This window comes from Polyodon spathula, chromosome 25 (genome assembly GCF_017654505.1).
Source record: "Polyodon spathula isolate WHYD16114869_AA chromosome 25, ASM1765450v1, whole genome shotgun sequence".
Classification (NCBI taxonomy): Eukaryota; Metazoa; Chordata; class Actinopteri; order Acipenseriformes; family Polyodontidae; genus Polyodon; species Polyodon spathula.
Genome location: NC_054558.1, coordinates 18,236,685 through 18,363,254, shown reverse-complemented (window position 1 = coordinate 18,363,254; position 126,570 = coordinate 18,236,685). Strand labels below are relative to the sequence as shown.

Here is a 126,570-nt window from a genome sequence, read left to right as displayed (position 1 = left end):
TAAAAATATTTTTTGATCAAATTAGTTTTAAAAATAATATTTGAAGTGTTAAAATCCAAAACATTAAGACCGCCTTGTTCTTGTGTTAGAGAGCATATCCTTCTTTAAATAACTCGACTAGAGCTACATAACATAAGCGCACAGCCCTTCACAACGTCGCCTCTCCCCGCCCACCACACGCTACAAGTTTGAATGGCAGGTTTCAAAACGAATGTGCTTGGTGCGAAGGTGTGTGGAAGTGAACCGTCTGTATTAAAATCGTATTCGTTATAAAAGTAATTGTTTTTTCTACAAACCTTGTCAGGAACTTACCGTGTTTGTTTAAATCACAAATATCCTATACTATTTAATCAGAAAAAAGCTTTCAAAATAATAATGGTAAATATCAAACATATCGGTCTGTAGGTTTTATTATTATTATTATTATTGTTTTATTTTGTTGTTGCAAGTTTTCTTGTAAGTCGAACGTAAAATTCGCATTTTTATTTTTTCATTGAGTAAAATGGTCAGAGATGAGTCCATAACATAACACAAAACACCGTCTTCTGAAATTAATATTAGTTTAGGTAAGGGACTTGGAGTCTAGAATTGGTAATCGAGTTGGTGATATATAAATAAATGTATGAAATCATTTTTATTTACCGCCAGTTTAAGTCAAGTAGCATATAATATGATGCATATAGAAATGAATTTGGGGTCCGTTCTGTTCTTGGTTGACGATTATTTTAAATCATTAATTACTGCATTTTTTAATGTGATGTGAAAACACTGTAGCGCCCCAGAAGTGTCCCTCCTTAATTAAATTGGGGCCCCCTTGGTGCCCCGCTGTGTGCTATACTCTAGAATTGCCACTCGGAGATGTAGGTCCTATATTATATTTTACACACCTAAATGTTTCCTTAGGCTGAGGGAGAGCAATCTTGTCTCCTATATTGGGCTTGCCAAAAATACATGTTTCTTCAGGCTGATAGGTAGAGCAGAGTATGATGCTGCCTGCAGTGCGCAGCTTCAGTTCAGTGATGTTGCCCACGGGCAGCAAAAATTAGGGACCACTGATATACAATAATTTCATATGATATCGCACTGCAGGGTGGGGGTCGTCACAACCTGAAATATTTCCAGAGGGGGGTCCCAGCAAAAAAGTTTGAGAACCCCTTGTGTAGTGAAATAAACCTGGCCTAAGTAACATGTCCATGGACATCATTGTCCTGAATGGGAAAATGCTGCAGTCGACAGCAGACAGAGATTTAGTGTTTCAAAGCAGGGCAACGACTGCCACATAGAGACAAATCACAGTACTGTGTTAATTACAAGTGGGTCTCTATCAATCATCCTCTGCTCCTGACAGTTAAATTCCTTCTTGGCCGAGCTGTAGCTTCCTTTGCCCTTCAAGGTTCAGAGCACACATTAGGCTTTCACGGTTCCGGCACTTAGCCCCGACATCAATCCCCACTGCTGATAGATACAATCAGAATACAAAAAAAAAAAACAGAAATCAAAAATCAATCACTTTGAGAGAGAGGGAGAGAAGGAAGAAGAGGGATTTTAATTTAATCTGGTGTTTTCATTAAATATAGAGCAGGAGATCGATAGCAGAACAACAGGAACCACAGCTCCATGTAGATATGTTGCTTACAAAATAAATAATTAAACTACTGGTGTAAAAACAGGAGGATTAAACAAAGCTTGTTGATAAATGCTTGACAAGACAGCATCAGTCATGTTTAACCAGTGTTCAGAATGAAGCAGTCAGGGCAAACTGACTGACAACAGCAGCTGAAATAGCTACCTGGGCTTGGGGGGAATTAGCATTGCTCTGTGGACAGCAAGCTCCGGGTTAGGAAAGGAAAGGTTTCGTTCAGGTTGCATTAGCACCTTGATTCACTGCAAACTGGAATGCATTGCTACTGTCAAGCAAAACCCTGCATGAACAATACCTGAAGAAATAAACAAATAACATTTAGTTTTCTTTGAATTTTGGCTTTGTCTCAAATTCAAACATGTTCTCTAAAAAACTAATTAAAAAAAAAAGCATTATGTAGTGCAGGGCTTCTCAAAGTGCAGTACTGACACACTTCGGATTCTGAATTCCGAGCTTTGGTTGTTCAGAGTGCCAGTCAAAAGAGAAGGAGGAGGGCTTTCCTTTGTGCCATCACCAAAAGTTGTGTTCTTTTTTCCTATCTGCTTTGGAGGCAACACTGCCTGCAAGGTGCACTTGGTTGTAAATATATCGCTAGTCAATCAGGAGTCAGGTCCTTTTTGTAGCTGGTTTATCCAACCAGGTCTTTGAAGGGAAGACGTAACAATTCCACTTCCTCGTCACAGGGTTAGGGTTTTTAAGAATATGTCAGAAATGTCTTTATTTTTGCACGCGGGGGCGGGGGGGGGTTAAGGTTTGAAAAGGATACTGAGCTGTCTTTAGATTTTAAAAAAATGGTAACTATTATATTTGAACCAGCAGTTCTACTAAATAGCCACACCATGGATTATTGAATAAGAACTACCCATTGTAAATAGTAGAGGGCTCCACATCCACTTGCCAGAGCCTCACCAAATTAATCAGTCATCAGGGCCGTGTCTGTGTGAAACAGGTATATTTAATTTAATATGTTATTTTGTGAAGGAAGGCCAAGGCCAAAGAAGGAAGCCAAGCCAGGATGCGTTTGCAAAGATTACGATGGACAGAGCTTGTTAAACCAGATGAATGTGCCCAGTTTGCTTGTTTATTATATTGCATGCAGTGGTTTATTTTTGAATTCTGCATTATTCATGACCAATTACCGGCCATACTCGCATCTTTTTTTTACTTGTGCTATCTTGGGTCAGTTTGCTGAGTGGATCCTAATAATTTGTTTAGCTTTATGCACTCTGATCAGTAACTGTTAATCTGAGTTGCTATGGTTGTGTATCTGCATTGAAAGATGTTATGTGCTGTTACTGTACAGCTATAACCAAGCGTTTAGCATCACTTTATACAATGAGCTGATTCAGCTTCCTAAAGTGGCACGAGACCTGAATAATGTTACCTTGATAACATATTGAATTGCACGCCACTTTGTAGTTTCCCATATGCTTAATGAAAAACTGACACAAATTGAAAAGTGTCAAAATCTAACAAAATATTGCACGGCTATGGCTTCCGGTACACTTTTTTAAATTTAATTTAAAATTTTTAATTTTGTCGTTTCTTTGATTGCATGATGTTAAATAAAATATCCAAATTGTGTTTAGTTTTTATTTTGCTTCTATTATGTCGCAATCCTACGATTCTAGCTGATGCAAGAGGTGTGTCTGAGGGTTTCCAATTGCAGGTGACTTGGATATTGTGTGCAAGACTGTTCTCAAACATTGCTCCAGTACAATTTGTCAATGTCACAGGGATGTTCTGGTTTGTGAAGTCCACTGTACTGTATGTTCAGTTTCAAACAGGCATTTTTGGGCATTCTAGGGAATGATTATTATTAATCAGGTGCTTTGCTTTGATACATTTATTAAAAGTAAAATAATTGTGTCATCCATTTTCATCATTCCAAATATGATATGTATTTATTAACACACACAAGGTAACAATCCATGCAATTGCACATAAACTACATTATGTTTGTTACGATTGTGTTTCAGTATTATTATTTTTATTCATGGCTTATATTGTTATAGATATAGATATCACACACACTGATGGTTCAGATAATGGTGCTTGTACAGAATTACTGGTGGTGGGGGTATTTGGTTCCCACATGCGGCACACGTGTTAATCCCTCATTTTAAAAAATATTAATTAATTTACCTTCTCGACCTTTAAGGTTTGGCTGTGAATCCAGTTCAAGTCACAAATTAAACTAAAGTGAGAATCAGTTTATTCACAGGTTCTAGGTCACAGCTGTTGGTACAGCATGAGATTCTGATTCCCAGGTTAGTGGGTTCAAACCCCATCTTACAGGCATGTGTTTTCCATTCATTTTTCAAAGAATTTGCCTTTTTGGAAAGATTTACAAAACAGGACATGTCTCAGTGGTCTTAAGCATAAAAATATTAATGTAGATTGATTGATATAGTATTGTATATGCAGTGCAAGACTCTCGCATGGAGTGAAGTGGTGCAGTGTGATAATTCACCAGCATTTTGTGCTGTTCCTCCCTGGTGAACCAAGTTCAAATCCAGCTGATTTCTTCCTTTATTTTCAAAGAATTGCTTAATTTCCTATATTCTATATGAAAAAGCACATTTTTTTCTATGAGAGTGAGATGACACAGTGGGCTAATTCACTAGCATGCTGTGCTGTTCCTGCTAGGACAACTGTTTTCAAATCCAGCTGATTTCAGCCTTTTATTTCAAAGAATTGGATAATTTCCTATAAAGATAAAGGCGGTTTTCCATAAAAGTGAGATGGAACAGTGGGCTAATTCACAAGCCTGTGGTGCTATTTCTGCTTGGGGAACTAGGCCAAAAGTTTAGCATCACCCAGAATTTTACGATTGAGACATAATAAAAAATAAAAATATATAGAGCAGCTGGCTGTTTGAGTTATATATATATATATATATATATATATATATATATATATGAACATAATTTATTTAATATAACTTAATCAAAGAAACTACAAAATGGCATCGCAAAAGTGTACAGGAAGCCATAATAGTAGTACAATAGTTCATATTAGATTTCAAACTGTCACAGTTTTACATTTTTGTCAGTTTTTTTCTTAAGTACATGGAAAACTGCAAAGCAGTATGTAATTTTATATGTTATACATTATTCAGCAGGTTTAATTAAAAATTATATAATTTTATAGGGTGATGCAAAACTATATTTAAGTGTTGACAACTACTCTAATAAGGCTTTTCTGGTCCAGATTTTCAAAACAGTACACCAAGGGCACACCACCACTGCATGCCTGATTCTTCCAAGAATCGCTGGAGGGCAACATATGGCATCTCACGTGCAGCTGGGCTTAACACTTTGACCTTCAGTCTACAGTGGAGATTGACTGGATCCTTGTGCGAATATCCCTGTAACGTACATGGAGACGTGTCTGAGATGTTTTTTAAATTTCATTTCAACCGTTATAATATCCCTAAACGATTATGTCAGAAACCCCAAAATGCCCAGTTACTATGGTTACTTTTAAAAGGGATTGTGATTTATTTTACTGATTCTGATCTTCAATATAACTGAACTAGTATAGGGCACCTGTGTTAAAAGTCTGTAGCTATAAAGTGTTCTTAGTTTTCAAAAGCTAAGCCGGGTTGGTCAGTGCCTGGTCAGTACTTTGATGGATGACTGACTGCCTGCTGCAGTCATCATACAGTATATTTGGGCTCAATAGGAGGCACTGTTGCCTCTGGGCCAAAGCTCAACCAATGCCCCAGCATGCCACTAGGGGGCAATGTGCTGGAGTGTCCTTCAGATACGATGAGAAGGTCCTATTACTCTGATATTACAGTCTCTATGCTACTTTTTCACAGCTGAGCTGTGAAAAAGTATCTATCTCCTGGAAATAACATGTAAGTTGGTGCAATTTGATACCTCATCAAGATAATGTTGAATTAGTGCGGGACTTATATATATAGATATAGATATATATATATAGGATATATATATATATATATATATATATATATATAGATGGTTACTCCAACAATCAAGACCCCCTATAAAAAAAAAAACACAAAAGACCTGTTAGCAATTTGGGTTTTTAAATAAAATCGACGAATAAAGATTGCTCTTTACAAAAGAGCATCTGAACATCTCACTATTCCCATCCTCAGCTAATGTCTCCTGTGAATGTGTTCCAGAGGTTAATTAGAAAATAAATACAATTTGGAGTTGTAAATGGTTACAGTGATTTTGTCTGAAGGACTGATAGGGAAATGACACATTAACATCTAGTAAAATCATTATTTAATGAATCTGCCATTTTACTGTGGGAATTTCCATTGCTACCCTGAAAAGGGCAATCGGAAGTAGCAGAAAATGTTCCAGAGTGTAACCCTCAGAACACAATTTTTTTTTTTTTTTTTTTTTTTTTTTGTGAATTCAACCACAGTGTCAGCGTATCGCACTTAATCTCCACCATGTAGTTCTGAACTCTTGATATAAAAGCACACCGTAGTTACTGACCAGGGGGACCCGGTCGTGTCTCCTTGGTGAAGGCTCTGATTTTCTGCTGATGTAAACACCACTGCCTAGCTGTTAGTGTCTGTTTAATCTCAAACTTCTTTTTTAATGACTGCTTGATTGATTCCATAGAAAACTGCATTTCGTTTGACTCTGCCAAAAAAAAAAATCATTGCAACATTAGATCATTTTATAAAGGGTACATCATCAGTTCTGTTTGTTTTCCTCCCTGCAGTGAATATGTTTTTAACATTTATTTATTTAGTCAATTTTTTTTTTTTTTTTAATGATAAATTGCTAAATTGGTATGCACTTAATAAAGAATGCAAGACTGGTATCTGGAGCACTTTTATATTGGGTACTGCCAACAGGCTTTAGTCATTAACTATATTCCCAAATCTATACAAGAAATAGATGCAAAACTAAAGCATGCACACCATGCAATTCTCTGTTTTTACTTTAAGAATATTTTTTTTGTTACTGCTTAGCATTCAGAATGATTAGGTACACTGATGACTGCACTGCATAATGGTGCTGTGTGGATTGTTGAGCAGCAACATTCCGAAATGACAGATCTCTGTGGGATTGTTGTAGATTGAAGACATGGCTCCTATATGCTGCAATCATGCACTGTAATTGTACAGTGCAAAGGTAGCTACTGCTTCCTTGTAGTTACTGAGCTACAGGGGTTTATTCCATTGCAGAGACACACGCAGCCTTTGTCTGCTGGGCATTCAGACTGCCTGCAGTTTCTGAATTCATTTCAGAAACATATCTACAGTTTGAAATAAGCCTGACCCTTTTAAAGCTTTGATACAGAAAAGTGGAATGAACGCATAGTAGAGCACAGATAAGTCTGTTGAAGCGGAACAGAAAAGCATGGGTAAATGCACATTTTAATTTCTACATTTGCTGTAATTAAATTCAACTGCATGTGTTAATTTGGCTGTTTATTCCATTCTATTGGAACATACACTGACTACCTCTGGTGTTATAAGGCTAGGAAAGACAGTTCATGGAATGAGTGTTAAACTGGTAGTAGCATTTCTATGGCAGAGATGACAAGAAAGATCTTCTGATTTATATTTTTCAGAAGAACAAAAAATGAAAACTGAAATTTATAATTCACTTTATTTATTTTTTTTCGCACTGGCCGCGATGTCAATTTCAGCTGGAATTGTCAACTGTTTTTATTTTCTAATAAAAAATGTAGTTTTTAAATTGTTGTAATAGATCGCTTTCTAACAGCTGATGCATTAACAATACCAACATTAGCATAAGACACGTAATTATCTTGTCTTTGAACCCTGATGTTAGTTGCTTGCATCCAGAATTCTGATACAGAAAAATGAAGTCTCCATTCAAGTCTTAATTCAATTCAATGGGTTGAGATGCCAAGCCATTATATTGCTCAGCCTAGTTCAGTAGCACTGTGAGCTATTGATTACACAAGCGAACACACTGGCCTTTTTTGGTAACAAAATCTATTTCGGGTCATTCCTCTCTCAACAATCCCATTTGTCATTGCATTTTTAATTGCCTATCAAACTTAACAAATGAAGTAAAATATATTTCAGTGCACTTGGAAACACCATCAAGGCAAATTCTAATTTAAGAGAAAAACACCTACGGAGCTGGACTACACTTGCAGTTTTTAATTAAAACTGTTGTTCCAATGGATTCATAAAACACTGTGCCCTTTTACTGAGACAAGTCATGCTGTAATTAGATCATATATTACCAATGAGTCATTTGAACTGATTGTGTAACAACTACATATGCATTATTTCTCAATGGGAAATAATCTTAACAGCTAGTAACAAAAGATGTGGTCTATAAAGAATGTGAAAGACATTTTTGACCTCAAATAAATGTCCTGTACTTCAAACCTGATATGGTACTTGGTTACATAATCTTGGCAACACAAAACTAGGTTCTTAAAGTATAGCAAAAACCTGGATGATAGATTTTTAAGTAACGGGGGTTAGTCATCTACAGTATGGTCCCGATTATTACAGCAGCCCTGGAAGTTCAAAGAAAAGCATGTACTTATCGTCGTTAAATGAAATACTGCTTTCAGTGCAGTCTGCTAAAACCGCAGGGCTTCAAATCAAGCATCATGATGTGATGGCAGGGCTATCAGTTTTAAAGAAGATAGAACTTGGGGCTTACGTAGAAAAGGTTTTCTTTGGGACTGCATTAGCATGACTATATGTAAGTTATGTCGCAGTATTAGTACAACATAATTTTGCTTGGGTATGGAAGGGCTGCTTGGATATATAATATATTGAGTAAATAACTTTAGCTGTGTGATGCTGAAGTCATACACCTTGTACAGTATATATAGTACTGTAAAGAAATCTCAAACAATGTATAGGCTTACTTACCTTGTGTTGTTAACTGAAGCTGGTAAATGAGTGCATTGTTTTTTTCCTCGATTGTATACAGTATAGTGTACAATATAATAAATAATAACAATAATAACCTTTATTTTTATATAGCGCCTTTCATAGTGGACCACTATCACAAAGCGCTTTATGAGATATGAGACTAGAGTGTGTGAACTATGCATCAGCTGCAGAGTCACTTACAAGAGCATCTCACCCGAAAGGTGGAGCACAAGGGTCACACAGTAAGTCATTGGCTGAGCTGGGATTTGAACCGGGGACCTCCTGATTAGGTATGTTTATTCAATATTTCAAGCTCTTGGAGCCAACTGGTTGTCAGCATGGCTCTTTAGATGAAAAAGGTTTGACAGCTCTGATTTAGGGTACTAGAATAATTAGGAATGTTGTATTTAATTTCTGTTGCAGTGCAGATTACATTTGAGATCCATAAATACACAAGAACCAGGAACTGACACAATATAGACCTGCACATTGGAGTTAAGTAGTGTATACATTCTGTCCGATAAAGTATTCTGCTATTTATTTAGACACTTGCTTCTCCAGTGCATTCCGCTGTTAACAGGAATGTAGACAAACAGTGCCGTTTCGATGATTTTATCAGCCTCTGTACATACACAGAAATTGCTTTAAACCTCCATTTGTAAGCCGGACATTCACAAAGGTAACAGTATCCTTAAACTCAAAAGTGGTATAAGAATCATGGTATATAATAATATATATTAAAGGTGTATTAAAAGTTACTTGTCACATCATTATTTGTGCATTTTTATTTACAATGTATGTATATTTATCAATATTACATTCTTAGAATCTACAATTCATTATCTGCATTCTTTTGTTTTTTTGTTAACATACTGTATCCAGGTAATTTATAATACGTGAACTTTTGTTTTGAAACTACAGCATGAAAAGTGATGCAGTAAAAAACACTGTATTAAGATCAAGTCCACCATCTCACTCCATAAACTGAGAAAATAATCCAAATAATAATAATAATCCACTTGAAAATGTTTCTCAGACTCCTAGTTGTATTTTATGTTCCACTTAGAATATCCCTCTCTTGTTTTATTGTCTTTATTTATCTCTTGTTTTATTGTTATTTACTGCATTTCCTTATTTCCATTATGACAAAATGCCACTTTGGCAGTTTCCATGACAACAGTTTGGAACTTTGTGACCCACCATATTATTATCTGAATCCCAGGCCCCTCCTCCCCATTCTGAAGGCATAAGGGTGAGTTGTTTCAAGTCTGTCATAAAAGAACTATGCAATGTCATGTAGCCTTTCCATGTAGTTTCTAAGCTCTTTGGAATCCCCAAGCTCCATGTCCTGGCAAACCCATTTAATGTCATCCTCACCGCCCAAGATAATCGGGTTAATGGAAGGGCAGCCGTCATCTGGGGGGATAGTGGTGAATGTCGTAAATTTCACGTGCTTCCTTTTTGTTGTGGGAGAGTTTAGGGACTCGTTTTTGCATTCTTTCCCGTTACTGCTGCACCCAGAATCAGCGGACCTGTGGATCTGCCCCTGAACATTCTTCTGGGTGGAGCCGCCGTTCAGGAGGTGGCTGCCTTCCTCAAACCCCATCCCCGTGTCGATCACGGTGGTGTGCTCGCCCTGCTGAGGGGAGAGGCCTGTGTGGTTCTCCAATAGCTCAGCCTCGTTCCCAAGCCATACCCAGTCGTGGGAGTGGTTCATGGTCTCCTGTCCTTCCATGTGAACCTGCTTGTGCCTGTACTTCAAAGCATACCAGATGCAGTTGATGAGGAACACCAAAATAGCAAGGCAGAACACTCCCAACAAAGCATACATCCCTATCTCCAGATCGGTCAGGCCTCGTGGGGTTTGCACCAGATCGTTATCCTCCATGCCTCTATTGTTCCGAGGCAGGTCCACCTGCGCAGGGAAATTTGAGAAGTCAATGGGAATATTTTGGAGCTGACTACCATCATCCGAAAGCTTGTCACCCTCTGATTTCCTTATTATTGCTGACTTGATAGTCGTGGGTATCTTTTTCATGATGCTATCCTCCAAGTCAGAGATTGAACTTCCATAATAATGCACGTCTATCCCAGCGCGGTCCTGCTCTGCCGGTTTCTGTCTCCGGTCGCTAGCACGGTTCTCTAGCTCATCATTGTCCACCCCGTGATCGCTGCCAGTCAGTTTGGGGCTTGCGTCGTTCTGGCCGAACTTTACCTTGACGCTTCCACTCCCGGAGCCGAGAGCGCTTCTCCGTTTGGACTTCTGGCAGGTCTCGCAGATCACCATTTCCACCTTCACCAAAACACCCTGTCCCTCCCCTTCTGTCACAATCACTGGCCACTTCATTGCTGGGTCCTGCCGGACTGAGACTACCTCTTCATCCAAGGAGGTGGCAGTGAGAGAAAAGTAGTCGGGATTGAAGATATCCAGTGGAGTCACAGAGCCGTCGCTGAATTGGATCCATGCGCTGATCACTGCCTCCTGTAGAGAAAAATTAAGCATGGAAGAGAATGGTTACTGGATGGAAGAAAATTTGTATGACAGAAAATGGAGACCATATATCCACACAGGAATTACGTATTTAATTAATATGCCTGATATTTTTCATCATGGAGATTCCAGGGAACTAAATCAGTTTATATCTCTGAAGTAATACCCCTTTGTGTTCCAAGTTTATACAAACTGACATCTATAATAGTGATCTTGAGATGTTGTTCCTGTGTAAAATGACAGGTAGGGCAGCAGCATTATATCCACTGTTGGAGCGATCAACTGAATGGACCCTTTGAACTACTGGTGTGAATGATATCATCAGAAACCCTTTGATTCTCAGACTATTTAAAACATACTTCCAAGAAATGATCCTGTGTAATGTGAGCTGCAATGTTTCGAGCAACACATCTGGCCATTTCCATTTAAATCATGCAGAAGCTTAGCTCTCTGTGCAAATAGCAATTTATATAATTAAAACAATGTATGCACTGTGGTCCTGGCAAACACCCAAAATAAAATTAATGTTTTTATTCTGATTACATGATTTTGATTTGGGAAAAAAAAAAAGCTCTAAAGCTGCAGAAATCATGCAACAAAGATATACTGTACAATAGCCAATTCCAATACGCAAAGAATTACAATCGAGTCTGTTTAATAAGGTTTAAGCACTAAAAGTAGCTTTATGAGACTAAATAGTCATCAGCGTAATGCTATAATCAGTGTGCTGCTGTTTGAAAGCATCTCCACCCTCCTCCCAGTGCTTCTGTTAATCACTGTCTGTTCACCACCATGCAGTTCTCTATCCCCACTACTGCTTTCCATCTTTCATTTATTTGTATTTTATTTATTTAACTACATGTGGCATACTGAATTAGAATTAGAGATATATACAGTAAGAACAATTTAAAAGGGGAAGATAATTAAGCAGTAAAGTAGCTAGTTGCAAACGAGGAGCTGGATCAGAATGGCTATTGCTGTGTTCTGTTGCTTTGAATGGCAGCTGGCAGTTTGATCACCATCACATCTGTTGTTTCAATAACAATTTCAGTTCTTAGTTTCATTGAAATAATAAATTCTACATATTTATGTGGCATTTTACATCAACATATTTGAATAAATTAGCATTAAAAAGATCTACGAAAACACAATGCCCAGGGATTTAGATTTTCAAAAGAATGCAAAATACTTGAAATTGATTCCCTGTACATTCATATTAGAAGTCATTGTTTGTAAGTGATTGAATATATTATGTCTTTCACCATGGGTGTCATGATGTCACATGCACCCCAATGAAATATTTATCTGAATTTATTCATATGAACCTTTGGTAGGGGGGCGGGGGGGCACATTTCCCTGCTACTCCCCTAGCTACCCTCCGTCTCCCACCCCCCATTGAGTTTGCTGCCAGTGCACCCTTTCCTGCACATGTAATATATATCAATTTATGTATCTTTATTTTATGCAGCATGCCAATGAAGATGCTAAATTTTACAAAATCTATATTCCATCAGAACACTATTTGACCTTTTTAATCTCCTGAATGTACAGTTCTTATCATCCACGGCTTCTTGGATTTTATGGCATGCTGGAGGATGACTGGTCCTTACTAGAAAGCTGCTCAAATTAAATGGCTGTGGATGTCTTCCCCACACCAGTTTCATATCTTTAGTAAAGAACTTTTGGTCAGTTTTTAGAAAATCAAGAAAATGTGATGGAACAAGATGTGTGGGGTTGAATCTTTAGCACTGGAGATAAGGAAGATTATCTGGAGAGTAACAAAACAGTCAAATTTGACGCGTTGATTAGTTGAATTTGAATGCAAAAAAAAAAAAAAAAAAAAAGGATTGAAAAATCAGAATCTAAAGCCTTGCAGACTCAGATTTTTGCAGTTTAGTCTAATATGTTGTCAGCACAAATCCCCAGGACTTTGTCAATGAATCCTCTCCATTCCTTGACTAGGCTTTCTAATTACTGAGAAAAGGTGAGGAATTAGTGCCTACTTATCGGCACAGCAGACACCCGGGGAGATTGCAGAGATAAACGGGCCTTTGGGCTCCAGAATTTATAAACACAAAAAACCACAACACGTGTTAGCAGAGCTGGAATTCTTTTCTTTTTTTTTTCTTCTTTATTCCTGAGTGTTTCTTAAACTTTTTTAAGTTGATTTAACATCATTTTTTTGTCAACTTGCAGTTTTTTTTTTTTCAACTTGGTTTGGAAAAAATCGTTGTTTTCTTTAATATAACTGAATATGTTGATGATCTCTATTTATGTGTCTACTACCATCTTATTTATTTATTTATTCTAAATTTAGTGGGTTCAATTATTATTTTTCCCCTCAATTTTTTTTCACATGGCTCAGGAGAACCAAAGGTTCAGTGGGTCTCCTCTGATCCCACGACCAAGCCAGCTTCCTTTTGCACCCAGGAACTCAAGAGCAGATGTCAGCGAGCTACCAACCTCTGGAGGATAAGGACCAACCCTGCAGGAGTCCACCTTTGAGCTCACTGGGCACCTAGCTAGTAGGATCCACTATAGCGAGATGAGGAGAAACAGTCCCTACCCTTTTTGCCTCCCTAACACATGAGAGCTACAGAGCCAATGCAACACTCCCTTCGGAGTCCCCAGGAAGAACAGCCTACCTTGCACAGGACATGCACCTTTACTGTATGACACCCTGCGCACCGCTGGGCTGCCCTCTACCACCTCCATACCATCCCATTTTAAATCCAGGCATGTGAATACTAACATGAGAGAGTTTTGCTTAAAGCCGTTGTAGTTACTGTGTTATTTTTTTTCATATACAATAAGAAGTCTCTAGTAATGTTATTTTTTATTGTGTAGCACTCTGGGGCTCTGCTGGCACATTCAGTGTTATAAATCATGCAGGAGGAGGAATTTGCTGAAAACAACAACAAGTAAATTGCTCATTAACAGCGCTTGTTTAGCGAAAATGCAGTTCAATTTAAGTGCATTCCCTTGGCATTTAAACACTGTGGCTTTACTTTCATAGGTGTTCCTTTGGAAATCTACAAATTTAGTACAGCAACACTGGAAAATTGACAGTTATGCCAACATATTATTCTTTAATGTTAATTCTCTAATAGAAAAGTCCCTAATTTCACACACGGTACATACGGTACACACCTGTTTCGGGCTGTGAAGCAGCTCCTGAGAGGTTGTCGTGGCGACGATGGCCCTGTTGCTTCCTGTGCTGAGCTGAAGTGACAGTGAGAGCCCAGTGACCAGCTGCACCCCGAGGTCAGTGATGGTCACCTTGTCATCCAGCACTGTCACCGTCTTCTCGGCCAGGATGGTGTCTGATAGAGGGGACAGCACCTGTAGACAGGCTCAGAGTTATTCAGGTCTATACGTACCTAAAACAGCACAAACAGATTGCCAATCTTGAGATAAAATTGCCTGCTCGGTAAGTTTTCACAATAAAGTCCAGCATCCAGACAGTCAAAGGTGCTTAAAAGGTTTTTGCATATAAATAAATGTCCAATACTTAAGTTAAAATTTCTTAGGCTTGTCCAGCATATTGCATGTCCATTATTTCAATGATAGTCTCAGACCCAATACACCTGAAACTGATTAAAGTTAACCCAGGGCATCACCCTGGTTGATAAACTGAACAAGTCAGTCGCTCATAAAGGGCTAAAGTGCTTGGTAATACACCAATCATTTCTGAAATCTGTCCAATACGTTACACTAAAACATGCCACCCAGTTATTTAACAATCAAACATGAAAACGGCTTATTAATCTAAAATATTTTTATTGGACTCAAGTCGTAATAAGCAAAATATGACACCTGTAAAAGCTGTGAAACAGTCCGACACCTATTCTGGCCAACTCTATATAGTTTAGAATTTATTTGAAAGGATTTTAATTTGTGCAATTTGAATTGGATTGGGGCTCTTTGTTCACCTTCAATTACTTGCAGCAGCTTCAATCAATATGCAGTGTTGTTATTAAATATATTTTAGATGCCTGTAACAGCGCTGTCAATAACACAGGGCGATGGAGAGACAGATACAGACTGAGATGTCTCAATAGCTCTCTATACCAGTAGTCCATTTTATTAGCATCAGGTTAAAAGCTTACAGTTATCTGCTGGGATTAAGCTTTTAAAAACATATGCAATGTAAATCTGAAACCTCAGTGATGGCAACATTTAGACAGACAACAACGTGTGCAGACTTTGGGGATTGTAGAGGTTTAAACCCAGTCTCTCACATATTGTTAAAGTAGTTGTAGATTCTGAAACAATTCAATCTTATCGCATGTATATTTATAGTAAATGCATGTTTTAAACTGTAACAGCTTTCTTTTTTACCACCAAATTATGTTTACTTTAGGTTAAACATTTTAAACATTCTTTTCAGTACATTGTTCTTGTTATGTAAACTGAAATACTTTGTGAACGCTCAGAGTGTGCTCTTAGTCAACCCAATCAACCTCTTTGGGGGCTTGTGGGTTATTCTGCCTTCCTCGTTCAGGCAATAAGTAGTATGCAGTACTCTATGAACATTCATGGTGTATCCTCTGTTTTACTGTGCACGCAACATGTTTGAACAGACACCTCTTACCTGTATGCTTGTCATGCCAGTATCCAGGCCCATTAGGACCCTCCCGTCATGCAGTTTTACAATCTGGGGCTCCTCCACCTTCAGGAAGTCTGTCACCAAGTCTGTGATGTCAACCTGCCAATCAGAGCCCAGCATGTAGGTCAGCTGACCTCCAGGCTCCAAGGACTCGGTTACAAAGTGTGTGAGGACTCGCACCATTGCATGCTGGTACTGCAGCGTGCATCCCCTCCCTCTCCTGTCATCTTCATCCTCATCATCGCTGTCCCGTGCCATCCTGGGACACAGAGACCAATATTACAGTACAAGCCGACAGTACACGTTCAATGAGCCATACTCCACTGGCCGCACGCATTTTTTAATGTTGACTGTTTCGGATAAGTGAGAGTGTATTGGATTTGCAACATGGGTTAAATGGAATTTGTTTGCATAAAAAGCAAGATACAGTTACAATCAATTTAAATAAAACCGAATCAGGTTTCAGAAAAGTGCTTTGGTATGTTTCATTCCTGAATCACAGGACTGAGACCTAACTGTTTAGACAGGTTGAATGAACTGACTTCAGCTGAAATGCCAGTCATTTCAATGAGCTCTTCCTGGAAAATAGTCCAGGTATAAGAGAAAATTCAATTGACAGCCCCCATTAGGTTTAATGAGAAATGCCTACTCATGTACAAAATTGGGGAAGGTTAATGTCACAGTTTTGATTTGTGTAAAGACCATGTTTCGCAAACGACTTGGGCTAACAATTTTGACATTTACAGCTCAAAAGTTCAAGGGGGCATTTTAGCTCAGAATTCAATGCTGGTGTCACTAGTTTTCAAAATGTTACGATGCATAAGCTCCTTGGAAAGACCAAGAAAGATTGATTTAGAACCATTTAAGAAAAATGTTTTTCAGATTATAAAAATCAGCCTCAACTCGAGAAAACAAAGTAATAGTCAGGAGCTGCAACTATCACAGGATATCCAAAAGCAGAACCTGTGTCATTTGTAGAGCACCACATGGAAGTCAACTAAATTAAATGAATATATCGGCTAACCGCTGAATTTATTTGGACTTTTTAATGTTCGCACGTAGTACATGGTTTAAAAAAAACATTTCAAATCCAAATGTCATTTTTATCTGAGCTATAACAAAGTTTGAATGTGTCATTAAAACCTGCTATTGCTGCACATTGACATGTCTATTTAGGGTCAAGGGGATAGAAATCTGAAAATTTTATTGGGAAATTCAAAACCGACTGGCTTTAACACATAAGGTTAAACTACTGAAGAGTAGTACAGAGACACAAGTAATTATGATGTAAGATAATTGTGAACTGTAAACCATCCCAACAATGTAGCCCCAGTGTTGGAGACAGAGATTCGCTCATACTAAGAAACAGTAAGAGCATGGTGATTGTAATATGGTGATTGTAAAGGCCCAGAGCAAGGCATTTCACTGTCAGGTTCTTGGATTGATTGTCAGAATGTGGTGCACATCATCGTCCTACCTATTGTCATCTGGAGTTTTAGGGCCATTCACAAATAAAAAAAAAAAAAATCACAAATCTAAGAAACCAGTTGGATGTACAGTAAAGCCACGTTTCATGAACACCTGTAGCACAGGTGGTCCGCAATCCCCAAATTGTTCAATAGCAGCTGGGGATTTACGCTTGTGCCTGTATGTCTGCTCCGTGATTAAGGGATTTGAGGCAGGCAAAAATAATTATTTTTACCAAACAAGTGGCATCAATTTGTGTTCATTTTATAATGCCTTACTCCCATTGGGTTGAAATGGAAAAAAAAAAAAAAAAAAAAGAAGCGCAGCATGGTAGGCGAGCCACAAGTACTTTAGATTCTGTGCATGCTTGAGCTAGTTAACGGATCTTAAGCAGTAATCCACACTGCTGAGCTTTTTAAGTTGGATTTAAAGTTAACTGGTACGACTCGGATGCTAACTGAGTCTGGACTGCATTAGTGCAAACCTATTTATATCTCTGGGACATACGGGGTCTATTTTACTGATCTAAACAGTGCTGGATCTAAATACCGCAGAATTTAATTCAGTCCAGCTTGTGTTTTCCTCCTGGGGGGATTTATTTACTCATGTAATTATTAACACTACTGCATACAGTAACATCTGTTGAAATGTGGTCAAGTGTATAGATATTTATCAATGTTTATAGATTAAGATCTGCCTCTATTCAGATCATTGCATCTGTGTAAGATTGCAGCCAAGACACCCTTGTAACTTGCACTGTCGCTGATATAATTTGTGCAGCTGTTGTTTGTATGTACTGTTTAGAAATGTAAAACTGTATGCGGTACATTCATTGTGCTTGTGCTTGTGCTTTTCTACTTTGTCTGGTTGCTATGTCAACTTGCAGATGGAAGGAGATACTGAACAGCCTCCTGCAAAGTATGTATTCCTCCCTGAAATATATTTGTTTAACACAATGACAATAGCTATGGTATATTTATTCATATGCTCCGGGTCTTTCATCAGTTGGGGAATGCAGTCCAGCACGTTCCAGGCACAGTATTCACAAGTATCTTGCATTAACTCGGAAAAAAATGTCAGCTGAATGTCATTCCCCAACTACAGTATATAAGTGCAAGCTACCCATTGCGCGCAGTCCTTTTTATGTTGAAAAACACCATATTGAAGGATTATTTACAGTACAAGAGAACAAAACAGCATCCAATGACTTTGGTATCACTTTAATACAGAATGTGTCTGCCTGTGGGCTCTGTTATGCCTGACTGATTCAGTGATGTAAGCCCAGAGTCACAATGTAACAGAACTGATAAAATACAGAATGTTGCAATCTTTTTTTTTTTCTTTATCTGCCATTTACAAGGAATCTTCGAGCAAACAGTTTACAAATAATATCGGTCTGCACGCTTATGGCTAACCTGGCTGTACTCATTCTTGAATGCTTATACGGAAAGGTGCTAACAACCCACCTTTTACTGGACGGGCTGGGGACCCTCCAGCCTTTGATCTGGCTGAGCTCAGTGTCAGACACCTCTATCTGCAGGGGGAGTCGAGGGATCCACACAGTCATTTCCAGCTGGGCGCTCAGGTACTCGTAGGTGAAATTCACTGCCATCTTCACCTTCCCCCTCATCTCCTTTCCGTTCACATAGACATAGTCACACCTTTCTGACACCTAGGGCAGGGAGGAGAGAACACACTCAGTAACATGCACAGAAAGAGTGTTTGCTTGAGGAACACGCACACTCAGGCTACAACATGTAACCAAACCATAGTTTAGTTTGTTCAAGTACCCCCCCCCCCTTTATTTATGGTCTTTTATTAACCATAGCTGCAATTGCAACATGAAACAGTAATATTAGGTAGTTATACTGTAACTGTAATCACATTAGAAACAATCTCATGCAACTAAAATGAAATCTCCAGAGTCGAAAGACAGTCTACTGTGCTGACCATGAATAGTCTTGTTACTCCACAGATCCTCTCCACACAAACAGACATCAGTAAGATTTCTGGAACAACTAAGCCACTTTCAACCAAGTGAGGACCAGATTCAGTACTGTTTAACAAAGCCTGCATGACATTGTATTGACCTTTTGGCGTTCTACAGGGTAATGTAACGATTTGCCAATTTTGACCAAGTTGTGAAGACAGTGTCACAAAAAACCAACACACAATCATCATGTTCTGTAATGCGGAAAGGAAGTTAAGGTGCCTTTTGCAGTATTAAGTTTAACGAAACAAGTACAACAAAAATCTTCTCTTTGTCAAACCTAACATGAAGCAGACCTGCCCGGGTCCTGTACTTACTAAAAGGCAAATTAAAATCTTCTTCCTTGTGATGCCTCCCTAGAACAATACTAAACAAAAAAATGAGCCAACAGGAGCAAGGCGAGAGGTTCTCTTTGAAGCAGGAATCACGTCGCAAGACCTCTAGATTGGAAGTGCATTGCCCCATGGCTAACAAGCTGCTCTACAGATGGAATTTGGTAGGAACAAGGTCTTCACTGATGAAGAAGATACACAAGTAAATCAGAAACCATCTGCTCTGAGAAATACAATTAAGAGGCACTCATCATTTGAGAAACAATACCATGATCCAAAATACATGCTTGAAAGACACTGCTGGATTAGGCTCTACCTAAAACTCTACACATGTTTGGGCTAAAAACAAATAGTTGACCAACATGGTAACGAGGCTTTTATTCATACAAATAACACAAAAACAGCATCTATGTTTGCAGAGATATGTGGGCTCAAGGAAGTACTGGGTCATTTTACTGGAGTCCCTTTATTCTGTCCTCTTTTCTTATTGATGGTTTCTGATGTCACCACTTTCCATATGCCATGAGTAGTCTTGGAATTCTGCAATGCCTGAAAATAAACATTTCAATATACAGCAAATAATAATTTGAAGTATAGCAGGAGTCTTGCCAACAAAAGAAACTAAAGCTGTACTAAAGCTTTTGAAGCTTTGGGCAGTTTATCTTTCTCCTGGGTACCTGAAATTACTTTTTCCTCTTGTCCCTGAAGCTGCACTGGGTTATGAAATTGACCTTGAACTTCATCAAGACTGAAACACAGACCTGAGTTCAGTTCATAACTCTGTCATCCTGAATCCTTGTTGCTGGCGGTGCATTGACTCCTACTAACTCGACTACCCTTCGTAAAGTTCACCAATAAGGGCACTTTGAGTTTAATGACCTCCCAACACTGAATTGCCAGGCGGGAAGGGACGACTTCTTTACTTTTTTTTTTTTTAAATAATTCTTATTTTATTGCTTTTTAATATAGAATCTAATACCAATACATTTTTCAGTTCATCTGCCTGCATGCAATCAGTGCGTATATCACAATGTTTCACAAATGTCACAGTCAATAGGTACATATTTAACTCTGATGTACTCCTAGTATTAAATAAGTTGGAACAAGGGAAAATTGGTTGCAGTAAATGATAAAATAACTTTGGAAAGCTCATATATAAATACATATAGGTACAGTATATTGATATAGTTATGTTACAACCCATGTCCATGAAATAAGAGGACACCCTTCCATATTTCAGTAAATAGTCCTTATCTAAAAAGTAGAGCCCACTCTTTCCAAGTTAATAATGTCCAGTACAGAGATCTTCCAGAGTGATAATACTGTGGGTTCAGTATCCTTCCAGAAAGTTAGTATAATTTTAGCTATGAGGAGTACAGTATGTAGTAATTTAGACTGATTTACTAACTTGGAAAGTAGATATGTCTCCTAAGATTGCAACTAATGGGTTGCAGGGGATACATATTTGTAAACTATTAGAAATATGCCTAAATATTGTGGTCCAGTAATCATGTAGTTTACTACAACTCCATATGTCCTAACTCCATCTCCCACTTTCACTTAAATATTACTGTATGACACATTCTCGTTAAACAAGTTGTATAATTTGGATACAAAGCCTTGGGAATTTAACGGATTTAATATAACCCTCTCCAGTTTAGTCAGATTAGGACAGCGAAGTTGAGGGATTAGGTTGGCTAAAGATTTTTTGACATGGTTGTAAATTCTAGTTTCTCCCATTGAAATACAGCATCCACCCTTTAGAGATCTCAAAGAAGGGAATACACTCTCTTCAAACAAATCATCCATTTTACTGATTAATCCAAGTGAAGTTAAATAAAGGTTTCTTATTATACAAAATGTTTGGGTTATTCCAGAGTCCTGAACTGAAATTATTGTTTTAAAAGTCCATTACAAGAAGGGCTGATCTTTTGAAAATGTTGAGTGCAAATGGAAAGATAAAGTTATTCTTCAGAGCGCGCGTAACAAAAAGTTTTTTAAACTATAGGGCAAGGCAATATTTTAAGCAAATTTTACCCAAATTGGGGGATTGCGTGATTTTACAAATCAATCTCTAAGAGGCCTAAATTGGTAAGATCAATGATATCAGTAGGGATTGGGAATATTCACACCTACTCTAAGGACGAGCGCTTTCTAATGGACGCCGTTCACAGTTCAGACATCATCATACAGAGGCAGCTGATTGATCCAGTTTCCATTCTCAATGTTCACTGCTCATCTGGGCTTTCATCTGGAGGTTATCTTGGTATGGTTACTACATCCTGTTGTGAACATCCAGTCTATCTTTCTATTTTCATGGAGTAACAGCAGACACCTGAGTGTCGATAACACCTTGATGATGTAATCATAAAGGCATAAAACAATCTGTATCATCAACTAGAAAGCCTTCACAAAGACTATTTTGGCTAGCACAGCTGAGCCTTTGAGAAGATGTGGTATTCAAAAGAATTATCGTTCCACTGTGATGGCCTTATCTATTTAGAATACATTCTAAGAGAACTTAATGCAGAAGAACAAACAATTACCAGAGATCTACATTATAACCAACTTTCAAAGCACCTTTGAAGCACAGTCTGTTTTTCTAGCAATACAGGATCATTATTAAGTATATTGCAATTCACAGGCACAGATCATTGACTCTCATTCACAAGGGGGTCTTCTGCTTTGATAAAAAGCACAAGACAGGATAGGAAAGGTAAGACTCCACTTTGAGTTATAAAGTCACATCCCTTAAGGTATCATCTCTCGCATTACGTTAATCAGGCACAATTAATAACTCACTGAAGACATTACAGCTGTATCCAGAGCAGCACTGGAAATGAATGACATGCCAGACAGATGCAATCAACAAATGATGTGAGAGACAAGATTATAAAGCATGAAGGTGGTCCTGTCTATGTGCTGAATGTAGAGTCAGGTTGACAGAAGCAATAAACCACAGAAAATATTATATGAACTAAACTCTTCTCTTAGACTGACACTTATTGTGCAGTTTGAAGATGGTCAAAACATTTTGAAATTCTCAACACAGCTGTTATTTTGCCAGTGAAAAACACACTGGCTGTCTACTGGATTAAGGCCTGTCTACCTGAATGGATTTGGCATCGCCCTGAATTCGAGATGCAAATTAGGTTGATCACGTGGTGTGGCATATGATCCCTGCAACACTATAAAGCTGTCATTGTTTAAAAAAGCATCGTTGTGGATCAAGTCCGCCTGACATTGCTGCTCTTGTAGCCTGATGGTGCTGCTTTCATGAAGATAATACGCCCAGTTCCCATGCCAGAATTGTGCATGAATGGGTTGAGGAGCATGATTGCCACTTATTCCATGGCCAACACAATCCCATTTAGATCACCCTTGTAGAGTTTACTAGGTTAATCTTGCATGACATTTATGCCTTTTAACATACAAGTGTGCTTTACCATGCTTTATTTTCCAGTCTTTTGTACATGGTATATTGCAGTAAGCAAGATGAAGAAGATTGCTCCTCCATCCCACCTGCTATTCAACAAAGTAATAATTATATTAATAATTAAGTGCCACTTCTATATTGTAATCATTACGTTTGCTTCTTTTGAATGGAGGGGGAGCAACAGAGGACACATGTATGTAGTCTGTACCACGTATGCAGTGGAGAAATGAAAAATAAATTAAGAAACCTTTCTAAGCAATGGGAGTCACTTATAACCTAAATGTAGCAAACCAGCGAAAAAGGACTAATTGAAGAAGCAGCAAATTAATATTATGAATATTCAAATTAGGATTTCCCCTTAATAGAAAAAAATGTGGGCCAAGATATCAGACTGGCCCTTTTTTTTAATTGTAAAAAAAAAATCTTTTATCCTTCTATAACCTGATGAAATTCTGTATGCTTAGTCTTGGCTGTTTTACAAATCCTTCTCCCTTAAATGTCTTGCTTAAGCCCTTAAATCACTTCTGGGGGGAAAAAATCCTATTTCCATCTTTCATGATAGTCTTTTAGTCTCCATTCAAGTTAATAAGAACCCATTACTGTCTCTATCTCACCATCACAAGCTGATAAAAAAAAAAGGCCCCGGCAGGGTTGAAAAGAAAGCAGAGAAGCGAGGCTTGAGCAATGAAAATTGTTCTGGGCTGTCGTCCAACTTTAGCAGCCTCTTCCCTTAATTGCTCTTTCATGTGAGCAGTGTTTGGGTCAATCAGAATGTACACAGCATGCAGAGATGGCTTCCTTGAAGATTGGAGGAATTACCATACACTGGACAGTAATAATAGATCCAATAGATGTTCAGTATTTAAAATGTTAGCGCTACTACAGCAGGCACGAACATTGAAGCAACAACCCCCTGTGTTCACCGGAGTGAATGCACTCATCATTCCTCCCCGAATAAGCAAACCCTGGTATAATGGATCCAACTGGAATGTCAAGAACCTCTGATGTGTGCAAGAGTTTTTCAGCCATCTCAGAGTTTATCTTGTTGCAAAAGAGACCGACCGAGGCACCTGACTCAACATCACCACATTCATTCATTCATCACAGCCATCCAGAGGGGCCTTTCAATAGTGCGATCTGGTGTGATTTCCCTTTCAAACACAGGAAAGTGAAGCCAGCTGTGCGGCTAGCCTCATGAGCATTGCAACTGACATGGCAACTATGTGGGCCCTTTACTGAAGCGAGTGCAAAGGCAAAGGAATAAAACAACCAATGAACAGGAATGATCAATTTACTGCCAAACTGTTGCACAATTACCAGGTTTCAATTAAGTCAGGGTTCAATAAATACATTACTCTGAAAGGTGAGCGCTGTCTTAGAACAACAAACCCTATTTATACCGTTCAAATTATTTGATTCCTCTTTGTGCAATTTAGGTATTCATGCAAAAAGTTACTGTACTGTACAGCAGATTTAACATCATGTAATCAAAGAAACTACAAAATTATATCATAAAAGTCTACCGGAAGCCATAATAGTAGGACTTAATTTCACGTTAGACTTTGAAATATCACATTTTAAAATTTTTGTCACATTTGAAAACTGCAACACGTAATGTAACAATATGTTAACGTAACATTATTCAGCAGATTTAATTTTCAAAATGTGTTAATTCTATGGGGTGATGCAAAACAGATGGCAATATCTATACTAGCAAGAAACACTTCCAAGAAATGCTCACACAATAAGGATTCTGTTCAACAGTCTAAAAATTACAGGACTTATTTATTTATTTGTTTGTTTTGCCTAAACTGATTTCCAAATAATGAATACATTATGAGCTGGAGCAATTAATTATTCAGGCTAAACATCATTTGCTGTTGGTTTAACAGCCCCTTTGCCACCCCAAAGAGATAATGTCGGTTTACATCTTACAACCAACAAGATTTCTGTGTGAGTATTTATTCATGTATTCATTTCCTTATTCACATTGTGAGTGATGCTCCTCCAAGTCTCTCCCTGATTTGACACACAACTCATGCTTCCCTACTGTGTGGGATTGCATCAGTAGTGATTTGACTGAGAGAGACTACAGGAAAGATTATCTCAAAGAAAAAGAACCTTTTAACAGTATAAGACATCCTGTTATTGTGCACAATAGCAGGAGGAGGAGAAACAGGTCATGGCATTCGGTCAAATAGAAAAGGGCTCGCTGACTTCCCAAACAAAAAATGGCAAATCAAATATTTTCCTGTAAATGAAAATAATCTTCTTGGACCTTTCGAGTTTGCCTTTGGCTGTTGCATTCATCTGTTCTGTACAGTAGTAGGTAATCCTTGCGTTTGATATTAAAAAATAAATAAAAACGTTGCCATCCAGTGTTGCAGTTATTAAAAACATGTTTTTTAACAATAAACACAACTCAGGTGTACTGCCAGAGATCATACATTTCTGCTCTTAAGAATATAGACCGTAGAAACTCCTGAACAAAGATGCATGGAGTGCACACAGCCATATAAATAGGTCTGGCCTCTAACAGCGGTGTATGTTACAACTGGTCAATCTGTGTCCGGCTAATACTGGGACCATCTTATCTGCCGTTGAAACAGTCAGACCCCCCAGGGTTAAGGACTAAGAGGCATCATACCTGCTCCCCCCCACCCCCCGACAAAGCAGCAAGGCCTGAATGGATAACTTCTCACCCTCCCTATTCACAGGCTTAATAAGACAAAAGATTGAAGATATGCAAAAGACTGCTTGGCTTGCTGATTTGCCAATTCATCTTCAAGCTCTCCTGCTGTATACAGAGTCCCCAGGATACAACAACTTGAGATGCTTATCTTTTTTGTAGGTCCCTCTGGTTATTTTTTTTATAGTACTAAAACTGTTCACATACCTTTCAGAAAACATTTAGGACTTGTGAAATCTACACACAATACAGTATGTACAGTACTTGTTCTTGTCAGTTTTGAAGCTACCACAAAAAGGATCTTTTCACCTATAAATCATTTGCAACACTCAATCAGAAAATCTTCACTAACACTAAAAGAAGAAATCACTGATTAGATTAACAAAAGCTTCAACGAGTTTTGGTACGATGGAATAATCTTATCCTTGCTACCTAGGTTTCTGTCCCCCAGGTTAAAACAATGATCAAGTTTTAACTCATTTTACTACCCCAAAGTGTGTAGCAAATATACCGACCTTTACCACGTCCTCATCCTCCGACTGGCACTTCACAAAGTCGGACACGTCTGTCACGGTGCTGTCCTCTCCAACAGTCACCACCTTCACAGGGACAGCCACTGTCTTCCCAGTCAGCACTGCTGTGTTTAGGATCTCTGTGTCCTGCAGGGCACAAACAGTCACAATGACATTAACATCTCTCTCAATTTCCCAGTAGCGTCTTAATCTATATCAAATAAACTCTCTCTGCCATTCAATTTTTATTGCAATTTCAAAATCATGATATCGACTTTTAGAAAAACAAACGTCACAAAGGGTCCCATTACCAGCGCAGCAACAGAAGCCTGAATCAGAGCTGAAAGACTGATTCTGTTAAAGTCAAACTCCAAGTGGATGCATATACATATAACTCAAAAAATCTCTTTAAAAAATGATACTTCACACTTGATGCGTCATGTAGTTATCACTTGGGTAGCTTCTCTCAACTAACAGGGTTAACGTTTGCATTTGTATCATTGGGTATTACCTGCTAAATATGTGGCCTTATCTTTTGACCTTGCCTTTGGCTGCTTGACTGTTGCATTGGTCTGTTCCGTACAGTAGTAGGTAATCCTTGAGTATGATATTTGAATTTGAGGAGGCATAAAAAGTCCAGCTGCCATGAAACCAAATATACTATAATCCCAAACAGCTGTACGTTTAATATGTGCAGTATCTCTCAGCACCAACACATATTGTGTGTTTTACCTGTTCTGCTTTATTTACATCATTAAAATGGTCCGATTCACTGTGTGTACTAAACAGAGTACTCATACATACCCAGAAACGAAGTTGAAATGCAGTCTCCTGCTTTTGGTCTGGCTATATTGCTTTCAGTTTGCGAGAAGTACATTGCCTGCCGTCCTGTCAGTGACAGCTTGACAACAGTCAGGTCACCGTTTGAAGCCAAATGGAGGAGCCACAGTAGAACAATAGAGTGGTGTACTGCCCTTGAAACACAGGTCCATTAACCTACTAATAACCCATGAGTTATCATTGGAGGGCACCGGGCATGGCAAATGAAGAAATCACTACAAACAGAACCTCTCTGTCCTGAATAAACAAGCAAACATGCACCCGTTCAATAGAACCAGTCTTCTCCTGTCCATTAAAACATGATAATAGTGTAATGCAATATCCTGGAAACAGATGAGCATGCAGTTCAGTCAATAATTCGGATCCCTCGTTAAGAGTTTAAGAGCAGGACATTAAGAGTAGGACAACAGCCACCGTCATCCTCGCCAACTAATAATACACACAGGACCGCTCAATAGATCCCTCCGCGCCTCAGAGCATATTATGAGAATGAAAGTACTTTGTCAGTTTCTGCTACCATTAAATCAAAGTAGAAGGGCAAGAATGCACATGGAAATGGCTTTAGAGTTTGCATTTGTTAATCTTGTTTTCAGGGGTGCCCTGTTGTCAGGCTTCAAACTTTCTGAGCATAAAACTTCATACATATTTTACAGTGACTGTAGCATCAGCTGGCTAGCTATCCAAACATCCCACTGCAGTACGGGGACACAGCTTCCAATTAGGACTACGCAAAACAGATAATTAAGACAATTAAGCCGGCATGATTAAGTCCCCATTGTCTTGGAAAGCAATGCAGGGTTGTTCAATTACCAGGCCCATTTTGTTCACTAGCATTTAATTTTAATTAAACAGTTAAGTAGGCAAAGCCTACATTATATTCTATACACATTGCCGAATACCCCATTCCACACTACTTAAATAATGTGCAACCAACACACGTCAAAACTAAGCGATTACCATTCTTTTCAGTTACTATTAATGTATTATCCCCTGCTGGGGGCAGGTAGAGTTTTGCATCTTAAGAATGGCTTGGCTTCCTTTGGTATGCTATAATCTGAGGGTATATGACACCTGTCTGTCTGTACAGATTTCTGACTTATATTATGAATTATATACATAGAAGTTGAGTCGATATTGGTTTTGTGTTGTTTTACCATATTGTACTGTACATCTTTTTGTACAGGGTACTGTATTGGTTCCGGGTATGCATTGTCTGAGTGACTTGTTATAAAGCCATGTATTACTGATCAACTAATGGAGCCATGCTTTTTTATGTTTTACACTGAAAGAGGGAGACCCATACTAAATCTGCATCTTGTATAAAGAAAAAAAAAAACTGTATATGTCATTGCTTTGCAGATTTAGATTTATACAGTAGCAAGATCCAAACACCATGGAATGAGAGAAAGGAAGCAATAGTAGATTTAAAACTTTTAAACAGCTTGGCAAGAGGGAGTTTTTCATTGCTGGTTGAAATTCACTTCTGTAACTACTCAGCTAGTATCCACACTGTTGCTTGGGTGTTAAGGTCAATCATATCTCAAGTTTTAAACACTAGAAAGAAATATATGCAATAAAAGTTACCAGAAGAAGAGTGACAATGTTAGGATTACTGTAGAAATGTGTTTCTGAAGTGGCTAATTCCATTTGCAGAGTTTAAGTTGAAGACATGAGGATCTTTAGAGGCTGTGCATAATTAATGTTGCCTCATGTCCTTTATCACACAACCCTGGCTCCTTCTGTCTTGTTTTCTTATTCTGGAAGTTAATATTCAAGGCACACTGGATAGTGCTATGGTATAAAGCTCCATCTCTTTCAGATTCTGACTTGGATCTAAAACAAAAAAAGACTCATTGTGTCAGCAGAAGTGATGTGCTCTGCATTAAATCCCACTAAAGACTCACGGCAGCACCACTGTCTGCCTGTCTAAATATGCACCTGTGATCTGGGCTCTCGGCCCCTGCATCCAAGGACAGTCCTGCTAGATCAGATGGAACACTGCAAGAGCCATGCATCGTTCTTTATTGGCTGAATGCTTTTTCTTTACTATTTTATATCTCTACAGTGCATTTTTAAAATACTTCTCGTTCAGTTAAAACGAGGAGGGAATCATAGAAATAGACTTAGAAATCATGGCATTACATTAAAGGTGCCATCTTTAAAAGTCCACTAAAGGTTCTTCCAATTATTGGGATCTGCACTTTATAATTCACTGTTTATCAAAGCACTATTTAAATAAAAAGTATTCTTGCTGTTGTACTCTATTGTCCGCCCTTCTTGGTGTTTAGCAGGTGCATGAAAACTTTTTGGTGGACATGTATACATTATTAAGGTCATCTCTTTCATAAATGTCTGGACATGTTAAACCACCACGCTAAGAACAATAGAGACAAAATCCATTAAAAGCTGCTCGGTGCATGCACACACCAGGGTATTGAGTTCACTGCAGGGCCAATGGCTCATCATAGGTGACCCACTGAAGGTAAAAAGCCTGTTCACTGAGCCCTCAAGCTACATCAACACTATGTCCTGGTGCGTGCATAATACGGTTTTGATTACGCTATCACGTTAATCATTTAGCGTGTTCTGTAGAAAATCCTTACTGATGTGATTAAAGACCTAGTTTTTTTTACAGAACAATAGAAACAAGGTTTATAACCAGTTATTGCCTGTTTAAAACAACTGTGTACTTTTTATATTATTATTTTCTTAATCAATGTCCATTACCACTTAACACTGCTAATTTATCATGTTGTACTTCCATTGTACATGCAATATGTACTATCCTTGCCTCTCACTAGATGGCAGCATCAGGTATTATGTCTCCCTTTAGTGGAAACACAAGCTGAGTCTGCCAAGGAGTATATATGTTTCTGTGAAAGCGAATATTCTTTTCACAACCAACGCCCTGCTTCTAAACTATATAAAAAAAAGTCAACCAAATAAAAAAGTAACGGGTATCGTTTTAGATATATTATTGCCTCCCAGTATGATCATATTGGCCTGCATTGAAGGGTTGATGGTTGTTTAGCTGTCTTTACTGCCAGTGCTGTGTGAATGGTTGCCCAGCTCCATAGATACTTTTTAATATATGCTGTTTCTATACAACACTTCCATGTGCACACAGACACATTGGGAATGTTCTAGAAGCCCAGAAAGAACAGCACTTTCACATTCACACATTCACCTCAAAGCATCTTTACAGCCTTAACCCAAGACCCAGAGGATGTGTTCTAGGTGTGAAGTCGAAGCCTTTACAGAGCTGTACGACATCCGAAACTTTAGACGCTTCGCCATTCAGTACTTAAGAGACTTACAATCACACAACTTTTTTCACAAGAAGGGTCTTTGTCTTTTGTTTTATAACACAAAGTACACGGGACCGGCTTTAAAGAAAGGATTTGTGAGCATCAAATTTTCAAACACTGTAATAGAACAGCAGATCTGCAGCTCAGATGTACGATTAATTGCCCTTGTCTTCACTCCTCTTTGCACTTCCCACCTGATTACAAATGCCCTGCAACTGCCCCTTGCACACTTACTGTGCAGCCACTAACTCTCCTTCCTAATCCTTTGAAATACTCATCAAGCAATGTGTTTTAACAAAGGCTAAAGCAGAGGTAAAAGTTGTAAGTGTCACAATAAACCCATTGCTTTGTCGGGTGATGGTCGAATGGTAAATATTTCTTTTTGAGCTGCAGTTTGGGAACTACCATTCTGATTTTCTTCTCATAACCAGTGTGATAAAGCTACTGGATACTTAGTCATCATCCATTTGTAATTATATATTTCCAATGGTGCTGTATTTCTGAATTTAGCCATTCCTGTAGAATGCACTAGCTTTATCTGTTAATAGGTTTTAAGTTAACAAAGAAAAGACTGCTTACTTCAAGGTGGATCACGATTAAAAATTGTACTTTTAGGCCAGCACTGCATTATTCAAGACTGTCTATCCAACTCCTGTCAGAGGCACCCAATTCAATTAACTTTTTTACTGGAGGGATGTGTTATTTAAATGCACATTAAAATTTGCTCCACATTAGCTATGAACCATCATTTCCCGGAATGATTCCCCTCGGTAAAACAGTTAATGGAATTTAGCCCTTAATCAGGTGTAATACCTGGCTGCACGTTGCGACAGTGCAGTGTCACTACGCCCATGCAGTTACATTAATTTCATGGTTATTAACTCACTACAGCACTATTACCTGGGGGTGGGGGGGGTGGGGGATGCTCAGCAGATTTGGGTCAGGGAGAGGGTCTATAGAATAAGCCTAGCAACAATCAACCCTTTAGCCCAGAAGCTTTTCGTCTGTTCTGTATTGCTTTGTACTAAACTAAAGCTACAATGCTGCTGAACTTTCACACTCCCAAGCAGAAACTTAAAGATAAAACTGTCATACAACTGTCATGCATCCATCAGTGCTAACAGAAGAGCAGGAGCTAATTTCTTTAGGAATCTGATTTGTGGGTCTGTACCAGAGTATAAGACTTCCAGGCTTCCATTCTTGCGATTACGAAGTGCAATAATCAGGCGACATCTGCTTGCTGTATAGACATTTTTGAGCTTGTTCCTGTCACAGCCTGTGCTGGAGTGTAATTCAGTGAGACATGTCCCCGGCAATATCAATAAACCTATAAAATCAGATAGCGCTGCGAACCCCAAGGCAAAGACTCCCAGTGTGTGGTCTGTCAGTATCCATGTTCTGTACCAGCTCTTTCATCCTCTGTCTACTGACACTGTTTCACTGTACGGGTCTCGCATAATGACTGTTTAATCAGTCAATAAGTCCCTGTCAATCCGTCTCCACAGGAAATTAACTGTTACAGACCAATACAGTTGTGGGTATTGGTTACTGTTTTTAAACAGCGTCTTGTGTTTACTGTTATATGATCCTCTTCGCCTTCTCTATACTCTTTTTACCAGGAAGTAGACATTGTTGACAGCCCAGTTTGTTTACAGTATCCAGTATAAAACAAGCTTCCGTCCTGAAACTTGCTTTGATGCCATACTTTGCCACTAAATGCTAACTGTCTGACAGCACTGTATATTGAATTGTGTACTTGGGCAGTGTGTGTTTCGAATGTTTGTTTGTTTTTTCAGATATCTTTAATGGATAATGATAAAGTCACAGGGATAATTAAACAGCTGCTTTATTTATGGGTTTGTGCCCTGTAACTACAAAACCATGCATACGGTAACTGAATGATTGGGTTAATCACAACCAGCACAAGCAGCATCGTTCCTTGGTGTGTGTGTGTGTGTATTAAAGTGTGCAGTGGTATGTGTTTGTATGTGAGACAGTGAAAGTCAACTTTCCAATATAACAGTATTACAGAACCATTTGAACCTGTAATAACAGGGCCTGTCGTACCCATCTGCTATTAAATTTAGAGCCAGTTAAAACATATTACATTTCTCTATAAGAAGTAAAATACTTTAATCTCTGTAATGCTATAACTGTCAGTTTGTTATTTGCTCAGTGGAGTAAGCGCTGGAGTGAAAGCCTAATGTAATCCCTGACGTTACGTTGTTGCCACATCCATCACAAAACCTACTGAATAAACTGAAGCCTAAACGGATTTCAAACCGCTGTGGTCTCATGTGATTATATCATACTGGGGGATGTATTCAGCTATGTATTCAGAATCTGATTTTCATAAACTTTAATATCAGACAAGAGGATCAGGAAAGGCTTGCGGTGAGAATATGCCGGGCTTCCCTAAATACAGTGAAGAGGATTTTTCCATTTAAAATTAACTCGGGGGCAAACGTAAGCTCTTGGCTAAATAGACCCACTTGTTTCTATAAACTTTTAAAGGTATTACAGCTAATCAAATAATCCCACACGTTTTTATGTTGGTCTCAAACATCACGTTTTCAAAAGAAGCCTGTTTTATATCGAACATGCATTTCCTTTTCAAAATGATCTTTGGTTCCATACTGTTCTAGGTTGAAGCTCTCGTGTCTTACTTTCAGCTATCCTGTTACTGTTTCACCTCCTGGGTCATTTCATCTCGCCAGAGTCAAACATGTTACTGGCTTTAAACTGTGTCAGTCAATAAAGAAAGCAGCTGATTGATTAATCACAGAGTAGGAACAATTTCAATCTCCAGGTATGGTTTCATTTTTTCAAGTCCAACCATGATTTATAAAACTAGGTCATTTCATTTGCTAGTTTGAATGAAGGTTTTGTCGTAGACCTGTGCATTTTTTTAAATAATTGTAACATCCATCACTGGTTACAAAATAACCTTTTGCAAAAATGGTAGGTGTTTTCTTTATTTTTTTAAGTATGAACGATACTACAAAAAACTTGAGTGTCCTGTTAACTTTCATAACGGATAACTCACACATTTACTGCAGACAAAACACAAAACATGCATGATACTGCCTAAAGTAAGCATGCAAAATACATGCCACTTGCTCACATCCAACTTCCCCAGGCCATCACTTACTCCACTACCCTGATCTCATGATGACATTCTTATTAGAAACTGGGACTACAGATAACACATAGACAAAGCTTCCCACTTGCAACTCCTTGATTAACTCAAGGTGGCAGATAAAGAAGAAATAAATCTGACCTCAATTCATATCGGATTGTTGGCTCTCCCCATCTTTATATTAAACAGTCATTTGTAAACCATGAGGGTAACACGGCCGCACTGACGCCAAGGAAGGAAGCAAAATAAACTCTCATAATTGACTGCAATTTACAGAGTGTTCTTCCCCTTGAATAAGCAATGAGATTTCGTATGGAGGCAGACAGAAAGCTGGTACTATACACTCACATCATAGGACGGAGAAGCCCTCTGATGCGATTGAAGAGCGGATCTAAAAACACAGATAAATCAATAGGTCATTGAATAAGCTGCTAACCCTAGAGAATATCAATGAGAGAAGCCTTTAAATATGAGCAATCTCCAGAGCCTAACAAGGTCAGCGATGGAGACTGTAATAGATCACTCAGGAGATCAAGGGCAAGTGGGTCCCTCTCCCAAAGGTAAAGTAAATGATCAACTGTACAACATTGTACTCAACCTATCGTGCTGGGGACTGACGTACTGTACAGGGAAGCAGGCAGAGTAGCACACTGATCCTCGGGTGTTGGATTTTTGAGTAGCTATGTCTTAAAGCATATGGCATATGGCTTAAAGTACTCCACTATGCTCCGCCACATTGGGGGCTTTGGATGTCTCTACAACCATGTGTTGTCGAGTGATCTACACGTTTAGCTTACAAGGGTATGTACAGTAACCAGTTCTGCCCTTTGTTGCAGATAGTTCATGCATTTATTATCCTGTGATATGTGTTCTAATTATCATGTATTACTGTTTCTGCAGTCATGGGTATTTGGCATGTTTAATAAAGTATTTGACCTCTTAGAGCAACCTCAGCAAGGTGGAACGTCTGGTCTAATGGCAATGTGACAAGGTGTTATGCTCAATACTTAAAGACCGTCTCCTTTATTTAAACTCCATCTTCAACTCAATTGGATTCAGAAATTGGTATTGTCTGGCTGGGCCACTCTATTTAATGAAAATCTACATGTATTTCATGCTACTCCAGGGAATACCATTGAAATGAACAGATGATATTACTGTATCTGACCAATTATTCTCTTGATTGTCGGATAGATGAATCAAGGAGAGTTTCACTTACGCCCTTTTTGACTGTTCACTTGGTCAACATGTCTGTCATGTCAAATGTCTGTTTATTGAAAAATCTTAACCCTTTCATTTACACTCAAAATGGATTTGAAATGGCCACCAAAAGGATTCTTTTGAGAATGCAGTTGTAACAGGCAGTGTTGTGGGATGCATTGCTGTTATGGATTCTGTGGTTAAGGTACTGGCATGCGGCATGCGTGGTCATCGGTTCTGCCCAGTCTCTGCCTGGTTACACGTGCCAGGAAAATATGCAACAAAAAAAAAAAAGAATGAATACTTATTGCAAGCATTAGTAAACTCAACAAATGCAAAAATGAACTGCTTAAACTAAAATTTATTTACTAAATGAATGAAAAAGTAATCGATTGTGAATCTCAAAATTAATTCAGAAACAGTATGCATTAATAGTGCATCTAGAAAGAAAAAAAAACATTATTTGTAAAGGAGATTCAATCTTTTTATCCACAGTCAATTCGTATGACAGCTAGTCTTGGATTTATGAAGGACCAAATCTATGAATGACTGCAGGCATCTTGTCCTGTGATTTAATGTGACAAAGACGAGTGCTGAAAAACAAAAGAAAATAAGTCCGTTGTGTGCAGGAGAGGGGTTACAGAAGAGAAAAGTGACATTGGTAAACCAGTACGTCAGATCAGGTAAAGCAGTATGATGTTGATGAGGGAGAGCACATAGCAGTGTTTCAGTGTTCCTGCTGTCTCACAGAACACATAGTTTACACGCCATTCTACAGAACGCCATGGGGTCCATGCTATTGTTAATGCAGCACGGATTGTAGGAATTTGACTAAATGCAGTACCAACTGGAGTGCTCTAAAAATCTGCAATGCAAAAGCAAAACGTAACACTGGTTTCTCTAAATGTCCAGACACACATGAAGAACAGGCTTTAAAGGGTCTTTAAAATCAGTGTTTGTATCACAGTATCAACTCTTTCAATCTATTATCACTAAATACACTAGCAACATTCTTTTTTTGGACTATAACAAGCATTCTTTTACAGATTTTACGAGCATTGCTGCGTTTGTGATTTACTGTTTTGTTGCTAGGGTATATACAATAGGGGCGTGTTCTAAAATGGTTTTGCATTGCACAATTTTAGACCTTTGCTATACCCACTGGGCCTCGCCTTACCCCATTCTTCTTGCAAGGGCAAAGCAAGAGAGGACGATGCAGGGATCCTTAACTCTCCGACACCTATGTAATCTGCCAGCTGTGTCTCTGCTCTGCTAGTCTGCATGGTGGTTTGGTGCTGTGCACAGCAATGCACTAGGGACTGTACTAAGGCAGTACAATTGACAATTGAAATGGTTATGATTCATATCCATTAAATGATTAAAGCAACATTTGTCTAACACACGAGCCATTTATTCATGTTTAAACTGAATTCCAAATATACAGTATACATATATTTTAACAAGACTGAAAAAAAACAAAGTCACTGAAAAACCCTTGTGAAGAATCTACAAATAGATTAAATAGTAAAGCAGTTCTTTTTACATCGGGATGGCATACAATTAGGTACATCTTATTTTTCACTGGCAGCTACACAATTGGCTTCGTAACATAGAAATTACTAAGAGTTTTTTTTTTATGCTGTGTTTTAGAAAATGTCAATAGTGCATCAGCTCTCCGTGTTAAAGGATTGTTTAGAGGCCTCTTAGCTGAAGAAACTACTCCATCAACATTGAATGTTCATGCATGATAGCAATGCTTGATACCCCCTTAGTGTGTATCACAGAATGGGATATTTTCTATACACATTAATATCCCACAGAACCATTATTTTCCTCCCTGGAACACCCTGCTTCTATGACAAATTGTATCAGTCCCAAATTACAAGCAATACAAAATACAATGTATTACAAAATACAAGCACCTCCAAATGGCTTGTATACTGTACATGTAAAATAAGCTACGGTCTGGTGGTGTGGGTGGTGATGCTTTCTAAGCTTTCTAACCTGTTCTAACATTCTACACACATGTTGCCGGTGAAATTTTCTAATCCTCCATATGATCTCGGCACCAATGCTCACTTTTTTTTAATACTAACCATCAATTTAAAACTTTTTCAATGAGTGTTACCAGGCAGGTATTTCTCTAGCAGCATGGGAATACTACAGTATAGAATAAACTGAGCGATGTGGAGCCACATAGAAAATGATATATAAAAGACTGATTTACACCTGCTCCATTTATTGCATACATTTATATTTTCCAAGAAACGCTCCTTTCCAAGCAAAAACGTTAAACAAATGAGAAAGTCAAAATAAATCGCCTCCAACTCTGAAAATAACCAAGCCAGAAGCCAGGGGGATGATTCCATGAGAGGGATACCACAGGGAGGTTAAATAGATCAAGGTAATTATAACAACTACACTGTAATTACAGAATCAGCTAGCTCTGTTCATTTCTACTTGATAATATACAATTATAATCTTGGTAGGATTCAGTTCCCTTAAGTCAGTATTAAAAGAACCCAAACCAAATACCACTATATTTGTTGTAAAAATACAGCATGGCTGTTGAGCTAAACAAGCTTTTGTATAATTTAACACTGTTGCTGGGCCAAAGGCCCTATCAATAATATGTTTTAACCAGACTTGCACCGACACAGTCCTCTTGAAGCCCCTGTCCCCCTTAATTTATGCAGACAGAACTCCTTCAGGCTGGCTGCTCTGTAGAATACATTAGAGAAAGGGGAATATAAATAATATATATTATATATATATATATAATATATATATATATAATTATCTATATAATATATATATATAAAATATACATTAAAGAGATGTGTACTTTTTTCTGTAATTTCTCTTGCATGACTAGGGATTCTCCATGTGTCTCTTCCTCTCCCCTACTTACAAACAAAAAGAATTAACACATAAATAAATGTCTGCAGGGAATTCACAGAGTATTGCAACTATATTGCGTATAGTGTATGTATATATATATACATACACACATATATATACACACATATATATATAATTTATTTTTAGACGCCTCATTAAAACAAGCAAATAAACCCGGATTTAATAGTGTGTGCTTAAGGAATTTGAGGTTTTCTAATGTCACTCCCTTATAAAAACTTACTACAGAAAAAACGTAAAAAGTCTAAGAAAGCCTAGAGATAGAAGGTTAAGCAAAGGTAAGCATTGAAAGAGAGGTATGGTAAAGCATAATAAAAACATCTACCATGGTAAACTATTGTTTACCCACGGTTTAACCATGAGAAAACTGGTAAAAATTGCAGCTTTGCCATACAGATTTACCAAGGTTAACTACTATAAGCCAGCAGCTAACGACCATCTCCATAAACCTGTACCGATATCTGAACCTTGTAGATGACATTTTCAGCATTGTAGTTTAGCGCAGAAAACTGGTTGGGGGTTAAGAGGGCTTCTGTATTTTCCCAGTCTTCACACCATAACAAGATTCAAAATTCACACCCCTTGCAAAGCCCAGAGGGTTCTCAAAGCGAAGAGGATGTAATAGAAGAGAGGTTAGCTTGTAAAAGCCAGCTGAGCTGGTCACAGCGGGTGATGACGCATGTTTGGACACAAGGCAATGAGGAACCAGGGACATGGAACATTTAAAAAAAAACACACAAATTACAGTTCATTTAAAAGGGCAACCTGCCAAGCAGCAGTGACTGTATAAAGTGCTGGATAAAGTATTAAGAGCTCTTTTCCAATGCAAATCCATGTTTTCACCCCCGTTCACAAATGTAAACCGATGAAAGACACTTCCCTGTCAAATTCTGCATAATGATGATATGCGCATGTCAAAGTTTTATTATGGAGAAGTGAAGTGTCAAATTCAGTTTTAAAGAGGAGTTGTGCCTTTAGAAACTTGTATCTCTGAATCAGGGAAATGTGACTTTGATGGATTTTCATACAGTATATGCTCTTCATTTATGATTCACAATGGAGGAGCTCTCCTGAATACACATCTTCAGCCAACATCATTATAATCCACGGCTTCTTCACAGATGCTAATAGGAAATAAGTGATAGCTCCTTTCTAACTTGCTGTCAGAGTCACATTACATTTTTTACTCTGGTGAAAAGAACCAGAATGCTGTTTTTCAAACCAGCTCTCAGTTAACGCCATTGTAGCCAGACCCTTTTATTTATACTTTCTGCCTACACATGGATGCGTTAATTACTCCATTCACGCAAAGCGGAGGGAGGCTGTTATGCACCTATAACTTACATGTCAGGTAGAAAACTGTCTGAACACATCAAAAACTCTCTTGGGCCTCCCAGATCGCTACATAAAAACACATGCATAGAAGGATCATAGTAACCACAACAGCAAAGCATTTAAAGTGCTGCATCATTCAATGCCAAAACACTGCAAAAACGATCTGTGCAAAGTGTAGACTAGAACAAATACTGCGGGTATTAATGCACACTGCAATAAAATGTTAAATGATGCATTGTATAAATACCGCTGATTATCAGCAGGTTTGACAGTATTCCTATGAAATGTTTTCTCACCATGGCTAAAGGAATGATGCTGCCCAGGTCTTTGTGTACAAGGTGGATCTCGGTCTCTGCCTCCTCGGTCCGGGCTCCGGTCCTGGGGTACTCTGCCTGCCACGTGATGGAACTACTCCCCAACAGGTCAGCGAAGGTGTCCACCTCAAAATCCATCTGCATGACCCCCACCGCCCCGTCCTCCGCCCTGAACAAAGAGCAACAGACAGCTTTAGGACGAAGCAAGTTACTTAAACGTTAGGATGTTACTTGAATGTTAAGACTTTCTCAAGCTGAGGAATCACAAAGGCAGTTCGTGACTAGGAGACAAGATTTCAGGCTACTGAGTGGCAACACCAGGGGAGATCTGGGGTTTGATACAGCAAAGTTGCCCCTTGGAACCAGGTTTCAAGCCAGGGTTCCTGAAAAAGTGGCTTTGTGTTCCCTGAGCTTTAGGTTCGGTAGCTTATTTTTCCACGCTACATCTAAAAGGTGAATATATATATATATATATAAGTTTTTTAAATGCTAATATATACACATTGAAGAATGTTCTGCAGCATTGTATTCAGCTTGATAACCGCAGGCCGGTGACAATAAAATTCTTTGTGTCGCTGCAGAAATCCCTCTGGACCTCTGAGCTCAAATATAGCCAGAAGGTAATAAAGGTTAGTCTTATTTGTAGAGGTACCTCATGGAATAAGATCTATCAGCTCTGTCTGAATCAGTAAGCCCACATCTACTGCAGCACAGCAGGCAGCTGGCACAACCCTGAGGAGAGGAGAGTCAGAGGCAAAACTTTCTTTTTTTAACAGAATGAAATTGTGGTTTGATGGCTCCCATGCATACACTGACATACTTTCATATATTTCTCATGACTTTCCTGTTCTAACACGTCCAATCTTATTACAGAATTATTATTATTTTTTTTTTAAATCTTTTACTTACACACTATTGCCTGGCAATATCACATAAGATGGCTCAGTATGTTTAAAATATATTTCTTTGTGTTTATTTTGGGTTAGATTATGGTAATGTGTTCATTTCAATTTAATCAAACACCTTCAAGGCAAAATAAGAACAAACTAATAACAAAAACACTGTACCACACTGGATATACAGTACAAGAGAAAGTCAAAAACCTGACCACAGTTTCAAACAGCACACTACAGCGCCAGGGCTTCACCCGACAAATCCCTCACACGCTAGAGTTTGTATTCTAAATTGAAGCTCTTTCAACTGATCCATTTGAAGTTTGAAAGGAAACCAAAAGGCAAACGGAGTTACAAGGTCACCACTGCCAGGTAACAACCTGAGATCCTAGACCGCACAGTGGCTACTGTACCTGGCTTATTCCAGCAGCAGGTGTTTCAAACAGGGAAGGCACACTTTGGCTGCCAGACTTCAAGAGGCCAGGGTCACGAAGTCTGCGATTACACTGCCAACTGTGCCAAAAAACATAGGCTCTTAATTCTTAAGTAAATATATTCATACTAAGGTACATCTTTTTTGCAGCTAAGCCCGGAAGGTCAAGTTCATATCACATAAGTTTCCCTACCAAGAAAGTGACAGGGTTTGAAACCAGGCGAGTGTCGGCCATCGCTGTACTGATGGACAATTACAGCCTTCGGTTCTGTGCACTGCTACAGACCTACAACATGTAACCTCCTCAGTATTTCTTTAAATTGATACTGGAATGCATGTTGTAGTACATGAGAGAGAGAGAGAGATACAGACAGAGCTAGATATAGATAGATAGATAGATCTATATAGTGACTGAGGAAACAAATGCAATGCTTTTACTGGTATGAAAATGCTTCCTGCCTGCATGTCTATGTGCTTTAAATCATATGGACTAGAAAGTTTTTTTAAGTGAAGAGAATAAGTGAAGAGAATGTACAGAAAAATACACTCCCTTCTAAAAGTTTCACAGAAAATGTCCAGGTTAATTTTGCAGTTTTCTAATGATTATACTGTGCATTTACCATAGTTTTCATGCTTTGACTTAACACTGCCTCTCTTGGCTGTACAATGCTTACTGTGATTTGTTACGCTTTTGTCATGGAAGTCTTTATAATGTGGTTAACATGCTTTGTTTTCTGTTGAACTCAACTCGCAGTCTTTCAAGAGCTCTGGAATACTGCAGAGGACAGTTTACTTGATGGGTGCAGTACGGGTATGCTGTACCACTGTATACCAGCCGTCTAACCCTGGGGAAGCGTTACACAGCAGAGTTTAAAACTCAAGTCAAGTCTAGTGAGGTCGTTTCAGCCCGCTAGCGACTGGAGATGCATGCTGACACTCTTTGGGTCTCCCAGGATCCCCTCCTTGAACTGGCTGACAACCTACCCTTCCACACACACACATTCCAATCCTGTCCCTGAAAACATGGACGGAATGGACTGGGCAACTAAACATGGAGAGACAGAGAAAGTGTCATCTTGTATTGTATTCTCCCTTCATTCCGTCTCCATTACTTAACATGAGAAATTCGGATGAAAACAGGAATGGTGGCACTGTATCCTACAGCATGAATACACTGGTACAGTTTGAGGGCTACTCAACAGCAAAGCTCTTGAGAGTTGTGACGGTTTCGACGTGGAGGTTGGAATATACAGTCATTACAAATAAGCAGGAAAAGTAATCTAAAAATATATTTATTAAATAAAACCAGGAATCAGGTTTGTGTCACCCTCTAGAGTCACTGTAATGTATCCATTAACAAGTTCATGTAATATTCTGTTTCGTGCAGAAAACAAATATTCTGGTAGACTGAAAAGAAAAAAAAAAAGATTTCTTACTATGTGTATTGAGAACATTAAAATTGATCACAAAATGACAGTGCTTTGGGGGTGATACTAAATCAGTTGAAGGAAGACATCTAAATACCGGGACACAGTTATTGGTCACAAATTGGCCCTCTCGATCATGTAATTACTGCAGGCATGACCTGGTGATTTGTTTACACCCAGAATTTATGCCCAGTTTCAGGAGCCTCTGTCTGTTGCTGTTATTTATGTATTCCTCACAAAAGGATTTAGCTGAAATTCAACTGAAAACAACTCAAAGGTCATTTGAACAACTCACGAACATTTTTGTCATATTAACACGGCTCCTCTATTAACATGTGACAGTAATGCCTCAGGACATGCATGCCACAAATTATTAGCAATTACAAAACTTCACATGTTACCAAGCACGGTTTTATTGTCAATATCCAGTTGAGGCCTATAATCTCTGAACTCTATCGATTGCTGGTCAGTTCTCTTTAGTATTGAAAACCCCCAAAGCCAGGCTACTCTCCCAAGGTAACCGTCCTTGTTGTTGCTTTGCCCCCAGGCTCTAAGATTCTCTTTCTAAATCCATTGGAGATTCAGATTCGATTGTGATTTTTCACTTAGAGCCTACCTTTCTTGCCATGCTGTTGATTAACACTCTCTCAAAGTGAAGGGCTTATTTAATCAGAGGTTGGTTCAATGATTCCACTTTCTCAGGGTTTGTGAACACTTGCTTTCAGATTTGGAGTCTTAACAAAAATTCATTTTATGGTCTGAGGTGTTAATCAGGACTTTATTGATTGAATTGTGTTGTTGTTATTGATGAACAGCAATGGGAAGAATTGAACACATACTTTCTTTGTATGTGACAGATGAGCCAAGCTGGCCTATTGTTTTAACACCAGTGTACAACTTGAACAACAATCTTACTACTGCAATGATCTCTTTACAGGATTTAGAATTGAATTCCAATGTCAGATATCAGCAGTAGATTTGCATGCGGTCTATACTTCTTTATTTCAGCCTTTTCTTGCTGCTTCAGACAGCCCTCCAGCCTTAGATTGTAATTGCTGCCACGCAGTTTTTCCATCAGCGTGAGCATTCATTCTGCTCAACTGGCGAGTGCTGAGACGGCTATTTCCATAGTTTCAGGTCACAGAAAGACTACAGGCTTTGACTATGTCTTTGAAAAGTATTGATCAGCAGACAGCAGAGGGCGCCTTTGCTGCACTTCCTTCCTTCCAGGTCCACTGCAGACACAGCAGCTGGGGCTAAGGGATTGTGATCCTAGGCACTCCCGCCTAGAAACAGACAGCTTTGAAAGCTGTTTAGGGGAATCCCTTGGGGCAAGTTTACTCCCCAGAACATGCACCTGGGACCTGGTATTCTGGTGTTGAAGGTGCTATTTTGGGGGTTGAGGTGAGGAGAGGTTGAGAGGGGTGCCCTTAGCAGTAGAAGCTTTCATTTTTTATTATATTCTTGAAGACAGAATGCCTCTTAATTCGCGTTAAGGTGGGATTTTAATATGTATTACACCAATCCCATTAATGAATATTTACTTAATGCAATTCCAATTAGTATTCCTTTGTAATTACATGCTTATTAACATGTCATTGTAATTACATGACTAACATGTTTTACTCTAGACTGTAGCAGACACACCAAACTAACAGAAGCACACACAGACAAGCCGCATCCAACAGTTATTTGCTCATTTAAACTGGCCATTAGGCAATCAAAATACCTAAAGTTGATCAATAGTTGTTTAATATCGGTAATATAACCAGCCTGTCCTAGTAATTTCCAGGCACTGTTGCATTGTATGGAATAGGGGACTCATTTTACATGCAAGGTATACACTCTCGGGATAAGAAGACAGTACCTTGGATTCCATCAGTCTAAGAGACCATAGGATAAAAAACGCAGAATTAAACAGTTTGACAATAATGCAACATGCCATTTTCCTAGAACATAAATTTCAACCCATGTTAAAATCAATATAATGCTACTTATATAAAAGAACCTGGAAAAAAAAGCATCCATTAATGGGAAGACTAAATATAATGAATGTCAAAGAACTAAAATGTGCAGACAGATTTTATACTGATTTAGTTTAATGGGCAAGCTTGTATTGATTTATAAGCACTGTGCAGTTAATGGATTATAGGGCCAGGGTTAAAGTCCATTGGACTTTAAAAGGACAAGTGGGACAGCAGCTAAAACTGTTTCTAGCAAATTAATTTCCGACAGATGAAAGAAGAATGGATCAACACTCAACAATAACTGTCAGCAGGCAACTAGTAGTGTAACGGGAGATCAAAGAGAGAAATACCAGTATAGTGGTGATCCCATTCCCTCCTCCCTCCCTACATATATTCCCAGTTATACAGGAGGCAGAGTTTCAAAACAATATGGAAATCCAGGACGATCCACCCGTTCAATGCCAGTGCCATCATCTTAAAAATCCTACAGAATGCAGGTGTAGTTTGGTTAGTGTCCAGCAGGTGGATAGGGCTAATAAGGAGTATGGTATACACAAATGAGGCCCTTTATTGTAAATTTGAGTACTTTGCTCCTATGAACTACTTGATTCAACTGTTGAGGGCAAAATATCTAAAACTGTAATTTAACTGTAACAGTTGGTTATGCGTTACCCAATTGTATACATTTATAGATCAGGTATGGGCAACTCCAAGTCATATCCTACCCCGAGACTATATCAATATTCCAGGCTATAGGAATGTTTTTGTTACTATATACCCAGCGAGTCTCCTCTTATTTGTCGTGCATGTACACCAATGAAACTGTTTGTTCTTCTATTTAATTATTATGCTGTAAATGTTAACGTTTGCCTGAAATATAGCTGCTGCCATTAACAACGTGCCTTCTCCTCCGAACCCGTCTACAGCTTTTGAGAACAGGCTTTTTTCCCCTTAAGGCCCCTCAAAGGGCTAGAATAAGAAAGACTTAAATGTCACTGAGAATAATCTGACAGAAAAAATAAACAATTTCAAGACCAAGGTAATTAATTTTTTTCCCGACTTCTCCTGGGAAAGCCACAATTGAAACTGGCTCCACTGTCCTATTATCAGCCCCAGTGTTTCACTGTGACACTTTCATTTAATCATACCGAGAGATCTGATCTGGATTCCTTTGCTTTCCATCTCTCACCACTGGGGATCCTTCAGCAGCTAAGAAGGGGATTTTTTTTTTATTTCTAGCCATGGCATTTGGACCACAGCTATCTCATCTCCCAGATTTAAGAGTCCTAGGAATACATTTCAAAGCACTTTTTTCTTGGCAGCTCAGCAGCTGCTGAAAGATGTAGCGAAGAACGACTAAAGACAAGATTTTATCCTCCAGAAAATAATGTTAAGGCTTTCATTTGTTTTCTTTTTCTTCCAATTTATTTGGGGCATAGAGTTGAAAAATATACCTGCATTGAAACTGTTGTGTTAACAGCATGCAGATATGGTACCAGACTCCTGCAATGAATTACCGGTGTGCATTGGGTCATAATGTAGTGGTTTTCATTCTAAAATTAAACATGTCAAAGCTATCCAGAAACAGGATTCTCTGGAAGCTATTATGGGGAGATACAATAATAGTAAACAAAGCCACCTCCATGCATGCATTTATAAGCCATTACAGTACACAATCACGCTTTGGAATAGAAAAACGGTACAATTTCAGATCTTTACAACCTTGTAAATAAATACTCTTTGAAACAGCATCGCTATTAACTTATTCTTCTCTTCTGGCTTTATAAAATGATAACAAACACTCTAGTCTTCTCATATACAACTGTAATTTCTTTAACACTGACAACAATAATACATCAGTGGAACAGAATCAATTGCTCCACATTGCATTCACTGAAATACAAACAAAGCACTGTGTGGAACAGAGAGTTTGCTGAGGGACTGCCTGTAGATGATGGTTTTCACTAAGCTGTTGAGATATTCCATTCCACAGGAAAAGGGCAGCCATTTACATTCAAGTTGCTTCAAGAATATGGTAAACAACCTTATAAAATATCATAACATGTACAGCAGTACTAAAAAGAAACTCAGATAGAAAGCCAGACCTGTGTTTCCATGGAGTTTTTGCCAGCGTCTTTCGAAAGACATGAACAGGTAAGAACTCGCAGTTACTAGAACGGTAGTATTTCTTTGTAAGGGATCTATCTAAAGCTTTTGCCTCTTAAGTAATGAAAGAAAGACAGCCTCAGCCACAAAGTCCTCTTCCGTCCATTTCATTTTACTCCAGGCCATAGGAGACACTGGATCCCCTCAGCACTTACAAGGGAATTGAGAAGAAACCCACCCTGATTGGACGCCTCTAACAAAAAAACAACAAAGGAAAAGATGTGCCCAGCAGTTGAGATTGAAATCTTTAAAATCACTTAATTAAAACAAATTCAGATTTATTTAAACTTTGCACCAAATAGGAATAATTTGCTTTAAATCTGGTTCAGAATGCAGAACCCCTCCCTCCCACTCCAAGCCCAGGGTTAGGGCCTCTGTGTCCACGTAAATATCACACTTGGTTTCACCTCATCTTGCTCTAAGCAGGCCTGCTTTTTCAATTCCAAAGCACTGAGCAGCAGATTATGTTTTCCTTTTCCTATTATATGTACAGAATTACTTTTTTTCTGTTATTTAAAGAATCAAGTCCACGGTTTCCCCTACCAGTAAAGTGAGAAGAACATACAATGGCTAAAACAGCTGCTTTTCCAGTGTCTTAAATGTCTGAGACAATTGATTCAATGATCTACGATGAAACTTTGCAGTAACGACAGTAGTTTGCTTCAGGTCATATAAACACATTGGCCTATTACTGCTGATCACCTGATCTGATTTCCTTTGAATTCATTCGTACCTGAATTTATTAACCATACATATCAAAGGATCTTCAACCACAATACTGTGTAGTTATAATGGCAGTGTTAGGGTGGGTAGGGCAATGGTAGCATGATGGCAGCTTTAATGGTACAAAGATTTAGTGTGTACCAATGTTTTTCTAATGAGATGAACCCATATACACTGGTAATTATCTGCAGAACCAAGGTATCATATCAGTGTGATATTTGTTTCCATTGTGCTGCAGGGAATTCTGTAGTCTGCCAATGGACTATAGCTGTACCCATTTGGCATGTTTGTTTAAGTTTAACTTGCACTATACGCATACAATAATACAAGCTCTTCTAGTCTCTGGATTGAGCTCATTTGAAGCACAGCCAATGCTTCATTAAAAACAAGGCTGGAAGATGAAGTAGTGGGATGTGAGCTGTGACATCCTTCTTTGAGAAGCTAAACTAATACTCATGATGGATGGTTTGTCTGCACCATTCATTTGGCCCACTTTTACACCACAGCAATGGGTAAAATATTGAACTGCAGCTTCCAAAGAGGCATGCTACAATAACGGTTGCCTAGGTGAAAACAAATGGCATGACGCAGCCTGCAGGTAAAAATAACTGGTGTTAGTAGCGTCGACTCCATCACTGTCACCCAGAAACTCACAGAGTGTGCTCTCGATTTGAGAGGGCAGGACAACAGGTCGGGGGTTTTTGTGCACTATTTGAATTTGTTTCCATTATCCTACAGATTTTGCCTTGTTTCTGCAGCCATTGTCATTCTATTCAAATCAGGTGTTAATGTGACTTTTCACCTCTGCCAGCCCCGCCGACTCTACTTCAGCATTAGTTAGTGAGCAGGTCAAAGCTCACATTGTCCCAGGATGTAAATGGAATGATTCTCCAGGTGAAAGCAGAACAATGGTAACACTGCAGCAACAGAAGCCAGGGCCACTCAGACGGATTGCAAACACAATAAAGCACTTAGCAAATGTCATTTGAAGGTATTTCCTTTTTAATAAAGCACAATTTTATTGTCAATTTCCAGCTACTCACATACTTTTGAATTATTTAACTGCATATAAAGCTACTGAAAACATATTCATTTTCTAAAACAACAATCAAGTAATTAAACCAATTCACACATCGAGGCATGCCTTTGGACTCTCCACACAATCCATTTGAAATTTCAGTAATTCCATTCTTTCGATAAAAAATAAAACCAGAATTAATCTAATACCCATTTATCTTAATCTCTTGTACAGCATTAAGCAGACCTGGCAATTAGATCCCACATACATAACTACAGCAGTTGAATTAAAAGTACTTTATTAATATTCATTAGATGCTTTAAATTAATGATTTATTTTTTTCATCCCCCTGTATTTTAGCTGCAGCAGCCTGGGAAGAATTAATACCAGTATAAGGAAGTCTTGGCCATAAATATGAAGGGATTTAGAGCATACATGGAACAGTGAATATAAAATACAATGTGAGGAGTTTCTATTACCAGTATCATTTTCATGAATCATTGTACTGGAGTTCCAGCACCCACACTGCAGGCCACATTTGTTACGAACAATTGTCCAGAAGTCCTGGACAACTTTGCTTCCAGTGCTCAAAAAAGTACAGCACAGAAACAGAGTGCTTTCCTGGGACAGAACTGCATACAGCGAGACGCTCTGAAAAACTGTTTAAATAAACTCAGAAACCTATTTACTTTTTTTTTTTTTTTCACTAAAAATGCCATTATGTACAGGACAGTCCACTTGAAAAATCATACCAAACAGAGAAGCCTGCTTCAAGACAAATGATGGCTATAGTTGGCAGTTTACATACACTAGTGCAGAAATTATTTATTTATTTCGATATGTTAATTTACGTGGATGTACACAGAGATCTTTGAAAAAGTTGCAGAAAAACATTGGTTTGGCTATTTTATTTTATTCTTAAAGTTTATCCAAGTATGAAACCTTTGCTGGAAGTCTACAGCTATTGACAAAAGTTTTGCATCACCCAACAGAAATAACAAATTTTGCTTCATATAGTCAAATGAAACCTGTTGAACAATGATACGTTAACATATTGAATTACACACCGCTTTGCAGTTTTCCGTATGCTTTATGAAAAACTTGAAAAATGTGACATTTCAAAATCTAAATCCCCTTTCTGGCTACTCGGGTCCCAATCCCACGCAGTGTGAAACCACGTACCTGGGCCGCAACTGGGTCGTGCCCGGGTTGCAGCGACCCACCTCAGGATGTGGGTCGAAACTCTTTGACCCGGGTTGAGCAAGATAAAATGCATGACAAAATAACAAACAGCCACACCTGCGTGAAGGTTGCACTTCTGCAAGGAACATTTCTGTTTATTCTGTTTAGCCATATTTTTATTGATTGAAACACAGCATGAGCCAGATTGCAGCAGAGATGAAGAAACATTTGCTCTAATCAACATTTGGGCCGACAGCTCAATGCAGAGAAGCTTGGTTGGAAGCATCAATAACAAGCTGCTTCCAGGACATATGCACATTGTGTACTTGTGTCTGTCACCCAGGTCACCTGCTTTATCAACAGTAGTGTGATATCAAGTACCTGACCCGCATGACACTGAGTCCTGACCGGGCAGAGCATGCCAGTATGAAAGGGGTGTAACATGAAATGCTGCAGTACTATTATGGCTTCTAGTAGACACTTGCAAAATCATTATGTAGTTTCTTTGATTACATGATTTTAAATACAAGATCTAAAGGATGTTTATACAGTTTTGTTTTTTAAATGATGTTTCAATCCTAAAATTCTCTGATTCAATGGAAGCTGAATCATACAGTATAGCTAAGCAAGAAATAAAACAGGAAACAGTGAAAATTCTCCACATAAAAAATAGCTTTATGTGAATTCTGTGGAAAATGCAGGGAATTAAGATAAAGGCCTTTTAAACTGTCATTTGAGTCCAGACACATTCATTAGGACCATGAACCACCACCCCCCACACAAACACACAACTTTGACAGTCAGTGCTGATGACAAATATTAAAAAAAAAAAATCTGATTGCAAAGTGTGAACATTAATAAATGGAGAGAGATGTTAAGCGTTGCTTGGTGTTCTTTGGTTGAGTTGAAAATGAACAAGGCAAAGCTAATTATTTAATTGCTGTGCTCAAGACTGAGAATAGATGCCTGCAGGCCTAATATCTCCAATGGGCATGATGTCAGTGCTTTGGCCTTTAACTTCAGGGAATCTAAATACAACAGCTATAAATCCCTGACTGCCCACCCAAAATGCTGTGTGTATCTGTATTCATCATTGATGTTGTGTAAATCAAAAATAAACTAATAGATAAAGTACTCAGAATTTTTTCTGTTATTGAATTCATAATCAACCAACATGCTTTTTCTCTCAACTTGAAAAAAAAAAATGAATTTGCTATTTTCAATTCAGCATACTTTTTTTTTCCCAAGAAATGTATTATTACTATTTTTTTTAAATGCATTTGCTATGTATCCATTTATACTGTCCAGTGAGCACGGTCATCTATTCTGGTAACTACCATATCTGTCTGCAGGATTTTAAAAATCATTCATGACTGCCGGAGTGGAAATTTAACACTGCTGTCTGTTGGTCGCATTGCAGGAGAATGATGGCTGTTCCTGGGACAACACTGATTTGCGTCTCAGAGGTCCGTAATATATATCACAGCTCCCAGTCCTACGCACAGCAATTCAAGCCTGTGGCTGCCAATACCTCCACCACCTGCCAATTGCTTTGCTTTCAGTCACAGCAGAGCCTGCAGCCAGCTATTGTATGGTCCAAAGAGCTCCTCAGTCATTCATCAGGGGTAGAAATAAAACATGCCACTCAATGCAAAGCAGTCTTGAGCCATTGCATGTTTTACCTTGAGGCTTATTACAGACACATAACCCCACAGTTTAAATTAACAGAGGAGTGATTATGGTGCCAGTAGGGTTTAAAGGGACTCATATCATGTTATCACTGTAAGGCTATTAACATTTTTGTAGTAACTAAATACGATATATTGGGCCATACTGCCACTGTGCTCTCATGTGCCTCTATAATCAAAATATGCCTGTAAATACATCTGTTCAATATTTTCCATTTAAATAACATGTACTTGTATATTTCAAGACCCTTATACTGGGAGATGTAACTTAAATGAAGGGGAATTTTAAATGCCACTTAACAAGTCACTATAAAAATCGATTACACACCTATGTTGGTTTCCTAGACATCAACTGGCATTAATCTTGGACTACTTCCCCTGTGTAGAAAGCTAAACAAGAAAGGGCACACAAGAAAATTTTAACGGGGGGGGGGGGGGGGGGGGGGGGGTGGTCATTGAGCCACAGTGTTCTTTGTTTTGTGTTCACAAGCATGCTTTACAGTCTATGAAACTTAATCACCAGCACTAGGCTCATGCAGTGTGCCTTACCAAAGTTAATGAGCTCTAATGTCAGAGTTAAATGTTTATTGGCACTAAAACTACAATGATTAGCAAGAGAGCAGACTGGCTTCATTAATTTGAAATCGCAGAAACTAAAATCAATGGCATTCTATTATTAACTACTTTAAAGACAATTATAATGCAAAACAAATAAACCAGCAGCCTGGCTGGGGTGGCTCTTAGACTGTTTGACCCAGAGCACCTCCATCACTGACTATGAACAGCAGCTGTATACAAGGAGAGAGAGGGAAATATACCCAGGCCTACCAAAAAACTGCTCTAGCATGAGGAGGGTTACCTATCACAAGGCCTAGTTCTAACCCCGCAAGTCAGCGATAATAGAGAAATCAAGTGCTAGTCTGGTATACTTCCCCACAGCTAGTTCACTTACAACTCAAGAGTTGAAACAGAAAATGTTCTCTTTATAGAATACATTTAAAAAAAAAAAAACAGAATTAAACCTCTCCTTCAATATTCCGCAGTTATCTAACAGTTGTGTATCTTCCACCTATGGGGGAAAGCTGAAGAGGTTTAAAAGCATTAGTTTAGACTCTAAATTTGGACCCCTCTTGTCAAGTCACAGCTAACCATATAACCAAATCAACTACCAAAGTTCAACCTAAACTATATACTTACAGTTTATTAACCCCCAAAATGTAGTAATAACTCCTAAAACAAACACTTTATAGTTTCTCAATAGTTTCACAAATAAATCAATCAGCACCCCTTTTGAAACAATACTGAGTAACGATTTAAACAATATGTTTCAATAACAATGTACACAATAGTCTCTTCTTTTAACCCTCTAAGTATTAAAAGTCAATTAAAAACCTATTTAGCTCAGTCCAATTCAGCAGAACAGTTCACTTAAAAAAAAGAATTGTAATAAAAATGTAATTTGTTTGAAGAAAAATCCTCTTCAACGGTTCTAGAAAACTGAACAGAGCAATAAACAGTCTGTAAATGCAAAGCAATATAATACACACAGTTCCTTCTTTGCTTACAGTAAACAAACAAATATAATTTAACAGTCCCGTCTAGCTGGTTTAGCTAATAAAGAAAAAACTTGCTCACACAATCCTTTTAACACAGCGAATCACATTCTTAAGCAAACAATTCAGTTCCCACAGAAAGTTTTCTTCTTTCAGATTCAGAAAGTATTTACAAAAAAAAAAAAAATGTAATTTGTTTCTTATGTCCCATTTCAGACTCAATTCTGTTCAAATGTATTAAATGCAGACAACAAAAAAATTACGTTGAATCAAAATATCCACACAGTAGGTATATTTACGAATGTCAAAGAGATTGAACTAACAAATAATTAAAACGATTTAATAAGCAAACCATCTTACCAGAAATCTATCCAAAGGTAGTGCATTTGTTACCAATGAAATAGCAACTGGGTAAGAAGTTGTCTTAACTAACATGTTATTTTTGCTGATTAAATTAATTTTGCATCGTTTTCTGTCTCGGTCCTCACACCCTGCTGACTTTTTTTTAAACTCACATGCATGCCTGTGGCTTCAACAGAGCTCTCAGAATCATGTCTAACCTCCAAGCACATCCTGTACACCAGAGTGTAACCATTAATCTGTCGATTAGATGTCGATATAGCCTCCATAGTAGGCAACGTAATGAGCAATCATTAAACAATCATCTCATTATGTTACTTTAACCATTTGAATGGCTCATCCCATTACTACAACAGATGCATAAGCAGATTAATAAACACAACTACTGACATTTATTTAGCTCTTATATCCCTGTGACTATGTTCAACAGGATTTTAAAAGGAAGTTTCTTTTCAATATTATTTCAGTGTAAATACATTATTTATAGGTTTTAATTTACCAGTAACGTTTTAAGCAAATTACATTTTCTTGATATCTAGATCTCACCGGGCACAAATATGCATTCCAGCAACAGAAGAGAAGATATTGTATTCTTTCTAGATTTCCCATTTCTGGCACCACCAATCCCTGAACAGTATAGCTATTATAACCATTTATTGGAATCTGGGCATCATTCGATAGCTTCTATAACATATGTAAGCTGTGTTTACTTATTTTTCTGTATTTTGTTTTTAGTGGTTTTGTTTTGTTCTTTCAATATAATGTAAAAAAAAAAAAAAAAAAAAAAAAGATATTCTTTTGATCAGTTTAGCTGGAGTGGCTCCACAGACATCTGGAGGATTAGGACTGAATTGCAGGTTAAAAACACAGGGCATGAAAAAATGCAGGGCCCTGCTTGTGAGTTAATGTTTTTGGGGACAGGGTCCTGTGTTTATGACAACATTTTCAAGACACTGACAGAATTGTTTGGAGCACAGCTGTGCTTTGCTCCGCTCTCTACGATCGCACTTGCCTGCTGAGACTCAATGGGTTTATACGTCTTTTGGCATCTCTCTCCTCTGCAGCTGGAGGGCTAAAGAGCTCATGCCAGCCCTGTTAGCAAATTATTTTTCTCATAAGAAAGTGGGATGTCTTTCACACTATGGTTAAAGGCGGCAGTCGGCTAGCCCTCTTGAGCTCTAAAGTTCTGACTCGCACCTTGGTCTACAACCTAAGCCACTTCATCTCTGCAGCCAGCAACCACTGACACTTTTGCAAATTACCACCGGACCGGGTTGTTTCAAATACTGCACATGAGGTGATGGAGGTTTTCACAGTGGGCAACTGATATAAAAACAAACATAAACCAGCAATTAAAATTTGTACATATAGTGAAGCTCCTCTATTGCATTGCTTTCTTCTTGACTGTGATAGAGCTGCGCATCGGACAGGCACACAGTGAAATTAGAGACTTTGTTAAGTGGATGTGACCCAAATCATTACAAATCTTCTGAAAGCTGGATATACAAACAAACACCTGCAACAAGTAGCACACACTTTTGTGTAACTGGAGTGGCCAAATCAACTAGACTAATTAATTTGTTTCACACATTGTACCCCTGGCATGTACTCTGTGATATGTAGAATCTGCAGCAGACAGGTACTCCATTATCTCAGACTTCACAAGTCACTAAAGAATAGACCTTGCTGCAGATATCCACACCCAACATTCCTGAAAAAAAAAATGGTCATAAACAATTGGAATACTTCAGGTTAGCGACTGCATTGACAGTGTTTTGGCAGGTGTTTCTAAGATGCTGTCCAACACTTGTGTGAGTACACCTTTAAAAGTTCCAGAAGCTATATCAGATTCGCTGATTTCACTTATAAAAAGACAAGACAGTTTAAATGTCACGGATGATTAGAATACAAATCCTTCAGATTTTACCACTATTCATCAGACATAACAACAGATCTGAGAGTGTGCCTGCAGACCATTTAAGTCAATAGCGGGGGTTCTTCAGAATTAATCTGACACGCTCATCACTCTCGTTCCAGCTAATTCTCATTAATGTTGAGTTTTTGTTCCCCTGTCTGATGTCTGATCTTCCTCTGTGACTGGAGAATGAGCCCTTTTCAGGCAGTCTGTGCGGGTCAAGAGCTGGGAACACTTCATCAGAAGATTGTAACGACTTTTAGATTTTTAAAAGCTAAATAACATGTTCCAAGTCCCAAAGGAGACCAATAACTAAGCATATCTATAGGCACATGCAATCCTCAACCAACTAAAACAGATACACAGATGAACAAATAGCAACAGCAGTGTAAATGAACAAGAGAGGCGCAAAGAGCGACAGACACAAACCAGGTGGCCAAAGCTGGCCCTTCCACTCCTGGTCTTTGTTCCAACCCTGTTCTAAACTGTTTAATTGAACCAATTAAACCTCCATAGTTAATTATATAGTTTTACATGTTAAACCCTGGAGTGGAATGGCCCTCCAGGACTGTAATTGGACATCCCTGCTATAAATATATGTAAATTGAGTGCACACAGTACTGTACAATTATTGAAAATAGAATAACTTTAACAAATGTATACTGCTGTTTGCTACCGTGTTCAGGTTTGACAAATGGTACACAATCCTTGCCAGGCAGGTCAGCAGCCGCTAAAGACAGAGAAAGAAAAAAAAAACTTTACAGCCGCTAGACCTATGAAGAATTTTCCAAGGATAAATATGGGTACTTTCTTCCTATGCATCGGGATGCGGGACATTCGCTAGGAAACCGGGACTGTCCCGTCCATATAGGGACTGTTGGCATGTATGGTGTTATATAGAAGTGCTTTTCATATTCTTCAATCACATATGGGCACCCAGAATGGCAGCACATTCAAAGACGTTGTCTAGAGTGGCAGCTGTGGAGATTTCACACAGCCCCGGTGCAAATTAAAGAAGTGGTGGATGCTATGGGTATGTACAGCATGAGGCATTTGATTTGCACAGAAACGCTTTGAGAGCATTCAGGAAGACTGCTGCTCTAAAAATGAAGCCGCAATGCTCAGGGATCAGCACAGCAAGACAGCACACCTCCCTCCCTGAGTGATTAAACGCAGAGGCCAGTAAATGGCTGTGAAATTGGACCCTGTCTGGGAACGAGAGGAATGCTTAGTACTCGGATTCTGGCTTTATTCCATCAGCAAGCCTCCAGTTGCACTAGTTAACCTCTGAATCCAATAGTAATAGGATGAGAATTCGCTCTTGGTGGATGCTGAATGAAACTATAATAAAAGACAATGCCATGGGTCCAAGGGTCACTGTCGTAACTCTTAAAAAGAAACTCTGTTGCAAACAGACACATTTTAAAATACATTTTAAAAATACATGCAGGACAATAAACACATTCATTTGATCTATAATTTAATTATAGAATTAATTTAATCCTTAAGCTTGAGTAGGGGGTGCAGAAAGATACCTTTGAGAATTATGTTTCATATAGGAATAGAAGCTTAAGGCTGCTATCTGAGGATGAGCTTTAGAATTACTGTATCTCACAAGGTTTAGAATTACAGTAAGTCGCTTGTAAATGTAACATACAGTTGAAAAGTCTAAACATAGTATTTTAGCTAAAATCCTGAGAAATGTGTCAAATCCATATTGATCAAATTTTTTAAGTGTGCTGCAGCATTTTTTTTTTTTTTTTAATGTTTTATTTCTCACTGGGAGTAATGATCAGTAAACAAATATGAATAATTCCTTCCAGCTCAGATGGTTATGCACATATGAAAGAACAGCCTGGTTTCGCTGTGGTTTTACTTCATAAACCATGAAATCTGTTTCTATCCGATTTACACAATAATACCATGTACAAGAGGCCATTGCACACAGGAACTGCATCCGAGATCCTTTTCACTACTGGTGGTGATTATTTCCACGGGTACAACTTGCTAATCTCACTGGCTCACTCAAGAAGCTGCAGTAGCCCAGACAGAAAAATTAGGCTCTGGTAGTTAGTCATGCTATCCCAATGGCTTCAGTATAGTAATAGTACCGTAATAAAATACAAAAACCAGGATAAGGGTTGTTAAAGAGTGCTCTTTAAATATATATATATATATACAGTATATATTTCTTACATAGTTGACATGGGCAAGACCATAAGTGTTTTAAAACATCTTATCAAATATAATCCGCCAAATCACTATCATCTAAAAATGAATATAATACAAATATAATATCACAAAAGAAAGTTGTGTGCTTTTGCCATCATTCTGGGGATTATTAGTTTGGTTTTAATAAACTCTCACTAATCTGAACCAGTTTGGTACAAACCCTGTTCAGATCACTGATTAGTAGTGACTGTGATCTGTAGTATACTAAAAATGCCTTGTCTAGTCTTTTATGTTCTTGAGGCTTACGGTACATTTCATTCCTGCGCTGTCTCATAGACCAGAAACAAACACAAAACAAGAAAGATCTGTTAAAAAAAAAAAAAAAAAAAAAAAAGCCATCAGAATGTCATCCTGGCACTTTAAGAGATGCGTTGAACATTAAACAATGATGTCACCACCAATTATGTTTAGTCACTCGAAATGGTCGTCAAAATGGAGTGCTCCCGAATCTGTAATCTTCTCTTGCTTCTGAAAAGCAGGATCACCCGAGGGTATGTCACTTGACATGCTTGGCTTTAGTTCTTTGTACCAGGTACTGCGTGTAACATGACTACCATGAAGATCAGTTTTGAGCATGTGTGGACTCCAGGAGTGAGACCTCATCATTCAGTGCCAGGTCAGCTGTGTTAATGAGCAGGGCTCAGAAGCACTGAAGGTTTTCATTTGAAATAAGAGAAATATCTGCTTAGATAATTACAGGCTGCCACATAGGAGAAATTATTTTTAATGTCACAGCTTTTTCATGTAATCTAATCAGGGAAAGTGATGGACCTACACTCACAGTATCAGTAAAAATGCAACGTTAATATACTGACAGAAAGAGACAGGTTCTTACATGTGCGCTCAGATTCAGCAACTTGTAGTAAATAATACAGTTCATACAAACAGATGGCTCCCCTTCTACCATAACCCTGTCACCAAGGATATGCAACCCCAATGGACCCCAATTACACCCCATACAGTATTTTATTAAGACAGGGAAGACTGCTAACCCAGTGGAATAACTGCCTGTATTATTTAATGTTGTTTTGTGAAGGCTACTGCTACTTCGGTATCATGGGTTAGCTCACTGGCTTGGCTTCAGTAAACGCTGGACTCTCTTGCATTTTGTAATGCATGTCAGGTGGAAATAATAACTGACACTAGCGCAGAAAAATAAACAGGAGTTAGGTTTATCATCCAATGTCAGATATCATAAATATAAGAAACTGGATGCATTAGGCCTTGAATTGGTCAGAGCATGATCCTACCAACCCCAACCACGTGATCTCCTGTCTCCCGACAAGAAACATTAAAGAGACAGGTAAAATACACATGAGATGGCAGCTTCTAATCCTCTAAAGGAGCTTCAAGTATAGATCCAGCATCCTTAGCGGTCTTTATGAAGCAATGATGACAGCTAGGGGATTAGAAATGTGAATAGCAAAGATTAGTTATAATACGTTGTCTATAGATTGCCATGACCTCCACTTCAATCAATACGAGAAGGAAGGTTGCTGGTATGGATGTTCATACATAAATATAATGTTAATCAGTAGTAACAGCTTAGGCTGCTGGTTGTGTATTGTATGTGATAAGTAACTGTGCCTTTACCTGTAAATGTTACATTCTCGCGCTATGCGTACAATAAAATCTGCGTCTGGAAGCACGAACAATTTTGACTTGCGTTATAATCTTCTCAATTCAGTAAAAGCATGTTTAAGTTTACAGAATGTCTCTGGAATTTATTTGCAATTTACAACCAAAGACGAACAACAAATTGATTTAGACATGCTTGAATGGTTATGACCCGTTTCACAATGGTTTGGGGATACCCAACCTGTTATATGATTGTGCAGATGAGTCAACCCATTTAGGAACTGTCATTTAAATCCAGGGAGATTACAGTTTAAACAAAAAAAAACCTGATGATTTTAGTGGTCTCAAATTACAAAATACATGAGACGTCTTCAGAGCAAAATTGTGTGTCCCTGAGGAGCTATGCAAATTTAATAATAACACAATATTACATAAATATATGTTTCTTTACTAAAATAGATTACAGTATTATTAAGCAAATTCCTTATGAAGGGCAGACTGATCCTGTTACTGACTGTTGCACCCACTGCTGTGGTTTACTCTACAATGACCCACATCCAAACATGTAACGTGAGAACTGCTGAATTAATATGTTAGTTTTATCAAATACTATGCTGAACTGAAACACCTGTGTATTGCTGTTTATCTACACCTATAATGTAGGTTTATCAAAACAAATAATCTGAACAATACTGCTTAGGGCTGAAAGTTAGCCTCCCCATTAAAGCAACTGCACTCCAGTCCATCTACAGAAAGAGTCCTCCTGATAAGCTTATTAAAGTCTCTTATCTTTGAAAAGGTTTGTTAATCTAGTCAAATAGCCTGAGCCAGGAATGGCACCTCTTTAACTGGGAAACGTTTGCACATAGTGTTTTACAGCAATCAGTACAAAAAACAAACAAACATCTGGCGGTAATAATTATGCTTGTACACAAATCCTGTTAAGATTGATGACTGAAGGGATGACTGTTCTCAAAGAAATATATATTTTAAAAAGGCGAAGACAGCTGCTACAAGGCTTAGGGCTTTGTAGGCAAAGTTTGCTTGCCCTGTGCATGTCTCACTAACCCGTAAAATTACACCTGTCACTGGAAGTTAGATTTATTAACACTACTTTCTGATCCATGGAAAAACTATTAAAACACACAAAGGCACAGGATATCCAGTTAATTAACATCACAACTCTTTGCATTCTGGGAATCAGTTTCTTATTTATGAGATTAATTAAAATATGTAAATACTATCGTTAGGAAATGACCGAAAGATTTCAAAGTATTTGAGAGCAGGCAGTAAATATGGTAATAGAACAGAGCTGATGGACTTTTCCATATACAGCGAAAAATAGATAAGCATGAAAAGTAATGATTCCTCCCAGGTCACTTTCAAACATGTAACTGATTCAGTCCAAACTGGACTGCAGCGTGGCAGACAACCGTTTCACTGCCGATAAAGGCATTACTGAAAAGATTCAGTAGGGCCTGATTTTGCAAAAAGTTTGGCCTCAAAAAAGGTTCGATGTAAGAAAACGCAGTAGATGCAGCAACAGTAAATCCAATTGTTAAAACAAGAGTACATTGAACACCTTTTAATACGGTATACTTCTCGTCTACATACTGTATGTGTGAATGTAATCCCCAGTTTGTCAAATTGAGTTTTTAATCCATGACTGTACCTGTTTCCCGAAGTGGCCCCTTTCCTCTGACAGAGGATGGTGACGACAGAGTGCCTCCCATCGTTCACCGATTCCTGTCTGATAGCCCAGAGGCTGGGGCTGCTGGATCTCGCGCCGAGGAAACTCAGCCCCTTCCTTAACTTCACTCTGTCGTGAAATAACAAAACACACACAGTGCATATGTTACTGATCGGCACACAAACACTATATGAGATTTTGCAAATAAGAAAAAGACTGCAATAACCCACTTTCACAGGAAATCCTGCCTCCTAGTACTATGCATCAATGGTGCAGAGTGAAAGTAAAGTAAAGTGAAAGCACAGTAAAGCATACAGCAGGCAAGCATTATAAACAGTTTTGGTAAAGTTATGGTAAAGCATATTAAAAACACGGTAAACCACGGTGAACTTTGAACAATATTTAGCATAACCATGGGAAAAGCATGGGAGTACTGTAAGATCACTGTCTAAATTGAATGTGAAACTTTTATAAAGGAGTTTACAATACTTAGCATGCTTTCTTGGCAAGCGTCGAATTAAAAGTTACAATTTACAAACCACACGCTGGCCATCATTCTTCAAAACCAAGAGTACTGATCTCAATAAACATTTTTTTTTTTTTTTTTTTTGCATACTTGTATCAGATAACACCACTATGAGAGCTGTGTGCAGAAGATGCTTAAAATGACACTATGCAAAAGTATCCTTTGGAGACTGCAGGCTAAGAAATTGTAACTAATCCTATCAAAACACAGCCCAGAAGTGTATACCAGATATAATTAGCCAGATAAATAACTCCAGCCTAAGTCTGGTTTGTTTAATAGTGTAGGGAGCTAGCTGCTTACAGTTTCAATTTTCTATAGTAATCAAGGGGCAGACTCCATTCAACAGATTGATACACATTACAGAGAACTGGCAGTGTGTAAAACAAACAAAGTTCAAAGAAAGTTGACGCTCAAGCTGTGAAAGGTTCTCCTAATCTTAAACTATACTAATTTTTTTTCAGATTGTTACTGAGTTGAAGGTGTGGTTGGTTTCAGGATTCCAAACATTGCCTTCTCCCTGCCTGGGTCGACAGCACCACCTCACCCTAGCTAAGGGGGGTATCTGAGTGGAGCCAGCTGGAATGCAGAGCGAGGTGGTCATATTTTTGTGTCAGCTCAGGAGAGAAAGGTCAGTGCAATCCTACACTCATGTTTTGTCTGAAGCCGGACGGGAATTTAACATCGACACCCCCTGAGAGGAGTTCAAACGGAAACCAAATGTGCAGTACAGGAGATGCATTCAGCACTGCCATGAGTTTGGTCTTGAACCAAGACCTCTTAACGCTACAGCTTCTATGCACCTGTTGGTCACAGATACCTTAAAAAAAGGTAGGGCCGTGGATCAGAAAACCAGTCAGTATCTGGTGTGACCACCATTTGCCTCATGCAGCGCGACACATCTCCTTTGTATAGAGTTGATAAGGCTGTTGATTGTGGCCTGTGGAATGTTGTCCCACTCCTCTTCAATGGCTGTGCGAAGTTGCTGGATATTGGCGGGAACTGGAACACGCTGTCGTACACGTCGATCCAGAGCATCCCAAACATGCTCAATGGGTGACGTCTGGTGAGTATGGAGGCCATGGAAGAACTGGGACATTTTCAGCTTCCAGGAATTGTGTACAGATCCTTGCGACATGGGGACGTGCATTATCATGCTGAAACATGAGGTGATGGCGGCGGATGAATGGCACGACAATGGGCCTCAGGATCTCATAAGAACATAAGAAAGTTTACAAACAAGAGGAGGCCATTCAGCCCATCTTGCTCGTTTGGTTGTTAGTAGCTTATTGATCCCAGAATCTCATCAAGCAGCTTCTTGAAGGATCCCAGGGTGTCAGCTTCAACAACATTACTGGGGAGTTGATTCCAGACCCTCACAATTCTCTGTGTAAAAAAGTGCCTCCTATTTTCTGTTCTGAATGCCCCTTTGTCTAATCTTCATTTGTGACCCCTGGTCCTTGTTTCTTTTTTCAGGCTGAAAAAGTCCCTTGGGTCGACACTGTCAATACCTTTTAGAATTTGGAATGCTTGAATTAGGACGCCACGTAGTCGTCTTTGTTCAAGACTGAACAGATTCAATTATTTTAGCCTGTCTGCATATGACATGCCTTTTAAGCCCGGAATAATTCTGGTCGCTCTTCTTTGCACTCTTTCTAGAGCAGCAATATCTTTTTTATAGCGAGGTGACCAGAACTGCACACAATATTCAAGATGAGGTCTTACTAGTGCATTGTACAGTTTTAACATTACTTCCCTTGATTTAAATTCAACACTTTTCACAATGTATCTGAGCATCTTGTTAGCCTTTTTTATAGCTTCCCCACATTGTCTAGATGAAGACATTTCTGAGTCAACAAAAACTCCTAGGTCTTTTTCATAGATTCCTTCTCCAATTTCAGTATCTCCCATATGATATTTATAATGTACATTTTTATTTCCTGCGTGCAGTACCTTACACTTTTCTCTATTAAATGTAATTTGCCATGTGTCTGCCCAGTTCTGAATCTTGTCTAGATCATTTTGAATGACCTTTGCTGCTACAACAGTGTTTGCCACTCCTCCTACTTTTGTGTCGTCTGCAAATTTAACAAGTTTGCTTACTATACCAGAATCTAAATCATTAATGTAGATTAGGAATAGCAGAGGACCTAATACTGATCCCTGTGGTACACCACTGGTTACCCTCCAGGTTTTTCCTCTAATCAGTACTTTCTGTTTTCTACATGTTAACCACTCCCTAATCCACGTACATGTGTTTCCTTGAATCCCAACTGCGTTCAGTTTGAGAATTAATCTTTTGTGCGGGACTTTGTCAAAAGCTTTCTGGAAATCTAAATAAACCATGTCATATGCTTTGCAATTATCCATTATCGATGTTGCATACTCAAAAAAATCAAGCAAGTTAATTAGACACGAGCTCCCTTTCCTAAAACCATGTTGACTGTCACAGTATCTCTATGCATTCAAATTGCCATCGATAAAATGTAATTGTGTTTGTTGTCCGTAGCTTATGCCTGCCCATACTAAAGCAACCTCCTATGCAATGTCATCTGGTAGGTTCATTTTTTTTTTAAATCGATTTAATGTTTTATTTATATTTAATCATCTATGTTTATCAACCAAAACATGCTAAAACTACGTTACAAAATGTCCCTTGGGGACTGAACTATTAAGATATGGGGGCAAGAAATAACCACAAGAGTCATTACATTATAGTGTTTATTTTCCAATAAACTCGGATGGTTAACATCTTTTTAGTAAAAATCTCTTTGCTTAAAGTAAATCTAATCCTGCCAATCAACCTAAGAGGCGACTTCCCTCCAATTCATCAGCATGTAGATACAACATAATTCATTCTTAAGCAACCTCTACCCTAATTAAATGATTATTTACGATCCTGAAACCCGCAGTGCAGGTCAGCCGGCATATTAGCAATCAGGGAAGATAGAAAAAGGAGTTCAATTTCAGCAATTCATTTTATGAATATAGCTGGGTAGATATCCATCAGTGTTTTACTTCAGATAGCCCTTGATCAGCTTACAGGGGCATATCAGTCAGCATTATTCCTGCTTGTACAATAAAAAGGACAGCAAATATACTGTAACACCAACAGGGTACACAAAGGTTCAGGTTGTACTTTTGTATCAAAACTAGATTATTATGAAAAAAGATGTTTTTTTGTTTGTTTTTAATTTAGAATTGCATAATATGTTCTATGTAAAAGATGACATAACTAATTCCTTGATTTATAATCATCAAAAGAGAAAAAACAGGCCCCTTAAAATAAAGGGTAGGGTAGAAACCTTCAAGACATGGTTTTGTTTCGAATCTTCTTATCAGCTTAAAGTAGAGAAACCAAATCAAAACAGTCACCTTCTTGCCTCAGTGTGAAACTGTTCTGGAAGAATACCAATTGCTTCAGGTGAACCACTCTCCATTGATCTGTAACCATTTCCTGGGGACCGCAGTTTTTAAAACAGGGAAGAGAAACACAGGCAGGGAAATGAAGAATGTGTTTAACTATTGTATGAAGCGGCCGAGTAGAGTGACAAAATCAATAAATGAAGACAGGCACTGGTACATTTCAGCTTTCACACAGCATTGTTTTTAAAACACCAAAGCAATAAATCATGGAGCTGTAAAAGTGACATCATCATTTAGTTAGTAAAAAAAAAAAGCATATGCTAGCTACAGTGGAAGTAGGGGACAAGGACTTTGAAAAGGATCTTCGGTTTATAGTGGAGTCATCATTAAAATAATCTCATGTAATGTGGTGAGGCAATTAAAAAGGCAAACAGAGCAGAAAGTGTGAAATACAAGTCTGGAGAGGTTATGCTAAGATAATACAATGCCCTAGTTAGACCCCACCTAGAATACTGTGTACAGTTTTGGTCACCTCACTACAAACAAGACATCATTGCACTGGAGAAGGCACAGAGAAGGGCAACGAGGCTGATCACTGGACTTAAGGACATCAGCTATGAGGACAGGTTAAAATAATTAAATCTATTCAGACTAGAAAAAGAGAAGGGAAAGAGGGGAATTGATTGAAGTCTTTAAAATCATAAATGGTTTCAATAAAGTTAACCCAAGACTTCAAACTGATCACAGAGAGAAGACCAGGAGGGCATACGTGGAAGCTGTTTATAACAGAAAGTAGGAAGGAGAGTTATAAATGCACAGAATAGCCGACCAGGTGAAGTAGTATGATCTACAACACTGGGTACACTTAGTAGTGGAAAATGGTGTGATAACAGGCAACCAGTCTTTAATGGTCTTTTCTTGTTCCCAAACTTTTATTGTACAAGTGCATTAATGTTCTGTGTTATTCCGTGAAAGAAACACAACTCTCCAAAAACCACGCAGGACATGAATATTAATACAGCACGTGTCTTTTTGTGCGATAACCAGGATTACACATACCGTGACAGCAAACTTAAAACAGTTACTAAAAAGAAATTGGGCATATAGAAAGCATACCATTGACAAATTAGTCATGTCTTTGTTCTTAACCTGGTATTTTAAAAACACAGAACAATTATTCTCTTAAATGACATGAGCATTGGTAATTTGTCCCAAAGGAAGATTGTTGCTGTGCAGTGCATAATAAAGAGATGGTATACAAGTATGGACTGGGGACTCACTGCACGTGCAAAGATTTTTCTTCTTGTTACAGCTGATGGAATCCATTTGAAAGTATAACATTTGTGTGCTGCTCTCACATTATCACAGCCACCACAGGTGTTGACAAGCTAGATCCTAGTGAGCCTTTGTGATGAAACCCTTTAGCTTTTTGAGACGGCCAAGAGAGCATAAGGTACATAAAATGTTCTTTAAAAAGTCTCCGCATTTCAAGTCTCCAGGGGGGTCCTCTGGTGATGACAGTAAATCAATGTTTGTTGTACACTAATATTGAGCTGTTTAAATCAAAGGGGTATCCTTCAGCATTCTGCTGCACACAAGAAAATGTGTTTTATACATTATTTCATACAGTGTGAGGGAAGGAAAATAAACCTGGGAGCAAGTCTGACCATTAGGAGTCGCTGAAGAGGTAAGCCGTACCCAGCTGATTTTCTTCCAGGTCAATGCAGCGCTCATCCAAGAGCTGCAAGAAACCGCACTCCCCTGACTCACTGCAGGCAGCAGGGCTTTCTACTCCCACCAACTCTGCGGCAACCGATTTAAAATACAAATCACAAATTGAGCTAAATTGAACCGCCGCCCCTGCAGCAACACCATCTATGATATTTTATATTGGTACTGTTCCTTAGCTATTTTTTAATCGTTACCATGTCTGCCTCACAGGCTGTTTTGGGTGGTGGTTAAGATGCTCACTTGCCATGTGTGTGGTCACTGGTTTGAATCCAGCTTACGCTCTGCTAAACACACATATTTCATGTGCACAGAAATTGAACACCAATAAACTTTTCTTTAAAAGTTCAACTCTCTAAGCCAGGGGTGTCCAACCAGTGCTTATTAGAAGCTTAATTGGTCCAATTAATTAATTTGGGGTACAGTTGGAACAAAATCCAGGCTCCTGCTCTAAGCAATGGGAGAAGAAAGTTATGAACAAGAATAACAACAACATCTCCAAACCATTCCACTCACTCTGGTCACTGAGGAGGACCATCATCATCAATGATGGTGCATTGCTTCTCAGTGGATATATCCTGTACAACTACCTTCAGATTAAGTAATATAACAAATAACTATAAATTCAGCAATCTGAAGTCTCGTCAGCAGTAAGGAAAGGAGAGGGACACAGAGGCATCAGGCAAATCATGAGCTAGGTCTGGACAAGGGTGGTGTTCTCATTAGAATAAGTTTCAAATCCCTTGACCTGAAAAATAAAATTTGATTAAAAAAAACAAAACAATTAAAACAAGATAATATAATATATAATATTCATTTCCCACCTTTTTTCTTTTTTTGTTTTTTTTTTTAATCAAACTTTCGTCCTGGTTTTCTCAAAGGCTTTCAAAGCTTTTTACACTTTTTTTGTTTTGTATTGTTTTACACTTCAGCAGCTCTCCCCTGAATCAACGTGTAGTTTGTTTTTTTTTCTCGCCCTGTCCTTTTTTTTCAGTCACAGTTGTCAGCTGGAGCTGAGAGGATGGGTGGTTGAAGGCACTTGATAGATATTCACTGAGTTTGCGGAGACAGCTTCAGAAAAGAAAGTCCAGAACCCCTGGGTAAGACGAACAAGGAGGGGGTCTCTCACAAAGCTGCCAAGGTGGAATAATTTATGTTAAGTGGTGAGCCCAGAACAAAGCTGCTTAGGACTGAGCCACGTGACAGAGCCAAGCAGTTACCCCACACCCTGCTGCGATTCTCAAGTCGTCTTTATCCACGCAGAGACAAGGCCATGGCTCCTGCTTTTATAGTCTGGCATCTCAATCAGCAGCTTGTTAAATCAATCTGTCTCCCAGTTTGTCTTTTGTTTTTCCATTGCAACACAAGCCTTTTATGGAAGTAAATGACCAACAATAAGCCAGACTTACTGATGGAGAAAATGTGGTCACAGGAGACTCCTGGGCCTCCACAGAAAACTCTAATCCCTTGATATGAGGTTCTGCTTCTGCCACGAGAAGAGTGTTTAAAATAGCACCACATGTTATTCTGTATGCAATATAAAAACAGTTACCCTATAAGTACCAGACACATTCAATCTATGAATTGTACTTCTAAAGGTTTATTTATTTATTAATTATTGCCACAATTACATTTGGCTACCTCTGCTCTAGACTGAGTTAGTAATACAATACAATACAAAAATCCTATCAGAAATGTAAAACAGAAACCAGAATCAGAATAGTGTTCCCTAAGTACTAGTGAATCTACAGAACAGGTAATGTATAGTAGCTTCAGTACAAAGCTATATATGAGACTGAACACGGTACCCAGGAGTACCCCATGCATATCCGCCAATCCTTGGCAAAATATTTATTTTTGGCACAGGACACTAATTATTACAGCAAAACCATTACAAAATGTATTTTGCAAAATGCAGTATTCAGTTCAGACTACATTTAAATAAACCGATTGCATTTAGTAAAGCTATGAATATGATGATAAACGTTCTGTTACTGAATCTTTTATTATAGGCAACATGATAAAATACATTTTAAAAAGTTGTCGGATGTTTAAATATGAATAGAAATGATGCTTCACTGACAGTAAAGATAATGCCTGCTGCTAAGTCTGTGCATCTTTACCTAATTTCTTCTGCTCTTTGCAGTGCTTTTTCCATTTTTGTTCATAACGGTTATGCAGGAGCCATCGAAAATATTCTCATGATGTAAAATAAATGAGAGAGATTGGGGTTCAACACTACCCTGGTGTACCGCCTGGCGTCTCAGTTGCCTAGGAAACGCATAAGGTTCTCCAGGCTCTGTATGCAATTAGAGATAGGCAAGCTTATCTGAATTGCATGTGCCAAAGCTGGGATGAAGAAGGCTGGCTCTAGTTAAAAATAACAAAAGCAGGAAAAGAAAGTATAAACTGTCCTCTTATCTCCATCTGGCATAACTGAATCTCATTCTTAGATACTCCTCTGTCCTCTCTGCGCACATGAAAGGGAGAGAGAAGAGAGAAAGAGAGAGAAAAAGAGAGAGACAGAGAGAGAAAAACAGATAAGGTTTCTGAGCCGAGAAGAACGTCCCTATTCAAGCCTATAGAGTTCAAAAAAGTTGGGTACTACAGGACTGCTGGGTTACTTGACCAGCAACAGCTGAGAATCAGAACTAACGTCAGAACTAGGGTTCTTGATGGTGTACATAACTAACAAATCAAATCAATTAAATCTTACCTAGTACAAAATACTATAATTTCTTAGGTTTCATGTTTTTATATATAAAAGATGCACAGGTTATGTCATGCTGGACTTCCGTCATTCTCCACGCATTCTACTACAAGTCACTTCAAGAAACTCTGAAACACACCTGTCACTAAATGCTAACAATTGCAGCTTTAAAAAAAAAACCATCAAATGCTTGTTTTCTGGCATTCCATCCACCTATTTTTAACTTGAATGTTATTAAAATTTAAAATAGGTGAGAATGTTTTAAAACGCCTTTAAAATATTCTTGAGTGTCTGATTTTTGCTTTCTTCCAAAGCGTCACTTTCTAGGCACTTGATTTATTAGCTTCATGGATACAAGCTTATTTGCCCCTTGATACCTGCTTTACTGCTTTATCATCGCTGGATAACCAACAGCTGTCCTCGTGCTGCTGCAGCAGTAGAGGAATATCAATGGGACCTACTCAGATATAGCCCAAAAAGAAAAATACAACTTAAAAAGGGAGACGGATTTTTTCCAGCATTTTAGGGTCTTGTAACAGGTATTCTGTGTGATGCCATACCATTACAGATCTGACCCCTATTTATATGGTAAAACGCACAATCACCACACTTGTAAATGAGCCTGGCTCTTCTGCACAGTGGTTAAGGTGCTGCATGTTTGTGGTGTGCATGGACGCCCTGTTACACTTATAATACCATAACACTCAAACATGTAAATACATCAAACTAACGTTGTCCTTAAATAAAAAATAAAAAACAGTACTTCCCTATCCCTTAATTGCATATAAACAAGGATGAGCACTCATGTTCTCTTTGAAGCAATATGGTCTAAGTGTGCATATACACAACTGTTTGCATTACAGCAAGTGGTCCTTTACTGCCTTTCACTCTGTGGCTGAAAATGTAATATCTCAACAGCCCTTTACTTTGGGTCTTGTGCCAGAGACAACATTGAGCAGTTTAATTGTAGGGCTTGAGTGCTTAATAGAGAAATGAAAATTAAGTGCCCTGAATACAAAGGGAGCTTTAAAACCTTGCTCAGAATTCATTTACATGTCATGCGGTTTGGTTCTTGAATGGGCAACAGACATTTTTCATATTGAAGGACGGGAGGGCAAGATATTGTGGACTTGTATGTATTATGTATTTATACAACCTTTTTTTTTAAATAACAAATTACATTTTTAATTTCATCTAAGGGATCTGATAAAGATTTTCCATAAGATCCCCTTGACAGTTATAAAGTGTTATAATACACTGCCTGCTATCTATTACTATGTGTAATTACATAGTAATTACTCATTTGCAATTACAACTGCATTCTTACATACTTTAGAACAACACTATCGTGAGAAAATGGAAGATTTGCAACTGACACCTAGGAAGATTCTTTCTGAATGCTATATGTTGCCAGTTATTCTTTCAAACCCATGAATACAAAACTCCCACTTCTATACCACCATGTTGTCTGATTTTGTCAGAAGTTTCACAAATACTGTTCTAGTACAGTTCAATCACCACAGCTTCATACAGTGTGTATAACAATCAAACGGTACATGTATATATTGCTTTAAACAGTAAACAGGTATTCATATAACCAACTCAAATTCCTGGCTATGAAAAAGCAGACAGACCTTTGACTGGCAAGGTGAAAGATTCCTCTAGCCTTGTGCTCGCCTGATAACTCTGAAGAGAAGCCATCAGGGAGAGAACCTTTAGGTTAAACAGCCTGCCGCCTGCACCAAACGATAGTGCCACATCTTTGATGTCAATCCCTTGTTTGGAGTAAACTCAGTAATTTCTTGAAGCAGACAACGTGACCTTTTAAGAAGACAAACGAGGCTGGCTGAGCCCGACTTCAGCAAAGAGTAATAGAACCTGCCTGTGTAGGAAAGCGGTCGTGTCTGCTAAAAAAACCCCAAGAAAACAAAAACATAAATAAATAATACTGCTTCTTAATTTGAGCAACAGCAGGGCACAACTTCAAGGCTTCAAAGTATGACAAACAAGACGGATTCCGTTAGTTAATTCTAGGAACTGTGCCCATGGACATGAAAGCTTCATTACTAATGGAATTTTAGTTTAAAAAATGAACAATTGTGTTACTGATCATGTGATCAACATGCTAATATGTTTTGACACGTGTACCGCCAAGCCTCTCTAGCTAGCCTTATTGCAACTATGTACAGTCCAAGGGGCTCACAAACAATAGATAGTTAACAAGGTTAAACATACTTTTTAGACAGTTATTTGAATATAAAAAAAGGCAACCGGAAAAATGAAATGTTGACAAGACTTTTGAATTATATTCTGATTTCCAAGGCCGCTAGATGAATGTTCTGTTCTGTCATCTGTGACGTTTCATTTATTTTGAGAAAACAAAAGTAATTAATTCCACAGTTTAAGGCACTTTTAAAAACAGATCACTCTGCGTTTCTCATATATCAAGTAGGGTTTCAAAGTAAAGCGCATACTGTAAAATACAAAACATTTCTTATAATAATGGCAGAATACATTCTTCACTGCCTAGTTTAAGTATGGTTCATAAACTCCATAAAAATGAAGACCCTATAGGCAACTAGTGATATGGACTTTATCAGTACTATATTGCGCTCAGAACCCCTTCTATATGTATCTATTTGGTGCCGACTGGTGATTTGCTATTAAAAAGTGATTTATATGTATTTGTTATAATTGAAAAGGCACAGACAGTTTACAGGTTACTTATAGCACCCTACTGTGCTAGATGTTTAATTACTACATATTTTATTCAACCTACTATACACTGAACACATCACAGGTCAACTGTAATATTGTATGGTGTTAATGACCTCTCTATAAAGTGCCATTTCTGTTTATCTTGTGAAAAAGATTAAAAGCTTAAATATAAATCAATTAAAGCCTTCTTAATCTCCTCAAAATGAGAAAAGTGAGCGTCAGGAGGCAAGCAACAAAAAAGTTAAAGTGATTAATTTCACTATTTTTTGTTTTATTATCTGCAGTAAATCCTCGGAACACTTTATCTGCAGCGTTTCATTATGGAATTCCTCGAACATTAAAGAGAACAAAAAAAGATTAACACTGTTAGATTCTTAATCCCTGTCGAACTAATCCAGCCACTGCCTGAACACTCTGATTCACTCCCTAAGAATATCCATGAACTTTGACATGGATTCAAACTGAATTCCCCATGCAGTGTTTATTCCACATGCTCTGAAGACAAATCTGGCCTCTTTATCAGACATCTTAAAATGAAGCCTCATAATGTAGACCTATTTAATTAAAGAAGCATTAAAAAAAAGAGGGAAAAGTGCTAATGAAATATAATAAGTTACCTTGTCTAAGTAATTGATTGTATCACCACTGGCTTTATAGCCAGAAAAGCTGGAAAATGTAGTCAATCTTACCTTGAAATACAGTATAGCGTATATTAGCTATTCTTGGAAAACACATTTCATGACATATATTTTTTAAAGTAATATTTTCTACCATGAAGAAATGTTTTAAACCAAATCATGTTTCTCAACAACCTTTGCCACCAGCACACAAATCATGAGTCTCCAGATGAATATTTGTGATTCAATCAAACCTGGACAAAGAAAATAAAGCCGAATCAATATGGGTCAGAATAACGGACAAAAATTCAAAGGGCATAATAATAGGAGCATGCTATAGACCGCCAGATTCAAAAAAGACCTAGGAGTTTTTGTTGACTCAGAAATGTCTTCATCTAGACAATGTGGGGAAGCTATAAAAAAGGCTAACAAGATGCTCGGATACATTGTGAAAAGTGTCGAATTTAAATCAAGGGAAGTAATGTTAAAACTGTACAATGCACTAGTAAGACCTCATCTTGAATATTGTGTGCAGTTCTGGTCACCTCGCTATAAAAAAGATATTGCTGCTCTAGAAAGAGTGCAAAGAAGAGCGACCAGAATTATTCCGGGCTTAAAAGGCATGTCATATGCAGACAGGCTAAAAGAATTGAATTTGTTCAGTCTTGAACAAAGAAGACTACGTGGCGACCTAATTCAAGCATTCAAAATTCTAAAAGGTATTGACAGTGTCGACCCAAGGGATTTTTTCAGCCTGAAAAAAGAAACAAGGACCAGGGGTCACAAATGGAGATTAGACAAAGGGGCATTCAGAACAGAAAATAGGAGGCACTTTTTTTACACAGAGAATTGCGAGGGTCTGGAATCAACTCCTCAGTAAAGTTGTTGAAGCTGACACCCTGGGATCCTTCAAGAAGCTGCTTGATGAGATTCTGGGATCAATAAGCTACTAACAACCAAACGAGCAAGATGGGCCGAATGGCCTCCTCCCATTTGTAAACTTTCTTATGTTCTTATGTTCTTAAGATTCAGAGCAGCTGCTCCTCATTTAAATCAAATAGGTATTTAACCAAAAATCTGAGGCACAAACATACTGTAAATAAAATGTATGGTAAGATTTTCCATACATTCAGGATATCAAATAACCACCCCACAATGTAAAGCTCTGCCTGGCTACATGGATGAGACAGTCTGACACCCATTACCCAGGCCTGGGGCCCACGGTATCCATGGCAACCTGGTAGCTCCTAGCAGCAGCGTTCTGGATGTTAGTTTTTAGTGGAATTTGTCAACGCTTTTATTGCAGGATATGTTTCAATGGGAAGAAAAAAAATCATACTACTTTCATGTCATTACACATTCAGTTCAATAATAAATAAAGTAGTTTTTTTTTTTTCATTGTTCATTAATTTAACATAAATACATTTTCGATTTATGACCAATGACTACCATATTCCACCTTACCAGAGTGCAAAATGTGTTGGAATAACAGACTCGATTAAACCAGACTTGCTACAGGCAACTTAATAGATTTAAAAATGTAATTTACTAATTAAAAACTAATTTGCTCATCTAACTAAAAATACTGCAAGGTTCGTTAATGGAATAAGAACCAATGAACAATTACTTGACCGAGCTGTAATGCAGGTGCATATTAAGGTACAGGTTTGGTTTTAATTGTATAGTTCATTAATGCATTTATCTTTTTTAACTAGCTAGATTTGAGTCGGCATTTATTTTAATTAATTAGATTGTCTGCTTATCTCTTACTCATAATAAAAAAGGCAAATTAACAGCAGAAACCCCCTTCTGTTCTACAGTATTTAGCATTCTTCTAATCAGCATCCCTCTGGGGAGCTAGGTACTGTAATACATGTATGAAAGCTTTTTATTTACCTTCCCTTTGTGAACCAAACGCTACACAAGTGAATGCCTCATCCACGATCATTCTCATATATCAACTTCCAATGCTCTAAGAACTATGCTCTTGAACAGAGAGTGCTGTCAAGATCAGTGCACATTGTTAAAGATTTAACAATCAAGGCTTTAAAAAAAAACAACTCATGAGCTTAACATGTGGCAAGTCTTTTTTTCATTTTGTTGTAGATTGATTAGTTTTTCATGTTTCGTTGTCACTTTGATTCTGCTATAGCTTACTTGGCTTGTCACAATGTACTCGCAGCAGGCATGGCAATCGGGTTATGGGACTTTGATTTCTTCTTTGCTACTTGAGTTTGTAGATGAGGAATAATTAACTCATTAAGTACCAGATTATTTTTTCTTTGAACAAAATCAGAACACAAACTGTATTTATGTAAGTTGATGCATTCGATTTAGACTTAACTTCCACGGTTAACAAAATTAGAGTACGTTATCTTAACAATACAGTTAATGAGAAAATTCAAATGCTCCAAAAAAATTACAAAGCAGTCTGTCCTCAAATTAGGACAAAGGCACTTAATTGGTTAAGGACATGTCTGTAGTGATGTCTTTATTACTTATGCAGTATTTAGCAAGGCCATACAGTTGAAGAAATGTATACAACTGGAGTAAAATAAAGGAATACAATTTTTACAATATTTTAATTAATTAAATGTTGCATAAGTCCAGTTTGTCTAGCGCTTTTGAAATCTTTACAAAAACAATTTCTTGCTCATATTTTGCAATATGTATGCTTTTCATGTTGAATACCATGTTACTTGAGACAAAAAAAAAACTACTGTAATAAATACATAAAAATTATATATAATTTATAAGCATATAATATATAATATATAAGCACAGAGGAAGCAACTTGACTTTAGCTGTCAAACCAGTCAGATCCAGACAACTGTGATTGTAAAGCAAAGTGCCCTCATCACCCCCAGAACAAGCCCAGCAAGAGTACACATATTGATGTCAAACACTGCAAGTCATCAGGAGACAGTATTCCTTTTAATCTATACAATTTAAATATAGTTATCTTCACAGAAAACTGCAGTGCTCCTTACATTAATCGCAGATACATAGACCCATATAACAGCAGACAATATCACTGACCCTGTGAGAGTCTACAGTAGATCACTTAAAAGAAAACTGAAAAGGAAATTCAAAGCTATTTCATTTCTTTTACAATACATTGGCACCAGAATAGATTCAGTCAGCTCCTGGATTTAGGCTTTAAACATACTGTGCTTGATTGGCCTAGTTCGCCATACATGCCTCCCCATTTAAAGCGTCAATATTTACTTATAATTGACTCCAGTGATAATAAGATACAACCCCAAGATGGCAAAGCAGCCTAGTTATAATACATTGTAAATTATCTAAACAGTGGCGGATCTAAATGTTTTTTTTGTCTTCAAGGGATGATTTATAGACACGCTTCTTAACATTACTATATAAAACAAAACTGCTTTGTTTAGATTATTGGTCCGAATAGAAAAGAAAGGCCCAGATGGTAGGGATTCACCTGTTTAAATGTTATAGAAACTGCTGTTGATCCTGCGCCCTATAGCTTGGAGGTCGCCAGTTCGAATCCATGTCACTGCTGACTGTGGCTGGGAGTTCCCAGTGGGCGGCTGGGGAATTCTTAAGAACATAAGAAAGTTTACAAACGAGAGGAGGCCATTCGGCCCATCTTGCTCGTTTGGTTGTTAGTAGCTTATTGATCCCAAAATCTCATCAAGCAGCTTCTTGAAGGATCCCAGGGTGTCAGCTTCAACAACATTACTGGGGAGTTGATTCCAGACCCTCACAATTCTCTGTGTAAAAAAGTGTCTCCTATTTTCTGTTCTGAATGCCCCTTTTTCTAAACTCCATTTGTGACCCCTGGTCCTTGTTTCTTTTTTCAGGCTGAAAAAGTCCCTTGGGTCGACACTGTCAATACCTTTTAGAATTTGGAATGCTTGAATTAGGTCGCCATGTAGTCTTCTTTGTTCAAGACTGAACAAATTCAATTCTTTTAGCCTGTCTGCATATGACATGCCTTTTAAGCCCGGAATAATTCTGGTCGCTCTTCTTTGCACTCTTTCTAGAGCAGCAATATCTTTTTTATAGCGAGGTGACCAGAACTGCACACAATATTCAAGATGAGGTCTTACTAGTGCATTGTACAGTTTTAACATTACTTCCCTTGATTTAAATTCAACACTTTTCACAATGTATCCGAGCATCTTGTTAGCCTTTTTTATAGCTTCCCCACATTGTCTAGATGAAGACATGTTTGAGTCAACAAAAACTCCTAGGTCTTTTTCATAGATTCCTTCTCCAATTTCAGTATCTCCCATATGATATTTATAATGTACATTTTTATTTCCTGCGTGCAGTACCTTACACTTTTCTCTATTAAATGTCATTTGCCATGTGTCTGCCCAGTTCTGAATCTTGTCTAGATCATTTTGAATGACCTTTGCTGCTGCAACAGTGTTTGCCACTCCTCCTACTTTTGTGTCGTCTGCAAATTTAACAAGTTTGCTTACTATACCAGAATCTAAATCATTAATGTAGATTAGGAATAGCAGAGGACCTAATATTGATCCCTGTGGTACACCGCTGGTTACCACACTCCATTCTGAGGTTTTTCCTCTAATCAGTACTTTCTGTTTTCTACATGTTAACCACTCCCTAATCCATGTACATGTGTTTCCTTGAATCCCAACTGCGTTCAGTTTGAGAATTAATCTTTTGTGCGGGACTTTGTCAAAAGCTTTCTGGAAATCTAAATAAACCATGTCATATGCTTTGCAATTATCCATTATCGATGTTGCATCTCAAAAAAAATCAAGCAGGTTAGTTAGACACGATCTCCCTTTCCTAAAACCATGCTGACTGTCTCCCAGGACCCTGTTACCATATAGGTAATTTTCCATTTTGGATCTTATTATAGTTTCCATAAGTTTGCATATAATAGAAGTCAGGCTTACTGGTCTGTAGTTACCTGGTTCAGTTTTGTTTCCCTTTTTGTGGATCGGTATTACGTTTGCAATTTTCCAGTCTGTCGGTACCACCCCTGTGTCAAGAGACTGCTGCATGATCTTGGTTAGCGGTTTGTAAATTACTTCTTTCATTTCTTTGAGTACTACTGGGAGGATCTCATTCGGCCCAGGGGATTTGTTTATTTTAAGAGCTCCTAGTCCCTTTAACACTTCTGCCTCAGTTATGCTAAAGTTATTTAAAACTGGATAGGAACTGGATGACATGTGGGGCATGTTGTCCGTATCTTCCTTTATAAAAACTTGTGAAAAGTAATCATTTAATATATTTGCTATTTTTTTTTCTTCATCTACGATTTTGCCATTTGTATCTCTTAAACATTTAACCTCCTCTTTGAATGTTCGCTTGCTGTTGTAATATTGGAAAAACATTTTGGAATTGGTTTTAGCTCCCTTAGCAATGTTCATTTCTATTTCTCTCTTGGCCTTTCTAACTTCCTTTTTGACTTGCGTTTGCAGTTCTGTGTACTCTTTCTGCGTACTTTCTTTTTGGTCCTTTTTTAATGCTCTGTAAAGTGCCTTTTTTCGCTGAATATTTTTTTTAATTGATCTATTAAACCATTTTGGCAATTTAGTTTTACATTTAGATTTGTCTACTTTAGGGATATAATTGTTTTGAGCCTCTTGGCTCACCGCACATCAGCAACCCCTGTGGTTGGCTGGGTGCCTGCAGATCTGTGTGCAACTCAGAACTGCGTGACTACTCTGACACTGTAGTTCTGTAGTGGCTTCACGGCGGGCTTGCAGTGCGAAAAAAATGAATGGCTGATGGCACGCTAGTGCGAGGGTTCCAGCGGTGAGCCGGGTTGAATAATTGGGCATTCCAAGTTGGGAAAAATAATTGGAGATCCCAAAAAAAAAACAAAAAAAAAAAACTGTTGCTGAAATGTGTGAAAAAAAGCCATGCAAAGTGGCTGAATTGCACTGCACAAAACAGCTTGCTAATAGATATTGTAGCAGCCTAGAGGGAAAAGACTGTCCTCAAATAACTGCTTCTGTATATTACAGAACAGACCATCTCAAATACAGAATGACCTGTACTGTTGTGAATATTGATGCCAGTGCATGATTTGCTCAAATCCTGATTCAATAATACTCTGATATATAAATAATTAGTTCATGTTTGGAGACACCTGCAGCAATTGATCCTGGATACCAGTGTAAACCTCCACTTTCCTACAGGATCCGCTACCACAGAGCTGTTTTATGTCGGTGCCTTGGAAATGGGAACAAAGGGTTTTTATTGAGAGAGGTGTCTGGTCGGTCTAGTCTCTTTGGAGCTGTCTCTGCTCTGAAACAATGGGGGCTTCGTTACTATTTGACCTTGTGAAAGGTGATAATAGCTCAGTATCTGGGCTGAAAGCTAGTATTGCAGTCCACTATACTATAGTACTGTGTGAATTACCTCTTTTAAGCTGTAGTCATTGTGTCATTGTGTCAAGCATATAACCAACCAGATGCTTCCTCTATTTGACTGACATGACCTACAGCCAGTGACATGTATTGGCCCAGAATATGCTGCTAAAGAGAAACAATGAAATTAAGTGTATTATTGCCAGTGCAAATGTGCAACTAGGGCTCTATTTAATCATTTAAATGCCACCGTTTTTTAGATCTTCTAAAGAGGGGCCCCGGTGTGTCCTGACTGATCTATATAATGTTGTTTGGACTTCATGTTTGGTTTTGTATTTGCGTTTTCAGCCATACTGAAGTAAACAAAATCAATGTAGTCCCGTATTGCACATCTGATCTAAAGGGAGGTGACAGAGATTGAAATAGCGACGCCTGAGTCCAATCACTGGCTAACGGAAGAGGCTCCCTTGCCCCAAGCTCACAGATGCGTCGTTTGCTGATCGACAAAATTTGGTCAGCATCTCCTTAAACCCTTTCAAGACCAGTGCGAGTTGCAATCTCTAGGCTGCCATGTGCCTTTGCAATGGGAATTCTTCTTTGATGGTGGTGGAAGGAAAGGGAGGGATGTTCTGCAGCCTGCCATGAAATATGGATGGCTTGAGCAGAATGTAAAGAGAGAGGGTTTATCCTGACAGCCCTTGACATTGTAAATACCCAGAGCTTCTTCATTCATTCCAAACAGATCAACAGGTCAGGCAAATATTTAGGACTCATACTTGTTAAGCACTTTAAAATTAAGGTAATTTGCACGTCCATCTGTTGCAAAGGGAAGCCAATTTAATTCACTGTAAACGCAACTATTCCCACATACTGTTGAACAAGAAAACAAACCAACCATATGCTCTAATTGACAGCAAGATGCACAAAACTCACATCCACGTTTGTTGCTCGGGTGTTTATTTCTAAATAGATTAATTTTTTTAGCACTATAAACATCAAAGGACATTAATATCATTTTTGCACCGTTTTAATGAGTTACCACAGGTCTAGGGACGTAAACTCATCCACCTTACAAAAAATGTAAAGTGACAAAATAGGATAGTACCAAAATAGGGTAGTATAGTTTACTAAAACCTGAACCATGGCAAACTTTGTAAAGGTGTACACAATGGGTTACTTCAGTGAATGCAATGGTGCCATGCTAGTGTTCATGCCAAGCCCTGCTGACTCTCTCACAAAGCTGCCGGAAGGTCACAAAGGCTGGCTTTCTGGATAGGAGAACACAATTAAAAGCCCTTGCTCTCACATTCATAAGTAAACTTTTACAGGTAGCTGAAACCAACCCTGCAATTCTGTCCAAACTCGGGGGCACTGTTTGTCAATCTTTGACACCGCTAAAGTGATTTCATACCTAGGGGTTATTTCTTCTGGTATAATTTCCTGCTTTTCTTCCTGGGCAGAATTTAAACAGTTTACAACTCCCTGAACTGAACAGAAGCTATTTTATTTGCTTTCTTAGGGAATAATTGGATATGCAGATCTTCAGTATGCTTTGCTTCCAAAGAATATGTCCATGGTGTGCAACAGCATACAGCAGACCATTGGAAATAAAGATTGCACTTAAATGAAATGGGAACTAAAAACCAGAAAGTCATTAAATGGTAGATAGAACACAGATGTGGATATGACTCATTTAAAACCAGGACAACTATTTAACACAGAAAACTGCCTGACCTGGGTTACCCTGGACTCACTGTGTTTTTACTCTTTATTGTTTTATCTCATTGGCTACATTTTTATTTATTTTATTTTAAAAGGTCTAAAGTACTGGCACCAACTCTAGAGTCACCTCCTGCCCCTGGTGTGCTCCTGTCAATTTGAGCTTGCTCAGACAGCCATCTCCTGTGATCAGCAGAGAGTGTGATGGATGGCAGGGGCCGGTCTGCAAACAAGGTTCTTCAAAGGCTGTCAGCCCGGCTCCAACTGCCCATTCCTCTTCCATTTACCCTGCGCTCAACCCTGACGCCTCCCTGCATATACTGCCATTTCCCAGTCATTTATGAATCCTTAACCTTTTCCCTGAGCGGGAGGCTTCTTTCAGAAAAGAACTCCAACGTGTCGAGGGAAGAACCTGTTTCTCTATCCAAGGGAAGAGCCAGCACTCATTTAGTCTACTCTTTTCACACCTGAGTGGGAACACTCAGTTACAACAGCAACACATTTTGCATTATACCACAAATCTGTATTATCAATAGTAGCCTATAAGCCAAATCCATACTGTCCATTTTTATTTAAGTTAGTCAGGGGAGCAGTGGTAAATTGTGCACAATTACAAACCACCTGCACATTAACAGAATAGGTGTGTTTCCTATTTCTATACAGATGTTCAGAATGAGCTGGAGGGTTAGTGGTACAATCTATTGCTCCCTGGTTTTAGAGAAAAATAGATATTTTGCTGTTTGCCTCAAAAATGCATTGAGCACAACTGGCAATGCACGAGAAAAGGCGAACTGGGAAATGCCAGCAAAAACTGTAACTGTTTAAAACATGCTTTCAAAAGTTTTTGCAAAACAGATGCAACTGTAAGTGTCGCAATTGTCTGCAGTTTCCGTACATCTCATTATAATATCTGAGAACCCTGCTCTCCACCCCCTTTTTGAAAATGTATGCAGGAACGCCCATAACTACATACTCATCTGAGATTGAACTGCAAAGAAAAACTGCTTGCGCAAAGCATTCCTTAAAAATTCACTTGCCTGTTTAGTACATTTCACCTATGACTTCCGATTCGTTTGCAACTGGTTTGCGACTGTTTTGACAGCAAACCTACTCCTTAGTATTACAGGCCACCCAGGTGTGTTTACAAGAAACACATTTCTTTACCTGGTCTGTACCGCAGTAGTATATCATTAAACATAATCCTGATCGTTTTGATATTACTTGTATTCACACACAGTGGTTCATTAAATCACCTGGGGAATGCATTTCTCAACTTTCTCAAGTGACACACAACCCCCGTCAACAATGATGATTGCTTGAACACCCCCATAACTTACACTACTCAACCAGGAATCATATTTCACTACACGATTGAACACAATTATGGGAGACTGCAGCTTTAAATCAAATCACAGATTATAATCTAAAAGGTAAAATTGAGATTAACTTCAGACATTATTGAAGTAGTATTGAAATGCCCAAGAAACAAACAAGTTATTTATTGTGAGGCATCAATTTGTTCAGCTTGCTCAGTGTCTAAACTATCTGGTCATAAATAAAACCATTTAGCCACACTGCCTCTTTATCTTCAGTTCTATTTTATAGACAATATATATATATATATATGGAATCTGATGAAATCTGATAAAAAACACAATCAAAAGCCTTTGGGTGCTTGAGCCAAGCTTCTGTTCTGAAACGACTCAAAACTACAGTACAGAACCCCCACTGCCCACTCTCAGCCAAAGCTTGAAGCCAAACTTGAAAATGACATTAACTCAAGCCAGTGCCAGCAGAGAAAATGGGATGAAGGCACTGGAGGAAAGAGAAATTAATTCTCAGACAAGGAGCAGCAATCCATCTGAGCAGAAGCAGTCCCTGTTGATTTTGCCTTCCTAACCCGGAGGGGTGCTAGAACCAATGCAATGCTCACTGTGAAATTCCCACTGAAGATTAGCAACTTTGCACAGCCAAGACAGAAACCTGCACTCCCCTGACTGCATGACTCAGACTGTATACCACATGGCTGTGCTGTTACCAGGTGAACCACTCTCAATTACCCATCTATAACTTAAAAAATATAAAGAAAAACAAAGAACCCTACCTACCTAAACGTTATTACATGCGAGTTGTAGAACATTAAGATTGGAACAAAACAAACAAAAAACTGCATAACAGGTGTCAGATTTAGTCAGTTGCACTGGCATACTGGTGCTACAGAAATTCAATAAAAGGCCAAATTAGATTTTAACGTACTGGCTGATATGAAGTGGTATCTGTGGAAACCAGCAAACTAAATAATTAAGGTAGCATATAGTAAACAAAATAAAAACATCCTTGGCAAATTGACTTGACAAAAATTCTACATTAATACCTACACTGTAGACAGCAGCAGTGAAGTTTCAGTAATTCTGCAATTAAGGTTTGAGGTTTGTTTGACATGTCATGTTATACCGAATCCTAAAAATAGTAATCCTGAGCTTGCATGCAAATTTACAAGCTTACAAAAACAGATCCTGACTATGAGCTCCTCTCAAGATTGCAGCTCTTGCAATGACATTAAAAATCCAGCTATTCTCAATCCGAGAATTATGCCCTGCTGTGAAGAAATATTTCACTAAGCTTGTAACTGCCAAGCCTGTACCCCCTTTCTCATGGTAAAGCACTTCCTGACATGTCTTTGCTTAACTTGGTGTAGTTAATATTCCGCCTTAGTTGCCACACCGTAAAATAGATTCATGCTGCCCAATTAGGTTTTGCTTCCCTTCTGCTTGCTCTATGCTTTTTTATTCTTTTAAAGTTTTTGTGATTATTGCTAGAGAGAAGACAGGTACAGTGACAGTGCTCTTAATGTCAGCATTTTTTCCTTACATAAGAAATGAAACTCTGGAACTATAGGCATTTTCATGAGAAACCTTTTGCAGAGAAGAGTGCTTAGCAAACCCACACCATCCTCATGCACTTTCAAGTCCAAGTCCTATTGATTGAAGTCCAGGCTGTTTCATATTTAACGATTTTCAATGGGGCTTTGAAGAGGACTTATATTGACTAGCCTCGTCTGGGACTGGTGGTCACCGTAGTGGACGATATTCAAAGTATCTTCAATATCTTTAACCCGGGATTAGACTGCAGTTGTAGTTGGTGCTATATCCAAGATACAACTCCAATCCTAACAAAAATATCCAGGTTTATAAAGCAAATGTGACAATTATTCTCCTGGGTTTAATTCTGTCAGTGGCACAGAAAACAGAACACTCTGTGCGTCAGCCAAGTTGGGAGGCTTTCCAAATAGATAAGGACCCTATTAACAATCAAATACAATGCTGCTGCTTTCTGCCAGCACTTTGCAAGCTAGCCGCTGCTGTGCCACAGACAGTTGGGGACTGAATAACTTTTACTGCTTGAAGAAGACTGGAATACTTATATTTTTACCCTGTCAGATGTATTTCTTTATTTCTTTATTTTTGGACAAAAAAAATAAAATCTGTAATGTTATTGTGCTATGCTTCTGTCAGTTAAAATACCAGCACCAAACAGCTTACCTGAGTAACCATTAGTTGAAATGAAATTAAACAACATTTGTTTATGAATTTCAAAATGGCATTTACTGTATGTTCACTTCATATGAATATTCCAATTAACAAGGCAGAGCATACACGTTTTCTCCCAGCGCATGTGGTAACCGCCAAGACACTCGGGATCTGGAGATTCAAGACGTTAAATCGCCATGTACAACTTGATTTCCCAGATGTAAAACCTTTATTTTTTTTCACTTAAGTAAAAAATAAATAAATACAAAACACATACAAAAGGATAAACTGACTCAAACCGATCGGCCAGCGAGGCGTTTAATTCCTTTAGCGAAGCTTGAGTTGGAAGTCTCCAGTATGGCTCTGTAATCAGTAATTTGTACTGCCTTATCCATCTTGATTGAAGCAGGATGTTACTAAAGATCTTCCAGGGATGTCTTTCTTAAGAAGCTAATAATCAATCATGTTGGCACTAGACCACTCAGCTGAAAACCTCTAACCTCTAACACTAAAAGACAGTGAGAAAAGGCCAACGTGCCTCTAAGCAATGCATAAGATGTCCTCTTCTAGCATTACTAGCTGCAGAAGCCACAATAAAAGGTATATCTTTGAGCTGCAGTGGTCAGGCAGGTCTCTGTATTTGAAAGGGGTGACTGCAGAAGACAAGTAGATGGAACGAGACACAAAGCGAAAATAAGTACCATTTCACTGACCCATTGCCCCCTTCAATTTGTTTTTCAGACCTGTTTTTAAACATTTAGTTGTAAATTCTGCGTTACATCTACAAAGAAATTAAGTCAAGCTGATAAAACGCCTCAACAAAAAATGTTTGTCTACTTGACCTACTTTCTTAAAATATTCTACTTTTATTTGACTTGGGTTGTACTGAAAGGCTAAATGACTTCTAATGCGTAAATTCATCTGAAGGTTTAAGGGAGAACATACTGCAGAGGCTGCTGAAGTAAGTATTGAAAAGGAAAAATGCAAAAACATGATTTGCTTTGTTGGTTTCAGTGTTTTATAACTGAGCATCAACTCATTGTAAAGGACCAAGCTTTCAAAGCCTAAGCCTGTCATTACACTCAATGAATCATCAGTAAGTTTAACTGGACAGCTACAGGGACCCTGGAAATAAAAAAAGCATTAAGCACAATAATGGAACTTATAGCACTAAAATGCCATCAGGGAAGAATGGAATGGTGCATGTGAAGCCATACCTGGCTTCTGTCAAGTGTTTTTATCAGCAAGCATTTTGAGTGACTGAACGACCAGAACGGTCAAAGAAACAAGCTGCAGTATTGGGAATGCTGCCTTTTATAAAAAAAAACATCAGACAGCAGTAGCTCAGGACTGACTGAGAGGTATGGAAAGAAGCCCAGATGCCAAGATATGCTATTACATAGTACGGGCAAGAGAACTGAGGGGATGAATAAAAACAAGAGCCTTGTAAACACCAGCACTAAGAGGAACAGTGTGGCAGCGGATCAGAACACTCAACAGCCAGCAAGACAGAGGGCTGCAAACTGCATACAACTGATTAGAGCTCTGCTCAAAAAAAGAACAAATGATTGTGTCTGTGACTGGCTATCGAGTGCAATGTGTTTCTAAAGAGTAATTAATCCAAGGTGTCTGTAAATTCACTTGAGACAAAGGGGATTGATTAAAGCAAACAAGGTTTATTTCCCAGAGTTTGCTCTGATCGAGCTAAAGCACAACATACAGCAGAACATCAATCACAACATCTCCAACACTAGTGTCAAAACTCCCAATTCAACATTAAAAAAAATAAACTCACATCCAGCACTCCCAAGTACACAGAGTCGTGCACACACAGGAAGCAGCCCCTCCTGCCAGACTGAACAGGCTTGCTCTCACATACACACACTCACGAGAACGCACACACAGACATGCACGCATGCGCACACATGCACCCACTGACACACACACAGACACGCATGCACGCACCCATTGACACACACACACACCGACACGCATGCAAGCACACACAAACACACAGCTTCAAACAAATAAGTGAACATCAGAGCAAAACAAATACCAGCACCTCATGCCTTTGTCTGAATATGCATCTCCATTATCAACCTGTAACCTGCACATTCAGACGCTTCCCTCTTATACTGCGCACAGCTTGGTTTGGGAACTGTTTTTATATTTACTGTTTTAATAGCTGACTCATAAAATCCCTGCAGTTTGTAGGTAACTTTGCTTATTTAAGCCTTCACTACATCTACATATTATCTTAAGACAGAACTGAAGTCTCGAGTGCCTGAGTATCCAATTACTATCAAAACTTCAAACAAGTTTTTCTTTGTTTTAAAAACTGGGACCACCTCAAGTACTTTCACTGATGGTTTCAATTGACAATTTACAATGAAAAATGATGTAGTGTTGTTAGTTGGACCAGCATTGCCTGCTGAAAACTAGAACATCAACCATATCTGAACTGTTCAGAACCAGCACTGACTGCAGCTGTCATTTAAAATAAGAATTGAAACAGAAAATGATCGTGGTAAAGAGCAGCACATGGACTGCTCTTAAGCTGAAGTCATCATTGACACCCAGGGTGACAGGCTGCCTGCACGACCTGTATCCCATCACCACTCAGTCTCACACGCACTGTTTTCTCACAATGAAAAAGGTGCCAGGCTTCTTGCAGCCTCTAAGTAACTCATTGTTTTCACAGCCACCTGCTACTTTATCATCACTTCCTTCTTTAAATTTGAAAGTCAGCATCCATTGGTTAACATGAGGCACACTCTCTGCATTGACAGCCATTATAGCAGCTAATGAACTGGGTGATGCATCGATCTGCAACAGTGCAACTTTGCTTTTTTGTGGATTACAATATGCCTGAGTGACCTTGACTGATGCTGAAGCAGATTCTTTTTATTTTGTTATGACAAATCCTGTTCAATCCCTCAACACTTTACAATTTTTAGGCTTGGGCAGAATATCATATTACCATAGATTTTTGTCCATATTTTAATCTGGCCTTTGCAATTAAGCTTGTGTTAAATAATTTTTTTCATGAGTAAAGGACTACATAGTGGTGCCTAAAAGTATTGACACCCACCAATCCACCACAGGCATTATTCTCCCACACACCCTCCAGCCCCAGCCATGCTTTGACAACGTTGCACAAACTATGAATATGTGCAGTTGTTTTTGTCATTGTGGATATCAGCAGTTTGTTGGAGTAAAACTCTTTTGTGGTAAATGTGTTTGCTGGTAATAGCATCCCAAATTTTAAAACAAGTAGTCTTGCACTACAATGAAAAACAAATGAGGCAGACAAACACACAGGCACTGACTGGCCTAGATACTGTAATTGGACACATTCTGTAGTGGCTGTAAACACAGGGCTTGTGAAATAGAAATATTAGGAACAACTACAATCTATAAGAAATAAATATATATATACCGCTACTATAAGTACCATTACTTTGCCATAATCTGTAATGTGTTAACAATCAAGTTTGAAGCTAACCAATGCGGACGGATCATGTTTTGGTTTCATGGCAGGTGCTGAGGAACATCATTTTAAGCTTTGTTTACTCCACGTCCTTCAGACAATGGTTCATTTTAAATATGCAGCTGAGTTTTCTTTTCATGTCATTTGCATGGAAAATGCTTAATTGGGAAGCCTAGTTAATTATCAACAATTTGTAAAGATCCTGTTTACGGGTTTTTCAGTGATTACCAAAAGCAAATTAATGATAATGACTTGGGATTAGTCGTATTTGCATACTCATTCTCGATGCTTAGTGTTGCTTTTTTTTACTATTTTAACAGTGATTGATTGATTTACTGGTACTGTACTTACTATTTTATTTCAATGCTTGTGAAACAAAAACCTTTAGATCACTAATAACAAGTGTTCTACTGTGATTAATAATAAGTCCTCATTTCAAATAAATAATTCATCATTTCATTTAGAAAATACAAAAAAGACAATACAAATCATAGGTTCTTTAATTACATCTTTTTATGTTTTCCTTCAACTCTAAATGACATCTATTTTCAAAATGCACATCCATGAAACTTGGATATGTAACTTAAAAGGTGAACTTTCAACACAACATAATAAGGGAACGTGGAAAAATCCAGCCTAGTGTTACTAGCGCTAACGGTATGAAAATGTATTTTAAAGCCTGGCTACCATTTTAAATGCTTATGGTGGTCCACACTCTTCTCGAGCATGCAATGGATCTTCTCAATGAAAAGTGAGTGACCCTGGACTCTTCTCTCCTGCGGTATGATCTACGCTCACAGCATATACAATAACTTATTGTCACAAGACAGAATTTGTCCCTGGCTCTTTCTCAGCATTTCACTAACTTGTATCTTTCTGCCTGATTGTATGCCAGTCATGCTTCCCCTCTTATTCATATGGGTTACCAAACAATAGGTTACCAAACAGTGCTGTGTATTTCTGTGTTTTATATTGGTGGTGCAGCAAATTTATTCATATGAGGTGAAGCACAAAGAATTAATATTCTGCCTGTGAAGGAGGGTGAATTGCAATTGAATATTGCACCACAGTCAGTGTGGCTCAGACTTAAACTAAAAACTGAACAGTTCCTTTTTTAAAATAGGTCAATTCAATTGATCTATGCAGTGGTGAAACTACACACTGCCAATGCTTAAATCATTAAATGAAGGGACTTTGTGAAAACCAGCATCTTTCACAGTGTGTATTTTTGTCTTTAAATGAATAGCCCCCAAGCTCTTGAAACAATATCCACTGCTGTAAAGTGCTGTTAAATATGAACTTAGTTAAAATCTGCCATTCTTTTTCTGAAAAGCTCAATTGCTGTACCCCAGCTCCGGAAGTATACATGTGGGAAGATGTCTTTCTCTGCCCTTCCAACCCTCATTTTGCTTCACTTAAGGAAATTAGATGGAAATTAAGTTAAATATGGATACAACAATAAAGTGCACAGAAAGGATCCCTTCCATTTCAGCTTTCAATACTGGAGCAAATGAGAACATGGGACATGCTCTTATCACCCAGCTACAAGCGGGAGGGCGCAATCGCTGACTGCTCCATATCAGTCGGATTCAGCTGCCAGGCAAACATATTGATCCAGGGGCTGTTCAGCACAGCAAATTCGAAATCTCTGAAGCTGCAGAAGTTTTCAATTTTACTTAAATGGGGGGGGGGGGGGGGGGGGGGGGGGGGGGGGGGGGGGGGGGGGGGGGGGGTAATGGGGGGGATGAAAACTGCTAACCTTAATTAAGGTCTTTAATGCTACACTTGCAAACTCACTGCAAGTGATATTTCTATGTTAAATTTCACATGGAAGCAGACTTGCTTTGGGAGATTATAATGCATGCAGGGCAACGTTCATAAAAGTTAGGCAGTCTAGCACAGTGCCTCCCTTAAGTGTGAATGAGACAGGGGGCTGGTGAAGAAGCCTGCTGCATCGCCTATAGCAGCTTATAACAAACTGCTTAGTAGCCTACTAAAAAGCCAGTTTATATGAGTGTTTTGCAGTTACAGATTGTGTACCTTTATACAAAATGTGGTTTAAGGGTTATGAATAATAGTTCTTGACACAATTTCTTACAGAGTACCTTAAAAACAGATGCATCCTGTCAGAGGACGGTTATTGAAATCCTTGTCAAGACACTAGGCTTGATTCAATACTTGGGCACCAAAAAACTTCTACATCTAAATCTCAAATCTGATAACACTACGCAATACAGTACAAAGTCTGACCCACAGGTAATTTAACTAGATTACTTCTGCTTAAAACTCAAATAAAGGTATCTTTGTTTTTTTACCAGGCTTTGTACAGTTTTGAGAGGCCACCACATACGTGTTCAGCAGTTAAAAGATTATTGTTTTGATTTGTGTATCAGTTATCCTCAGCTGTATGTTCACAATAACACAGCCCAGATTACTGACACTGAGATCTGGATGTATTACGGTATGTTGTAATGTAAGTAGTGAAATTGTTTCAATCAATTAGTCACCAAAACTGTGAATTTTAAACACAGCCTCATCCTCATTAATTATTCCTCAGCGTTGCTTTAGGTGAATATGACACGTTTAATATAACTGAATAACTTCAAAACAGTTTGAGCTGCAACGCTTCATCAGCTGTTCAGCTGTCCATCATTGCAGTTGGAGTGTCAGAGCGAATACTGAAGACTTCTTCAGCTGCAGCCTTACAATTAGCAAATGGCTCCAAAAAAGATGCTTGAAAGCTGTCTCTGAGTTATCCCTGTAAAGAAAAGACCTGAAGAATTCAGATCTGGTGACAGTGGTGGGAAAACCAAGACCACCACCATATCAGAACGGACAGCTACATAACAAGAGGCAGATACATGTCAAACCTCTCTATCTGCAGAAACTTGTCAAGAGGAAATAATACAGTGTCTATTTACTTAAAACAATTTCTTAATTTACATATGCTAATGCAGATAAATTAGCATGACCCCTAGTTGTAGCATCTCTTAAGGCATATACATATTTCCCCTGCTGTGATCAATCCAACAGTCATTAAGCTAATGGGATGCATTTTAATTAATTAAACCCTCATTTGCATTGCATGTTAAATGATCTGAATCACTTAGTCTCATCTGCAGATTTTAATTGGGATGCAGAGCTCAATGAATCAGAAGATTTCTCTCAAATCATGATTTACAGTGTAAGAGTAGATTAGAAGTGTAGGATAGTTAACATTGGTATAGTATTTTTCTGTTTGTTTTCAGTTTGAAATGCAGGTTTAATGCTCTTAGGAGTATGGCTGCATGTGTGAAATGAAGTGGAAATTACTCTTAGGGTCCTTTTTAAAACAAATTTCAGACCTGTGCAAACTTGGCTGTAGGCTGACAAGCTATAAAGTCACAAGCCGGTGATAGCTTGCCATTGCATTTGTTCAAGCTGGTGAGAACATGTGAAGTTCATCTTGATAATGTTGACATTGACACCACTCGTTACCACCTCATGTATTTCCCTTGTCTCCCATGAAAAGTGCAGCAAATGCATAGCAACCTACCTCAGGGTAAACATCTCCACGCTTGTAATGCTGGTGGTAGAAACATAGGCAGTAACAATATCCCTTTGTTTGACAGGTTTAGATGGCACCAGGATCAAAATGTTATTATCCAGTTTCAGCTCTGACAGCTTGGGGGATCCTGGGGTCTGGTACAGGCGGACGCTACCAATCCTCTGCATGGGGGAGGTGGTGGACGGGCCAAAGGCTTTGTCGTGGTCTGACCGGATAGAGTTCCCCTTTCTAAAGTCGTCAGAGGAACATTCCCCATTCTCGGCGGACTGGACCACATAGTAGAGTTCCACGGGGGCCCCTTCTGATTGGTCCAAAGTTTTCTGTCGGCCCGGAACCACGCTGGGTGGGCTAAACCAACTCGAAAGGGGCTCCAGATCGGCCACACAAAGCCCAAGATCCCCCTTGAGCTTACAGGTGCCCCGGACTTCCTGCGTCTCCCGGAAAGCGAACATTTTCACGCAGGGCAGCTTGTCTATGGTACTGTAATCATCCCAGTCTCTCCCCGCAATGTAAAACAAAACTTGCACCTTAGGCCAGCTGAAGTAAACCTTCTCTCTGATGATGTAGGTCTGCACCTTCCAGTTGAAGGTGAACATGCTGGATGCAACGAAAGCATGGGGGCTCTGTAGAAGGTCCTGAGGAACAGGTTGCTCCGCCGAGAAGGGCCCATAGCTTGCGGTGAACGTGGGAATCTGCCTGGCCTGGTAGATAAAGAAGGGCTCCGTGCGAGACTGTAAACTGTTGTTCCTCATGATATCCTGATTGGCTTCTTTAAGGAAAAAGGCTGACTCTGCGTTGAGGATTTGATAGTTGACAGGCAGATATGTCGGGACAGTGGTGACCCTTTGCATTCCATCTGGCAGCCCTCGACTCTCCACCACTGGAACAGAAAGGAAAGCAGAAGTTACTAGTGTTGCATTACACTGGAAATCAATTACTAAGAGGTGATTAAACAGCAAGCATATGATAAAGTAAGCCAAATTCATGTTCAACAGCACTGGAAATCCAGTGCTGTACCAAGGTACCATATCGGTATGCTACTGTATCAGAACTAAATCTCTCCACTGTTTGTGTTGTGGTCTGTTAATGGTTAATGTTGTTTTTTTTCAGGGTAATGTACTTACAGTAAAATGGTATCCACTAGTAATTTTCACTGGTGCTGAACTAACCAGATTTATTACAGTGTTTGCTTCATGGTACTGTGTGTACCATGAAACTTTTGGGGATTTTTAGATGATGAGCCCCTGTCAGCACATTGATTTCACGTCACACCCTGATGGTGGGGCTGAGAGAGTGATTTATTGCCTGCCGACGTCAGGCTGTCAAAGAAATATGAAAACAATCCTTGCCCTTTTGCTTCTCCCTTCTCAACTCCCTAGTGACAGATATTTCTCTATTCAACCGTGGAACTGACGGGAGAATAGTGCAAATGTTTTGACAGTCAGAAACAAATATTGATTTAATCTGGTACCCAGATATTTAAGTTAATCATTATTTTTAAGACCAGCAAACAATATCTGAATTGAGTTACGTCATCTTGGTGGTTCAAGCTGCTTCAACAATGGGTCTATGAGATTCTTCTGAAAAGGTGGCGAATCTAAACACAGATCTTGTTCAATCAGGTACTTCCGGTCTTTTTTTCATATTTTTACAGACAGAAATTCACCAAAGATGCACATCCATGGTTAAATGTGTGATTTCATAGCCCTGGTACACAAACGGCCCTATTTTAATTGACTTAACAGTGGCAGTATTTAGATTGGCAGGTTGCAGTGGCAAGGCAAATCATTCAAATTAGCTATTTTAAATCGCATAGAAAAACGGTGGCATGACATTATAAAAACGGATCTGACTGTCGAATAGCTGATTTGGTTCAAGTCTGAGCAGAAGCAGAACATAATTTTATTTAAATCTGGAACCTTAAAAATGAAATACCCAAAATCTTGTAATGCAATAACTAAAGTAACAGGGGGGAACATGTTGTACTTGGAGACTTTGTCTCGGATGTTACCCATTCAGAAGGCTGTTTTCCTTTTATGTGCCTTGTAGATTAGACTTAACACTTTTCAATCCCACGTCGGACCAGGTCCGACATTAAAATTTTCCCTTTCCAGTTCGATATCATCAAAAAGACGTAAAGCACAGGTCTCTAGTTGTATTTTCTCCAGAAAAAGCTGAGGAAAAACTCAGGGAGACCGATAGGAGCCGAACGAAACCAAAAAAAAAAAAAAGGGCGTATCTCGTAGCCTCATGCACTATAGAGATAACACGGACATAACAAATGAGATAGCTGCTTCTGCATCCGGCGCTCAAAGAATATCACTGACATTTGCAGAGCTTTTTGAGACGTTATAGTAATAAAATAATGACTTGGGTCGCATTATTGAGGAGTTTGGTGATCAAACAAGTGATCAGGAGAAAATTGAAAATTTTAACAGCGCGTGTGAAAATAAATTGGCAGGCTCTGAATAAATGGACTGCAAAGGGTTAAGTATAAATACATATATTTGTAGCTTTGAAGCTGGCGTGATCTATGGAAAATCCTTTAAATGCCAAGTTTACACAAGTTTCCAAATTTTGATCCAACTAATAACTAATAGGACTGGTCTGCACAGCTGGAAGAGAGGGACAGTAGGGCTGAGCTCTATAGCAGACAATGCAATCCATGTGTGATAAGCTATTTGTATTCTCTCTCTCTTGCAGTGGTATTGAAAACGGTTAAAGATGAGCATAGCATATTACACTCTATCAATTTAACTTCATTTCCACTAGCCTTTTGAAATCAGTTACAAACTGTTGATACACGGTAGAGACAAATCAGAAGAAACATGAAGGAGCCAGAATATCATGGCTATTGGGCAATGCATATAGTTGTGAAAAGGAAAAAAAAAATTCAAAACCTCATTAGCCTTGACTGTACAAAACGGTAAACGACACATCACAGTTTAAACACTGTGCCAAATGCCTGCCATCTCCAGTACTTAGAAGCCTTTAAACAGCCAGGACTCTTTAAATTGCATTTACTGAACTGAATAAGCCACAGAAGAGTAGAAGGGACCACACGGGAGGATTCTGGATAACGTCATTTTAAAGAGTCATTATTCTGTTCTGAAGTGACGCTAAATGCATGGCGATTTTGGCTTGTGCAGCTATATTGAGGTCAAACAATATAAAAAAGGAAGACATGCCATCACCACCACATTATGTGGATGGTATATATGGACTGATTCCTTTGTTCCAACATGTATTCTGTAATTTATAAAAGCTGCATCTGTCAGTTTCAATCATGAAGAACACTACAATAAAGATTTCCATTGAAATGGTAATCAATGAAGACTCACTGCCTTTAACTGCTGCCCATAATGAAACTATACACTACATAATCTTATATATTTAGGGTAAACACTTTGGAGTACCAAACAGGCCTGGGATCAAACGGTGAGAAGACGTATAGCGAAAATGTTGACCCAATGACTGAAATGAGGAAACCCAAAGCCTACTGTTAATATGCCTATTGCTTTATATTAAAACTGCCTATTGTGGAAACTCCTGCCTCCATGATATATTTCATATGGCCCATTGATAAACCTACAATCCTGTTTACCTAACAGAGACTTCGCTAGTGGATTCTGATCTGGGGGAAATGTAGCCCAAACAATCATCTAGACAACCCTGCAGACAAATTTTAGAAATGCAAATACACATTTGCAAATAGTTGACTTTAATGGTCAAAACAGAAGCTGAGGTTTTAATTTTAATGCCAGTCCCCGGTGTCTCATTATTGAAATGTGCAGGACTTTATTTCTGTCAGTTGATATTAATGTATTATAAAATTATGTTTTACTGTATCTGATTGTGTTTTGCACCTTGTGTGTATGTATCACCTAGAGCAGGGCTAACTGTACACTAAATTGATTAATTGGATCAATTAAGATTCTAATAAATACTTAACTGGTCCAATTAAGTAATTTAGAGTACAGTTGGAACAAAAACCAGGAGGGACAGCAGTCCTCCAGGACCAGAGTTGAGTAGCCCTGATTTACAGCAAGGATGTCAAACTCCAGTCCTCGAGGGCTACAGGGTCTTTTGGTTTTCATTCCCATTTTAGCTCTCAATTCACATAATTGATCTAATTATTTGTTGAATTTGACATATTTAATATTTGTCAAGGTTTTTGACATATTTAATATTTGTCAACCAGTTGATGGTTTTAAACATGCACTTGATTCAAGGTACACTACCTATGAAACATTTTGAAGTCTGAAGGGAAGTGTTAAATGTGTCCCGTTAATCACATAATTAGACCAATTAAGTAATCGAGAGCTCGGGTGGAACGAAAGCCAGAAGACACTGCGGCCCTCCAGGAACGGAGTTTGACAGCCCTGTCCTACAGTCTGACCACTACATATTTAAAAAACTATTCTGGTAATTTTTCCAATTTTCAATGTAGCTTTGTAGTGTAAATTCACTACTAGATTATCAGCACTGGGTAGTTTCTCTTTGTCATGTTTTTAGAAGATTCTGGTAGCCTTTTGGTTCAGTATTCACTGGAACCCGGTCAGGTCATCGGTTTGGTGCTGACTGGGAGTGGCTGTTTAGGTGAACGTGTCTTTCGTTCTGAGCAAGTTACTCCTATATATTTGTTATGCAGATCACACTACAGCAACTTGCAGTTCTTCATTCTTTCTTTGTTATGCAATGACAGTCATATATCTTGACCAAGATCAATAAGTGCAATTATTTTTTCCCTTTAAAAAATGAGGGGAAAAGACATCCCGACTACAACAACATGGATGAGAATTTTAATTTTTTTTATGGGCATTAGTAGTCCATCTTTCATCACTTGTTCGATCATGTTTTCTTCTATTCAGCTTAGTGAAGAGTACCGCCAAAGGGATCCCAGCCCCCTTTTACTGCACAGATTCACCCTCACGCTTCTCCATGCTGAAAAGAGAGAGTGATCAAAAGTATACAAGGACAGATATTGGCTTCAGGGTTATGACAACTATGAGTCTAACCCAAGTCCACCTGCTTTACAGAAGGACACTGCTGCATAATGTGAGCATAATTTACCATTTCAAATATAAAACACAGATTTTCTTTAAGAGATTTATGGTAGGGACTGATTTGCAAAGAGCTTGATTAGCACAAGGTGGTCAATCAGAAAGACTTTTAATATCGCTTTGCCAGTGCTTCTCCTTTGTAATCCTGATCAAGCTCCATTAAGAAGACACATAGCGACGAGACTGCTTAATCATGTTCCGATGCATAAATCACAGACTCCACTGTAACAAACTGCTATACATCAAACTGAGAGGCAAGGAGAAATCTCATCTAAACATGAATAGATTTTTTATGTCATTTGCATTGCACAGCGTTTAAAGCATTCCTGTGAAAACAATTGTGATAAAAGACAAGCTGTAAATATTACCAGGTTTTATAGGTCTTCTCCTCTCACTGGACTCAAACCCATTTAACTTTTTTACGGGGAAGAACATTAAAAGTTCACGCAATTAACACATCAAGGATAATTTAATCCAAATACATGTTGCTCTGTTATTGAAAGCAGAAAAGCCTCTTTGCCGTGCAGCTACGACAAGCATAAACTACACAGCATCCCTAAAAGCCTGTACGGTATACGTGAAGAGAAATTTCAAATGAATTATCGTACAAACTGTGAGAAAAGCTTCTGTGTACGGATAAATTAAACGGTGGAAATGGTGACAGAACCTTGACACTGGCTGATAGTTTAGACATAAACAATCGCTCGCTGTCAATGTTTCATAATTTTGAATTGAAAGGAAACTTAAACTATGTCACTTTATTGTCAAGAATGGTCCTAGGAGAAAAAAGTGTCACAAATTTAAGAGTAATCGGTATACAGCTCTTTGTGCTCAAGAACCTGGGCCCCTCCCGTCAGAATGACGTGAATCTGCAGTAGCTTGGTTGAATGGTCACCTAGACTAGCTGTTCTGTTGCTTGGTGCTCTCAGCTTGTGATTTGAGGGCCCAGCCAGCACTGCAGTTTTCCCCTGTCACAGCGGACAATGCAGAGCCAGACTGACAAAGCTCTCCTTGTCGCACACTACCCAGCTCCTTGCAATTGCAAGTCACCAGTCATTCTGCAAAGACTGCGAGCTGAGAGAGAAGTCTTATTTCTGTGTGCCAAATGAACTGAAGCAAGCCCATCCTGGGAGTTAATGGATTTTTTTACTGTTCAAAAGACTGCTCCTGCATTTACAGATCCATTAAAATTGTCTGCTAACTCAAACGAGAACAGTTAATGTCAAAAGGCAGCGACTAAGTACAGTATATTCACTGGCTTACACAGTGTACGGTTTCTGGGCAATGCATTGTGACTTCAGAACTTTCTCGCCCTTCCTTACTTTTGGTCACAGGCCCTTGTAATCCAGCATTGTATTGCAGCTCCTTTCAGATGTGTTGGAATATGCTTCCGAAAATATATGGTGCTTCTATAATTGAAATGTATCCAATGTGTTCAATGTGGGGTTGTGTTAGCAATTTAAAATGTATTAAGAAACTAAGGCTGTTGATTTAATCAACACGAAGCATACCTCGCTGCGATCAGCCCCAGCTGAATTTTTTCTCTGCATTTTACAGTATCAGGGAATCCACTTAAACAGAGCAAAAACAGCACATAACTTTGTATTATACTTTTTACATATAATACAGACACCTGATCTCAGTCTGGGTTTTATCCAGATCGCTACAGATTTAATACATAAAGGATTCAATGACCAAACTCATTGTGATGCATCCGGATATAATAGTATAATACCAGGCAGAATTTAAAGACACGCCAAACCAAGCTATTTTTGGCTTCTGTGCTACTGCTAGACAAATCCCCATTGTCTGAAGGTTTTCCTCTACAATAACACATGGTAAAACTCCGCCATGCCCAGCTGATATCTCACTAATACAATAATAATGTTCTCTCTTCATTTGAATCCCACAATGCACCATTCAGAACACGCCGCTATGTCGTTAGGTCTGAGGTCCATACACTATTAGTCGTTGAAAGCACAAACAAGTTTTGAAGTGTTCATGTTTTTTTTAATTGACCAACAGGCCTCAGTGGCTTGTTATGCACCATTTTTCTTTGGACAGACAAGTCATTAAAAAACACAGCAGTGGTCTCTGTGTGTCTAGCTTAGATCAATGATGAAGCTTAAGATGTCATATAATATCTCCTCTTCATGGTGAGAATGTTCACTCCGATTCATATCAGACACACACATCCCATGGTGATTCTACGGGATAATATAGATTAATACAGATTACTGAATGCTAAGCTTTGCAATTATTCTCTACCGTACATCAGCAATATGGTATTGACATGTGAAACAGTTTTATTATTCTCATAAAATGAGGAATTCCAAAAAGCAAAACCAATTTCAGCAACATACACAAACAGAACTACCATTAAAAGGGATCCACATACTATCAAAGTGTCCAACTTCACATTAACTCACATTAAGACGTGCTCTTCTGCCCTTTTGCTTTTGTAAATAAATAAATTGTTTAAATCATTTAAACCTGTTGTGTACATCCAAAAAAAACATTTTTAGAGAGACAGAGAGAGAGAGAGATAGAGAGAGCGCTATAGTGGAAAAGACTTGTTATCAACAGGAGCTATAGTGGAAAAGACAATTGTTATTAACAGGAGCTATAATGGAAAAGACTATTGTTATCAACAGGAGCTATAATAGCTGAAGCCGCACACTGGAGTTAACAACAGTCTTCCCGAGAGCTATTTATTTTTCCACTATGAGCGGAGTCTCCAGTACAGATTTAATATGAGTCAGAATAATAACAGTGGCAAGGTTGCATAGTAAATATGACTTTATATACTGCATAGCCATAAATATTTGCAAGCCTTTTATTATGCATTTTCGCGGATGAAAGCATTCTATTACTGCTTCATACAACGATGCCAGAACAGGGTGAAAGTGACAGAGACAGTGAAACTACAGTACTAACAGACCACTGAGATGACTGACAGCGACCCCTAGCCATTCATAGCAGAACAGACAGGACAGACAGGAAGTATAAAAACTACACAAGCTAGAGATAATTTCTAAATTATTATTTTTTGGTAAGAAAATATAAAAAAATAGGAGAGTGGTTTTACCGACATTTATCCGATTTATTTCTGTCAAACTAGCTTTACAGATTAATATCAAAAAGTAGCAAGCCTAGTTGACCGACTCCACACCCAGAGGTTATAACCAAAAGTGCATCTTAGGCTATACATTTGTGTGCAACGTTCACGATCCAAATGTAGTGAAGCTGTATTTTCGCAAATGCTCGACAACAAGGTCAGCTTTCAAAAGCAATCTATATCCCTTGGACTGTGTGGTGCAGTTGGCTGTGGGAAAAAAAAAGGTCTGCATTTCATACAACTCATATTTATTGCAAAGCAAAATCATAAATGAGGAGAGATAGTGGGACCCCTTGCTGGATAATTCGAACCAGCATGCTGCCTCTGTGAGCATCTAGGCATCTAAAAAACAGAAAGAAAAAAGAAACAAGCAGCAAACATTGCCAGAGCTGAAGAGTAAAGATTATTCCAGTAAAACTGCTGCACCAGCAGGTTTACAGAGTGAGGTTACTCATGCTTTAGTCACAAGAAGACCAGGCTTCAAGACCCATCAAGAACCAAATTTGAAAACAGATTGACCCACTTTATATAGTTTGGACAATAAAGAAATGCAGCCGGAGGAATCTCAGAGTCTCCACTTAACGCTACAGAGCTGGCCTCTGAAGCCTGCCACGTCATAGGATAGGGATACACTCAAGAAACTCTGCAACGGATCCGATTTGGGAAATGGGCATGAGGCAATCTGAAATACATCTTAAATAATGCTACTCCATGAAGACCCAAGGTTCAGAGGTGAGACTATAAGAAACCAACTCTAGTAGACAAACTTTTTTTTTTTTTTTTTTTTTTTTTTTAATAGTTTGCTATTTGAGCTTTAATAGATAATTAACCTACAAAATCATGACAACAGACAGATACAGTACTAAAAAATACTGGTATCTCACACGTGGTATTTTCTTCTGCGTTTGCAACACAATGTTAATCCAAGTACACTGAAGAAGGCACAAGCCAAAACATTGGTCTACTTAAGCGTTTCTTATATTTTTACCTTGGAATCTTGAAGGAGCGTTTTGGAGTTATGAAGGTTCAAAGTTCAGTGGAATCTGAGAGTTGCAAGTTGCGCCCAGATGCATGCACTTTCAGCCAATCGTAAAAGGGCTCCCGTCAAGTAAACACCACATCTGCAGACAGCATACAAGGGTGACTTTCAAAAGTGCATGTGAACTTGGAATAGCCCACAGGAATACTTACTGACTTTGTCTGATAGATGTTTGGAGGCCAAACATCCCTGACAATGCAACAATAGAGACTCCTGTTATTTAATAAGCTAGCGTTTCTTTACACTATCACAGTATAATAACTCAAGAGATAGTAGAATTGCTCTTAATAGAACGCAAGCTGAATTTTGTCTTTCAGAACACCATTTACCCATTAACACAATGGAACAATAAATTCAACCCAGCCGACATACAGGCAATGGTTTTCCATAAACTTTGTATTAAAAGGTTTTATTTTTTTTTATTTTTGCTCTGGTATCTCTGGTATAGAATCAGCCTCTCTGTGTGTCTTGGTTATTTGCAGATAGCATTGTACAGAGGATTGTTTTAATCCTCTAAAGTATTTTTGGATTAAAGTGTTAAAAGAAAACCCTGAGACTTATTACTTTCTCCCTCCTCACTCCTGCTGCCTCCTGTGTAATTTCATTTTTAAACACTGCCGAAGCTACCTGTGCAATTATTTTTTTCAAACCAAGAGACGTATCCTATTGTAACAAGACAGACGATGGTCAGACAGGTAAACACACTGGAAACATCTGAACTTAGACGTGGGTTTCAGAGCATTGCCATGCTTTTAATAACAAGACAAACCAAAGACATTTAATCCATAACTACAAAACACTTGATAGTGCAAGATCTAGAACGACTAAAAGAAACTCAATAAACACAATGACTGAAAGATTGTATCCATGTCGAGAATGTTGAAAGTCTTGATTCATAAACGTGAGTGGATGATACGGATTCCACCCCAAGTACTAAAGTGTGGCCCATCTCATCTTGGTTCCGTTAAGAGGAGTGTGCTTATGGTGATTCTGCATGTACTGTATTTAGCCTTGCACAGATGGCACTAGTTACAGCAGGTCAAAATATACACTAATCGCTATTTCAGAAATACATTTGAAGGACAACAAAAAGTTCCTTGCTTTTTGGCAGTAATCACCCACTGATACAAAATAACAACACAACTGCAGATGTGCTAAAAAGAAATTCACAGCAATGCCCAATGAGCAAAGCCATCACGTTTTATACTTTAACATTTCTGATATAAACATAGGAAAATCGATTTAAAAAATAATGATGAGTAGGGGGGCTCCCAAGTGGCGCATCCAGTAAAGGCGCTCTGAGTGAGTGCACGATGCGCCCTATAGCCTGGATCACCGGTTCAAGTCTGGGCTACTCCACAGCCGACCGCTCAATTGGTTGAGCAACGCCGGGGGGGTCTAGGTCGGCCAGGGTGTCCTCGGCTAACCGCGCACCAGCGACCCCTGTAGTCTGGCCGGGCGCCTGTGGGCTTGCTCGTTAGCTGCCTGGGAGCTGCATTTTCCTCCTACGCTGTAGCTCCTGGGCGGCTGCATGGTGAATCCGCAGTGTGTAAAGAAGCGGGCGGCTGACGGCACACGCCTCGGAGGACAGCGTGTGTTCGTCTTCACCGCTCCCGAGTCAGCGCAGGGGTGGTAGCAGTGAGCCGAGCCTAAATAATAATTGACCATTTTCAAATTGGGAGAAAATAAATAAATAAATTGGCAACAACTAAATTTAAGAAAATAAATAAATAATGATGAGTGTGCTACACCCTGCACAAGTATTAACAACAAAATCCCACTTCCAAGAGCTTTGTCCCATTACTTCTACTTGTGAAACTGAAATACAAAAAAAAAAAAACACAGTGTTAATTAGTAGACTGGAAACAATACGGTCTGTGTGAAAATTAGAGCCCCATTTGTCTCACGCTGGCTCAAAGCCTGTGTTAAAAAAAGAAAAAAGGTTTAAAAAATCCAGACCTTTTTTTGTTTTTTTTCTATCCCGAGCCGTAAAACCTGGAGCTATGAGTCCACTGTACTGACCAGGTTGCCTATAATATTGTTCTCCGCTGTCTGCCATTGAAATACGGGCAAATTTCCCTCAGGGTCAGTGACAATAGCTCACTAGCAACTTGGCCGCTGGTAATAAATTCAATTTTGAGATTAACTGACAAAACTTCCTGCTGCTCTGTGCTGGAGGAGGTGTTCCAGGAGGGAAGTTCATTTGTTTTACCTTTTTTGCTTCTGTCTTTGCAGGCCATGTTACCCTACCTCTGGGAGCTGCTAAGTGAAAATAGTTCTTCACAAATAAAACTCTGGTTGTCCTGGGAGCCACACGAAGCTGCAATGTGTAATTTTATTGGAGGGAATCTGAGATGTCACAGTAGTGAAACTTTTACGCGAAACATACTATAAAATGAGATGCCAAGTTAGTCCCGAATTGTGCCATGTTTAACTTGGGCCACTTTGCAGATCCGGTTTATCCATTTGTGCATCTTCACCTTTTGTTTGTAGAGACCTTTTTAACCTTTTTTTCTTTACTTGTTTGTAATGTAAAATGTTTTGCTCCGTTGTTTTTTTGTTTGTTTGTTTATTTTATTTTTTTTTAAAGCTGAACCAAATGACAGCAAATTGAAAAATAATTCAAATACAAGCCTGCATTCACCTCGCTGTGGAAAAAAGGAACAACCTCTTTTGTGCAAACAGCAGATGGTTGGGCCACCGAGTCTGAGTGTAAATCACTGGATACTACAGTACTACCAAGGCACTGTCAGTATAGCGTGTTTGCATATGAAGCAGCTCTCACGGCTGCTGAAAATCAAAGCCATTGGAGTCCTTGAATAAAAAGAGATACAATTTATCAACCAACAAAGGAAAACACAGATCTGTCCTGATTTCTGCACCATTAGTTGGGTAGCTCTTTAAACAAGACTCTGTGGTAAAAGGTAAGGTCTAGGGGAATCATCTTATGGAATGCCACTAGGAACTTTCCCTCCAGTGTTTCATGGGGTTTGGGGAATTATCAGCTGTTTGATAAAACCTTCCCCACAACCATCTTTAGTTTTACACTGAAATACAATTGCTCCACAGTTCGCCCTTCTGTGTCCTCGCTTTTGTTAGAAAAGAGACCTGTTTGCTTGCTTCCTCCCTTATTGGACCGGATTCGACACTATGTTGCATTGCCAGCCAAAACCATATGCTCCTGTTCCTGCTTTTCAGCTGTAGTTATATATTAAGAAAGTTTCAAAAGCATATCACACTGAAACTAGAGACTGGTAGTTATTATTAAACAAACCTGTGAAAACTTCAGCTCCACAATAACCACTGAAGGGTTGAAATGATGTAAAGCACTTAAACGTCATTAGGTTTCAATGCAGCTGAGGCAAGTTTAAATCTTATATATATATATATAATATATCATATATATATAATATATATATATATATATATATAACTGCAGGGCAGCCCTGTCTTATACAAAGGAACAGGTTATTGTAGAGACACAAAAGAACAATTCTGCACGCTGAATGGAAGACTTTAACAAGCCTATTAAAGGTTAGTGTTTGGAAGGCTGGGATAAAGCTATTCTCTCCATAGTCAGGCTGTGCAACTGCTACCTACGCTTGGCAGGCCCTTTCATCAGCACACTCATTTTTTCAATCGAAGCCCCACAGTGAACAGAATTGTGCCTTTATTTTTCACCGCCACTGTGCCACAAGTTCCCGTCCTGGACCCTGGCTTGTAACATGAGCTCCCCCCGTAACATCAACAATCTATTTTATTCTTTAAATACTTGGAGGGTTTATATAAAACACAAATTAGCTTTATGTATAGGGTACTGTTTATTTAATTCCACTTTCAAATCTAACAATCTGTACAGTTCAGTGTCTGATGTATTTCAAAATGTATTCAATTATGAGATATTCACACAAGAATACTAAAAAGAAGCTGCAGCATGAACATGCACCACTATAACAGCACTGCCTGTCTGGGGTCTGCACTGATAATCTAAACCGTGTTAGATCGAAACACAGGACAGGATGCATAAGCTGAAAGCACATGTGGATATCAGCACAGTTAGAGCGGCTCTCTTGGCTGCAGAAAGAAAGAAAGCCAGCCGGCCATCGGTTGCTGCAGTTTTCCAGCAATCAGAGCTTGAAATTAGTTTTTTTTTTCCCCAATGCCAAACTGGGTAATGTCTACATGCTCCTAATTAGTTAGCTATAGGCATATTTGCTATTCACATTGCATCCCATTCTAAAAGCGTGCCCCTTCACCACTTTGATTACGAGGCTACATTCAGTTGAATACTGAGAAAATAACACTACCCAGAATGGCTTGTCAGATAGGAAAACAGGTCGTTGACAATTCCAGTTACCCAGGGGTGCCCAATATCAGTCCTAAATGGACACTTCACTGTAGGTTCAGTAGTTAAAACTGAATAGCTAAGATAAGTAAATACTTTAGAATGTATATGAAGGTTAGATTGTTCAATTAAACAATTTTGATCATGGCTGGAACAAAGAGCTGGGATGGAAGAGCTAACTTTGCCCACCCCTGTAATAAGCCCTTGGATACAATTGTCTATCCAGAACCAAGCAACCACAATGAAATATCATCCATTTGCCTTCTGCATCTACCTTCCCCACCACAGATTTATTAGTTACTGGCTCATTCCATGAAAACGGTACGTTCGTTTACACTCATAGTTCATCCCTTTCTGACTAATCAGGAGCAGAACATTTTTGTGAGATGTTTGATCATCAAAAGCCCCTGTGCTTGCTAGTATTCTCATAGTGATTACTTCACCGTGTATATGGAAAAGATTGGAGGGATATTCAAGAGATGGTGGTATTACAATATCTGTTATTTTATTATTTGGAGACTCATGCTTTGCTCCTAATACATAAGAACAGACAGAACTGAAAAGGGCTAACCTTTCTGGAAAGTATTATAACTAGAACAGGCAAATAGAGTGTGTTAGTTATTCGGGCGCTGATGACGCAGTCATGCAGTCTCATTATTTTGCAAGTGCATCTGTGTGTGTTGATGTTTCAATGATTTCAAAAGATGTTTCAGTAGGAGTTTCGCATTCCACTTGAAGGAACTGACTGCTTGAGGCCTTTGCCCTTTAATATTCATTTAAAACAAGAGCTAAATAGAGAGTTAGCATCCGACGTCATAATTACTTTTTGCAAGCAAAATTATTCCTTGACATACAATACAAATCCTCATGACAAATGGAAGTGTATTCTCTGTTAATACTTTGCAATAGCAGCTTTACGCCAATGAGCTATGAGGAAGGTTAACATTACAATGCTAACCTTAAATACACATAATTGTTGCACTTGCTACAAATACTGCCATTTAAAAGCAGGCTTCAGGCATTCAGATCTGTTTCTGCAACAAACCAGAATCTCCACAAATACAGCATTAGTGCTTTGGGAGTCAACACTGGAATAGTCTGTGGTGCTTGTTATTATTAAGACTGGATGGCTTTGTGGGCTAGAAACATGAAATTCGCTAAAATAAATCCATCCATAAGCATTTGGGAAAAATTGCTGTCCAGTGACAGTAAAATCACATCACATTAACCATGCAGGTCCACACACACAGCAGCCGAGACGTTCCAAACAGAGTCAGACGAAAAAGTCTTTAAAAACAGGATGCCTTATCATTCATAATGAGATGTGAGGGACTAAATGCACAGGTGCATGTATACATGCTGTAGGAGACTCTGGAGCAGATCTGGTACTAGATAATTAAGGAAGAGGGACAGCATTTATGTTGGTACATCTACATGCTTCAAGTTTTCAAGTGATTGTGGATCAGGGTTTAGTGTCTTAGTTATGGTGTTGATAGATGCATGCCGACTTTTGCCAACCCATCTTTTAACGTAATCTTCAGGTTTGAAAAAGGCCGACCAATCTGATGAACATGCATGACGACACTGTTGTTAAGAACGATAGTTTTCTGGCATTGGGGTGCATAAAAAAATAGCATTTCTCGCACTTATGGACGTCAAACCTTTACATATCATTACAGTTCATTCAACAAACTTACTGTTAACACTTTACACTTTATCCATTGCTTGTGACACTGCTAGATAAATGGCTCATAATCATTCCTTTTGACAATCTATAAAATCCATCCATTACAGTTTATCATAGCTAAATAAACCAGGGCATTAAATGGGTGCTTCTACTGTGTTATTGTTTTCAAATTATTCAAGTGAAAAAAAGGTTAAGGCATTGGCGTATTTAAGGAACATCAGTGTTCATGTTTGAAATTATTCTTATTAAATTATTTAATTGTTGATCAATAATGGCTTGTAAAGATTGGCCTGGCTGGACTGTCTTATCTAACATTTCCAGCTGGCAGTGGTTCTGTTTAAATACTGTCGAGTGCCAGTGCGGTGGACACACTCCAGTACAGGGCCAGCCTACATTGAAGTGAGCAAGGGTTACACACTGATTGTGTTAGGACTGAAATCCTACATAAGTTCCTAATATTAGCTTGGTAATGAAATCAGGACCACACAGTGCAAAGACAAACATGTTTTATTCATTTGGACAAAACTGCAAGCCAGCTCCTCTTGTAAGAAAAGGTTCCCAGTAGCTGGAACACTGAACAGCTCTTAAAACATTCCCAGCACATGACTCTGCAGCTTCCTTCTGAGACTTAATTGATAAACAACAATGCTGAAAGAGTGGCATAAAACAACTCAAAGTATTGATTCCTTGTTACATCACTTGAAACAGGATTACTTCACTCATTCAACCTTTTAGTGATTAATCCTTGAAAGAAAGATAAGGTAGCAATCAATACCATCAGAAAAAGAAATAATTTCAATACCTTTTACCAAAATAAAAATGCATACAGTACACAGACATTCCTGGGTTAGTGCAGCTATCGTTCCTAGGTTTCTAAATCGTTTTTTTATTTTTCTGCAGTGTTAAAGGGGCTTGTGCAGGTGACCAATCAGACTAAAAGGGCATCTCGATTATTCCAAGCGGTATTAGGATTATATCAGGTCGTGCCTTGTCCACGCTCCTCCCCATCCAGAACTGTCCCTAAGAAAGTGGAATGGTGTCAGCAGGCATGCATTTATAAACTGGGTTCCACTGTACAGAAGTGACCCCTTAATTATCAGTGAGCTATCCAAGTGGATGACACTGGGTGGCCTGTTAAATCCGAGAGAGATTAGTTTCCTGTCACAGTTGGTTGTCAGACTCTAATTGAGGAGAAAGGAACAGTCATATAGTACCGAAATCACTTCACCTATTTTAGCACTTTTCTAAAGCCACTGCACATCAATGAAAGGACAACTCTGTCCTTAAAAGCATTAACAAAAGTGCTCAACATTTTAAGAATGTCTCTGGCTTTGCTTGCAATGTCCTTTTATTAGACTGAATGTTTCTTTTCACAGAACAAGAAGCTTTATCGGAGTCTTACATTCCCAGTTTCTCTGATGATGGAGGGAAATGTTTTCGCTAAACAAACAAATTCCCTGCAAGAGATTCCAGCTTGCTAACAATGATCTGCCTCTGCCAGGAATGTAATCAGCACTGACTCTAGCAGAGGACATGCAGACCCAGGCAGCCATAAACTCAACCCCAGGTCCTCTGATGGACCACAGCCTCCATGGGAAAGTGAAAAACATTTGGGACAGAGAAAGAATCAGAGGAAAGAATCTGGAAACATTAAAATGAGTGGTAAAGGATGGTGGCAGCTACTGATGATCTGTCTGAATACAAAAGAGCAATATTAATTAGCTAAGCTTGTAAACTGTGGGAATTTGGAAGCGCTGAACAAAAGCAGGACTGGAGAAGCAGTTGAAAACAGAGGCACCATATAGGTTTTTTCGCTATCAGGTGATTAATTTGTTTGGCTGCTATGGCATATTGAGAACTGTAGGATTGGCAGCTCTGGAAACACTCTGCTCTTACAGTTGGTACAGCTTCTCCACAAATCTCTGTCAATATTAAGCATGGGAAGACAATCTGAAAGTCTGAGTTAATCACATACAGTATAAAAGACACATCCCCGATTCCTGTTTTCACAGCGCTGCAGTGGAAATTTAATGCCAGATAACAATGCCCATACATTACATTTCTGATAGCTTCAAAGCCTGAATGGCATCAAATATTTTATTATTTACTCTTACATATACTGACTTTAAATTGTCATTTTCAAATTGTTCAAGAGAAAAGATAAATAAATAACAGTGTAATGAATGACTGCCTGTCTGTGTAAATATTTCTAGAAATGGTAAACGCTGGCATCGTTCCCAGCTTTTATTGTTTTGCACTGTCAAGAGCCAGTGTGATGGACACACTCCAGTACAAGGCCTCTCTGCATTTTGCACTGTTTTTTGTAAGGATTGTGTAATCAGTTACTTATACTAGATTTATAGTGAATGGGCTAGAAACAGACCTCACGGTACAAAGGACATACAGAATCACAACATGGCAGTATGCTGATCCTGCAACAGCAGGGAACTCTGTACAGAAACCACCTCTTCTTGTGAAGAACGCAATATGCCTGCAATGCTGCTGCACTATTCCATCCACCTTATTATTCAGTCCCCATGTCATTCAATTGATTTGCTCAATACATTTACTGCTTTGCTGTTCTTAATTTGCCTTAATGCAGGACTGGGGAGGAAAAGACAGGGACAAAGTCAGCCCTGGCCAGCCTCACATCCCAGGACAGGTACCAAGAGCTTTTGTCTCGAAATAGATGATGTTGCCAGGATTCGGAGAGTCAATGGCGGGGCAGTTCAGCCAAAGGCGACTCATTTGTGCTTCACTACTTTTCAATATAGAAGCCTACCTTCAAACAATGCTTACTTTGGGGGAAAAGGGACACAAATCAATGTGTGCTGCCTCAGGAAGGGAATGAAAGACAGCCATTACCAACAAAAACAAGGTAATAAAATATCACGCTGAAAAGGAAATTAACAAAGGAAGAACTTATATTTTGGCCAGTGAGCTTTTCTAAATGAATGCAGAGATGGCAGAAAACAGAGCTATTTTGAAAACAGTTTATTTGGGTGCCTTTGATGTTTTGGGTATTTCCTATTCAATTTTTTTTTTTTTTTTATATATATTTTTTGCTTTCACCTCAGGTTCAGGATCTGCGTTTCATTTTTAGTCTCCTGCCATTGACACATGCAGCCCAGGTTACAGGATAGAATTATTCTAGTGATTTGCCACTTTGGCTAAAGTTTTGCAAACCATAAACAGCAGGTCCCTAGAAGGTGCTAAAAAATAAGAAAAAACTCAACATTTGAATAAATGCAGTAAGAACTACTTGGGATGATGGCAGACATCAATGTATGAGGGCAGTACTCTGACTACTTCCTCTTTAATATTCAGTCCCTTCCTGATGCTCGAAATAAAATACGAACACAGAAAAAGGTTACTGTTGTTCATATTTCCTGAACAGCCGGCCTGCACTTACTTTGAAATTACCCTGTAGCACAGTGTAAAGTAAAAGCAAACCTAGAAGGGTGTCCTTCTTTGCAGAGCATTCATTTCACACTGGGTTACACAATAGACAAAACAGCATGCCTAAAAGCAGCACACAAAGTCTGCAAAACACTTTGAAAATAGTTGCAGGCTTCTGTCCAAACAGTTTAAAGCTGCAGTGTCCATATACTTAAATCCTTGGCTACCTTTTCATCTTCAACTGCAGTGATTGTACTCTGTGTTGATTTTAGCCTCATTAGAACTTCAATGCTCATGCGGTTCCTAGTTGCAGTCATCCCAGAACTTTGTCTTGTTGGTTCACAAACTTCTAGTGGAAGTTTGTGAACCAACCCTAACCCTAACCCTAACCCTAACCCTAACCCTAACCCTCAAGTATCTTGAGTTTATCAATGACATGGCAATGATGCCAACACAGGTGTAGGTGGACAAGAGCCTAATTTACTATGGGTTTTTGTGTAATTCTGAAGCAAGATGTTTTGTGATCCGAGAGTTTAGACTCTGCTACAGGTTTTTCTAGTGGAGAACAGTGGACTGTATCACCCAAACAAATTGAGGGAAAATGCATGAGAAAGAATCTTCACAGAAAGTCATAGATGGAAAATAAGATGGTTAATTATAAAAATATGTGTTCAAATTCACAAGGACCCTCAAATAGCACTACCCCTTCCATTTAGACCTGTCCTGATGGGAAGACAACATGACGTCCTGACTTTGAAGATTCGCTCCAGGTAATTAAGATTAAACAAACAATGTCTAAAGAGGCTGCTCTGAATAAACGTTAAATACTCATTATCTCGTCAGGGATTTGAAACAAGTGAACGCATTTGCAGTGATTGAATATAAAACCATTTTCAGCCATTTTGTTCAGCTTTTCAATTACAGTACTGAAAAGAACAGACGCTCAATGTGGAGGCAGAGTTTGTATTCCGCCAGACAGTAATTTGCATGATTGAAATGTAATTCATGTTTGTGTTTAGTTTTCAGCTGTTCATTACAGCTGCAGAATGCAATAATGGATAGGTGATGTGTGTGTGTGTGTGTGTGTGTGTGTGTGTGTGTGTGGCTTTTCCACTACCCAGCTGAAAAGTTGCCATACACCTTGTGAAGTTCGTCTTCTTGACATGGAAGGTAACCCAAACAACAGCGGGAGACACAGCTGTTGGAATCCAGACTCTGCATTCACTGGACAATAGAGCATGGGCGAGGTTCATTGACAATTTTCTGCCGTTTGAAATGAAAAGACCAAATAAGGACTGGCCGATTTATCTCAGTAAAACCAGCTGTATCACAGTTATTTTATTTCCATATGTTTTCCGAGCCAAAACAAAAGACAGCAGGCTGGCTGGGTACAGGAAGCGAGTCGATAATATGGTTAGTTCCAATTCCAATTATTAATTTTTTTGTACTTTTGCAGTGAAATTTGAATCCCGGTCAAATCTTTATACAAAGTGGCTGTGACTTCTGAGGAAACAGCTTCAGGGAGATATGATTTAAAACACCTGCCTTATAAAATTACACATTAGAAGCCATGCCAGCTATTTTTATCATTGGCTCAAAGCCGCCTCTTACACGCAGGCTTCAAACACAAAAGGCGAAGAGATATTAACCTCTGACACTTTTATTAACCAATAAACTTCAATTGTTTCTTCAATTCAACAGCACCATTTGTTTTGTCCATTACAGAATGTACTTCCTTTAGCAGATTCCCAGCATAAGCAGATTCAATACATCAACTTTAACGACCGTTTCCCACACTACTGGGCACAGGCGCTTCACAGATCCAGTGGAGGTCCGGCAATAAAACTCTACAGCAGGTACTAAATGGGGTGCAAAGGTCCTTTCTACAGGGTGCTCCAGTGCATCTTACTGAGCAATAATTCCTGCATGGTGGGAACTGACCACTGATAAAAATCTATGTGGGAAGCTCAGTGGGCTAGACAGGAAGGGAGCTTGGGCAGGAAACAGACTGTTTGGGATGTGTTTACTGAACATCAGTATTCCAGTTCTTATCTATGAAATATCGTCTCATTGACTTTCATTAAAAAAACACTGTTCAGAACATTAATAATTTTATCTTTAAATCTTCTGAATCTGAAGGGTTACCAATTAAAAAAAAACAACAAGTGTGTGTGTGATATATATATGTATATATATATATATATATATATATATATATATATATATATATATATATATATATATATATATATATATATAATCCACTTGTGTCCTGGGACAGAATAATAATCCTTTTATATAATTCAGTTGCTTTTAGGCCAGTTTGCATGCTAAGGTTAAGAGGTCCTTTGTCCAGATACTGGATTTTATAAATACAATGCTCATCTAGCACTAGCAGAAAAAAACCTCTAGTGTTTCAGACAATTTAGTGTGGCCTGAAGGATAATCAATTCAAACAAAACGGTGCCCAATTACAAACCTGTCAACTCATTTGAAAAGCATTCTCTTCTCAGATTTAGGTAGTGTACTCGTGTCTAGTGTACTGGTATGTATGAATTTTGTAGCTGGCTACACTTCTTGTGCAATTTTTACAGAAATGACTTAATACTTTGCAATCCATTTCTATAAAGCACACCAAACCTGTCTGTTGAATTCAGTCGACTACCTGCTTCTACTCCTCATTGTCCCTGCAGTCTTTATAAACCCATTACCTGCCTCAGTGCACCAACTACAGCTAAATAATGTAACTTAGCAACTGACATATGACAGGTTTTAAGAAGTTAGACAATCGGGTCTTATTAAGAAGAATATCCTTGGATTTTTGCAAGAAGTAAGGAAGCATTGCCAACGTTCTAATAATCCAAATGGATTTCCTCTTTACCACACAGTAAATTTACAAAGCAATTTAGCAGTTTGCCCACCTTTTACCATAGTTTACCATGGTTTTTCCATTTCTTTTTGGTTTACCATACCTCCCTTTGCTTTACCGTGCTTACCTTTGCTTTACCATTCTTTCACTATGCTTTTTACACTTTGCTGTGTTTTTACTTTGCCGTGGTAAATGTCTACAAGACAAGCTACCCCAGCAATGTTTGCAAAGACAGGCTTGCTCAAACTAGAATCACTAAATATAACACAATGACCTTGAAAGAAACTGCGGTGGGAATTTGAATATTGTAAAGCCAACGATGCTTGAGAATACACATGCTCTCAGTGTTATTGTGGTTCTGCCTGCTAATGAGCTTTTGTTTTTTCAAATGTTCACTCCAACAACAATCAACAGAATGTTGATTTTATTATATTATTCATAGGGAGGCCATCTCTTTATCCATCTCCATCTCTTATCTCAGATTGCAGCAATGTTTTAGATTTAAATTTCACATCTGTATGTATTAAAATCTAACCTTAGAAACAATGAAATAGAATACCGGCTACTTTCTAACCCAGTACACTGTAAATACGAGCACTGCTTTAAAAGCTATACTTAAATTCTAGATTGTGTGAACTAAGCGCTTAGTGCTTTTCATTTTTAAACAGCATGATAAAAAAAAAAAACCTTTTAGGCAGTTTCAGGTTCTGTAAATTATCAAATGTCACATGACTGATCAGTCATAAATTTGAGGCTAATATCTGACTTCATGTAGCAAATCCACCATCTATTTTTGAAACTCACTATAAATCTTTCCCATGTATCTGATTCACCAAAAAAAAGAACCAAAACAAAACATCAAACAGCAGTCAGTTTTTTTTTTTTTTCTTTTAAATTTCTTACTTGTTTAATAAAGAGTCCTGTGACTCTGGAAGATAAGAGGCTGTCAGTACTCCACTTTAAATCTTTTTTATATATAAAAGGCAGAGAGGACAGTGAACGTAGGCTGGGTGTCTGGTTTCCTTTACTCCCTGCTAGCACGCCTTTACCCCTTTTGGACAGTATCTCCAATGGAAAAAAGGGTAATTTAAACCCCATGCTCACATCTATTCTACATTTCTTTGCTAGCAGCTGTGCCCAATTATACTGTGGTTTCCTGGTCTGAGCCTCTGCTTTTGTAGCAAGTTATCTATTGCTTATCTCCTAAGGATTGTAAGCTCTCAGATTACCAGGCTCTCTGTCAGGCTCACAGGCTTTTCTCTTCAGCAGTGGAACATCTCCTCAATTATAACTGCGCTCACGTTTTTCTGCCCATTCAATAAAAATAAACTGTAATAAATGCAAATACCATTTGTTGTTGAAAAAATCATTCTGAATGGTCTGTTGCTTGTTTAATCATTTTTCTGTATTGCTTAACTGTCCATCATCTTTTCTGGCTCTTCTTCAAATCATATAATATTGAGAGATTTCAACTGCTGAAAATGTGTCGTACACGAACGACCTCATAGCTTTTCAAGCATGACAATTTTAGCCGAAAACATTTCAAATTAATGTGGACCAGGTATAATCTTTTTAATGCATCCTTTTTTAATTAGGATATTATAAAGGGAAGCCAGGGCACAACAGTTTGTTACGGACGTTTTTAATTACCAGTATTGAAAAATCACAAACGCTTTTTAAAATAAATGTCAGCACCCATCCAAGTAGTCTGCAAAATAAAGACAAAAAAATCTGCCCATCAACTAGAAATTAATGAAAATTAGCAATAAATTGTTGCATCTGGAAAATGTGGTCATGCACTCTTTCTAGTAAAAAATTCAAAACTATCCTAATACAGTAATCCATCGCTTAACCGACTGCGGTGGAAACAGAGTAAAAAGTCGGATGAATGCATCCTATTTTAAATACCATTATACACAGCTGAAACAATTACTATATCCACACAATTATTGTGATGTGATTCAGCTTTTATTAGGGAGCTCCCCATAATCCCTTGTTTAGAAATATACAGGGTATTAATGCTAGTGACAGGGTAGCCGTCTGCAGTGTGGGTGCGTGCATTCGCTGCTGACTGGCAGGCTGGAGATCGAGACGAAGATTGAAGTTGATCCACCCCCCCGCAGGCAAACAGGATTTATTGACATATCGTATCGACACACTGAACAGCTCACGTCACACTACCAGCAATGGTTGCATACAGAGCACATACAACACAGTGAAGGAAAACTTTGCTAGGCTCTACAGTATCTGAACTAATCTTCTCTGTTCAATAACAAACTAACATTGATGAAGAGCTTGCTCATGGCGGATATGTGACGTGCGGATATGGGATGGTTTACTGTAGTGAGAATCTCTCAGCCCCATGCTGCCTCAGTTTGGAAGGGATTGTGTGTTTTTCAGGAATCGCTCATCTGTACTGAACCATAAACTAGAGATGCAATTTACTGGGGCTGCAAAGAGACCTTTTTATACAGCGCAGGTGCACAGCCGTCATTACAATATCTCATGTTCCCTGGTCTGCCTGAATTTAAAACAGAACTCATTATTGTGTTCTTTCTGCTTAGAATATAGAGTACAGAAATAAATTACAAAAACAAAAAACAGTTTGAATTCAGTGTGTCCGAGTATCGGCAGTTAGGAAAGCATAAAATTTTTTCGACTGGTTTTTAGCTGCACCTTTTACTTTTTTTTTTTTTTTTCAGACCTAGAAGCAAATTTTACTGGTATTTCCAGCTGCTCCCTTCAAGCCAGGGAGGAAAATATGTTGTTTTAGTCCAGGTACCGAGGACTCATTTCAAAATCCTACAGTAATTGCTCAACATTAAGTAGGCTGGCCTGTACACTTCAACATGTGTTGACAAGCCTGGCCCTCCGTTTGGGGGCTTTACATGTTTTTTTTTTTTGTTGTGGTTTTTTTTTTCTAGCTACTGTGCCACCTACAAACCATTACTGTATGCATTACTGACTTTCATGAACCCTACTGGCTTTCAGAAAATTAATTGCCTTGCCCAAGCTTCATATAAACAGCACTAGGAGATTATTGGTACTACACCCTTAAAACCGTATCTCCAATAGCAATGGTAGCTCAAAAAATACCACATGTAGGATTCTACCACTGTCATACCTTTTTATATTATAAATATTATTTATTAAACTATCTTAGTACTTCCTAATGTGCTAAAGCCTGATTAATCTTCCTCGTGGATTGATTAATGGTCCAGTACTGGTAAGAAGCAGCTCTTGTAATTCTGTAAAATAATCTCTGGAATGCTCATTTAATGCAGTATTCCTTATTATACATAATTCCTCCAGTGCTGTGAACATTAGTCAAGCTAAATCCTTCAGATAAAATCCTTCAGCTTAGTCACACCTGACTCCAGTTACCTCCCCTCTCCTGTAGCTTTGAATATTCATCAAAATAAAAAAGACCCACTGTTCGAGTGTTCTCCAGTAAACTGACCAGATGAAAGCGATTCAATTAACTGGAACCCACAGTGGCCTCATTCTTTGAAAGCAGAAGCTGCTTATAATGATACTCTGGTGCAAAAATGGTGCTTTTGAGACAATAAACACCCCAATATTTGGCCATTCTTTGATTGTCCATACATACAATTCTGCTGCTATATCTAGTGTCTCTGTGCCCTCTATATTAGTATATAAAATTGTATAATATGGAGGCACACATGAATCAAAAGAACTGACACAAGCTACTCATAGAGCTCACACAGAACATTTTAGAAAAATACCACTGGTAAACAAATTGAATCCCAGTGTAGTGACCCTATTACAAACCAGAGCATTTCCAGCACAATGTCAAACTCTTATCCCACTTCTACCAATGAGACACACCAGTATAGCTGCCCTACTACTGCATTGGCACAGATCATTGGCAATGGCTGCGAAATGCAATAAGTCATTAATTTGCGTGCATGCTTCCAGTATAGCTCCCCAGAGACAATCATCTTACAATGACCCTGGATAACACTCTGGTGTGGGTTCATGTTATTGTACAGGTGAAAAAGGTCTATTTTGAAACAATTTCCTACAACGGAAATACATTCACTGCAAAATCCTGGGATTAAACTAATGACTTTTGTAAGGGCAAGGCCGTGAGAATAATAATAAATTGGAATTCAGGATCAGTAGACTTACTGGTATTAAGCCCCCCAATGGTATTCATGGGTCTGAAGCAGGAACAAGGCATTAAAACCAGAACAAAGCAGTGACTAAAAAAACTGCTGAGCGTCTCTGATGCTTACGAAGCATAACCCAGGCAGCTCCACTCAGTGCCTTTTACTGCACTGATATCATTACCTCTGTTAGGAAAGCACAGCTGCCAAGCCTTTTAAAAGATACTACACAGTCTAGTAGCCAAACTAATCAACAAAGTCTTGCAATTACAGTAACGGCTGGCTCTTGCACAATAATACAATATCTATTTTTATATTGCGCCTTTCATAGTGGGCCACCATCACAAAGTGTTTTACAGAGGTAGGCTGTGAACTGCGCATTATACGCAGAGTCACAAGGAGCTTAAGTGACTTGCTCAGGGTAACACAGTGAGTCAGTCAGGGGCAGAGGTGGGATTTGAACCGATAATCTTCTGTTTACAAGCCCTGGACTTTAACCACTGGACCACACTGCCTCAATAACACACAAAGTAGCGCTAGAAGTCTGGTTAGAAAACGGTAAGCAGTTGATACTTTGGTATTACGGCCTTCAAGAGCAGCTCAGTTACTTAATATGCACGTTAGCTGCTGACATACCACACCTAATATTATAAGACAACATTAATAGGCAATAATATCTGACACATAGTGTTTTACTTAAAGAGTTTATAGAGCTTTCTGACCATTGACATACAACTTATGTTTTTCAAGTCTCTGACGGTAACAAATGACTGTGAAGTTTCACATTTAGAGAGTTAGACACCCTAATTTAGTCAGGAAATTCCACTGTACCGGGTAGTACAGGAAACAGGGAGCTTTGAGCACCTGAGTTTGTTTCCATACAGAGTAAATATAGAATACACCTACAGCCTCTTTCCACCCCTAGTACTGTACTCAGCTGAGGAAGTTCAAAACATACAACTATCTCACAGGTTATATTCACAGTGAAATCACTGCAGTGATTTTAAATACTTCTAACATTTCCAAAGCTGCAATCTGGTGTCTGACAAAAAAAGGAAGAAAGGAAAGGGGGGATATAGATAGATTAAGCAAAAGAGAGAAAAGGGTGGTATAGATAGATAAAGAGGGATGAAGAAAATAAAAAGTGGAAGAGAGAGAGGGGGAAGGGAAGATTATCAGCAAGAGTGAGAAATAAAAGGGCAGATATGGAGCAGATATTTTTTATGTGGAAGAATCGGTCATCAACTGCTATCTTAAATAATAATAATTATCATTGCATCCCTTTGAAATCTTCGGAATCTTTTGAAAACCACAATAATGTTGCATTATGGAGATTACATTCACTGAGAGACCCCAATTATCCCCTGCAAATGCATGACGGCTGGTTCCATATTCACAGTGAAACAAAGGGGATTTAACAGCTGTCTTTATAATCCATTTCATCTGACCGAGTCATCCGCTGTACTGCTTTTCCAAAACCCTTTATCTTTTGCACCGTACCCATATCTGGTCCAACAGATTCTGACACACATGTACCTGTTTATGGCATTACAGGAACCCATAGCAGTGGAACCTCTACTGTTTAAAGAAAAGCTACACTTTCTAATCGTCAGCACTTTTCTACAGCCTACAGTCCATTCAGGCAATTAAAGAGGAAAGGATGCTTTTTACTTGATCTGAGGCACCTTGATGTGAAAGTCAGGATGATTAAAACTAAGGGTCATCATCTCCCAGGAGCCTGAAGAAATGATTTGAAAATTCACTGACTGCCTTCGCTAGAGCTTGAGAACCATAAACACCTGCCATGCAGAGTCTACTGAAAACTTTAAATAATAATATAATAATAATAATAATAATAATAATAATCTACTTGCCCCAATACAGAATATAAGGGTGAGGCTTTCACACAGGATATATAACTTTGTTCATATCTATCTCTATCTGTCAATCTATACACACTTCACTATGTTAGGTATTGCCCTGGTGTGGGGCATGTTCTCCTTGTATATCCTGGGGCATGTTCTCCTGGTATACCCCGAGTCCCTTGATCACTCTGGAAAGCTGAACCAATGCCATAGTTCACTTACGGACAATTGCTCAAGCCCAGCCAGCAATGCTGCACCTGATACCTGATAGCAGTGGCTGCTTTCAATGTGGTAAAGAGCCCATCCACCTGGAGTCCATGCCAAGGATTTTTGTCTTTGTCCTGGTATTGTAGATCTTAATATTAGCACAAAGTTTTGTTTTTATTTTATTTTAAATACATTTTTGTTGTTGTTGTACAACGTTGAATTATAAGATTTGTGATATAGCAAATCAATAATTTCCTCTGATTAAGCGATTTGAAAAAGGTCAACATTAAAGATCACTAATACAATTACACATAAGCATCATCTGGTAAAAGCAATAACACATTTCATGGCAGCTCCCAATAAGGTTAAATCAATTGTACTAGGATTTCACAATTCGATTCTGCTCTGCATTTAAAATATACTCCACACATCACATTTTGTTTAATCTTATCAGCCACGTATCAAATCCAATTACCTTGGGGCCGCAGATGGAACACTGGGAGGATTCTTTGACTCGTTATTGTTCAGCGTGACCCCAAATCCCAGAAGTTAAATGTCGAATGATTAGAGCATCAATTCCCCTTCCTGGCCACCTGAAGCCACAAAACCTCAAACAGCAAAAATGTTAAAGATTTGTATGCAGTACGGATAAGTATCTTCTCAGTTCTATACAGTATTGTGCGAAGGACTTTAAAAGCTAAAGAGACCAAAGCTTGGATTATATCAAAATGTAATTTACGAAGCATGTCCTAGATATTGTAATGCCATAAACTTCCATATTGATTTTTTATTTTTTTTTTGCTTTGTGTAAATGTGTTATACTAGGTGCTCTATTTCAAGGACCACAATGGGAGATTAAGTGCTCAGAGTACTTTTAAAAGATTCAAAATCAGTGATGGGAGGGTGTTTGCTGCTTCTGCGACTCCCTACAGTTTCAGAAACTTCAACCGATTTGAAAAACGCGACTAGCAGAAATATATCAAGCTAACAGAGGCACCTACAGGTAAACTTTTCTCTCCATCAGCTTTAACTCCAAATTTCGTGCCACAGTAAAGGGTAATTACAGGATTCCATAAGTGTCAACACAGGTAGGAGAAAGGTACCCACAGACCAATGCTGGGTGAATGAGAAGTCAAGGCCAGTTTTCTGGTTTCTTTCCAGTGAACCCTGCACGAAAAACCCTGCAGACATTATTGTGGTTTTACCTCAGAATTCTCACAGAGTGTTCAGAGGTTATGCCTGATCTTGTACTACAGACTTTGTCAGGCCTGCTATGACTCTTGTGCTCCTGAAAATAACGCAGTAATGCAGCACCATTTCATTTAATGTACATAAAACAAATGCCAAAAGAAAATGCCACAAGAAAAAAAAAAAGCTATCAATTGACTGAACTCTGATAAGATACACATTCACCGTGACAGAAAACCTTCATGTAAGTAAGGAATGGAAAACAGTACACAGCCTCCAGGGTATCATGCATGAGATTTTGTGGAAGGACAGCTTTGAATTTCTAGGTCTGCTTTCTTAAAAAAATAAAATAAATACAGCACATTTACGCCAAACAAAAAGGCAATTATGAACAGCCTCCGAATACCCTACAGCATGTGCTCTGGTCTACAGATTTAGTGCTCGATCTTGATTGAAGCAATCACAGTTATTTATCAACCAGCATCATTAGTTGACACAGTTCATTTTCAAAGCTGTAAAGTTATTTTGCCTTTGCATTTGCTTCAAGGGCACTAAATCTCACTTGACAGTCAGCACTTGAAAACTGCCTCAAAACACTACAATAAAATTTAACTTTTAGTTAAATGAAATTAAATGTAAGGTTAAACTTTTTTCAATTTGTCTAAAGAAAGTTACTGTAGATGGTGACCTCTTCTGACTTTTTTTTAAACAAACTGAATAACAAACCCCAAAGGCTATACTGGTTTTCCTAGCTCTATTGGTACAGAAGAGATTTGAATTAACAGAATAATGTCCTATATACCTACTGAAAGCAAGCTTTCTAAAACCTTATATTCCTGGTATACAGTAATGCTGTTTATATTCTAATTGAATATCAAAATCACAGTGCATGCAAGTCTCCTTAGTCATTTTTGTTATTATAAACTGGAGATGAATTGAAGAGACCTTTTTATATCTTCTAAGAAACAAGTCATGCTGATTATTTTGAAAACAAATTCCTCTTCATTCAGCAGGGTGGATTGGCATCTTGCCTTACAAACATAATTACCCAATCACAGTTTAAACAGCATGCACTATTAAACCCACATTGGATATATTTTGTATAAATAACATACCAACAAGCAGCCACACAAATATCAATTACAAGCTGGAAAGCCCTTAACTTGGGGCAGCAATCAAACACTCTATTTTCACTTCCAAGTTGAAGGCCACTTGTACCGTCATGGTTGAAATGAAGCAGTTCATGTATCAGTAATGCACAGAAGCTGCATCTCCCTGCTGCAAGTCAGTTTCAGTCGCAATGGGGAATCCAACAGACATGGGGCTGATAGTAGACACCATGGCTTGCCATAACCAAGGCTGCACTAATAACAGAAGATGCATGGCTTGCCATAAACCCCCCCCCCCCCAAAAAAATGAATTTTTGAAATACGTAGGACATGAAAAATATCAGCCATGTGGAAAAATCTCGATCCATCACCAGCAGCCCCCTCCCCAAACATAACCCAGGTGATTCACCATCAGCACCCCCCAACAAAATCCTTGCTAAGCCACTGCATTAAAGGTATGAATCTCAAATGATTGCATCTGTGTATCCCAGCACAGACCTCCTCAGCCGTATTCCTCTCTGCAACAAGCAGCTTTCCTGATGTAGCCTTCTTTGAGGTATGTCCATCACTAAAGCACAAGGATATTCCCACATGAACTGGGAATCCTAGTGTCTAGACATGTGACATGTGTGGCCATCTGTGACTCAAGCTAAATAAAGATGTATTAATCCAATGTGTTGGTAACAGCTGAGTGTGAGTTCAAAGTTAATATTTTTTTAAAAATCCCTGATATTGCAAAAAGATGCTTGTAAAGCAGACTGTGTATGCTCCATATACCTGAAAGAAACTGGTGATTTATGTAACTTCTTTCGACAATGTTCTCCTCTATTTGAATCTGTCTTCTTATATATTTAACCACAAAACAGTTTTTGAGTTGATTGATGTTAAAAACAAACCAGATGCATTCATTTAGCATATCTGACCTGTAATCCAACTTGGAACATAACAGCATTATGGAAATGGGAACAGTCTGCAACCACTGACATTGTCTTAAATGATAACTGGTTGAGAAAGTACCGTGTGTGTGTGCGTGTAATAAATATATATATATATATATATATATATATATATATATATATATATATATATATATATATATATATATATATATATATATATATATATAATGAGCCATCACACAATTTGATAGAGTTGTACTTGGCCAGTGAGTGATACGCAATAACATGTTTTCTGAATTAAGCTCAATTAAGCAGTTCGGTTAAGCAAAACGGTTTATAATTCAGTAATTAATCAATTTCACAAATCCATATTAAAAAGGTTTATAAGGTAAGGCTTAAACTTGAATAAAGACAAATCGTTATCTCTTCTTACCTATACAGAGAATCGCTGTGAGCAGCTGCAGTGTGCAGAGATGCAACATGTTTCTTTCTGCACACGGGAAAACTTCCATTATGAAGCTTGGAAAAGACAGGTCGCTATACTGCAGGTTAAAAAAAAAAATCACTTGCACCCAAATCTACAAAGAAGGTCCTTTGTTTTCTAGTGATGTCAAAGGCTAGAGCTAAGCATGTGTTCCGAAGTTCCCGTTACTTTTTCTGCGCCAGCTTTCATCATTTCCCCCGTCCTTGTGTTGTATGTTAAGTGTTGCGCTTATTTGACATCTATCAGGTTTTTATATCAGAAAACAAATTTGTTCTCCGATGTTTTCCTCATCGTTATACATTATTATTTTGCATTTCATTTTATAGTACTTGATTAGAAAAAAAAAAAAAAAGTAACCCGAGTCGTTTTTGCAGCATGATTTGTTTTTATTGTACTCAACTTTATAATCTGTTTAATCCTTGGAAGCTTGTGTTTGTCGAGCTAAAGCAACGGGTTCAGATGTGTCAGAAAATAGCTCAAGGGTTTTGCTTTGAAAATGTTTCCTTCATCGACTGTCAGCACCTCCGTTTGCTTATGCGATCTTCATTTTGATGGACAAAAGCTGCGGCAAAGTTTTCTCGTGGTTGTTCAGAGGTGATTTTTATTCTCTTCATTCCCTAGAGATTCTTGTGTATAATCCCGATTCTCTTTCTTCTCTCACCACACACACGCACACTGAATACGGTTCAGGCAAGTGTACTCGTATATTTAAATCTTCACGTCACTGTCCAGTGACTGGCTTGTGTTACGGGCGAGATGCTTTTCCTGTGATACTGCCGCTTTCATGTCAGTGAATAAACCCCGAACTGCCTCACAGGGGCAGTGTACTGAAATGTATTAATGTGTCATTTCAACAGTTTCTATGTACAGTTCCATTTTAGCTTATATGTGCGTGTGGCTTAGCATTATTATTATTATTATTATTATTATTATTATTATTATTAGAATTAAAAATACATTCACATCATGTGTTTTGGGGTTAAAATAGAGAAAAACTCGCAGATGCTGGTACACCCTATAATCAAAAAAGTTAATGAAAGTATACCCATTGCGTGATAGGGTAGTAACGGGAATCATGCCCGCAAAACATAAGGGCATTGAACGCTAAAGACAGCCAATCAGGATTGGCAAAAACCAAAGGGGGTGGGGCTAAAGGGGGTGTGTAAAGAGAGCAGGCCAATAGAATCAATTGAATCCTGAGCAGATTCTTACATGCTGTGTGTTAATGTGGTTTAACAATCTGCAGTGGTTATCATCGCCGTACAAAAATGCAATTTAGCAGCATAGCACGGTCTGTTTCTATAGCTGTTACACCGGGCCAACTAATTTATCCATTGAAGAATGAAAGACCGCGCGCATAATTAAACACACATGTGCACTCGCTTTATGCAATGCTGCTTCATAGTTCTGTCAATTTCGTGTATTCATTGTGCTTCGCGCTAATTGAGAAATGTGTGGTTTGAGCTCGACTTTTTTGAGAATGAACGATTCTCGGGTCGAAACGCACAGGCCTTTACGATGTTGAAAAAGGCCCATAGACCCATAAACTAACATTACTTTAACACAACTATTTTCTTCAGGAACAGAATATACAGTTACAGGTAACTTATAATGAAACGCATACAGCTGCACTGTAAATCATATGTTTTAAACCCGTTGCATGCTACTTATTTTGACTATTTTTGTGCGTTTTATGTATATTCACAATCAATTTAAATAAACACCAATGCGCCTCTAAAATCTGTTGTATGCGGTTTATGTTAAATTTGGGTTTATAATGTTTGAGTAAGTCTCATCATTATTGTGTCCCGTGGCAATGTATTTCAAAGTAATCCACAGTTGTTCTGGAAACTCTTAGTTGGACCATTCTAGAATGGTTTAAATGTTCACACTTCTGGAACGTGTTAGGTACCCTATCTGAACTATTTCAAAACCAGCAACAATACATAATGTAGAGCAGGGCTCTCCAAATCTGGTCCTGGAGGGCTACTGTGGCTGCTGGTTTTCGTTTCAACCAATCTCTGTTACTTCATTGAACCAATTATTCTCTTAATTAGTCAAGATTAAAGGGGTTCCAGATCTTTAGCCATTGATGTAAAAACATGCTGGATAGGGGCTCTCCAGGACCAGGGTTGGAGACCCCCCTGATGTAGGTCATATTTATTTGATGTTGGTAAAACATGTTAGTCTACATGTCCTATGCCTTTGAAGAAATTTTTTTTTTTTAAAAGTTTATATTTATAATGTTCAGTTGAAATGCGCAGGTCTCACTGTTTGAAATTGTAGTAAGAGGATATACACCCGCACAATGAGAGTTGCTACTTGGCTGACAGAAAATTATATTTATTGCACTGTGGGCCTACTAAAAATCCTACTCCGAGTCCAGTAATATAATCATATATAAAGCTTAACCCTATACGTGTCAGTGCTTCTCAGTATTTGAAAAATAATGTTCTCAGAACTAAATCAAAATCTGAAACTTACTGATAACGTCATTTTTCGTGTTTCCAAAGTGCCGTATCCAAGCAGGCTCACAATTTAATATATCACTTGACTGCCAGTAGAATGAAAACAAAGATGGGTTAGTTTACAAAGAGTTGATCCTGCCAGCCAAATTAAAATTCACATTTTAAAAAGAGATTCCCAGAAAGAAGGAACAGAGTCGTTTATGGTAATAGCTGCAATTATTTTTAATGTGGTAATCACTAAAATGAGAAAATTATGTTAAATTTTAGAAACTCATTTCGTGTTTCAATCTAAGGCTTATTACAATGTGTACACAGTAATTGTGCTCAACGAGATTATACAAATTAAGGCATTTGAGCAAATATTTTCCGTGCTTTTCTTTTGTAAATTGTTTTCCTCTGTTATTTCAGCATATGCTTACAACGATGGTTTCAAATATACTGTACTTCCAATTTTATATATTTATTAATTGCATGGTCATCTGTTTCAAAAGACATTTTGCGTCCTATTTAATATTTGCAGTGCATGGGAATATGTTAATAAACTCATGCAGTCCATTGCATTCAGGGTTGCATTTATCGGCTGTAGTCATAGTGTCCTTTACATTTGTGTATATCGAGATATATAAAAAGAAAGGTTTAAATAACAAGCATGTAAATATAAAGTGTACAGTATATACGGAAATCAGTGTAGCTTTGTCAGTGAGTTCATCCTTGCAGTTGTGAACCACTGTTGTTACTTTTCATATCTTTTCTTCCATGGCTCTTAAGGGATAAAACATTCTGTCACTTTTATGTTTAGCGAGCCCAAAAGTACACAGCCTGGTCAAAGGGTGGTTTTCTGACACACAAAAAAATTGTTTACCTGTTTGATCCGTTGCTTCTGGTACAGCTATTGTTAATACCTTTGTGCAAACCAGCACTGCCCCCTTGCGGACAACGGCTAATTTGTTCTTAAAGGGGAAGGCTGTTATTGTGATTTTTTTCAGTCAATAACTTACATCACAATCTCAGTGTAGTAAAATAGTAACTGTAAGAGTTACCTGAGCTAAATCAGGGTTTACATATAGTATTAATAGCCTCTGAAGGCTGTAGGTTGTAGAAGTAGGAAGCTGTTCACAGAGGCCAGAAAGCTTCAAGGATGGAGGAAGCTTACAGTAAGAGTGCTCAGAAGGGTAAACAATGGAATGTAATTGAAACATTCACCAGGGAATCATATTTTAGAGTAAAAAACTGGACATGATTGTGGGATACTGCATCTTATAGTAGTCAGCACCTTCTAGCACTGGCACTGTGTTTATATTATATATATATATATATATATATATATATATATATATATATATATAGATATATATATATAATATATATATATATATATAAAGCATATTGAGGCAACACATGTGCCACTGAGCCACTTGGAAACCCTTCATCTTGTGTGAATCTGACTTGGAAATAAAATAAGTGGCAGATGGTTTTAATTCAGGTGACAGCAGTATGAGTCTACGTTACCACACTCGTCATCAATACAGGTTTGATTCATTTTGACATGGAGATGGAACAAAGCGGTTCACAGCCCACAGTTTATCCCCAAATAAGCTTGACCTTTTTAACCCTTTAGTCCTTTAATTGAAATTCATGCTTTTCAGACATCGCTTGCTGTTAGTTAACTGTAGGTGATGAAGGAAAATTGAAATTCTGTTAACCACAGAAACCATTTCTATCCATGCCTTCAGTGGCTTGTAATTTATAATTAAGTACACAAATCAATCTCTGCTGCTTGGGCTACTTTTAGTGAGGTGATGTTTGCTTGGCCTTGGCTTGAACCTACGTCATCAGTAAAGCAGATCACAAATGCAAGCGCTGAACTTCCATTGATCTCAGACAATCAGGTTGTCACTCGTTTTATATTGCATTGATGCAAATTTTTCATTAAAAAGCAAAATTACGTGCTGGGTGTTTGCCTGCAGCCTTATCAACATGACGTCTGACCTCCTCAGATCTCAGAAGTAGCTTTTGGCCGATATCAGCACTTCCAGTTCTAGTCTTTGTCAATGAAGTAAGCATGCCAGCAATTACTTCAATCAAAATTGAAGTAATTATCAAATGCATACAAGTCACCTCCTTAATTACACTGTAGCTTCCAAACAATTACTCAGTCATCACTATGTGATATGAAAAGGTTACCAAGCTGTTTAATGGCAATATGTGCTCTACCTTCTCAAATGTCAATTAATAACCTGGCTAGTCCTTTGGCCTAACCTACTGTCTTTGTTGACTTACTGACTAGAGGCAGTCCAAATCTGCAGGAGAATATGCAAAAAACTGCAGATTTTAAGTAGATATCTGCAGTGTTCTGCGGAGCATTTTATGTGTTTAGTATTTGTATAAATCAAGGCTTATAAAAATGTAAATCAAGTAAACATAATCATATCAAACAATTTATTAGTTTAATACTTCCAATTTAATATAGCAAGCGTTTTTGTCAGATGTAGCTACAGAATATGGTGAAT

The 126,570-nt window shown here is 38.4% G+C and overlaps 1 protein-coding gene across 1 annotated transcript; it reads right to left on the bottom strand.

Moving 5' to 3' along the window:
- Nucleotides 1-8,692: 8,692 nt before the first annotated feature.
- Nucleotides 8,693-122,385, bottom strand: LOC121300355 (transmembrane protein 132C-like). The gene is made up of 9 exons (XM_041228916.1): nucleotides 121,542-122,385; nucleotides 90,179-91,070; nucleotides 59,899-60,045; nucleotides 39,074-39,260; nucleotides 26,040-26,183; nucleotides 18,544-18,749; nucleotides 15,596-15,869; nucleotides 14,152-14,343; nucleotides 8,693-10,992 (listed from the first exon to the last, which is right to left on the bottom strand). Exons 1-9 carry the CDS (start codon nucleotides 121,618-121,620, stop codon nucleotides 9,793-9,795), a joined length of 3,321 nt encoding a protein of 1,106 aa, XP_041084850.1. The 5' UTR covers nucleotides 121,621-122,385; the 3' UTR covers nucleotides 8,693-9,792.
- Nucleotides 122,386-126,570: the final 4,185 nt, after the last annotated feature.

What these genes read in the sequence shown, in the direction of transcription:
- LOC121300355 (XM_041228916.1), bottom strand. Translation starts at nt 121,620, where the DNA reads ATGGAAGTTTTCCCGTGTGCAGAAAGAAACATGTTGCATCTCTGCACA. An exon ending in GCATCATTCCTTTAGCCATG is followed by an intron (nt 26,184 to 39,073) that starts GTGAGAAAACAT and finishes TGTGCCCTGCAG; the next exon opens with GACACAGAGATCCTAAACAC. An exon ending in CCCAGCCCGTCCAGTAAAAG is followed by an intron (nt 15,870 to 18,543) that starts GTGGGTTGTTAG and finishes TCTGTGTCCCAG; the next exon opens with GATGGCACGGGACAGCGATG.